The sequence below is a fragment of the Phycodurus eques genome, chromosome 17 (genome assembly GCF_024500275.1).
Source record: "Phycodurus eques isolate BA_2022a chromosome 17, UOR_Pequ_1.1, whole genome shotgun sequence".
NCBI lineage: Eukaryota > Metazoa > Chordata > Actinopteri > Syngnathiformes > Syngnathidae > Phycodurus > Phycodurus eques.
The window spans coordinates 12,370,340-12,514,518 of record NC_084541.1 but is presented as its reverse complement, the minus strand read 5'-3'; the positions used below and the strand labels follow the sequence as shown (position 1 = coordinate 12,514,518).

The 144,179-nt window shown below is 40.9% G+C and overlaps 8 protein-coding genes across 11 annotated transcripts in view; 4 read left to right on the top strand and 4 right to left on the bottom strand.

Moving 5' to 3' along the window:
* Positions 1-17,264, bottom strand: part of slc7a3a (solute carrier family 7 member 3a) — a 22,918-nt gene extending 5,654 nt beyond the window's left edge. The window contains exons 1-9 of the mRNA XM_061701834.1: positions 16,978-17,264; positions 5,747-6,307; positions 5,421-5,582; positions 3,517-3,691; positions 3,320-3,435; positions 1,716-1,938; positions 1,494-1,633; positions 1,296-1,398; positions 13-239 (exon numbers count right to left, since the gene is read on the bottom strand). Of these exons, the coding sequence (XP_061557818.1) occupies positions 13-239; positions 1,296-1,398; positions 1,494-1,633; positions 1,716-1,938; positions 3,320-3,435; positions 3,517-3,691; positions 5,421-5,582; positions 5,747-6,113 (1,513 nt within the window). The 5' untranslated portion in view covers positions 6,114-6,307; positions 16,978-17,264. The remainder of the gene's footprint in view (positions 1-12; positions 240-1,295; positions 1,399-1,493; positions 1,634-1,715; positions 1,939-3,319; positions 3,436-3,516; positions 3,692-5,420; positions 5,583-5,746; positions 6,308-16,977) is intronic.
* An 11,639-nt stretch (positions 17,265-28,903) lies between these two features.
* snx12 (sorting nexin 12) lies at positions 28,904-35,412 on the bottom strand. Of its 2 annotated transcripts, none has more exons than XM_061702974.1 (5): positions 35,026-35,412; positions 34,132-34,227; positions 33,920-34,044; positions 32,742-32,871; positions 28,904-29,533 (listed from the first exon to the last, which is right to left on the bottom strand). In XM_061702974.1, exons 1-4 carry the CDS (start codon positions 35,188-35,190, stop codon positions 32,769-32,771), a joined length of 489 nt encoding a protein of 162 aa, XP_061558958.1. In that variant the 5' UTR covers positions 35,191-35,412; the 3' UTR covers positions 28,904-29,533; positions 32,742-32,768. The 2 variants fall into 2 exon arrangements, with proteins under 2 accessions (XP_061558958.1, XP_061558959.1); XM_061702975.1 differs by having other exon boundaries at positions 28,904-32,411; positions 32,781-32,871.
* Positions 35,413-36,501: 1,089 nt separating this feature from the next.
* LOC133415628 (cytokine receptor common subunit gamma-like) lies at positions 36,502-43,266 on the bottom strand. The gene is given in 9 exon segments (XM_061701817.1): positions 36,502-36,979; positions 36,981-37,076; positions 37,199-37,262; positions 38,926-39,025; positions 39,102-39,264; positions 39,358-39,491; positions 41,198-41,367; positions 41,541-41,631; positions 42,833-43,266. Coding segments are annotated over 9 exon segments (1,059 nt in total). The 5' UTR covers positions 42,897-43,266; the 3' UTR covers positions 36,502-36,802.
* A 1,702-nt stretch (positions 43,267-44,968) lies between these two features.
* On the top strand, positions 44,969-61,516 carry LOC133415627 (sodium/hydrogen exchanger 6-like). The gene is made up of 16 exons (XM_061701816.1): positions 44,969-45,498; positions 46,242-46,441; positions 46,933-47,010; positions 47,467-47,543; positions 47,623-47,735; positions 48,790-48,895; positions 50,555-50,696; positions 51,819-51,924; positions 52,008-52,096; positions 52,244-52,357; positions 52,880-52,991; positions 53,970-54,123; positions 54,224-54,254; positions 54,338-54,426; positions 55,080-55,185; positions 56,460-61,516. The coding sequence occupies exons 1-16, from the start codon at positions 45,219-45,221 to the stop codon at positions 56,754-56,756; spliced, it is 2,094 nt and encodes a 697-aa protein (XP_061557800.1). The 5' UTR covers positions 44,969-45,218; the 3' UTR covers positions 56,757-61,516.
* Positions 61,517-62,662: 1,146 nt separating this feature from the next.
* On the top strand, positions 62,663-72,909 carry LOC133416257 (four and a half LIM domains protein 1-like). Its single transcript, XM_061703048.1, has 7 exons — positions 62,663-62,781; positions 63,051-63,127; positions 68,417-68,581; positions 68,649-68,823; positions 70,002-70,171; positions 70,237-70,423; positions 71,397-72,909. Exons 3-7 carry the CDS (start codon positions 68,426-68,428, stop codon positions 71,546-71,548), a joined length of 840 nt encoding a protein of 279 aa, XP_061559032.1. The 5' UTR covers positions 62,663-62,781; positions 63,051-63,127; positions 68,417-68,425; the 3' UTR covers positions 71,549-72,909.
* Positions 72,910-73,661: 752 nt separating this feature from the next.
* LOC133416365 (adhesion G-protein coupled receptor G4) lies at positions 73,662-88,637 on the top strand. The gene is made up of 31 exons (XM_061703217.1): positions 73,662-73,713; positions 74,731-74,858; positions 75,626-75,863; positions 76,193-76,480; positions 77,204-77,301; positions 77,496-77,557; positions 77,639-77,690; positions 77,849-77,877; positions 77,952-78,106; positions 78,177-78,284; positions 79,045-79,118; positions 79,214-79,281; positions 79,355-79,397; positions 79,929-79,951; positions 80,603-80,748; positions 80,831-80,960; positions 82,661-82,761; positions 82,841-83,045; positions 83,113-83,278; positions 83,568-83,705; positions 83,924-84,049; positions 84,118-84,163; positions 84,228-84,331; positions 84,404-84,525; positions 84,601-84,869; positions 86,170-86,287; positions 86,356-86,434; positions 86,584-86,785; positions 87,250-87,351; positions 87,423-87,590; positions 88,063-88,637. Exons 1-31 carry the CDS (start codon positions 73,662-73,664, stop codon positions 88,209-88,211), a joined length of 3,789 nt encoding a protein of 1,262 aa, XP_061559201.1. The 3' UTR covers positions 88,212-88,637.
* A 163-nt stretch (positions 88,638-88,800) lies between these two features.
* Positions 88,801-97,612, bottom strand: adad2 (adenosine deaminase domain containing 2). Its single transcript, XM_061702593.1, has 12 exons — positions 97,554-97,612; positions 93,830-93,916; positions 93,339-93,444; positions 93,132-93,243; positions 92,914-92,994; positions 92,187-92,315; positions 91,882-92,032; positions 91,630-91,800; positions 90,271-90,485; positions 89,959-90,193; positions 89,191-89,323; positions 88,801-89,129 (listed from the first exon to the last, which is right to left on the bottom strand). The coding sequence occupies exons 2-12, from the start codon at positions 93,910-93,912 to the stop codon at positions 89,019-89,021; spliced, it is 1,527 nt and encodes a 508-aa protein (XP_061558577.1). The 5' UTR covers positions 93,913-93,916; positions 97,554-97,612; the 3' UTR covers positions 88,801-89,018.
* Positions 97,613-133,903: 36,291 nt separating this feature from the next.
* cpeb4b (cytoplasmic polyadenylation element binding protein 4b) overlaps positions 133,904-144,179 on the top strand; it is a 40,276-nt gene continuing 30,000 nt past the window's right edge. For all 3 annotated transcript variants that reach the window (XM_061701937.1, XM_061701936.1, XM_061701935.1), the window contains exons 1-2: positions 133,904-134,307; positions 135,148-136,378. In XM_061701937.1, coding sequence (XP_061557921.1) covers positions 135,197-136,378 — 1,182 coding nt within the window. In that variant the 5' untranslated portion in view covers positions 133,904-134,307; positions 135,148-135,196. The remainder of the gene's footprint in view (positions 134,308-135,147; positions 136,379-144,179) is intronic.

Here is a 144,179-nt window from a genome sequence, read left to right as displayed (position 1 = left end):
TACTGTACTTACAGATGATGGCGGTGGTCACATAGACGATTTTCCCTGAGGTGTGTGTGGGGGTCTTTGCGCTGGGGAAGAAGAGGAGCTTGTAGGTGAAAGCCTCACTGAGGGGCTTCGCCTCGTTCTCTGTGTACTCGTCGCCGCTGTCCCCGCTGCTCACGGCCACCTTCTCTCCTTCCACTAGCTCCACCAGCTTCTCCGTCTGGCTGGATGAGGGCAACGTGCCTGGCTGGTATCTTTTGACATTAAGGAAGAGGATTTATTTAGGGAAGGGGTGGGCAAATGTGGCCCACTCCGTTCTATAATACAGCCCACTGAGTATTTCAATGATCAAAAATCCTCTTTTTTTTTTGGATTCATTTAGCAATTTTGCCCTATATATTTAGTTAATTCAAATATATTTATTTTTTGTATTAATTTATCTTATTAAATTATTTGTTGATTGATTTATTGTAAAAAATAAAAAAAATATTATAAAGTAAAATAAAGAATTGCACATACACATTTACATTCATGGTATAAAAATATTTGGTTTGTAAATTATAATTAGTAATATTAATTCAATCGTGAAGACATTTCAGAATAGCACAATTATTAAACAAAACCAAAATGATGAGATGGTCCCTATAAAGTCATGTCATTTTCGTCAAAATTGCCAATATTTCACAGATTTTGCCAGTATTTGTAAACTTATGAGCACATTTGTTATTGATTTATTGTAAATGACATAAGTCTGCTATTTTAAGGCTAACACATGATGGGGAAATAACAGACTAGCTAATGAAACTAGCATCAAAATTGAACGCGATTAAACCTTTAAACAACATATATTGAACACAAAACAGCTGCAACAGATGTAGACAAAGCCTACAACAATACTCAAAAGATATCTTTATCCTCGGCAAAAAAATTACTAATATTGCTGTTGCTTAGTTGTGACGGTATTCTTCTCTGTTTCATCACCAAATCTACGTGTAGTATGACTATAATTGTACTTAATACTACTGGCCGAGGCGCACACAACAGAAGTAAATGGTAAATGGACTGCACTTATATAGCGCTTTATCTACACCATCACAGTGCCCAAAGCACTTTACAAAGCCTCACGTTCAGCCATTTACGCACAGTCATACACCAATAGGTGGCTGCTGCCATGCAAGGCGCTGCCAGGTACAGAAGGATCAAGACCATGAATTAAAGCATGAAATCATGATGGACAAATAGTTTTAATTCTTTACATTGTACTTAATTTTATTATTACTCTATGTTTTTATCGAGTATGAGGTTTTTACCTGAGGATGAGGACACAGATGGCTACCAGCGAATAAGCCAACAGGGTTCCGATGGACATGAGGTCGACCAGAGCTCCGAGGTCAAACAGGAAGGCCATCAGAGCTGCGGAGGAAGAGAGATTTTTAGAGGAGATCTCAACTTGAACCATGAAAATTAAAAGAGCTTTTGCTGTCAGTGGTCATTGTGAGGCAGTTTACCTGCGACAATGCCAGAAGCAATGGTGGCCAGCAGAGGCGTCTTGGTGCGATTGTTCATCCTGGACAGCGCACGGAACAAGAGCCCGTCCTCCGCCATGGCGTAGATGACGCGGGGCATGGGGAACATGGAGCCGAGGAGGCTGGGAGAAGACGGCCAAACAGGTCGGCGTCATTCACATGCTATACAAACACGGCCGGCACGCGAGTTGTCGTCGTCCTCACCTGGTGGAGAGCGCGCAGAGCGAGCCCACGGCCACGATGTAGCGGGCTGGGGCCCAGCCCACGTGGGTGAACGCCTCGGGCAGAGGGCTCTGGGTGTTCAGCTGGTAGTAGGGCATCATCAGGGTGAGCGCGGCGGACACGCCAAAGTAGGCAAAGAAGCAGATGAGCAGGGAGGCCACAATGCCGACAGGGATGGAACGCATGGGATTCTTGGCCTCCTCGCCTACGGAAGATGAAACAAAAGAATGTTGAGAATGAGGCCTTAAAATTAAAACCAGCATATCTTTAGCCTAATAGCATAATTGCTTCAGTCATTTTTTTTTTTTTTTTTTACTTTTTCATAGAAAAAGCTACACAAATAATTCTTTTTTTTTTTTTAGCCAGGACATTGGTATTTTCTATTAATATTGTGACAGTAAGTTAAAAATGACTCAGGCAGTTGTGCTATTTGGCACTTTTTCTCAGTGATGAATGGCTATAAAACCAACATTCCGCAAACACGAAACTCAACGTTGTTTTGGTTCACGCCCTTCAACCCTTGATTGGGTTGAGTGCAATATAACAGCCATATAAATTTTTTTGTGTCGTTTATTTTTCATTTATTTATTTTATAAATACATTTACTTCAGGTAATTTTCAAATGTATATATATTTTTCAGTTTACAATGTTTTTATTTAAAGTTTACAATGTTATTTTTCATCTCTGTTTTTTTTTTATTACCAACAGATGTTTTATTTTTAATTTTGTAACAGCTGTTTGAATAATTATGTTTTTTGCTTTTATTTGTTTTAATTTATTTTAAAGCTTTATTCATTAATTTGCAGGCTGACATGTTGGCATTGTTTATTTTTGTATTATACAATTTTATTGATCGGCTGAATTTATTATTTTATTTCCCATTTAGCTTTATTTTTTATTTATTTGTTACAGGTATTTGTTCTGGGTTTATTCAGCATTTTATGTTGCATCAATCTATCCATCCATTTTCTGAGCCACTTTTCCTCACTAGGGTCGCGGGCGTGCTGGAGCCTATTCTAGCTAACATCGTGCAGGAGGCGGGGTACACCCTGAACCGGTTGCCAGCCAATCGCAGGGCACATAGAAACAAACAACCATTCACACTCACATTCACACCTACGGGCAATTTAGAGTCGTCAATTAACCTACCATGCATGTTTTTGGGATGGAGTGCCCGGAGAAAACCCACGCAGGCACGAGGAGAACATGCAAACGCCACACAGGCGGGGCCGTGGATTGAACCCCGGTCCTCAGAACTGTGAGGCAGACGCTCTAACCAGTCGTACACCGTGCTGCTTTATGTTGCGTATTTGTCTTTTTTTTAAACTATCTTTACTTTTTTCAACATATAGTACATTTAGTTAACAACTTCTTCTTTCTTTCTTCTTCTTCTTTTGTTCTTTGTTTTTTTTCTTTACTGCGCTTAAAATGCATTAATCTGAAAACCTGGTTTAAGTGCTGTTGTGTTGCTGTTTTGGTTAGTAACAGGGGTTAAATGGGCTCAGCAGTTACAGCGTGCAGTTTAGTACTCGTTCCTTAGGGTTGGTGGAAAACGGTGGCGTTTAAGTGAATGAAACACACGTACTTGTGGTGGCGATGCAGTCAAAGCCCACAAAGGCGTAGAAGCAGGTGGCCGCACCAGACAGGACGCCGGCAAGGCCAAACGGAGCAAAACCGCCTGTCCCAAATGCTTTCTCAACACTAAAGGACATAGAGAAAAGCACAGTTGGGTTCACAATCAAAGGCTAGAAACAAGACAATTTAAGACCGTAAACTACTGACTTGCTGCTGTTGCTGTGGTTCAGGAAACTGGTGTAGTTGTCCAGCGTGAGGTTCCAGTTGGCCGTGTCGCCCTTCACGAAACCCGAGATGATAACGAAGCCCAGGACCACCAAATTGATGCCGGTGAAGATCTTGTTGACCAGCGCCGACTCGCTCACGCCGAAGGCCAAGAGTCCTGAGGGCACAGAGCAGACGAGGCCGTTCACACCTCAGCTCCAATACATCATTTGCGGTGAGTTGGCCGAAATGTGCGAATGTCATCAAACCACCAACATTCTTTCATGTTTTCTCCAATCTGCTCCTGCATGACATCCCACACTAGGTGCAATACAGTAGTACAGTGTCTTGACTGCTAGATGAATTCAACAACCAAACTACAACAGCAAACCTCTGCCAAGGCCAAACTGTTAAATGTGGGTGGGTTGTAATGATTCATTACAATGTATTTCACATAAAAGTTAAATAGAATTGTACATCAAACAGTTCCTAAATATTAAATGCAAATGTGTTGAACATTAAAATGAAATACAACTGAACTGTACTGAGGCAGCGATTTTTTTCACGTACCACTACAGAACCCACGTACCCTTTGAGAATCACTGGTTCAAACCACAATTATACCACAAACTAAAACAAAACAGTTTTGTTCCAAACTCATCTTACATTAAAAAGTGTCAATAGGTGAATTTGTGAATGGTCAATAATAAAACACTTCTGGGACATACATATAAAACAATCCAATAAAAAACAAATAAACAGTAAGTCCGACAGTAACTGAGTGTGCTTTCCCATGCTGCATGACAACATATTTTCATGCTAGTTTGCTAGTTCGCTGCACGTCGTTTGTAGCGTTGTCGTGAACCGAGGACCCCTTATAGCAGTGATTCCCAACCAGGGTGCCCGCAAGAGATCATCAGGGGTTTCATTAGAAATTATTCCATTTCATTTAATCTGTCTGAAAGTTGTAATTTATTTATATCAATATATCTTTGTTCATTTATCTATGCCAGCGATGTATAGTGACAGGCAGAAGAATTAAATGCTCTTCCATTAGATGGCATAAGATACAAAAAAATTTTTTTTGTTATTCATATAACAGAATAGGTCATGGCTTCCTGCAAATGTCAGCTTTGTTTTTAATTAAACAGGCCCAGATTTTACACAGTGTAATTTGTGAGTAAATTGACACAAGATCATCAATTTAGTGTTAATACGCTTAGAAACATTTTTGGTGGTATGCCATGAGATTTTTCTATGTAAAAGGGGTTCCGTGGCTCAACAAATTGGGAAACACTGCCGTTCAGGATAAAAACTAAAGACATTTTTAACTGCTGTTATTTATATTTGCACTGTACACTGTAAACATGCCACTTAAATCCTTTTTTAAGAGTAGATTTTTATACATTTGTACAATCTTCATTTAAGGAGCTGATAATGGTGTAGTTTGGGAGTGTTGCTCAAATACATTTTGCTGATGAATGTTGGTTTTGTTGAACAATGTTAGTGGAGATAAAGGATTTTTATCTTTCTTTCTTTCAGATGCGATATAATCAAGTTTATTCAGTGCAGCTTTTGGGAGTGGAGCAAGTGTGTGTGTGTGCGAGGCAGGCAAGCGATGTGAAAGAAAGTCGATTTTAAACAATGTTGCATTGTAAAACAAGATCTAAAAAAAGGACGGAACGTTGTTGATATTAGTTCACACTGATTATCCAGGACGTAAAATACTGTCGCAATGCAGCAAGTCATTTGTATAGCCGTTAATCACAAAGGAGTCTCAAAGGGCTTCACAGGCCCACAGTTGGCAATGATTGACAGTCTGACCAACTGACGGCCATCAAAAGATATCACTCCAAGTGTGATCCATGGCCTAGATCATTTAGTTTTTCCACCCAGGACTGACTCACCGGTGAGCAGGAGCACCAGAATGAGGGCAAACAGGTCAGGGTACTCTGCCAACACTTTGCCAGGCACCTTCATTGTCATGGAGGCTTTGAAGAAGACCGAGATCTTCTGCTCCACGAGGTTGTCGAAAGTGGAGCTCCATGCACGAGCCACACTTGCAGTGCCTGCAACAAAATGGAGTAGGGGAGAAAAAGTCAGTAGGGTGGACAAAAATTGCATTACAGTAAACCATACAGCCATATAGCTGAGCCATCAACAATGACCCGCAATATAACGGGGTAAACACAGTACATAGATAAGGTTGAAGGACCTTTTGTCGAAGACTCACCAATCACGTACGAAAGAATGAGGTTCCAGCCCGTGATGAAGGCCCAGATCTCTCCCACCGTCACGTAGCTGTAGAGGTACGCAGAGCCCGTCTTGGGCACGCGGGCTCCGAATTCGGCATAGCAAAGGCCCGCCAACATGGAGGACAGCGCGGCTATGAGGAAGCAGAGGACGATGGCGGGTCCAGCTTTCTCGCGGGCCACCTCGCCGGCGAGGACGTAGACACCGGCGCCCAGCGTGGAGCCCACCCCCAAAGCGATGAGGTCCAGGGTGGACAGGCAGCGGGCGAATCGCGTCTCCTCGCCGGAGAAGTCCAGCGTGCGGCGACGCAGCAGCTTGTTGCCGAATTGGGACAGCTTGCTAGCCATGTTTGCTGTGAAAACACGTGGGTGCTATGTGCCTTGATCCCTCTCGAGTGAGGGATGTGATTGACGTGAGGCGTGGAACCGAAGAAACTTTGCGCAGATGGCGAAGGTGAGGCCGTCGATGATTGGTCCGTCGGCGTGGGCGTGTTTGCTTGGGCGCACAGAACAGGATAAGGCAGGTCACAGTATTTTGCAGCCTGTGAAGAGGCAAGAAGAAAACAAAAGTTCACTATTCAGGAACTGCCAAATGTTCCCTGTGCTTAGCAACGGGCAGCACAGATTATTGCATCCTTTCCATTCCAGCTGAAAGCTGTTGCCGCGGCTACTTGCACTCGGCTTCTTGCACTTTATTAACAACATTCCGTCCCAAAAATGTTCTCACCCTCACCAGTAATTTGCCAAGTTTCCCACATAAATTACACACTGGTACCTTGACTTATAGTTGAGTGCTCAAACTTAATTACATTTTTTTTACAAGCTGTCACTTGCTAGATTTTGCGAGACAAAAGTTGACTTGGGAGCGAGGTTCAGCTACAGCAACGCTCGAGTGAAGTGAAATAAAAATAAAAATGAAGCAATTAAGGTTCTGTTATGCCCTCGCATGTGAGCAAAGAGAGCCACAGTTACCAATGCATTTTCAGCCATTTATTGAACGGGACAAACACGTCAAAAACACCAATACAAAATGAGAACAACACTCGCAAGGAGCAGCTGTCGGCCACACACTGAGTCTGAGCCTGAGTCTGGTTGAAATGGCCACTTGAACCTGAGTACAATGCACCTTGTATTTTTTTTTATTTTGAAAATTGGATGTAGAACTGGAGGGAAAAAATGACATAATATCCATCCATCCATCCATTTTCTGAGCCCCTTCTCCTCACTAGGGTCGCGGGCGTGCTGGAGCCTATCCCAGCTATCATTGGGCAGGAGGCCGGGTACACCCTGAACTGGTTGCCAGCCAATCACAGGGCACATAGAAACAAACAACCATTCGCACTCACAGTCATCCCTAAGGGCAATTTAGAGTCTCCAATTAATGCATGTTTTGGGGATGTGGGAGGAAACCGGAGTCCCCGGAGAAAACCCACGCAGGCACGGGGAGAACATGCAAACTCCACACAGTCGGGGCCGGGGATTGAACCCCGGTCCTCAGAACTGTGAGGGTGACGCTCTAACCAGTCGGGCACCGTGCCGCCAAAAAATGACATAATATATATAATATATATAATATATATATATTTATATAATATATATAGGCACGGTGGCCGATGACAGCTGGGATAGGCTCCAGCACGACCCTAGTGAGGAGAAGCGGCTCAGAAAATGGATGGATGGATGGATGGATGGATGGGTGTGTGTGTGTGTGTGTGTGTGTATATATATATATATATATATATATATATATATATATAGAGAGAGAGAGAGAGAGAGAGAGAGAGAGAGAGAGAGAGAGAGAGAGAGAGAGAGAGAGAGAGAGAGAGATCGAATAACTCGGCCAAGTCGACGTCAAAAATAGGTCGACCCAAAATTTCTGCCTCGAAAGTCCGCTGGGACCAAAAGAAAAAAACGTTCCGTCTGGAACCATGTTTGCTCTACCGGAACTGATATTTCATATGGACATTTATTGCAGACGGACGCAGTGTTGGGCCAATGAAAAACGACAAAGGAGCGTCTGTAAGTGATTTTTAAGATACTGTATTATGTACATATAACATGAGTGAGCTGAATGGTTGTGTTTTTTTTACCTAAAATGGTAATTGCTAGTGCGCAAATACTAATTGCAATTGCTAACCTTTTAGCATTTAGCTGTCTCAGATTACGTACTGTACACCAAATTTATACCATACAGTCAGTACCAACATATGCAGTTTAAGGAATTCGATTATTCCATCAATAATCAATAGGATAATCGATTGCTAAAAGATTTGATAGTGAGAGCTGTTATATGAGCTCATATTAGCATGTATAAATGTGATCATATTATTTTGGAATTTATTTGTTATGGAGGTGGAGGATTTTAGAGGCGTTTGAAGTGCTCATTCCATGTTTTTTAGAAAAATCCACAAAAGATGCCGGTCACTTGTCACGTTGATACCTAAAGGCAAATGTCAAACATGAATGTACAGTAATTATGCTTTACACAACAACTTTATTTCTTTACATTCTCTTTTACTGCAGTTTAAATTTCTTTATTGTGTTTTTGGGGTGTGAGAGGGTGAAAGGGACTAATGGCAACTCTTGTCGGCACAGCGAGACCTCCTGGCAGTACAGGTCAACCCGGTACTCGTCTTTAAATTCAATTATGCTTTGACAAATAAACCTAGTGTAGTACTTTTTGGTTAATAAAACAAAAAAAAGAAGGTAGGGGCCCTAAAATGGGAGAGTTTTGTTGTCTCAGTAGCTAGAGATACACATGGAAGAGATCTGGGAATGCCACAGGCTCTGCAGGGAACACATAGTTTAATATCTGCAAACTAATATCAACATCGGACAAAAAAACAGCAGCTGGTGGACGCAAAGTAGCGGCCCGGGAAGGTGGATAAATACACAAAGCGCGTATTAAAACATACCCTCACATAAACTCCCGGAACAGGTGATAGTATTGCAGGTGAGTATTGAATTTGGCCAACCAGGTCAGGTTTTTCTTGCTATTTACAAAAAAAATGTCCTTGGATTGTGTTCCTAGAATCAAGTGTCTCAGAAAAGTGTCAAGGACGACAAAAGGACGCCTGCATAAAAATAACCCCAAAACAGGCATGCCCAACAGAGCGGTTCATAACAACACGCGACCATGCCGGATGCTGCGTCCTTCGGTTTATCATACGGGGGCTCGCCCATCACCTGATGGGTCAACACAGCGTTGACGTGGACTGACGTGGGGGCCCGGCCCACTTATGTGTGCAATGAGCAGATGGCAAGTTAATGACCGCTCTGGTATTTTTCCAGCTGCGTTCCACATCACAAGCTCACAGCAGTATGTAATTTGAGGCCTTTGCGTATGCATCCAACCCCCCCACCCCCCCACGGTCGTGTAATTTAGGAGCGAATCTGTAAAGATGTCCTCTTGAGGCCCATTCATGAAAATTGACAGCACACTATTCACAAATACACCTATTGGCTATTTATTTAATTTTCTGGGGGGGTGGGGGGGGGGGGGGGGTGGAACCAATATCCAGCAATTTTGAAGTTTTTGTGCTCTTTCTGAAACACCAAAGCCCTGTCTAAATAAGAATATACAATAGTACAGTTTAGTGTCAAAGAAGTATGTCAAAATGATACACCTCAACTGAAAAGATCTTTGTATGTCGGCGAGGAGCTAAGTTTAGCCTGGGTTGTTAATGGAGGTTACAAGACAGGATAATGTAAGATGAGTTTGAAATAATATTGAACTGTTTTGGGATCATAGTTTGTGGCACATTTACAGTGTACAACATGCAGTAAGTATCCACATTTTACCTGGGACCGTTGTTTACTGCTCTTTTGGCTAGCAACCGAGTTCCAATGGGCGCCTCTATCTAAACTATCTAATGTTGCAGGTGTGAACAAGAGATTTTATCATCTTGGAAAATGTGTTACTACCCATTTTTGAAGACTTTTACTTGAGGGAGGGGGTATTTGTCTGAACTAGATGACGAACCCGGCAACTAATCAGAGCACTATTTGCAAAAATACGGCATAATATATTATAGCGTAAAGTCTGAAACTTTGTTTTTACAATTCAGGACAGATCAGCTCAAAAGTAGGTTGGCTGCCACTGCCATCGATCCTTTAAGTATTTGCTCAGGATTTAGTACATAGGAGTGCGGTTCTGAAAAAGGTTAGTAAGGTATGGTCGCTACACCTCCCCACTTAAGAGATTGTTACAGGTGTGGCCAATTTTTATTTTTATGGTAAGAGGATTAATGACAATAACTTTAACCACAATTAAAGGAGCGAGAATAATAAAAAGCCATAATAAATGATATCACCTTTATTTAATCATTGGTTACAGTGAAGTAGTGCAGTCCATTTTATCTGTTGTTTCAAAAATGTGCTCAATCATCAATTCGCATCACTTGCGCATATTTTATATGCAGCGTTTTTACAACGCTAACACTCATTTCTAATGCATTTCAGACTAGTCCATCTCACAATTAAAAAAAAAAACGTCACACCTTAGAATACAGATGACACTGAGTCAAGGATCACTTTGAGCCACAAAGGTAATGGTTATCAAAACAGTTTGAAAAGTTGTCGTAAAAGTAGTGTAGTATTCTGCAGATAAGATAGATCACTTGATCAGAACCAAGGGCCACGCTGGCTGGTACATCATCACAGCATGCGACTAAAACGGACCAATCACGAGAGATGATCTCTGCGGCGTTCGACACGCAGCAACAATTTTTGACGTGTGCGCGTCAGGCGGGCCATACGGGGCAATTCGTCGGTCACGTGATGCAATGCGGGCCTTGTCGGCTGCGTGACCGCGGGAGTATAAAAAGGCCGTTAGGTGTGGCTGAACTCCCTTGTTTGTGCTTTGAGCAATTTACTGTCAACTGTACTGTACTCGCTGGTCAATTGACCTGCTCTTCACTCACGCCAATAAATTCACTGGACCGTGTTCATTTATAAGACCCCACCTTATCTTCGCTCTCTGCTCACCATGCATACCACAACCCGCACTCTCCCTTCCAGCAGCTTTATTAACCTCTTCGTTCCCAAAGTCCACACTACTTTTGGTTGATCTTCAATTCAATTTACTGCCCAAAACAACTGGAGAACTCTGCAACTAGAATACAAATCAGCTCATTCATCCCAGTAGCTTTGTTTTAAAAAAGTTACAAATGGCTACTGTATATGATCACGGCACCTGTTTTTAACATTTTATTCACCATGTGCTATGATGCAATGTAATGTATTACTGAACTACAGTATATCACATTGTACAGTTTGTTGTCAATGCGCTTCGCTTTTAATATTGCTTTTTTTTACTCTGCTGTCGGCTGCCAGGTTGGCATTGCAAATAAGAATCTGTTCTCAATTTCCTAACCTGGTTAAACAAATAAAATAAATAAGCAAGTTTGTAAAAAGCCACAAAGGGATCACAAATCCGCCTCTTTTTCAGCATCATACCGGACACAAGTCATCACAAATGTTTCTATACAAAGGCAACAGTCTATTTAAAGTTTTAAAACAATATACCAGACTAATCAAAGAGCGCCCAGGCTCTTGCTTTCAAAGACGATATCCTGCCTAGCACGGTTACTGTCAAACAATGGAATCAAAGCACATAAGAACTACAAGATAATAAACACGAGAGACACACATACCAGGACAATAACCTGCCCATGCTAGATTATGATGCAAATCAACATAGGCAAGGGAAGGAAAATGTATTTATATAATGTATTTCATGCACAAGGTAATTCAATGTGCTTCACGTGATTAAAAGCATTTAAAGCGCTAAAAACAAAGTACAGAAATGTAGAAGCTAACAAATTCTAAAAATGTACAGTGCAAGAAATACTTTTTTTTTTAAACATGACAATGCTTTAAAAATGCCGAATTATAAGCATGAGAAAAAAAATAGTTTTTAATCTGGATTTAGACATTGACACTTGGCGCTGCCTTCACTTCTGTTGGCAATTTATTCCATTTGTGTGAAGCGTAACAGCTAAATACTGCTTCACCATGTTCGCTTTGAACTAGGGCAGCAACTGACCATTATTTTAATAATTGATTAATCTGTTAATTATTTTTTCGATTAATTAGATTTTTTAAATTTCCATCCCTTTATTCAAAAACAGGACATTTTTCATATTGACAGTGCAGAAAATGCACAAACGATGATTCAGTTACATGTTTAGCCCATATGTCAGAAAGTAGGCCAAAATGTCAATTGTTTTCCAAAGTAAAAGATGTTTGCAAATGTCTTATTTTGATGAAACACAAAGATAAAGTCTTCTTTATTATTCTAATAAATATATGTATTAATATTTACTGCTTTATTATTATAATGTAATTATTACTATTTACTAGTCAGGATTTGGACAATTTTAAGTTAAATAAGATCCATAAACAATGAATCAACTTTCAAAAATCGTTTGATTAATTTGATAATTGATTAGTTGTTGATTAATCGTCGCACCTCTAGTTTGGACTCTGCTCCAATATCTGACCTGAGTCTGTAGATCTCAGAGCCCTACAGGTTCACCTCTTTGTGAACAAGTGTGTGAGAAAATAGTCAAACAGTTTAAGGACACTGTTCCTCAACATACAATTGCAAGGATTTTAGGGATTTCATCATCTACAGTCCTTAATATCATCAAAAGGTTCAGAGAATCTGGAGAAATCCCTGCATGTAAGCGGCAAGGCCAAAACCAACGTTGAATGCCCGTGACCTTCGATCCCTCAGGCGGCACTGCATCAAAAACCGACATCAATGTGTAAAGGATATCACCACATGGGCTCAGGAATGCTTCAGAAAACCAATGTCAGTAAATACAGCTACACCCGTAAGTGCACATTCTGCACGTGTTACGACAGCGTGGCTTCGTAGTAAAAGAGTGAGGGTACTATACTGGCCTGCCTGCAGTCCAGACCTGTCTCTTATTGAAAATGTGTGGCGCATTATGAAGCGTAAAATACGACAACGGAGACTCCGGACTGTTGAACAGCTGAAGCTGTACATCAAACAAGAACCGGAATTCCACCTACAAAGCTTCAACAATTAGCGTCCTCAGTTCTCAAACGTTTATTGAATGTTGTTAAAAGAAAAGGTGATGTACCACAGTGGTAAACATGACCCTGTGCCATCTTTTTTGGAACGTGTTTCAGCAATCAAATTTTAAGTTAATGATTATTTGCTAAAAGCAATAACGTTTATCAGTTTGAACATTAAATATCTTGTCTTTGTAGTGTATTCATTAAATATAAATCAAATATGATTTGCAAATAATTGTATTCTGTTTTTATTTATGTTTAACACAACGTCCCAACTTCATTGGAATTGGGGTTGTAATTTGGTGCGGGCCTCGTGTAAAGCAGAGCAGGTTGCGCCGAGGTGTGGCTTTAGTAATGTGCCGCCTTGCCAACATTTACGACGCCGACACCTTCCGCCTTTTAGTGAGGAAAACGACGCGCAATACCCACAGCCGAGCGGTGTTTCCCTCATATTAATAATCTCAAGCATTAAGGAACCAAAACTCTCTTCCCCATAAATGACACCTCTTTACAATGTAGCAACAGCTGTTACTATGGACTCTAAGAGGATTAGCTGAAAAAGCAACAACAAACAACTTAACCTAATTATATAGCAGGAACGCACTTCCACAATCAACCTGCATTGTGTGCATGCGTCTTGTCATCAACCACAACATACGTACATGTTTCATTCACAAATCAGCAACTGGATTTCTACTTCGATGTACGTAATTCCGCTCCTTAATGAATTAACATTTGTATGTTCAACAATTCAAAATCCTAAAATGAGCTATCTAACTGCATGTCTCGGCTGCTCCATGTCAGTTCCTCAGCTCTCTCGCGTTTTTTTTTTTTTCCTCTTGAAGAGTTGTACTGGGGAGAGGTGAGGCAATGTGAACTCTGCAAAATATTTGCGGCTTTGAAGTACATACCTCAGGTGAAAAGTTTCCAACGTGGATAAATCACAAATTCCGCAATTTTCTAACGAATGACTTTGTGATTGCCTTCTGTGAGGGTTAATTTTTTGTTGACATACACAAAATAGGAAAATTATTCCCCTCATGTCGTCTGGTTCTTGACTTAAACACGCTAGTCGCTAAAAGGGTTCGCTAAATATGGCGACCAAATGGCTAAGTTGGATCCACTGACTGCTTTTGTAAACGAGCGCCGCTCTGTGCACAGAAAAGTGAAAGCAAAGCATGTCCGCTAGGATACGCTTTGAACTACGGTAGCCTTATAAAAAAAAAAAAATCTAAATTATTCGATAAAATCAATTCATTGCCTAACTCTAAGTTAGGCCTCGACTATAGCCATGTTCCATCTTGCGTACAAATTTGTTTTACTTGGTCGACACAGAACTTGAACTCAGTCATAAACCGAGGAACAACTTCATACATTTGTGATGCTTCCTCTATGTAGGGTTTCCCCGAACTTTGGGTTGTGACACAAAATGGGGTGCAGGCTAATTTTCAGAAGCGAGTAAAATTTTATTGCAAGTCAGGCCCATTTGTCGTGAATGAAAGTTCTTCAACCAGGGTGTCGTGGCGCACTAATGTGCCGTGAGAGATCCTCAGGAGAGCTGCAGCAAATGATCAAATTTGACTTAATTTCTTCATATAATTGGTTGATTACAAATATACCTTTGTTCATCTATCTATGCCAGCGATGTATGGTGATGGCAGAAGTTACAATGAACCTGTGTATCCACTTGCAACAGACTAAGTCATGGCTTCCTGTGAGTACATCAGCTTGGTGGTCAATTAAACAAACCGACATTTCACACTGAAGTCAATTTGTGAGACAAGCTCATTATTATTTCGGTATTTATACTTTTTGTGACATTTTTGTTTGGTGTTGTGCTGTGACATTTTTCTTTACTATAAAATGGGCTCAATAAAGGTCGGGAATCAGCGTTGTAGCCAATGACTGGGTGACGCCGTTTTTTTTTGGTACTACAGCATTGGTCTAATCCAAATGTAAGCACAAAAAGAACACCGTGTTCAGTAGCCCACAAGACATAAACAAACAATGAAAAGTGCTAAGGTGACCTTGCATAACCCTGGAAGGTGGATTAGTACATGGCCGGGTGTGCGCACACACACACAAACACCCATATGCTACTCCCAGCACACCCTTTGAGCCACAATGTATGTTTGTATGTGTAAGGGACACTATGCCTTATCATAAAGGCTCTCTCACTGTTTGCTTAAGGGCATGCTCGGCCTTGAACTTGCGTACGTGTGGACCGCTTGACCCCCAAGTTCGAACCGGGCGACCCTTTAATTCAACTGGTTGGACGCAAGTGCCGCTGCCAAAAAGGAGAAAAGAAAACAGTGCACTCGCCGGGAGATGGAATGTCACAAAAGCGAGAATTTGTTCATTTTTCCCCACGAGCAATGACCCAGAAAGAAAGAGTGGAAACAAAGTGTGAAAAAATAAAGTTACTTCTTTTGGCAAAAGTGTCAACGGAGGAGCCAATCATTGTTTAAAAATCCATGTATCTCCACTTTTTAACTATTTTCCCTGTTCACATGAGATTTTCAAAGTTTTTCTGCATGTACTGTGTAGCCAATGTACTGTGTAGCCAAACAACCAATGAAATTGGGTTTTCTAATGAAATATGTTTAAGGTGCATCTCCATAACCACAACTTCCCATACAAACTGCATCGACTCCTTTCCTTTTGAAGACGAGACGATGTGCCTTAGTTTGTTTTAATGAGCCAGTGAATGTACTGTTTTTAGTGGACAAAGCAAACCAAAATCAGATACTTAACTCTATAAATACCACCACAATGACCAACATTAAATGTAATTACGGAGCAGGCCTAATTATTGTTCATCAAAAATTCATCAAAAATGATGCACAGGCTTTATTCCTAAAAAGTATATCTGTATTTATTATTCTAAGCCATTGTCACAGTCTGCAGTTTGAACAGTATAAACACTGCACTTAAAATAGGAAAAGAAATAAATAACTGTCCTTTTCTCAAAGAGGAAGTAAAAGTAACAAAACTTCCACTTTAAATTCAGCCGCAATGCAATCTCATGTGCAAAATACTACACTACTCCAAGAGCTTAACTCGCCTCACAAACCATTAACTCTTGAGGCAAGTGTACGTCATCAACGAATAGTGAGTAAATGAGAAACGAAAATCAGAATGTCTGCTGGCTGATCATCAAAAATAATTTCCCCGACACCCAATGAGGTGTGGTGCGCATTCTTCTGTTGCAAAAAAAACAAACAAAAAAAAGTTGTACAACTTCACCTCGAATTACATCAATCATACGCGACAAGCCATACCACTATTTATTATGCAAGTATAGACATGCTTCATAGCCGACGAACATTAAAAAATGCAGTCAATCAACAAACTCAAGTCATTACAGCTTTAAACCACATATGACATTTGTTAGGGTTAGGGTCATAAAGCTTTGGACTGTGTGCTCAAAACACACTTTGTTCAAACCGCCCTCAGTGCATTCCAACACAATGAATCATCATGGCCACACAACTACCAAATGTGCCTTACTTTCCCACACAACTACCAAATGTGCCTTACTTTCCCGAAGTGTACGTTGTAACACAATTCAAAATCATATAACATACACAGTAAAACATTGACTGGCCGCGTCATAACTGTTGATTGGTAGATTTATTGGTTCCTACTTGGCTCCCAGTAATTCATCAGTTGGCTTTCACTTCAACGAAGGCAAGTCCCACACCCTTCATTTGACCACGTCGAGACACCTGACTGAATGGTGGCAATTGTTACTAACGATGAAACAGCCATTCTGATCTTCATCCATCCATCCATTCCCATTCTGATCTTCATCCATCCATCCATTCTCTGAGCCGCTTAACCTCACAAGGGTCGCGGGAGTGCTGGAGCCTATCCCAGCTATCAACGGGCAGGAGGCAGGGTACACCCTGAACTGGTTGCCAGCCAATCGCAGGGCACCATTCTGATCTTTTCTACTCAAATTGCCCAATAATTTGCTCGTTATAAGTCCGAATATCGTGGCTGATGCAACGCACGCGTGGTACCGACCGACTCTCCGACATGGCAATATTCACCGGAAGGATGAGTCACTTTTATGCCATGGAAATGCTTCCGAAAAACGAAGGAATGTCAAATTAAATTGTTCGAGTGTTTAAAGAAATGGGGGAAAAAAAGCTATACTTACGCTATTTAACAAGCCACTGGGCTAGTTTGAAGCGTCTGTCACCGACAGAATAAATAGCAGCTAGCTACGTGGCTCGCTCCGACGACTGTTGCCAATGTTGCTTTCACTGTTTACATAAAGCGTCGTAATTTTCGAAACTCATATACGGGAGTTGTAACAGAAAACGCCCCAAATTTTCTAACAAAAAGATAAGTTCAATATTCATGAACATGCAAAACCCCTGTTTGATTTTAAGTTTAGTACTCACGAACATGAAATGGTCGTGGTAACTGTCTGTTACGCCAATGGTGTTTCACAAAACTGCGCGATTTAGTACGTCAATCCTGTTAGAGAAGTGTGGAATCCTACAGTCGAGGGTGTCTGTTAAGGTGCATTTACTCCTAACTGTGTGTCGTACGAAAACAATGAATGAAAACACAACACTAAAATTACGCACACGAGCTGCGCTGTGCATTTAAACACACAAGAATGCATATATATATATATATATATATATATATATATATACATAAAACGCGTTTCTTGTATGTCCTTTTCAAAAGGCTTATCGCTCTATGACGTCAACCGTTTGCCCGCTCAAATTGGTAAATAAAGCAGCGAGGCGGAAAGAAAAATCTTGGAAAACGCTCGAAAACTTGCAAAAAAGTAAACAATGACATTTATTGCTGTATTTTAATTACCATTACAATGACGTTAGTCTATTTCAAATAATTAGAGCGCCAGTTATGGGAGAGAAACGCGAGGAGGAGGATTGCATCAGTCGACTCGGTTGACCACCATAATAAGTAGTGAGTTTACTAAATGTTTTTAATTTATTTTTTTTCAAAACAGAACATTTATTACATTGAACGCCGTTTACCTTGAAAGCGCAGAGGAGAAAAAGAAAAAAAAAACAGAAGATCACGCTTGCTTGCTGATGAAATATTTCGGTCGGCAGCTCCGTGCATGTGCTTTTGATGTACTTGTGGGGGTGTGTGTAAACAAAGTGACGTCACGAAGGGGGGGGGCGGCCCTTTCCATTCATTGAAGGAACACAGAAGTCAAAACGTATAAAAGAGACGTTACGATTCACGCTTTAAAAAAAGGCCAGAACTGAAACTTGAGTGATATGATTTACGATATTGCGAATTTAAAACAATATATAAAAAAGAGCTTTTTTAAAGTGTGTGTGCTTTATACCGTAGTAGCGATGCCCATATAAGGAAATGAGAAGCAAGCCCAGCTCCCTTCTTTCAAAGCTATCTTGAGTAGAGGCTGCAGTCACTTATTAATGCTACTGTTGTTAATTAGATGAACATAAAACAAAAAGCAAGCAAAGCGTTTTTTTTAATATAATGCATTCATCACTTTTTCAAAATATAGATTCAAAGGGGAACTTAACCCACCGTCAAACCTTTCATGTATTTTAAATGTGCATATCTTTATCAGCTGCTGTTAACTTAAAACTACAATGTAGGACTGCAATTAACGCTTACTTTAACAATAGATTAATCGGTTGATTTTTCCCTCCTAATAATCAATGAATCGGACAAAAAACATTTCCAATTCCTATTCCAATTAAATTTACAACTTATGCTTCTTTTCCTTTCGGCTTGTCCCATTAGGGGTCGCCACAGCGCGTCATCCTTTTCCACGAAGCCTATCTCCTGCATCCTCCTCTCGAACACCAACTGCCCTCATGTCTTCCCTCACGACATCCATCAACCTTCTCTTTGGTCTTCCTCTAGCTCTTGCCTGGCAGCTCCATCCTCATCATCCGTCTACCAATATACTCACTATTTCTCCTCTGGATCTGTCCAAACCATCAAAGTCTGCTCTCTCTAACTTTGTCTCCAAAACATCGAACATTGGCTGTCCCTCTGATGAGCTCAATTCTAATTTTATCCAACCTGGTCACTCCGAGAGAGAACCTCAACATCTTCATTTCCGCCACCTCCAGCTCTGCTTCCTGTTGTCTCTTCAGTGCCACTGTCTCTAATCTTTACATCATGGTTGGCCTCACCACTGTTTTATAAAGTTTGCCCTTCATCCTAGCAGAGACTCTTCGGTCACATAACACACATAACACCTTCCTCCACCCGTTCCAACCTGCTTGGACTCGTTTCTTCACTTCCTGACCACACTCACCATTGCTCTGGACTGTTGACCCCAAGTATTTAAAGTCCTCCACCCTTGCTATCTCTTCTCCCTGTAGCCTCACTCTTCCCCCACCACTGCTCTCATTCATGCACATATATTATGTCTTACTTCGGCGAATCTTCATTCCTCTGCTTTCCAGTGCATGCCTCCATCTTTCTAACTGTTCGCCCTGCTTTCACTGCAGATCACAATGTAATCTGTAAACATCATGGTCCATGGGGATTCCAGTCTAACCTCATCTATCAGCCTATCCATCACCACTGCAAACAGCAAGGGGCTCAGGGCTGATCCCTGATGCAGTCCCACCTCCACCTTAAATTCGTCTGTCACACCTACAGCACACCTCACCACTGTTCAGCTGTATCCCACTACTCTTTCCCATAACTTCCTCTATAGTTCCCACAGCTCTGCACATCACCCTTGTTCTTAAAAATGGGCACCAGCACACTTTTCCTCCATTACTCAGGCATCTTCTGGACAACAACAAGCTGGTCAAAAACTCCACAGCCACCTCTCCTAGATGCTTCCATACCTCCACAGGAATGTCATCTGGACCAACTGACTTTCCATTTTTCATCCTCTTTAATGCCTTTCTAACTTCCTCCTTACTAATCATTGCCACTTCCTGGTCCACCACACTTGCCTCTTCTTCTCTCCCTTCTCTCTCATTTTCCTCATTCATCAACTCCTCGAATGATTCTTTCCATCTATCTAGCACACGACTGGCACCAGTCAACATATTTCCATCTCCTTAATCACCCTAACCTGCTACACATCCTAGCCATCTCTATCCCTCTGCCTGGCCAACCTGTATAGATCCTTTTCTCCTTCTTTAGTGTCCAACCTGGCCTACATGTCATCATATGCCTCTTGTTTGGCCTTTGCCACCTCTACCTTTGCCCTATGTCGCATCTCAATGTATTCCTTTCGCCTCTCCTCAGTCCTCTCAGTGTCCCACTTCTTCTTAGCTAACCTTTTTCCTTGTATGATTTCCTGTACTGTGAGGTTCCACCAACAAGTCTCCTTCTCTCCTTTCCTGCCAGAAGATACACCAAGTACTCTCCTGCCTGCCTCTCTGATCACCTTGGCTGTAGTGGTCCAGTCTTCTGGAAGCTCCTCCTGTCCGCCGAGAGCCTGTCTCACATCTTCCCGAAAAGCTGCACAACACTCGTCCTGTCTCAGTTTCCACCACATGGTTCTCTGCTCTGCCTTTGTTTTCCTAATCTTCCTCCCCACCACCAGAGTCATTTTACACACCACCATCCTATGCTGTCTAGCCACACTCTCCCCTACCACAACCTTACAGTCGGTAACCTCCTTCAGATTACATCGTCTGCACAAGATGTAATCCACCTGCATGCTTCTACCTCCGCTCTTGTAGGTCACCCTATGTTCCTACCTCTTCTGGAAAAAAGTGTTCACTGCAGCCATTTGCATCCGTTTTGCGAAGTCTACCACCATCTGTCCCTCCAAGTTCCTTTCCTGGATGCCGTACTGACCCATCACTTCTTCATCACCCCTGTTTCTTTCACCAACATGTCCCTTACAATCTGCACCAATCACGACTTTCTCTCTGTCTGGGATGCTCAGAACTACTTCGTCTCGCTCCTTCCAGAATTTCTCTTTCACCTCTAGGTCAGATCCTACCTGTGGGGCATAGCCACTAATCACATTATACATAACACCCTCAATTTCAAGTTTCAGCCTCATCACTCGATCTGATACTCTTTTCACCTCCAAGACATTCTTAGCCAACTCTTCTTTTAAAATAACCCTGACTCCATTTCTCTTCCCATCTACACCATGGTAAAATAATTTAAACCCTGCCCCTAAACCTCTAGGCTTACCGCCTTGCCACCTGGTCTCCTGCACACACAATATATCAACCTTTCTCCTAATCATCATGTCAACCAACTCCCCGGATTTTCCTGTCATAGTCCCAACATTCAAAGTCCCCACATTCAGTTCTAGGCTCTGTGCTTTCCTCTTCTCTTTCTGCCGAAGAACCCGCTTTCCACCTCTTCGTCTTCGACCCACAGCAGCTGAATTTCCACCGGCGCCCCGCAGGTTGACGGCGCCGGTGGCGGACGTTGTTAACCCGAGCCACGACCGATCCGGTATGGAATTCTTTGGATGACCAATTAAATTTACAACACTTTATTAAAAAACACGACATTATTTCAAATTGACAGGACAGAAAATGAACAAACTAATTTTTTATGATTCAGTTCCTGGTTTGGTTTGGTCTGGTTTGGTAATATGTCAGAAAATGTTGATCGTTGTTTTCCGAAGTAAAAGCAGATGTTTCCACATGTCTTATATTGATCAAACACCAAGATAATCTGTCTGCTTTCATGGAGGACGACAGAAATCTGAGATTATTTACGGTTGAGAGGATGACATGATGAGGATTTGGACAATTTAAAGTTGAACATTGTCTCTAAACAGTTAAGCGTATCAAAATAATGTTTGTTTAATTTGATAATATATTAGTTGTTGACTAATTGCTTAATTCTTTCACTTCTACTACAAAGTCCAACTGCACACAGCTCTGTGACTGACACAGCTCAGTGCACCCGAACCATTGCAGCGATCCATTGGAAAAAAAAAAAAAAAAAACAGGCTTACTCAAATATATCTAACCTATTTTCATTCATTGTTGTCTAAAAAAAAAACATCCAGATTCTTAATCTTGAGGCGACAATTATGCCATAAATCTCCGCAGAGTGAGGGAGGCGGTGGAGTTTAGCATAATTTCTCAGACAGTGGAGTGTTCAAGAGCATTAATAGTTTTGTTCTCAAGCTATTTTTGACACTTTAATGATTAATAACGCGTTAAGATAACAGATGATGTGGGGGCAGACCCATTCAGCATCTGCAAAATCCATCGCTTCCTGCAATTTGTCAGATGACACAATTCAATGGCAATCATTTAATCCAAGAATTATGTATGGAATCTTTAAACATCTATTCTTCGAAACTGATAAGAGCAAACTCTCCCGGGTCTTGCAGGCGAGGTCACAACGTTGTCTGAAGATGTTCGTCAAAACTTCAAGATAGCAAGGCTCTTTGTGAATGCCTTGCTTGTTAGGGTTTGCAGTAGAATCCATGGTTTCGGTATTTTGAATTTAGGGGGGCGGAAGCTATGATAATGTTACTGCCATGCTTTTGAGTCAAAGAGCAAGGAGAGGAAAGGAAGATACTTTGATGACCGTGCATTCTTTTTCTGTTTCTCTCTCCATATTGAAGTAATAAATGTTCTTACAAGTGTTTGTCTTAATTGAGATACTTATTTCCTCATCGCACACCGACAAAGACAAAGTTCTACAACACTCCGGTTTCCTCCCACATTCCAAAAACATGCATGTTAGGTTCACTGACGACTCTAAATTCTCCATAGGTTTGAATGTGAGTGTAAATGATTTTTTGATTCTATAAGTGCCCTGCGATTGGCTAGCAACCAGTCGAGGGTGAAGCTTGTCTCTCACCCCCAAAGTCAGCTGGGATAGGCACCAGCTCGCTGGTGACCCTAATGAGGACAAGCACTATAATGGATCTTAATGACACCTTAAAAATTGACCCATTTGTCACACAATTGCAGAAATTCACATTTCCATTTGTTTGATCATTGAGGTCTAACCTAGCCTTGCATAAGTAAAACAGTATCAGTAAATGCTCGTGGAACAATTTGGATGTATTACTGTAGGACAAAATCCATAGACAGACATAAACATTCGTACACTGTCCAGCCTGGTATTTAACCATTTTTGCAAATGTAAATGACTGCTTCACAGTCCTGTAATCATCTGCAGTCAATTTATTAAAAGGGACATGTATTGTGGGTTAGCATGGTGGTCAAAATCAATTAAAGCTACAGTTTCACTTGTGAATGTTTGAACTGAAGGCAACAAGATGATTAGGCACAACTTGATGGCGCAATAAAAAGAGAAAGTGAGGCTAGTTGTGATAACGGTATGTGTGTGCATGAGCCAACGGTATGTGTGTGCATGAGTCACAAATGTGCACACCCACATGTTGAGAATATGAACTCATTTAATGGTGAAGCCTTTTTCCCCAACGCTGCTTTTTCCTTTTTTTGTTTTGGAGCGTCTACGAGACTAATTTACTGTCGTTGACTTTCAGGATAAGCTAAGTTGACATCCAAAAGATTCCTATATAGAAATGTTCTCGCTCCCTATACCGTCATTTGAGCAACTCCCCTTTTGTCCTTGCCCGGCCTCGCTGCTCTTTCGATTTATTTCCACTTCATCAAGCTAACCCCCCAATAGGTGTCTCTACAAACACGGACATCTTTGCAGAGCGCTGGAACCGCTAACCAAACACGACCTAATCTCTGGCTTGGACCGCTGTGGCCATCAGGCGTGTCCACTTTCATTTCTCAGGACAAGGCCAGCACATCAAAGCTGCTTTGTGTTGCAGGTCGCCGTCCTAATTGACCGGGAAGGTTGGCCCAGTATCATTACTGGGACTTTCAAGATAGAAGACGTTTTTAGGTAAATGCATCAAAGCACAAGATGAATAAGGAATAGAGAGGAACGTCTGATGTTGAATGCCGCAGAAGGGCAACAGCTTGGAGTTAAATCAACATTTTCAAAAAGTCAAAAGAAAACTGAGAGAGCAGCCATCATCGTCTGTGGGTCTAATATTTTTCTATTTATACGTAATTTACTTTACTCATACATCATACTGCATATTTGATTTCTCCCATTGTAAACAATATTACATGTGCACTCACTCAGTTGCCAGCCAGTGCTGTTTTTCATTGCGTACGGAGCCACGACACTCGAAAAGTGGACCTTTTGGTTCTACTTGGATAGTAAGTGGTTTTCCTTTTGCACTCGGGTAGATTTTTATTCTTCTCAAACTCTCCAACGACAAGTGCAAGCCTGTATGTAGGACCGCTCCAAGCTGGGGTTCCGTGCGGCCCGCAACCTTTCTGTGTCGTTCCATGCTATCGGTCTTATCGATCGCCTGCTGCTAACACTGACTCTCGTGTGCACTGAATGCCGAGTTTTCCTAACAGCACAGGAAATTCCACTGAATAGAACACTGAATTTGCTCACAGAACCTCATGGGCTACGGAATCTGAGGTTACGCTCCACGCACGCAGCACTTCCGCATTCAGTGTTCAGCGGCATGTGAACTTCCTGTCTTGTGCGACGGACATTGGCAGAGTGAAACTCATCAAACTTCACTCGCTGTCTGTTGAAATTACCGAAGGTTACTGTGAATGACGTACGAAGAATTGTCACAGTGCCGAGACTAACGTGAGAGAAAGAAAAATCCTCCTTAATGCACGCCACGTAACGATGATCAGTCGCTTGTTTGTTCGGTTATGAATGTCGATTTAAAAAGAAGCAGTGGGAAAAGTCACATCTGGCCTTCTCTGTTCCTTATTCAGGCCCACAAAGCATTGACAGTTTTCATTTCTTGTTTAAAAAAAAAAACATTTATCTCATTAAACAATTTGTTCATTGATTGAAATAATAAAATACAATAATTAGTAAATTAATAATTTTACATATACTGTTCATAAATGTGTTGAATATGCTTACTTATTATAAATAATAATTAAGAATATAAATAAATTAAGTATTTTATGATTTTTGTTTTAGTGTTTATCCTTAAAAACTGTTTTACATGCACGTTTTTATTTATTTAAATACTTTAATAATTGGTAAATCTATTTTAAATAATCAAATACATATACATAAATAAATATGCAATTGGTTAATTATAATTAATGATTGTAAATAATAAAATTAAATAAAAAATAAATTACATATATTATAAACAAATTTTATCATAAAAAATATTTTACAGAAACATTTTAAACTCATCTCATGTTCTAGCCCCTCTGTTTATTTGAAAAATCTAATGTGGCCTTTGAGCACAAAAGTTTGCCCAACGCTGAGTTAAAGTTGTTATGTCACTGGAACACTGTAATACACTTGCAGTTATTTTCAATGTTTTGAAATTATAGCAATTTGGAAATCAACCAGCACCACAGAACGGATTGCGTTCCACTGTATGTATGCTTATGACTGGTAGTTAAAATGTGTCCTCTCTTGTGAATGGAGAGGATACAACTATCAAAGACAATGCAATGCATGTGCAGTATAAACAAATAGAACCAAGTCCCAGCATTTACACAGAACCATTAATCAAGGAGAAGCCAGACTTAGCTCTAATGTTTAGAATTCCTATATTCCAAACACAATTGTGTCCAATTATAGTCATGTCAAAGTCTACATCACAAGATCACTATTCCTGGGAAGACTTTAATCCACCTGCGGCCAGCCAGAATGCCCCCTTTGCCGCATAATCTCCTACTGCGAGAGAGCAACAACAGGAAAAAGGGCTTTAGGATTCGTGTGTAATGAAACAAAAAGGCCCACTGTTGCACATCAAGTAAACCGAGCTTGTACTTACTGTGACACTTCCTGCTTGCCACATACACTTTATTCTTTTGATTGGCCAAACATGAAAGTGAGATGCATTGTTTTGAGCGTTTATTAGGATTAACCTGTCTAAGATGATGTCACACACATCGTAACTCAAAACACATGGATCTCAAATCATCTTCCTCCACTGAAATGAATGAAAATTTAATAAGGAAAAATAGCACACTATAATATTGTGCTTTATAAAAACATAGCTTAATAACATACTTAAATGGAATGTAAAGAATTAAAAATTTTGTGCATAATGATTTAATGCTGTAATTCATTTCATTGTGCCGCTGCTTCTGGTGTGCCTGTCTTGGCCACTGGGGGCAGTCTAATGCAGTCATGCAGACACAAATGCAGAAAAGTACTTCTTCTACTACTACTGTAAGTGATTGGTAAGATGCTGTAATTAGTAATTTGTCATAGAGGATAAAGAATATATGCCTGTGAGTATTGATATATTATCTGTCTACATGTGTTCCTCCACTGTTTATTTTCAAATAACCGTTCTAAGACCGCGACTATAGTTGCTAACCATTAGCACGTAAATTAAATTTCCAATTGTACAGCACAGCCCGAAAGGGTAACGTGGGTCCCCCTTCCCATGGGCTCACCACCTGTGGGAAGGGCCATAGGGGCCGGGTGCAGTGCGAGCTGGGCGGTGGCCAAAGGCAGGGACCTTGGTGATCCGTTCCCCGGCTACAGAAGCTGGTTCTAGGGTGGAATGTCACCTCCCTGGCAGGGAAGGAGCCTGAGCTGGTGTGTGAGGTCGAGAAGATCCGACTAGATATAGTCAGACTCGCCTCCACACACAGCTTGGGCTCTGGTACCAGTCCTCTCAAGAGGGGTTGGACTCTCTTCCACTCTGCCCACGGTGAGAGGCGCCAAGCAGGTGTGGGTACACTTATTGTCCCCCAGCTCGGCGCCTGTACGTTGGGGTTTACCCCGGTGGACGAGAGGGTAGCCTCCCTCCGCTTTCAGGTGGGGTGACGGGCCCCGACTGTTGTTTGTGCCTATGCACCAAGCAGCAGTTCAGAGTACCCACCCTTGTTGGAGTCCTTGGAGGGGGTGCTGGAGAGTGCTCCCGCTGGGGACTCCATCATTCTGTTGGGGGACTTCAATGCTCACGTGGGCAATGACAGTGAGACCTGGAAGGGCGTGATTGGGAGGAACGCCCCCCCCCCGATCAGAACCCGAGCGGTGTTCTGTTATTGGACTTCTGTGCTCATCACGGATTGTGCATAACGAACACCATGTTCAAGCACAAGGGTGTCCACACGTGCACTTGGCACCAGGACACCCTAGATCGCAGTTTGATGATCGACTTTGTGGTCGTGTCATCGGACTTGTGGCCGCATGTCTTGGACACTCGGGTGAAGAGAGGGGCGCAGCTGTCAACTGATCACCACCTGGCGGTAAATTGGCGCCGATGGTGGGGGAAGATGCTAGTCCGACGTGGCAGGCCCAAACGTATTGTGAGGGTCTGCTGGGAACGTCTGGCAGAATCCCCTGACAGAAGGAGTTTCAACTCCCACCTCCGACAAAACTTTGCTCATGTTCCGGGGAGGCGGGGGACATCGAGTCCGAGTGGACCATGTTCTGCATCTCCATTGCTGGGGCGCCCGACCGGAGCTGTGGCCGTAAGGTGGTCGGTGCCTGTTGTGGCGGCAATCCCCGAACCCGTTGGGATGACCGTGTTCCTCGGGGGTCCTGTAGGGGGTGCTTTGGGAGTATGGGGTACCGAACCCCCTGATACGGGCGATCTCAAAGTAGAGCCGCTGCTCCTCCGCATCGAGAGGAGCCAGATGAGGTGGCTGGGGCATCTGATTCGGATGCCTCCCGGACGCCTCCCTGGTGAGGTGTTCCGGGCACGTCCCACCGTGAGGAGACCCCGGGGATGACCCAGGACACGCTTGAGAGACTATGTCCTTCGGCTGGCCTGGGAACGCCTCAGGGTCCCCCCGGAAGAGCTGGATGAAGTGGCTGGGGAGAGGGAAGTCTGGGCGTCCCTGCAAAAGCTACTGCCCCCGCAACCTGACTTGGGATAAGCGGTGGATAATGGATGGATGGACCGCCTCCTTTACTGTGATTGGTTGCCTTCGTGTGGAAGATCCACTTGTGAGAGCACACGTGTTTGTTATGTTGACAGCACTGGCTCAGGAACAGAGAGGTAGATGGAGATCTTCGCTAGTGACGTTGATAACCTCGAGAAATCCGAATGACCTGATTTCAGGCATCGCAGCATAAAAACGTCTGGAACTCAGGAATAATTGGACGATTTTAATTCAAATTTCACATGTTTACTGAGGCACCATGGAGCCAATATTACATCCCAAATACCTGAAAAAGTTGGTTTGGTAAAATATGGCACCTTTAACGCAACATTGTTTGGTTGTTTTAAATATACAATGTGTAAATCTCTTTGTTTAGTTTGACATTAAACCTCAACTGGAAGTGGCATTTAACAGTCTGAAGCCCCTTTTTTTGATGAAATTTTCACCATTTGATTTCATTATTTTTTTATGCTAACACACAATGCAAAACAAATTGGACGGGCTAACAAAGCTAGCATGAATGTTGGAGTAGTCATAAACTTTTACTTAATAGATAAACACAAATTTAAAAATAACACAATACTCACAGGCATATATTTTTATTCTCTGTGAAAAACTGCAGTTTACTGGTGTTCGATGTGACCCACTTCTTTGCGTAAGCCTATGTTTTATACAGCACAATGTCCATTGAATTAAAGCATGAAATCATGATGCAAAAACTGTTTAATTATTTACATTCTATTTAATTAAGTTACTGTATGTTTTTATATATTCCAATACTGTAGCATTATATTTTACCTATGAAAAACCGTTTTATGTTGGTGTTTTTGGGGGCTGAAACAGATTAATGGCATTTCTACTCATTTCAATGCGGAAGGTTTGAGATACGAGGGATTTGCTTTTCGAGCGTGGTCACGGAGTGAATTAAATTCATGGGTCGAGGTACCGCTGTATTTAATATTGGGAGAGGTTTAGGTGACATTCTTAAATTTATTGCTGTTACCAATATGAACGCTGAGTTTTCTTTTTTACATTGAAATGTCACACAAACTATGACGACACATGTAATTAACCTAAGTAAAATAAGACTTTCTGGGTGGATGTTCCATTTCAGTGGTTCCCATTGAACGAACTAGGTCATCCGCCAGCGTGGGGCCTCTCATCACGCGGCTCCTACGACACATTTCCAACTCAAAGTGGAGCTTTGCGGGATTCACTGACTTATTTTCCCTCTCCAGACCGAAAGGATCCATAGACGTGACACAGCGGGCAGCAGGAAATTTAATAGTTGAACAGAAAAATATCAGCGAAATTCCTCAGTACTGAGAGTGGAACTGGAATGATAACATGTACAGTATTGATACACTTCACAATCATCTTTATGGAACTTTAAAAAAGGAGGAAAATAAGCAGAGAGTCCTTACTTGAGATCCGGATTATTTCCAACTATGAGAATGTGTTCATATTTGCTTGCTTAACATAACATTTGCATTAGCTGCTGATGTGACAACTTAGTTGGAGGTGTAATGATGACATAACTATGAACGATCCTGTCCAAAAGCAAATGCAGACTGAAGAGAACAGAAGTCAGCGTTTTCTTTACGATGCTACATGTTGCTTCACTTTGAGAGGTTATCGTTGTCATCACATTCTAGCAACCAAAAGCCAACAGTAAGCAAACTTGTCCAACGTTTGTCTGACGGACTTTGAGGAGGAAAATAATCAACAGACGGGGGGACAGACATTCTCATTCACCGCCAATAATGCACATACATGTAAGAGGAATAACAAACAGACAACAAATGATTTATACATGGGAGAAATAATTGTGTTGTTTCCTCCACCGGCTTGAAACTGACAAGGTGTAGAAATGAATGGGGCAGGTGCAGGCGTCTGTTTTGGCAGTGGAGAGAGAAGACACAACATAAGTCATACAAAAGAAGTGCTTTAGGCTGGATTGACACTGCAGGTCCAAGTGCCCAGTTCTGATTTAAAGCCTAAACAGTAGTGCCTTGAGCGACTCGCCTTACCATTTTTTTTATAGATACGAGAGACAGAGGTTTGCATGATTGCAAAGAACTCAACTCACTTCACAACAGACAGATGTTTGGCAGAAACAATTAGTGAACAATTCTACAGAAAAGGGACTTCAAACTGTTTATTGACACTCCCGCATGAAGTTTAATGTCAAACTAAACATTAAACAAAGAATTACATTGTGCGTATTTAAAACAACCGCATAGCTTCCCCTTTCAGTCCAGTAGCTTAATGCTAACGCTTACCAGCCTCTATGTTGCGGTGTTTTAACCCTTTAAGCAATGGATTAAAGACAAACGGTGCAGCAACACATGGAGACATAAGATATAACAGTACTCAGTCATATATTCTGTATCTTCAGCATAGAATGACTAATATTAGTGCTACACTGATGAGCTGAGAAAAGAGTTGAGACTAGAGGTGCAACAATTAATCGACAACTATTTTGACAATCGATTAATCGTTTCCGGACCTAGTTTAACTTGAAATTGTCCAAATCCTTGGATTTCAGCCTCTCAAAGTTAAAAATTTCAGATTTCTGTAGTCCTCCATGAAAGCAAACCTTTGTGTTTAATCAAAATAAGACATTTGCAAACATCTGATTTTACTTTGGAAAACGATGATCAACATTTTTGCCTATTTTCTGACATTACGGACCAAACAAGTAACTGAATCATAATCAATTTCTGTTTGCGCATTATCTGCACTGTCAATTTGAAATAATGGTCTGTTTTAACAAAGGGATGAAATTGGATTTTTCATTCCAATTGATTAATCCCAAAAATAATCATTGGATGAATTGATTAGTAAAATAATCGTTAGTTGCAGAGAAAGCTCAATAAACAGTACATCCATCTGTCTGTATTATACTGCCCCTAGGTGGCCAAGACGGGCACACCAAAAGGAGCAGCACAGTGGCCATTCAATTGATGCAGTGTGACAAAATTTTTTAATTCTATTTAATTAAGTCATCTATGCATTTAGGTGGCATTCACATTGGCACCATATGAAACATCATCCACATTTGGAAGAGGCCTGACTCCGATCTGATATCAGATTAAAAAAAATTTCTACTTACTCTAACATGAGTTCAGAATTGTGTCACTTGAACCTTGCAGTGTAAATTAAGCCTTTAGTTTCGACTTTTTAAACACAATGCATTGACTGTTATTAAAACATACTGTTAGAGCTCTATTTAAATGTAAAAACTCTTTTGATTGCCAATGTTAAAGGTTGAACAAAATGTTAATTGATTGTAATCACATTTGGTAACCACATGACAGTGTCAAACAACTAATCACCATCATCTTTAGTTGGCAACCATTTAGCGTAATTTTTAAGTCTCCGAGGTACAAAAAATAAAAACATAAAAGACGGTAGCTGAACATTTGAATTTAAGTTGCACACTGATTGGAAAGGCTTGCACAAGTCTATCATTAACCCACAAAATATGGTGAAATGTAAGCGATGACTCGAGATGAAATGTTGACCTCTCTGAATGCGCTGACAGTAATTTACGTCTAAGTAGCCAGTGAATTCCGTTAATTATTAAAATCGCTGTAATAGAAGTGTGAAAACATGCTAAGTTAGACAGTGGAACCTCCAAAGTCAAAAGCAGTTTGTGGGTTGACTTCCAAGTTGTTTTAACGGCCCCCAAAATGTTGACATAAGAAATAATGTACAGTGAATTACTTCCTTGCTATATTTTTAAAAAACAAACAAAAAAAACTCATACAAGCGTGAAGACAACTTATAGTATAATAACGTTAAAACAGAAAAACTATTCATCCTATGAAAAGAGAGGGAAGTGTTGTTGTCAAGCTTTAGTTTGCTGGTCTTTTCCACTTGCCACTTTGCTTCCAACTAGAAGCTAATTAGAATTGCAGTTGCTTGGAAAGTTTTATCAATTAAATGGAAGAATAATATTCTACTGAAACATTACACATTCCTTCTTTGCCATCGTTGGTAGCCTTGTGTAGTCGCCCCACAAAAAAGTCAAAGAAGCAAAACACTCGTGGAGTTCATCCTTCAGATGCTCACAGTGCTTGGATACTTTAACTCTGCATTGTACCCACTTTTGGAGTAGTGAAAGTTCCACTGTAGACTTTCTATTAGGGAAAATTAAGGAATCAAAGTCACATCATGCAGTAGTGCTAGTGTTGCCAATAAATGTGATACTAATGAACGCTCCAGTGGTGTAATGACACCTCATGAATGACATACGCCATAGAAAATCATTTTATTGCTATAGTGTTTAAACAAGGAGACTGATGACTTTGCTCATTGTTAAATACAAATGCAGCATGTTTCAATATTTCTCCATCATCAAAAGCATGGGTTATCATTAGCATGATGAAACATCTACTGTAAAATATAAGCGTGCAGGTTTGGCATGCAGCTGGCAATTATTAGTGCAGTTAAGTTTGTCAAAATTGGTTAGGAGAGATTTCTGTTAATGACGTACAATATGACGCCAACACTTAACAATAGTTCACATAAGTTCAAACAATAGTATTGCAAGTCCTCTGTAATGCTTGCAGATTGCTCTTCCATTTGCAGTGTTTTCCTTTTTTCTAACTGGTTATCAATTGCAAAAACCAGTGACAATGTGCAGCATATTTACAAGCTATAATTTGTGTTTCCCATTTGTGAACTATCGCTTTTAGCCTTTAAAAAGCTCATGCAGCTGAATAATTTGAGAATTATAAATATATCAAACTTACTTCACTCACACCTAAAAACAAAACAAAAAGAGAACAAAACAGGATCAGAAATAGCATGACACACTTCATCATTAATCTAGTTTATTCACAGTATAGTACAATCATGATTATCTGACAAGGGAAAAGAGTGCATGTAGCATGTGGTATTTTGTAATAAAAGCCATAAGCTTACTGTACAATGACAAACTACTGTCAGCTGGTTGTTATAAAACAAAAGCGCACGCAAGAGTCACACAGATGCACAGTGGAAGAACATGCTCCAAAATCGAGTACGTTTTGACTTGATAATGTGAGAGAAGAAGTCCATTGTACATCCCAGAGGAAAGTAATTAAAGCCCCACCTCCCGCCGCCAAACCCCTTGGTAAGCCTAGTGTCGTACTTTTCCGGGAATGTAGTTCCGGTCAATCTCTGCCTCCTGCAGGAACATATGCAGACAGCGCTCATTCTGGGCCAAAGGGTGACCTGCAATTCTAGAGAAACATACGCACAGCATGCAAAAATTTTGCTTAAATTTAACAACAACTTTGTTATTGGCTTTGCACAAACATTTAATATAGCATGACCATATTACAGTATAATATATATGGACCTATGTGATATGCTTCTGGATACAATGGAATCTTAAAAGGTTGGACATTGATTAATCGAGTAATTGTTTAAATTCGATTTTGCATTATTAAACAACGAAATGTGCAGAAAATGGATGAAGTATGGAAATGTGCGAGTGAGGTGCAAGTATCATTATTGTCCACTCAAGGCCGCTACCCTTACATTCTACACTTTACTATCTGTAACTGAGTGTGTGTGGCTTCACAAAGTGGGTGGGGCCTGGCCTTGTGAGTGATGTGAGAGACAGCAAATAAGAATGGCGATTTGGCTGTTGTGAGTTCAGGTTAGCGCCTGGCTGTTAACCTGCTAACCGTTATCCTGTAATATTAATATTTTACAACACACTTTGAAGACCCTCTTAACATTACTAAGAAATTAGGGTTTAATTAAATACATGGTCACACAATTATAAAAATAAGACAACCGTTCATATAACAGTGAATGAATAATATGATGAAGCAAAAGTAAACAGAATTTGTCTGTTCTTGGCTCAAACTGTTGCCATCGTAAAAAGCTGTAACTGCGCTGGCAATGTTTTTAAGTAACATTTGAACTCTGCAGTGAAGTGCAAAAATAAGTTAACTACTGTAACAATAATACACTCTTTAAACAACAAATACGGGTGTAATAAAAGTTGTGTAGCTGGAGAACAACAGACAGTATAAAAGCAATAGGCACAGACATGTCTATTTATTTCCTCCTCACGTGGCTTCACTCACATTTTAAAAAGCGGTACGTGTGTAGCCCGCTTAAAGTGATGTCACGCATGACAGAGGATGGAACTACTAGTCTTTGTGTGACTTTTTCAGCTAGAGTTCTACAACTTTTGGGCCCTTTTAATTTCAGGGTACCACTGTTAACATTTGTTCGAGAACTACATTGAGTGCAGGAATAGACTAATTTATTGACCTGTTGATGAACTGCTCCAAACCCAACCGCCGCTCCTCAATGAACGACTCCTCGAAAAGCCCTTCGTCGCTGCGGAACGGCAACTGTCTCGTCAGGGCTTTACCCGGGAGAGGAGGTACTACAATCTAACGGAAAATTCGGAAAAATTTATTTTTAAAAAAATATGTAAACTGCAAATGCATATGAGGTGAGATTCATTACACTCAACTCACCTTGCTGTCTCTCTCCAACTCATTTTTTAACCACTCAAAGTCACTATATCGTCTTGTCACGCAGGAGTCCTTTAGTTTGAAAATGGGAAGGTTGGTCTGCATACGATGAAGGACAGAACAGAACAGTCAGTGACTTGCAAGGAGACATGTGACCTAGTAAATATTCTACAACGCAAGGGCAGCAAAAATTGCTTCCTATTCGTTGAACAGCATTAATTCGGTTGATGTTGAAACTCTACTTGGAGAAGGCCATATAACTAATCAGGAACACCTTGAAATACTTGACCAAGTAACAGTGTAAATAAAATAATTGACTAAATAACAGTGTCCATATATAAATCAAGTGTTGCTGCTTTTAGTTAGCTGAAGTCATCGCCGTCAATTGCTATGACAGCCAAACAAGCTAAACTTTATTAGCATGCTTTGCTTAAGTAATGCAGCGTAAATGGGATAGTTTATGTACTTGAATATTTCCACATTACAGTTAGTTATGCAACGTACTAATAAAAGTTGACTGTTATAAATCCATGTTAATTTGTCGGTGTTTCACAGTGTTAGCTGAAACTGTTAGCATAGAGTAGCAGTGTTTGCTATTAGACGCATTTTCCTACCGTTGGAATTAGTTTCTATAATTCAAATGCTGCTTAAGGCTCTTCTTGTCATGGCTTAGGTCAATATAGTCGTTTCAGAAAGTGTACTTTAAATTTCACTTTAATACACTTTTCATACGACAACAGCACATTCCTTCGCCTCAACTACAAACTAGGCCGCGAACAATCTCCGGCCCTTGAGTTTTGCTCTCGACCCATTACAACGTCACAGCACGGATAACCCCAGTCGGTGACGTTAGCACATAGGCTAAAGTGGTTTTCGGCCGTTTTATCGAACACCTACCCGCATCCGAACTGCATAAGTTGTGTATCGGTGCCGCCCGACTCCAACAATCTGTGGATCGTAAACGTCTATCTCCAGAAAATTGCTGGGAGGACCGTATGCGTCCGTCAGGTCCTGAGGCTTGGAATTCAGCCGGCGAGTGTCAGCAACCGAAGGATCTGTCATTTTGTCGGGCTGCAAGTGTTTTTCTCACGCTCGAAAAAGCGTCAGACTGAAAAGAATCAAAAGTGGATGCGCCGAAAATGTGCAAATATCACGCGGAGACATTAATTAACTGCGGTAGCTGACGGGTTCAGCTAAGGAACTAGCGGACTTGAGAGTCTCCTCGAGCCCGGGCCAGCCGCCCTGCGCCCCACCCTTCTTGAATCAGGAAAATGTGTTGGATTAGTTCCGTGCTGCGCGGGACACCCTGGACTCCCTCAATGAAGAGAATTGGACTGGACCTGGACCCGAATGGTCACAGCTATAAAAGGTTAAAAAAATAAAAAATAAAAAAATCCCCCCAGATTAACAATTACTAGAGTAACGGCGTATCGGTATATTTTCCAGGGGGAAAAGTCTTTATATTACGAGAATGAATTTGAATATTTGAGATAAAATGTTGTAGATTTTCAACATTAGAGTCGTAATATTTCTAGAAAAAAAGGAAAGAAAATAGATAACAAAATATACAGTTTAGTAGTAGTTTTTCTTCTTTTCAGCGAGGCTTTAATACTCCTTAGTACAAGTTAAATGCAAGCTCATAAGGTTGTTGTTAATGACCAGTTGTAAAAACAAACAAACAAACAAAAAACGTATCAATGACTTATGCTCCGTAATTAAGGAATCACAGCGTATTATTATTATTTTGCCAGCAATATTACCCCAATAACTCAACGTAATACAACCCAAATTCCAATGAAGTTGGGACGTTGTGTTAAACATAATTAAAAAATTAAAATTCTAAGTTAATGATTATTTGCTAAAAACAATCACGTTTATCAGTTTGAACATTAAATATCTTGTCTTTGTAGTGTCCATCCATCCATTTTCTGAGCCGCTTCTCCTCACTAGGGTCGCGGGCGTGCTGGAGCCTATCCCAGCTGTCATCGGGAAGGAGGCGGGGTACACCCTGATGGTGGTCAACCAAGGAAATTCTGAGGTTACGAGAGGTCTTCAATATACACAGCGGTATAAGAATACGTCCTCAAGCGGCACAAGAAGGCACGCTCAGTGACCGCCAGACTTATTGTTTTTCTTCTGATTGTTTTATATTTATGGCCTCGAAGTGTTTCTCATACAAATATGTACTGTAATTTTGCCTTTATCACTGTGTTAGTGTAGGTTAATGATAGACTACGCCGCATTCTGACTAATCTACAAATTTGGGTTACGGCGCCGCCATATGAACGTCAAAGGAACATTGTAAGAACGGGGACCCCTCTGAATATACTGATATTGATATTTTGCTCATATACCATCAGAAAAACAATAGCACATTTTGTGAGATTTAATGTACATTTTATTAAGACGGTTGAAAATCTAAAGTGATACATATAGGTTGTCCAGTTGCAAGGTATAGTTACTTCCAGTCTGTCAATAGCAAAATAACAGGAGATAAATGCTTTTACTGACAGACACAAGCAAGCGGTGTCTGTATATGGTTAGCGATTTTACTTCTGTTTTATACTGATCTGAACCTAATATTTTGTTTGATACACGTTTTACTGACCAAACTGATGAGGCACTTCCAATCGGGCGTGGTGAAACCCTAACCCCAAAAGATGGTGATGAAAACTCAGCTCCTGAACAGAAAGATGCTGCTCCTCAAGATTAGGCAGGAGTGGAGGTCTAAGAGGAACAGGGAGTTTCCCACTCCTCCAAGTTTGCCTCTTGGGATGGAGATGGAGTGGCCTGTATGGTTTGTGTTGCGGGAGGAGGTCGAACTGCTGGAGCTCTGGCTTTCAGAGTGGTCACTGGGACACCTGGCGATACTCTCGAACAGGACAGGCATGCTCGTGGTAGCTTGCCTTGAAGCCTTCTTTAAGGCCTTTGGGGATTCCAAGCCAAGGCTTTAGCAAGAAACATATATATAAGCCATCTAATGAAACATTCATTCCATGTTATTGATGGTATTCCACGTAAAAATAGGTCTGAATTTTAACTTGGAACCTTCTACCGAGATGCTCCTTACCTCAATCTTCTCTTGAGGAATCAGGGATTGCTCTGGTACCACACGAATGAAGATGATTCTGAACCTATGTGAGGGAGTCAGGGACATTATGATTTTGAAAGTAATCACATCAAAAAACAATCAACGATATTCAGTACTATGTAGTAAGGATGTATGGGACAGAAAGTGTAACTGCCATGCTCTAACCATATTTTACTCCTTGTAAACAAACACAGTGCCAATAGGCGTCTGGCGTCATGGCAGCCGATATGCTTTAGGCAGTACGTCAAATTTGTTCATTCATTTGAAACATCACGCAAACGTGAATATCAGAATATCTTCAGATCAAGATACAGTATAATGTAGCAATAGCATTGCTGTTTTTGTACTGTAGCCTAATTTAAACTGTTCAAACTGTTACTGTTGCACTTGTCTGCATTGTTCATTTTCTAAAAGTTAGACAAACTAATGTTATTAAACATGCATTTTTTTTGTTTATTTTAGAATCTTTTATTAATTGGAAAATGTACTGCTAGCAGTTTGCATTTTTTTGCAGTTTCATTTAAAATTAATTGTGTACCTACTGTATTTACACAGAAGATACGCAGTTCTATATTTTGCATAGTGATGGGTGGTGTTCTCTCCTGAGAAGTACTGGCCTACATTTACAACCTAAATTAAAATATTTGTTCCATTAAATTGTATCAATGTAGTCCCAACAGTCGATTATCTTCATTTGATAGCGTTTCTCTTGGTTACACTGCTTCCAATGTGCATGTTAGATTTTTTTTTTGTACAATTACTGTAGATTTCGGTTAAAACTGGCTGAGACAAATTGAAGGTATTTGTTCCCCCTAAAATATGAATGAATGAATAAATAAATAAAATATATATTTATTTAGGCGGCACGGTTAACAACTGGTTAGAGCGTCTGCCTCACAGTTCTGAGGACCGGGGTTCAATCCCTGGCCCCGCCTGTGTGGAGTTTGCATGTTCTCCCCGTGCCTGCGTGGGTTTTCTCCGGGCACTCCGGTTTCCTCCCACATCCCAAAAACATGCATTAATTGGAGACTCTAAATTGCCCGTAGGTTTGACTGTGAGTGCGAATGGTTGATTGTTTGTATGTGCCCTGCGATTGGCTGGCAACCAGTTCAAAGTGTACCCCGCCCCTGCCCGATGATAGCTGGGATAGGCTCCAGCACGCCCGCGACCCTAGTGAGGAGAAGCGGCTCAGAAAATGGATGGATGGATATTGTAGATTTCAGCCTCTCCATGTACCGTAATCTGCCCAGGGCCTTCATAGTGGTGGCCAATGTAACTTAAACTACTGGATATTAATGATGGTACTGTTGCTTTAACCAATCATATTTCAAAGCAGCCGCAATCTGTACATATTGATACATTTAATAATCAGCATCTCTGGTGATGTATTGATTTTGAACTGCTCCAGTTGCGTGCTGTTATATTCCGTTTTTGTATTGTGTTGATAGTTTTCATTATTGCAATGTGATCATGGTGGTATTAAGAGCTACATGAAGTCCCTATTAAGGCACAAGTACCAAATGCATAGCCCGCTACTGGTTTTACATTTTGTACTGTACCCAATATAAACCAAACTATGACCTTAAAACCAAGGTATGTACCGAACTATGATTTTTGGCATGTCGCTATACCCCAGTGTGTTCCATTCCTTTTGTTATACAGAACCTTGTTGTTGGAGGGAAGTGCACAGACACAATCTGACTCACCTCTCGTAACTCAGCAACAGCACGACCATCAGAATGAGTATGACAGGAGCCAAAACGTACATAATTATCATAAACATGGAACCACTGACTTGGTCACATTCTGTGATAAAGAGAAAAAGAGGTTTGTAAAGTGGATTAATTGACTCTCCCCAAAATGGTTTATGGATCATTTTTACCTGTGCCGTTGTTTGATCGCCAGATCACAGGATCACTCCAGTCACTCCAGTCAGAACCCCCGCACGTATCATCCAATCTGCTTCTCACCTGAAGCTCATATCGGGAACAATTGGATGGCCAGTTGATGCAGTAATTTTTCTTCCCACAATAGACTGTGTATGTCTGCGGAAAGTCCAATGTATTTCAAATGGAACGGTAATGCAAATCTCAAAGAAAATATACCAAGAATGGCACTGTAGACATCTGGTTACTCACGTCCCACTTCTTGTAATTGGTCCTGTAGCGAACTTCATTTTCAACACAATTTGCCGAAATCTGATTCCAGTAGAACCACAGATTCCAGTCTGGTCCTTTCTGAACAGTCAGATTGGTCGGCGGATTTAATTTAACTGCAGGTGACACATACATTTAAACCCAAAATGTTATTTGTTATTTGGGTTGAAGTGATTATTTAACTTGTTGAATGGGTGTCCTATAGCTGGAAATTATACAAGAAAGTGAACATATAGTGATAACGCCTATTAAATAAAAGCATCAATATTTGGATTTTTATACAAGAATTTGTAAAAACAAAAATTATTCATACTCTCCCAATACAGGCAAATTAAATGTTCTAAATTTATAGGTTATTAGTATGATCTAGAGCAGGGGTCCTCAATTAAGAGTTTAAAATGATCCTGCATCCACTCTGAGTTGTTTTATTTGTATTTTCAGTTGGCTCGTCGCTGTTTATTTCCCTGAGGTGGTGCAAAAGGGAGTTCAGCAAGGAGGCATGCACATGTAATCCAGTCATCAGCTCCCAGTCATTAGCTCTACGGCCACATCAGGAAGGCGCCTGATCGTTTCTTTGTCTTTGTTGTGCTGCATTCTGTCTTGCACTCATATTAGATTTCTGCTCCTTGTTGGTTTTCTGTGCTCTTTGTTTCTCCCAGTAAGTTCAGGCATTTTCCTCCTAATACTCCTTGCTCTGCTTCTTCTTAGTTTAGTCACTGCTTGTTCCAACTTTAGTATTTTTTTCCGTGCTATTTCTCCCTACTTGTTAGTAGTGCTTCATTAATTAGTATGTTCTTGTATACTTTTATATACTATTTTTTTCTACTCATCTGTAGCACTTTTTTAGTCTTTTCATTTATACTTTGTATATGACAATTTTATCAACTCAACAGTAGCGCTTTATGTTACCAATTTTGTCTGACTTTGTACTTCATTAGAATAAAGACCATTTATTTTTACTGCTTCAATGCTCTGTGTCTGCTTTGGGTTCAATCAGTAACATATCGTTACAGGTCTAGGTCAAGAAGGTCTGGAACGTCATAATACAGGTATACATAACATCCATCCATTTTCCGTACCGCTCTATCCTCACAGGGGTCGCGGGAGTGCTGGAGCCCATCCCAGCCACCTTCGAGCGAGAGGCGGGGCACACCCCGAACTGGTTGCCAGCCAATCGCAGGGAACATATAAACAAACACGCACACATATGAACATTCACGCACACATTTACACCTAAGGGCAATTTAGAGTCTTCAATCAACCTACCATGCATGTTCTTGGGATGTGGGAGGAAACCGGAGTGCCCGGAGAAAACCCACGCAGGCACAGGGAGAACATGCAAACTCCACACAGGCGGGCCCGGGATTTGAACCCCGTGCCGCCGTATACATAATAACAATCTTTTATCATTACCAACTAGTTGTCAAATAAGATAAGAAAAAGATTCTACTATATTCCAATAATTGTTAGTGTTGATTTTCAAACTGAATTGGAGGTACTGAACATTTATTTGATTAATATTAAATAAGTTTTATTTTACTAAAAAGTGCTGAATACAAAAAAAAAACTCTACAGGGGGTTAGGTAACTAATGCCTTATCAGTTGATAAAGTACATTTGTATAAATATTTTATATACAGTTTTTTGTTTTATGTTTATGTACAGCACTTTGTTTAAGATGAGGTTGTCAGTGCTGTTGAGTTAAGCGTACTAATTTAAAACAAACAATATTATCACAAGGTAAAATACAATATATTAATCTCCCTTCTTAGAATGAATTAAAGATTTGCCACAACAATGTGGAACAATTACAATACACCTACCTTTGTTTTTAAGATCATGCTTTTTCAGAGAAGTTTTGTTGTCATGCACCAGTTGTGTGTAAAACATTGTGAACCTGTTGAGTATGTCACCATAGGGCTGAATGCAGCCATTTCTTATACTGTTGTTTGTCAGGTACATCTCACACGCGCTGGCCTTTTCATTATGAAACCTGTGTGAGAAAAATCCCCATTGAATCAGTCATCCAAAAAGCAATGTCTTATCTGAGTTATAGAGTTTATTTATGAATTCAAACAATGCATTGCAATGTTTTTCAAGCACACCCTTGATTAGATGAAAGAGTAATTAATTTTGTTTATTTCAAATCATTTGATTTCAACTAACCAGCTGTGGAAGGTGTAATTGACTGTTAGATTGCCATGTCTGTTCCAGGTACATTTAACAGTTTCCAGATGCAACACGACACAATCGACATCTGTCAAAGACAAATACAACCTTGTTATTACAGTTGACCCTCCAAAGTGGAATGTCCCAAATCTGGTACGATTGGGTGTTCAATGAACATTTTCAGGAGAAATTGCTACAAAAGTCAAACAAAACTGTGAGTTCAAAGCAAGTTTTTTTTTTTTTTTTTGTGATACACAGAAGGGTACACGTGATAACAGAACAGTCATTCCACAAATACTGGTAAATTACCACTAGTTAACATTGCTTTGGAAACACTTTCCTCTTCCCACCCTCTGGTTTTACTTTAAGTCTAATTTTACAGCAGTTAACTTCTCTCCACTTATGACAGTTGAGAATGTTATCATGCTTCTTGAAATATTGCCTGTGCCGCTGATAAAGGTTTTATGATGACAGTTTGAGTCTGCAACGAATGAATTCACTTAACATGATTTCCTATGGACAATTTTATTTGAAAGTTAGAACTTTAAAGCCAACCGTTATCCAAAACAATTTATTAAATAGGCAGTAGTTGAGTCAGAGTTGACCTACAACCACTGTCACCAAATAGAAGATCTGTCATGAACGGAACAGAGGATAGGACCCAAAAAGATGCACGACTCCAAAACAAATTGACAGTATCAAAAAAGAGAGGTTTAATATACGGGTATAGGTCAGTACACAGGCAGGCAATCGTATCCAAAAACATGAGGCAAGAAGGCGACGTCGATAATCGGAACAGGGTCAAGTCTTACTATGCGTCTGTGACGTGGAAACAAGGAATACTGGAACGCGACGACAAGGTACAATGAACTGGCGACGAGAAAGAATGAGACACGAGGTTAAATGCACGGGGTAATTAGGGTGGACGAGGAACAGGTGGTGAAGATTCTCTCAGGAGCAGGTGTGTGTGAAACAGGGGGAAGACAAAAACCGGAAAATACACCCATGACAGAACATTTTACTGGATTTTGCTGTAAAATATATCAATTTATTACAAGTGACTGATTACATTTAGTTTCATGTCTGCTGTCCTTCCTTCTTAACAATTTGTGGTTCAGGAAAATGTGCAATGTAGATGAAATGTTAAATTACTCTGATATAAAAACTTTACATTATAATCTCCATCAATTGTGAAACAACTTTTATCTTTAAGGAAATTACAATGAAACAAACAGGCGGCAGACTAATTCAATTCACCCTTAACTGAATAAAACATCAAATGTTCTTACCTGTAAGTTCTTTGGAAAAGCCGGGTCCTGCCAGACAGAGAAGTAAGAGCAATTTATTCAGCATCGCGGACCAAAAGAATATGGATGCTTTCAGCGATGGTACAGGTTGACATTTACATCTGAGTGGAATGTGTCACATTTTTTTTCTTTTTTTTTTTTTCTGCTCTCTACTTTTGTGGCTTTTACTTCCTTTTAGCGGAAACTGTCGAGCTATTGCTGTATCTACATTAGTACGATGTAAAAGATAACAAAATTATGATGTACCGGACATGTTTATGCTGCTCGTCTTAACAATACTAGGCTTGTAGGCCAAATTTTAATGACTACTCCTGATGATACATTTGATTTAGCATTCAAATATCTTCCACGATCAATCCCACAGATCAAATGTTTTGCTATTTGAGTTTGGTTACAGAGGTTCAGCCCTTATGAGGAAGTCATAACAGAATAGTCACATCATGTCTGGTAACACTTTCCATCATGTGTGCGACTGCACTCTTGGCTTTTGTTTCCTGTCAGAGGAAACTCCTTTGACGACACTGTATTAACAACATGCACTCAATTTTACCTGTGTATGTAAAACACACATTTTAGGACATGTTACAAATGAAGATCTTGTTTGCAAAATAAAATAAAAGCGAAATTAAGAAAAGCGTGATCTTGCCATACCTTTCATTGTGTACAGATTCTATTACCTTTATTGAACATGTTCAGTTTTAGCCTCTGAACAGTTTTAAATCAAACTGGAGTTATAATGTTTTTGAAAATATATACCCATCCTTTATATACACACATATAAGTGTATACATGTATGTGTATATACAGTATATACTGTAAGTAAATTGTCACATTTCCTCAGTGTCATGACATGCACCTGTTCTGACACAAAAGAAAACAGGAAGCAGTTAAAACTGGCTGATACAAATTGAAGGTATTTGTTCCCCCTAAAATATGAATGAATAAATAAATAAAATATGTATTTATTTAGGCGGCACGGTGAACGACTGGTTAGATCGTCTGCCTCACAGTTCAGAGGACCGAGGTTCAAACCCCGGCCCCGCCTCTGTGGAGTTTGCATTTTCTCCCCGTGCCTGCGTGGGTTTTCTCCGGGCACTCCGGTTTCCTCCCACATCCCAAAAACATGAATGAATTGGAGACTCTAAAATTGCCCGTAGGTGTGGATGTGAGTGCGAATGGTTGTTTGTTTGTATGTGCCCTGCGACTGGCTGGCAACCAGTTAAGGGTGTACCCCGCCTCCTGCCCGATGATAGCTGGGATAGGCTCCAGCACGCCCGCGACCCTAGTGAGGAGAAGCGGCTCAGAAAATGGATGGATGGATGGATAGATGGATGTTAAATCAATTATTTATCCCTGTGATTGGCTGGTGACCAGTCCAGGGCGTAACCTATCGCCGAAAGTCGTATTGGATGGACAAGTGAGTATAGTGAGGACAAGCAGTGTTGAAAATGGATAGATGGGTGCATGGTTTATTTTTTTTGTATTTCTAATTAGATTTTTTTTATTTAATGAAGACCTAATCCCTTCAAGATTTGATTTGTACTACTACTTTTGAATGTCAAACCAGGTGCATCTGCATGGAAATTCAATTATTTCATTGTATTTAACTATTTGTCATTTTTGTCATTGGTTGTATGTGCTTTAGTTTTACAGATCATATTTATTTACATTTAACCCATTGTTTCAATACTGCCATATAACATGTACCTGTTTGGACACAAAAAACAGTTAGTACAAATAGAAGGGATTAGTTCCGCCTGAAATATGAATAATTGAATAAGGTACTAACAAATGAAATACAATTTTATTCAAAATGAAATATAATTTTATCTATTCACTAAAATCTAAAATAATATAAAAAAACCCGCTGTGACAAATTATACAAGTTATTTCCTCCTTAAATAATAAAACAATACAAAACAAATTAATATTATTAACTAATTTTGTTCCTCATTATATTACCATATCATTTATTTATTGTATTTCTTTTATTCATTCAAGGAGGTACAGACCCCTTAAATTTGTCTAATTAAATGTAACTGTTATGGGATTTTGCTGATTGGTTGGCTCGGGACTCTTGATAGGTTTGACAAATCATGTTGGCATAAATTCTTTGCGTTTGTGAAAATAAATTTTGAATACAGACAGCAATAATAACTACATTAATTTGTAACCAACCTGACCAACACCGTCAAACGGGTTTCCAGGCTCCATTATTACTTATTAAGACTCTTCTTTTGAATAGCTGGAAGTTATTTAATTTTGACGCCAACCCGGAAATAGATGCCGTTTGTTGTGATCCATAAACGGGAGCAGGCAGCGCGCTGGGCTCGATTCTACTACTGCTACTACAAACGGTAGCACCACAATGGCGTCTACACAAATAAGTCCCCTTCTTCACGGCAAATCCCTGACGACACCGTGGTGGCTGCCCTTGGCGTTGCTGGCCCTCGTCCTCGTCGGGAGAGGCGAGGGCAACGCGATGGACAACGTCGCAACAGAGAGGCTGGCTGAGGAAAGCCACCGCCAAGACAGTGCCAACCTGCTCATATTCATCATGCTGCTAACGCTCACCATTCTCACCATATGGCTCTTCAAGCACAGGCGCTTTAGGTTCCTGCACGAAACAGGGCTCGCCATGATCTATGGTAAGAGCACCAGCATCGAGCTAACCAGCCACTGACACCGTTTAGCGTCCGTGCTAACTAGCTAACTGGCTGCCTGGCGTTAGCGCCGCCTAAGAAGCAATAAGATCATTTGACAACTGTAAGTAGAGGGGCGTCTTGACTTACGAGTTTTTGTTTTGTTTTTGTTTTTTTAAATTCGTTCCGTGACCTCGTTTGTAATTCGCTCAAGACACTCGTATCACAAATCATCTTCCCTGTTGAGATGTATGTAAACACCATTAATCCGTTCCAGCAGTCACATACATAACAACAACAACGTGTTTTCAATACGAAACATAGAACTCGTCAGTATTGTACTTAATAAAAACATACAATAATAACAAACGATTAATCAGTATGTGCATCATGATTTCATGCATACATTCTGTTCGTTCCTCGCCTTCAAGCACTTGGCCACAAAAAGATGAGAGAGACATACATACGATACATATATACACAAAGAAGACAGTCACAACTGCTCATTATGTTGCAGTAATATTAGTCATTTTTCACAGATGATAAAGTTGATATTCATGTGAAAAGCCAAGCCACCAAATGCCAGCAGTGGTGGGTAAAACCTCCACTCCCACTAGCCACTTTGGTGGGTTGTATTTTTATTGAGGGAAATGATCTGTCAAACGCTAATGAAGACAAGTGCTATAGAAAATTGATGGATGAGTTCTGATATAAACTTTGACCATCACGCTCTCTTTCCTCCCTGTAAGGCCTTCTGGTGGGTGTAATCTTGCGATTCGGTGTCCACGTGCCCCCGAGCATGAGCGAGGTGGTGCAGGGCTGTGCGGTGAACGCCAGTCCCGCCACCCTGCTGGTCAACGTCAGCGGGCGATTCTACGAGTACACCCTGAAGGGCGAAGTTAGCCGCGGCAAAGGCCACCAAGTGCAGGATGACGAGATGCTTAGAAAGGCAAGGCCAGACCATGTCATTATTATTTATTTTTATCTATAATTATTGTTTCTATAAATATATTCTCAATTTTTTATTATCATTATGATGACTATTATTTCATTAGTACATTTGTCAACGTTATAGTTATTTCTATCTGTATTATTATTTTTGTATTAATGATGTTTCTATATATTATTATACAGTATAAGAACTACATGTTGAACCAATTAGTCGACGTTTCAACTTTAACACCCAGCGATGATGGTTAGAGCTCGAAGTCGATTAATTGCCAATCACGTTTTGGCATTAACAATACGGACGCCTCTCCGAAAGCAGCAGGGGGTGGCGTCTTTCATTATTTGAAGTTGGCTCGAATATTACCTTAGCTTAGACTATATTTATAAAAAAAAAAAAAAAAAAAAAAATCAGAAGTTGTTAAACTCCGAGCAGTAACTTCAGAAGGACTGCACGAAATTAAACACCATTTATTATCTGCTGCATTTCCTTAGGTTACTTTTGACCCAGAAGTCTTTTTCAACATTTTGCTGCCCCCAATCATCTTCCATGCTGGCTACAGTCTAAAACGGGTAAGGTGATCAAAAGGAAAGTTTATAATTAAAAGTTAACTGTACTAGAGACCCTGTGTGGACAGAAGTGTTGGGACATATCAATAGTATAGAAAATGGGGGAAAATTCCTCTAGGGCCAGACATACTAAATTTATGGGGGGGAATGGCGGCAACAAATGTTACATAACAAATGCATAATTCTAAACATTTAAAAACAAATGTTTAGAATTATGTATTATGAAAATATGTGAGTTACTTGTTTTGGGGGCTTTTTTTTTTTTTTTTTTGGTAACAGTTCCTTTATTTGTAATTGATGTCAGGCTAGGTCAAGCGCTCTTACGGGCCAAATATGGCCCAGGAGTTGTATGTTGCCCACAAACAGTGTGTTGTTTTTGTACTCTTAATGTGACTTCAGAATGACTTCTAGTGCAATAGTTGACACATTTTAACAAATGTTTGTCCTCGTCTGTTTCAGAGACATTTTTTCCGCAACATTGGCTCCATTCTGGCCTATGCTTTCATGGGAACTGTTGTATCCTGCTTTATCATCGGGTACGTGGTCTGTTCATATTCATATACTGTAACTACACTGAGTCTCCCAGTGTTGATGGCTTGCTCTAATGTCATCCAGGCTCATCATGTATGGATTTGTGTCCTTCATGAAAGTGGTGGGCCAGCTTGGGGGAGATTTTTATTTCACTGACTGCCTCTTCTTCGGGGCCATTGTATCAGCGACAGACCCAGGTACAACACTGATGTTATAAAACAAAAAAATGGTGTTAAATGTGAGACTGTGAATCGGGCATCATTCAGCTTAATAATTTTTCTTATTGAACCTCAGGGTCAATCAAGGTTTTGGTTGACTTCTGAATTGTTCTCATTTAAAAACACATTTGTCCCGTAGGAAATTAGCTGAATTAATTCATTCCAGGCGGCACGGTGGAAGACTGGTTAGAGCGTCAGCCTCACAGTTCTGAGGACCCGGGTTCAATCCCCGGCCCCGCCTGTGTGGAGTTTGCATGTTCTCCCTGTGCCTGTGTGGGTTTTCTCCGGGCACTCCGGTTTCCTCCCACATCCCAAAAACATACATTAATTGGAGACTCTAAATTGCCCGTAGGTTTGACTGTGAGTGCGAATGGTTGTTTGTTTGTATGTACCCTGCGATTGGCTGGCAACCAGTTCAGGGTGTACCCCGCCTCCTGCCCGATGACAGCTGGGATAGGCTCCAGCATGCCCGCGACCCTAGTGAGGAGAAACGTCTCAGAAAATGGATGGATGGATGGATAATTTATTCCAGGCTAAAACCGTCACCATCATAACACCTTTATTAGCAGTACAAATGTCATAATATTATATATTATTTTAATTTTCCTAATTTTCATTGTAATAAGTAGAAGAATTGTGTACAGTTAACCCTCGCACATTCGCGGTTCGGCATTCGGAAATTCACTGTTCAAAAATGTTTTTTTTCCACTTACATATTTGCACCTTTTGTGCTCAGGCCAAAGCAAAAAAAAAAAGTGTTTTATGTTGAATTGAATTGAGGAGCTTCATGTAGACAAAGGTAGTGCTTTGCGTCCATCTTGTGGCATCATGATGCCAAGGAACTGTATAGACATGAGTTTATTTTATCATTAAAATAAAAACTATTTTTCATATTTTACATACATAAGCTTTTTTTAAACCTCATCGACAAGTGACCTTGCACAACTTTGTAAAAATCAAATATGGCCCCTGAGCACAAAAGTTTGCATTCGGGGGATATAAAACATTGTTTCCCTTTCGTTTTGTGTTGCAGTGACAGTGCTGGCTATTTTTAATGAGCTGAAGGTAGACGTGGACCTGTATGCTTTACTTTTTGGAGAGAGCGTGCTCAATGACGCCGTGGCCATCGTCCTCTCGTCGTAAGTTTTCGCGACACCCCTCTGAAAAATCAACTTACTCATTTGCGCTACGCATCTGCAAATCCTCTACTGCAACTCATCGTACTAACACAAGTCCCTGTCATTCCACTGCTGGCCTTCCATTCATCCATCTGTGTCGTTCATCACCTACCCGTACGTATGCATGCAGTGTTCTTCTCCGCTTGGAGAAGCAGGCTAGGCGGGGAGCTCGATCTGTGCGGCCCGAGGGCACAGAGGAATGGCTGGGGAAGAACCAGACAGTCATTCCTCGGTGGGTGGTTGGGCTGTGTGTTTGGTTGTGGTGGCGTATTGGGGATCCATAAACTGAGTCTTAACATATTTCCTCAAAAAGTGCCCATGGGCGTTTGTACACCAGAGAGTACCAGGCGTTTATTTTTTAAGGCAGCGTCTATTTGAGAGGAGACCTTTATTTGGACAGAGAATTGTGTCAACTGTAACAGGAGAAGTCTATACTTGTGTCCTTTTATTCATGGTTCTTATCACTAATGCAGTGCAGTTGTACGCAGAGTTAATTGTTTCGTGATTCAGTTTCTACATGTCACATAATATAGACGCACATGCATAAACAGTGTGGTCGAAGTTATGTCTATACAAATTTTTGTTCATATTTTTTTTTTTATTTTATTTTTTTAAATCAGCTCTTATTGTTTAGCTTATGGGGGGGGGGGGGGAACACACAAAAAAACAAAGCCCCCTTTTTTATTGGCATCCCAGCTACACATGCGGAAACAGTAACCAAATTTTGGTGTACAGTTTAGATTATACTGTAGCTAATCCCAGTAGTGCAGAAAAAAGTGTCTAATTGAGGTGAGGATCTTATTTGTTTAAATCAGGGATGGAGAATAAATTTTTTTCTCATGGGGCATATACATTTTTACATAATCCTCTGAAGGCCATACTAAATTTAGAAACAAATATGATGCTTTTGTGTTGTAAATGTTTTTAGGCTTTTTATAATACTTCCTTTGAGGTTTGATTTGTTATTAGAATAGCATTTCAGGGCCGTACATGGCTGTTGTAACCCTGGACGGCATAGCAGCAATTTAGTGGGATATGTCCATTTGAGCGGAGGCCACTATTTGAGGAAATATAAACAATTTTAAACGATCTGCTTTTCCTTTTAGATCACTATTGGGTCAAAACTCCTGTTAATCCAAGTGATTTTTTTATTTTTATTTTACAATACAGGGGGTCCTCCTCCTCCCGACAAATTACATTTCAAGGATACATCCAGCATGCGGTGTAAGAGTACGTCTAATGCGGCTCAAGAAGAATTGGATTGTTTAAAATTTATTGTCTAAAAGTATTTTTCATACAAATATTTAGTGTAGTTAATTATGACATTTGGCTTGGAAGTGTTTTCAGGCATATTCACTGTAATTACAGTATGACTTCACTACTACGTTAGCAGTAGGCAATGGCCCATTCTGACTTGCGTAGAAATTTGTGTTACGTTGCCACTATAGGACAGGAACTCCATCATAAATCAAAGACTCTCTACTTGCCCTACTGTTAAAATCACAGGTTATCAAAACATTCACGGATTCAAGTTAATTGGATGTCGATCATCATGTGGGTCCTGTCTCGCTGTGTTGTTTCTAATGGTGTGCACGTTTATGCCGTCTATCTGGCCCTCAGCTCCATTGTGGCCTACCAGCCGGCAGGTGACAACAGCCACAGCTTTGAGGCCATGGCCTTGCTCAAGTCCTTTGGCATCTTCCTGGGCGTCTTCAGCGGATCGTTTGCTCTCGGCGTGGCCACTGGCGTGGTGACGGCACTCATATCCTCCACCAATGCATCTTGTTGGTGTCCCCGCAGCTAGATAGCTATGTTGCTCACTCAATTCATTTATGCTTTGTTATTGAGAGCAAAACTTTTACTTCCGTCTGAGCTTCAGAGACTGCAGTTGTGATTTGTCCTCGCATTTTTAGTTTTTTTTTTTTTTAATAAGGCAGGAAACAGCTCAATAACAATATGCAACTCTATATTTCTGTAATTCTCTGCAAGCATTTACATTTTCACTTTGACAAAATTCTTAGGAAATCACAATGTCGAATTTCTGGTGAGCTATTTTAAGAACAGGCTCGCGGGTACCAATGTTTGCCAACCCTGTTCAATAGTATAGCCCTTATCCTCACGAGGGTCTCGGGTGAGCTAGATCTTATCGCAGCTATCTTTGGGCAAGAGGCAGTGTACACCCTGGACTTGGTCGCCAGTCAATCACAGGCCACATGGAGACAAACAAACATTTGCACCTAAGACCAATTTTGAGTCTTCAAATTACCAAGCACGTTTTGAAATGTAGGAGGTAGTGGGGAGAACATCCAAACGCTACACAGGCCGGAATTGAGATTCGAACCTCGAACACTGTGAGGCAGATGTGCCACTCCATCACCTGCCCAAATGCTAAAAATTAGTGGCAATAATTTTAAAATGTCATTCAAATTTTGGTTTTGTTGTTAAATATTGAATTTTCTAGAAGACATATTTGTATTAAATCGTTTCATTGTGTGAAAGTAACATGATTGTACCATGTAATGATTATACTTGCCTGATAATTTTAACAAGTTTTATTTTTAATTGGAGTGAGCTATTCTTCAACGGGTGCTCATTACATTTTGTTAAGAACCATCGCATTGATAAGACCATTTTTATAACAGGCAATTCTAAAAAAAAAAAGTTCACATCTCTGTCAAATCGGAGCCAGTGTAAAGAAATCATGCAGCGTTAAAAGCTATCAAACCAAGGTTCAATTCATATTACACAGTTGGCCATATAAAATCCTGTCAGAGAATTGTGTGTCAGATATGTAAGATTAGAAGGTGACTTGCTGTTGAGAGCCACATAATCACAGAGCTTGCATGTTACCTTTTATTGCTGGTTTCTCTTAACGTTCCATCACGTGACCAAATTCACCAAGCTCAGGGACTTCCCCTTGCTGGAGACGGCACTGTTTTTCCTCATGTCCTGGAGCACCTTCCTGTTGGCTGAGGCCTGTGGCTTTACCGGTGCTGCATTTGCATAATTATATTTTTAACCATTTTCATCTTGAGGTAAACTGTCACATAATGTTCTGAATGTCTCATTCCAGGCGTGGTTGCCGTGCTGTTCTGCGGGATCACTCAGGCTCACTACACCTACAACAATCTCTCTCGTGACTCACAGGATCGAACCAAACAGGTTAGTGCTGTTCACGTTTGTCTCCAGTGTCATTTTATGGAGGCCAACTGGAGCATATCATTCAACAAAAAATTACAACAAACATTCATTCCCATGAAGCCAGAGCCGTTTCTCATCATGTGTTTGTTTGTCTGCCTGTCATGTCAGTTGTTTGAGCTGCTCAACTTTCTGGCAGAGAACTTCATCTTCTCCTACATGGGCCTGACGCTCTTCTCCTTTCAGTCGCATGTCTTCAACCCCTTGTTCATCATCGGGGCCTTTGTATCCTTTACTCAGCTCCATCCTGAAGAGGTCTTCTTGACTTTCTATTTGGGATGTGCATTTCCATCACACAAATGAATCCCCAAAGTCAAATGGCCAAAAAGGGATTTCAATTAATCTGGATTTTAAGAGTGTAATATGAGCACTGAGCAATACAGTTGGTTAAATACCAGTTGCTTTTACACTGTAAATAGCATGTAGCTGAACGCATGATGGCTAATCACTATCGTGGAACCAACCAGAAAAGCTTGCCAACAAACTGTTGGCAAACTTCAAGTGAGGAGTAGTTTTATTTTTAGTTCATTTTTATGTAACAGTGCATGCTTTTTCTGTAGTTTAGATTTAGTATAGATTTTTATCCATGTCTGATCAAAAGATATCCGATTCTATGCATTTTTTTTCTTGTTATGCTGCCATGACGAATACAGCAGTGACTATTTGTTCCCAATCATTAATTCCTTTTGCAAACCTCCCTCACTGTTCAACCATGGCGCTTTGCCCTTGACTCAATAACTGCTTTAGGTGGCGGTGTTCTTGGGCAGGGCGGCAAACATTTACCCGTTGTCCTTCCTGCTCAATCTGGGCCGCAAGAATAAGATCGGATCCAATTTTCAACACGTCATGATGTTTGCAGGTACGTTTTACTAGATGCTGATGTGAAGTCTCTTAGGTTCACCCTCATAGCTGTCATTTAGTTAATTCTTTAAAAAAAAAAAAAAAAAAAAAAGACAAATGTCAGAAAGTAAGTAGAAGTGGGCTCTTTGTCCTCACTAGTCAAGACTTTTCAGTGCATTAGTAGAACAAGCCTGATGATTTGCCTCTTTACTCCAGTAGAGGGAAGTGTTGTTTAAGGTATTGTATGATAGGGTCTTCTGCATCTCAACTGTGTACTGCACACAAATTCTGAATGGTCTCTAGTGCTTAAATATTGTATGGTCATTTACATACAGCACACAAATTCCTATACTTTAATGTACTTCATATGTTAATAAAGCATATGTCAACCCAGTCGCAAAACCACTTTACCCGGATCAAGATTTAACCTCTCCAATCCCCTCGTTGTGAATGTTTGTCATTCATTGTCAGCATTTGTGGCTTATATGTTTTTGACCTTTTTATAACAGCTCTTCTGAGGTTTTATTTGTTTTTCGAGTGGCGTGGTGGTTTGGATCAAATGCTCTCTCGTTCCATGCGTCTACATAAATTTGAATATGGCAGAAACGTGTATTTCAGTAGGTTGGTTCAAAAAGTTTCACTCCTAAAGATGAATTGAACATAAAGCAAAATACTTTTCAGATGGCAAATTCCTACCTCATTTCTGTACTAAAAATCATATTTGTTTGTTTCTTGTGTAATCTAATTCCTCAAGATGCCGAGTTGTGCGTTTTTGTTAGCACTAACCTATAATCATCAGAATGACAAAAAAAATCAAGCAATATTTTACTGTGTGTAGTGAATCTATATTAGTGTCACTTTTTAAAATAAACTACTGAAATGAATTAAGTTTAGCATGATAATTACAATATTGAGGTTATTGTGATGCGCCTGAATATTATCCTTAGGTCGTAGGTTCCCGACCCCTGGTCTATTTCTACACTTCTGTCTTTTATAGGTCTGCGTGGGGCGATGACATTCGCCCTGTCCATCCGAGACACTGCCACTTACGCCCGTCAGATGATGTTCTCGACCACCTTGCTGATCGTCTTCTTCACTGTGTGGATCTGCGGAGGCGGCACCACGCCAATGCTGTCCTTCATGAGCATTCCGTAAGGGCCACACTTGAGTTCATCTCGTTATCTATGATTTAAAAAAAAAAAAAAAAAAATTATTCCAAAGTCACCGTCCTGTGTGTGTGCCCCCCCCCAGCGTGGGTGTAGACTCTGATCAAGATCACTCAGTAAGTAACCCAGGTTGAAATCTGTTGTTTTTTCTTTGTAATATTGAAAAAAAGAAAACATGACGGAATGTTCTGCCTGACAGAGTTCAGGAATGTTAGACGGCTCTCAGAGGAGGAACACCAAGCATGAGAGCGCCTGGCCCTTCAGGATCTGGTACAACTTTGATCACAAGTATCCTTTGATGTGGAGCAATACTGAATTTTAATTTTAATTTTTTAATACTGAGTTAATCCCTCAAGGGGAAATTCTATTTCCAGTGCTACGTACAGTTTTTGTGGGAGACAGTACACAAAGAGCCAGATTACGTACAATTTATACACACAATTAATCAATCAATCAAACTATAAAGTGTTTTTCATACATAAATTGCAACACAAAGTTATTTACATAGGTAAATTCAAGCCTGTCCCGCCACTGGTCCATATACACGCACACACAACACACTCACACATGGCTCACAGGTTAGAAATAATGACACAATGACCTATGGTGTACTGTATGGCTGGGTCCAGAAGATCCAGCTGAAATACAAGTTCAAATGAGCATCCATTGGACCAGTGTCATCAGAAGCTGTGGAGATACAGCTGTGTTGCATCAGCATAACAGGAAGTTCACTCCATGTCTTCTAATGACACTGCCAAGAGGGAACATAAAAGTTACATAGTACAGGGCCTAAATTTAATCCCTGCGGCACACCACGTTTTTTTCATGGACTTTCGAGGAGCATGGATTCAAGCATATAAACTTTTTTAGGCACTTGTATCATTATACGGATTTTTGTACCTTTTTCAAAATGCTCAAGGTCCTTCACAGCTTTCGCACAGCTACCTAAAACCCCTCCTGACCCACAGTGGCCCCCCTCTTACCGCCACTCTGCCAGCCTGTTGCGGACCACTGGCACGGTGCCTCACCAGCCCACAAGCATATGAGGTTTGAACGCCAACTACATTGTTTAACATGTTTGAATAGGCGCGTCATTAAAAGGTTGGAATGTTTAATAGTTGGACACGTGCTTGAATTTTGGATTGCTTTTGCGTGAAATTATAACATGGACAATTTGTGTATACTCTTTCCTTAAATAGGGGCCAACCCTCTAGTAGGCGCTGTGCCACAATTAGTCAGTGAGTGTATCATGCACTCAAGACAAACCAATACCTGCCTTAAATCGAGACCTCCCTTTTCCCATTAGGAAACTAATAAACAGGTAATTAAACTAATTTCATTGACATTGTTCACACGCACAGATGTAATAGTTAACTGCTGACCCCATTTTGACCTGTTGCTAGCCAAAAGAGCAGCACCTACGAAGACAGTGAATTAAAGTGTGGCGTCTTATTGCATGTTTTAAATGATGAAAAAAACACTTACTGATGAGATGGCATCTTCGTCCTAGTAGACACTGACGTGTGAGTGCTCTACAGCGTGTGTGTCCGTGTTGATGCTGTGGGGAGCTACATGACCTTGATTCTTACTTTAAGATCCCCTTTCACTTAGCATCTGTTGTAACACCCAGGTTTTATTTTTTTTATTTTTTTATTCCCCACAAGGCCACCCCCTAATATGCGCCACGCAAACCCAATTTTCAGTAAAAACAAAACCATGATGGCTAACCAATCCTATTCTGCTAAAATGCCACATGATGGCGCCATCTCTTGGTAATAGGACAACCGTAATTGCTGTCAATGAAGTATTGTTGAAGTGATATACCTCCACCGAGAGACAATGGTCTTTTTTATGTCAGGGACAAGCTAAATTTAGGCTGGGTTGTTTGTGGAAATAACGGTGTCTTCGCTGCATGTGCTCTTTCGATGCATAATTAAAAAATTCAATAATCTGTAAGTCATTTGCTTTTAAAGGTAATGTCGTAAAATGAGTTTGGAATGTTATTAAACTGGTTAGGGGTCAATTTAGACAAATGTAATCATTTTGCGGTGGGTGTGGCAGGGCTGGAACTATCTGTTTACTGTACAGTAGTTTTTGCCCCATACCTATATAAAAATAATACACATTACACCCAGTACGAAAAGTGTATACATCTTTGTTGTATTTTGACATTCAGGTAATGTAAATATATAATTTGTGGCATTATGCACGTTGTAAGAAAATGGTATGATGCCTGTAGGAAATGCAAAAATTTTTTACCTGTATTTCATTTAATATACATTATTTTGGGGTCTCGTCCACCCTTTATTTTCACACAATAGAACGAAGGGCCTCTCCACGACGAAGACTTCATCCTGAACGACGCCAGCGTGAGCTCCATGTACGCCGACGTGACCGTCAGTACGGACAGCTCGGGCTCCAGCGGGGTCAAGCACCACCGCCCGGCCTCCGCCGACGAGAGCCTGGACCACGAACTGGCAATGGCTGAACATGAGGTGGCCATCCGGGGCACCCGCCTGGTCCTGCCCATGAACGACCCGACCGATCCCCCGACAACCGTGACTCTGCCTCCGCCGCCCTCCCCGCCCCGCTCAGACCCCCGTAGGCACAGACTATGAGAAAAGGTTTGCACTGGCGGGATGCGGCTTCTCATCCAAGTTCATTTTGTTTCGAAACCCTCCATTGTTGGGTCAGTGGTTATATTTACATGGCAGCACTGTATGTTCCGCAGGCTATCTATACGGCAATTCACGATGACAGTATACCAATCCAGTTCCACGAGATCGTACTGTACATTTAATTGTTAGATTTTCAAGGCTTGTTAGAACAGTGGCTATTTTTATGTGACTGTAATTATTTTGGGGTTCCCCTGCAGGCTATTTTTACAGTGGTTCTCATTAGACAGATTGTTTTTTTTGTTTGTTTGTTTTCACAGCTCTGCTATGTTGCTAGAGTGAGGAAGTCTTTCTAATGCTTGAAAAGAAGTTGAGATTTGCAGACAGCCTTGTGGCTATTTTTACGTGACGATTTTATTTGTTTACTCCTGCAAGCTAGTTTTGCGGTAATTCTCCACGAGACTTATCAGTCTTTTTCCTAGCTCAGCCATGTTGCTGGTGTACACCAGTCATTCTTATTAGTGCGAAGAATTTTGAGACAGAGGCCCTGGCTAATTTTACGTGACTAGTGTATTTTCTACAGGTTAATTTTCGGTAGTTCACAACCATGCCCATTTAAGCAATTTTTCCAACTTAGCCATTTAGCTAGTGTTAGCCAGTCATTCATGTTAGTGCAAATAATTTGAGACTTGGCTATGGCTATTTTTACATGACTGAAAGAAGACTGACTGACTGACTATTTTTCTGCAGGCTTTTTTTCCCCCTCATTAGTTCCTGACCATGCATATTCAGCATTTTTTCCCTAACTCGGCCATGTTGCTGGTGTTAGCCATTCATGCTTATTGGCGCAAAGGAGATGCAGCGGTCGGTTTAGTATAAGTTGATTTTCTCAAGAAATTTGACGCAGACTGTTGGGACTTTTTACGGCCGTGGCTACTCTTATGTATCTTTCGGTAGTTCCCAACACTATTCCCCCCAACTCTGACACTTTGCTAGTATAAACTAATCATTTTTATTGGTGCAAAGGATTTGACACTTTATTCAGCTCAGCCATGTTGCTAGTGTTAGCCAATCGTTCTTGTTGGTGCAAAGGAGGTTTAGACAAGCGAGTGGCTATTTTTCCCTGATTGTACAGTAATAGGCGGCACAGCGGACGACTGGTTAGAGCGTCAGCCTCACAGTTTTGAGGACCCGGGTTCAATCCCCGGCCCCCCCTGTGTGGAGTTTGCATGTTCTCCCCGTGCCTGCGTGGGTTTTCTCCAGGCACTCCGGTTTCCTCCCCCATCCCAAAAACATGCATTAATTCGAGACTCTAAATTGCCCGTAGGTGTGAATGTGAGTGCGGATGGTTGTTTGTGTGTTTGTATGTGCCCTGCGATTGGCTGGCAACCAGTTCAGGGTGTACCCCGCCTCCTGCCCGATGACAGCTGGGATGGGCTCCAGCATGCCCGCGACCCTAGTGAGGAGAAGCGGCTCAGAAAATGGATGGATGGATGTACAGTAATATATCTTTTGGTACTCCCGGATTGTTCTTATTGGCGCAAAGGAGATTCAGCAATGCAATCCAAAGTTATTTTGACAAGTATTGATGCTTGTTTAGGAAGTGGCTATTGTGACATGATTGTACTTGTGAAGCTGTTTTTCCCGTAGTTCCTCACTAGTTCAAAATTTTACAGCTCTGCTGTATTCCTAATACAAACAAACACATTTTGTTTGTTTTGGAGAGCAAAGGAAATGGAGAAATGCAATTGAAGTTCATTTTGTCAAGACATTTCTCAGGTTGTTGAGGAAATGCTTATACAATGGCTATTTTTACATGACTGTGATTTATTTTGATTTATATTTCTATGGTTTTCAATTAGACTAATTAGGCACTTAAAAAAAATAAAAAATAAATACATTTCCAGCTCTGCCGTTTTGGTAGTTGTAATTCGTCATGCTTTTTAGCAGCGTCTATTCTAACAGTAATTCCTGTCCTGCCTGAGAAGTGAATGTGGTCTTCTACTAGGCTGCTAAATCATTTTCCACTGTACAGGACCCAAGTTTTGGGTCGTTCACTCTTTCACTTTTTTGTGCTTCACTGACTCAACATCTGTCTTGCTGCTATTAAGAAAGCATGACTAACATACTTAGTAATGCAGCTGATAAAAAGGGTCAGAAAACAATTGTCTGGACAAACCATTACAGTCACATAATTCTAGCCACTGTATTAACTTTTAACAAATGAAAGAATCCTCTGTTTTCACTGTTTCTCGTCGCTTAAAGTCTTTACATGGACAGGTCCTCCTCAGCTACATGAGGAGCTGTGCGAGGAGAGCTCCGTGACTGTAGGCTTGATCATGAGTGCGCTACATGCAAGGTCAGGTACTGTTAATCGAACTACACTTAAGGATGTGCACATTGAGTCACCGGTTAGAGAGGCTAAGCTACATGAGAACTGACTACTTCCACACTCCTGTAAAGACATTTTAGCACTACCTGTGTTTTTCATTCATGTGTGGATTTATTTATTTCTTTGTTGTTTTATGGTATGAAATTTCTTTATTATGGTGTTTGTAGAGGTAGGACAGCTTGGTGGCGAGACACATCTTTTTGTCCCCTCGAAGGCACCGTGACAGTGTTATCCCACAGGAGGTACGCTGTATGAATGTAGAGAGGTTATCGATTGTCATTCCGGAGGTTACTTAATTATGAGCGTGTGAAAAGAAATTATTTGTGTAATGTAGCAAGATGCTTCTTACGGCGAGATGTGCACTTCCCCTGTGAACGTCATTTACAAGCTTGCGACTGAAGAAAAAAAAAACGAAAGTCTGCTAATCTGACTGACACGCGCGCGTGTGCGCTATGTCTTTGGGAGGAAGGCAGGTTCAATTGTTGTGAATTCAAGTGCCTCAATTGTAAATTGAACTCAATGTAGATTTGTACATTTTATTTGTGCAGTCATTTTGACTGACACTAAATGCGCTGATTGATGTTGAATGTGAACAGTACAGTTGGTCTAATAGTCATTTTTAGATTTAACTAGGATTAACAATATGTCATCAGAACTAATCGCATTGTGGAACAGTGTAAGGTTTACTGACTTGTTGAGTACAACGTTCTTGGACTTCTAAATGGTGGAACCTCCAAAGTTGAACGCCCCTAAAGCAGGAAAACGAAAGCTCTGTTGTGCTTTTTTTTTTTTTTTTTTTTTGTGACTGTAAAAAAAGAATAGGTGTAATGATAACCATAGAACATGACGTCGAACTGACTACAACATAGTAAAACATGTGGCAACACAGTACAATACGAGCAATAAATGAATGAGTAATTATTAATTAATTATTAATTAATTTGTCCACGAAAAATTAATTACATGGACACATTTATTTCAACAAACATGCTTATGTAAATAGCATGTAGTTAGTGACTTCCATGACAGTGATCAAAAAAGAATTGAAAGAAAGAAAAAAGACACTTCTGTCAGTGTGCATGCGAAACGGTCTCAGTTCACGTGCATATGTCTCCAGGCACACACGCCTGGGACTCTTTTGCTGGGTGTAACACATGAATATGCAAATTGCTTGGGTATCCCCTCACTCACACTCTCGTCCTACAGACTTTTATAATTTACATAGTCAATCCCACCACATTTCAGTTGTACAGCCGGGTTCACGACCCTGGTCCTGCATGCTCCTTCTCCTGTCCTTGTCCTGTTCTATCTTGTCCTGTCCTTCCCTCACAGGGTGTAGCACTACAGTCCAATACAACACTCATATCTAATGTTTCATTGTTGTAGATATGTAATGATTTACTTTTCTCATCCTGTTTACAATTAGTGCTTTGTCTTTTGCCTTTGTTTCTCTCTCCCCTCTAGAAACTTTGTTCTGATCGACTCTGATTCTCAATAATCATCAATTATAATACTAAGAAACCACAGCGGCAGCTTAAAAACTCCACTGTGACACAGTAAAACTGTTCCAGTATTAAAGGGATACAGATCCTCCATTCTGCTTGACCTAACAGCTGAACAGGACAAAAAAATAAATAAAGGCTGAGTCGTTTTAGTTTTATTACACATTGTTTCATGTCTCTATTCTTGTTTGGCGTTCGGGAACGGTAAAAGGTTACTTAAAGCATTACTTGTACAGTTGAGGTTTCATGTGCCAGAGGAGCCTGGAACAAATTATTGAGTAAAACTTAGAATTTAGTCAACGGAGCTTATTACGTTGGACTTTGGAGGTTCCACTGTAGCAATACAAAAGGATCTCACCCACTCGTCTGCTTTTTTGCACTTAGGCATTTCTGTAGTTTGGTGGACTGAAACTCGCCCTTTCGTCTTTGTACCGAGCAGGCTGGTCAACACCCTAAGAGTGTCTTTTGTCTTTAATATACCCAGATAAATAATTATTCTCTCAATGTGTTTTTGTCTTGATTTCGTATTCAGAATTAAGCTTTTCAGCAAAATCGTCCACAGAATTTGGATTGCGTGTTAATTTCATGTGTGATTGAAACAGAGATTTAATTTATATGGTACTTTTGTCTTAGCTATCACACTTCAAACTAAATATATTTGTAAAAAATGTCTGGTTCTGCTCTTTGTAGAGATTGAACACTGGAGTATGTGAGCATGAAAGTAATGTATTTGTGTAAGCATTTTTAAGAAAAAGAAATGTGATCTAATGTTCAGGAAATATTTGACTTATTCCCTCCTGTTCTGTCATTCTATATTTTTGGTCTCCTGTTTGGCAACTTGCAAATATATTAGAAATAAATGTCAAGAACAACAGCACATTGTTTCTTCTCATCCTGTGAGTGTATTTTGATGGAGTAAGGTAATCATTTAACAGGATGTTTATTTTTGCAAATGTGTTTTTTACTGATTTGGGGGTCTGCATCATACAGAGAACTGTGTTCGTATACCTCTCTTGAAGCTGAATCACCAAATATGACCAAATAGCTCACTATGATGCAGTGCAGTTCACTACAACCGCACTACAGGTTGGTCCTCGGTTTACGACGGAGTACCGCGTTTGTTGGAATGCGCCTCATTCACAAGCGCTGAATACGCACAAATGTGTGCTTAAATGGTGCGTACGAACATCCATCCATCCTTTTCCCTCACCGCTTATCCTCAGTAGGGTCGCGGGCTGCTGGAGCCTATCCCAGCTATCTTCAAGCGGGAGGCAGGGTACACCCCGAACCGGTCGCCAGCCAATCGCGTACGAACATTTGACACACCAATGTTTGATTCTTCACTTCATGTTCAATACAAACTATGAGCGAGTAAGTTAAAACACTCATCTTCACTCGTTTATTGCAAGTTATTAAGAACTCCAAATAGGAACAAATCAGAATCATCAGAATCATCTTTATTTGCCAAGTATGTCCAAAACACACAAGGAATTTGTCTCCGGTAGTTGGAGCCGCTCTAGTACAACAGACAGTCAATTTACAGAACACTTTGGGGACATAAAGACATTGACAAAAAACAATTGTGCAAAAAGATGCAGAGTCCTCTAGCACTTAGATTTTTTATTATGGTAATGATTTTAAGTTAGCACTAATTGTAAATTTTTCCTTCATAAACTTAATTTGTCTTCCCCCCCCCAATTTATACACACTGGGTCGTTTGGAAAAAATGCATTTTAAACATTCATAAATTATAAGACAGGAAAGACACCCCCACCCCCCATGTAATTAATTATTTTTTTCTTTATTAGCATATTTTGTATTTTAATAATCCAAAAGTAATTTGAAGTAATCACGTTCCATTAATATTATGGTACTTGCACTAACATGACTGACTACATTTTCAAATGATTCCTTTTATTTGTATTCTTTTGAAAGTGCTTTTCAAGGAAGTCCCCATTGTAGTTTTATTTTGAAGTCGGACGCCAAACATCCGGTCTCGGCTTGGTTATTTATGTCTAACAGACGACGCCAGCCACCACCAGACTTGTTTACGCAGAGGTCGGAGGTCCCGTCGCTTCTCGACGCCCACGGCGAGACGCGCATCTGTCGCCACGCGACTCGCGACCTTCACCCGGTAAGATGGAGGACCACAAAAAATATGTTCATGTCTACGTGACTAAACCTAGGACGTGTGTTTAGTTGGAAAAGTTGGTGCGCTACTTTGCGTACGCGTGTGATGGATCATACTCGTTTGTGCTTTATGTTTGATACGTGACGACATTCATATTTTAAACGGATAAGAGCAATTCTCTACATGTACTTCTGTCGGTAATAATCTACTGTTCTCTGATGATGATCAGCATGATGACGTCATTGTCTCACGCATCTTGTGATTTCTTACAGACTTGCCGGGCAAAAAAACCCTCCGAAATCTAAAGAGGAAACGAGCCTTAAAAGTTGTTGCATGGGGCGTTGTCTCTGTAAGTAATTCTGTGTGCTGTGTGTGTGTGACTTTTGGAAGCCTTGCAATCTGTTTCCAGTTAGCAAGTTTCCTCTTTTCCTCACTCACTGATCGAAGTGTCAAGGCCAAGAAAATGCACACAAAGTTCAATTAACATTCCTCTACAGCAATTGGCTACTGTACACAAGGGAAGTTCTTCAGACTTGTTGCAATCCAAAATAACCCTATAAATAAAAAAGTCAAAACCGTAAAAAAGCGTTACAAGTACCCTAGAAAAACGTATAGCGAATAAAGGGTATTCCACAGCCAGTGGTCATATTCTTATAATAGCAGAAACATGAATGACTTGCAGTGTGTCGAAGCAGCAGTGATAGTGATCCTCTTTGAGCCTGTTTGAAAGGTTAAATCACAGCGTTGTAAAACTTTATCCACTTTCTGCGGCTTCACGTCGAGCTCCATGTCAGCGAATGTACAGTTAAGTGAGTGCATCGCTTTTTATGGGACTTTTATTGAAACGTGATCGGACAACGTCTACTAAAATTGAAGTTACATTGGCCAGGCCCGGCACTACTAATTCTGAAGGCCCTGCGCAGATTATATTGACATGGCAACACAAAGCGGCTGGAATCTGATTGGACAAAAAAATAAAAATAAACATTTACATATACTGGAAGCAGTTCAAGCTAAGAGAAACCCGACTAACTGTCGTGGATAAATTAATACAATTTCATGGAACTTGGATTGATTTCAGTTCTGGAATTTACAGCCACGGTTATTAAAAAAACTAAACAAAACAAAACATTTTTTTATTCTTTAGTCAAGATTTTTGGGCTCAAACTGCTGTCAAAAATAGAGTTCAGGATCAATTACAGTCCCGTTATATGAAACCCTCTTTTATTTCATTTTGTATTGCCGGAGCCATTAATTATACAGTGGTGTCTTGACTAACAAGTTTAATCTGTTCTATGACCACGCTTGTAACTCAAAACCTTTGTATCTCAAATCATCAATGCCATTATTCCATTCCAGCCACCAAAAAAACCACCAACATTTTTTTTAATGTTTTAATAATAGCACGCTACAGTATTGTACTTTATAAAAACATCACATAATGACATAATTAAATATAACAAAGAATTAAACAGTGACACAATAGGCATTGTGTCACTCTTTCTGGTGTGCAGACCTTGGCCTCAAAAAGCAGTGCAGAAGCACGCCACTATTCACAGGGGATAAGGACCAGGCCGGACAGTGAATAGCGAAAATCCGTTGATAATTGACGGCCATTGTAATTGCATTTTTAAACAAAGCAAATAAACTCCCCAAAAATTCTTGAATAAGTGGCGTAAGTCAAGGTACCACTGTTCCAGTGTTCAGAAAGCTCTTTCAAACGCTCCAAAAATCAAGCATTCTTCAAGTAAATATAGCCAAGCTTTTCCACAGACTGTGAAAATTGTTGCCTCGGATCACTTGAGTTGTTTTGCAGCCCTCGTGAACATCCCTTCCAAGACTTGTGCAAGCGCACCCAGCTTTCTGCTGTAACACTTAAATCATCTGCTGCTTAAAGAGTACATTTTGTTTTTCTATTTGCGGCTTTTTGTTTGGCAGGAGTGTTTAACGCGTAGATTCTGGACTGGGGCACTGAGATTTACGTCGAATCGTTTGTACAGTTCGAAATCCCTCAAGACAGTAGTTTATGTCACACGCAGTCGCTCATCTTGTAATGTTTTAAAGGCCTTTCTTTTATGTTATAGTAGTGGCTGGTTTGCACACACCGAGAATGTGGTGGATATTAACATGAAAGGAAATTGGTAATAGACAGCTGGTAAAATCTTGGTCGCTATGTTGCTTTCTTTCGTTTCTGCATTATTCCACTTGCTGGAATTGGTCTTGTTGGTGCCAAATACAGAAACAAAAACATTTTGAGAAGCGGAAATGTTGAGTCAACCTTACGATCAAATATTGTCCAGTAGTTGTTGGTTTTGTACGACGACGAAGTACGATTGCACGGGATACCAATACTACAAAAGTATCATCAAAAATTAAACGATACGACGTATTTTTAGTACCAGTGCTTCTGTGCTGTTCAGCAGATAGTGAACACTTCTCCATCATCTATGATTGCACTGTTTTTAGTGATATTTTACTTTTTACTGTGATATCATTCCAGTACGACTATTGGGGTACTCTATGCAGGTATCGTATCAAAGTCAAAATGTTGGTATTGTGACAACCAACTACAGTCGTGCCAGAAAATGTTCAGTGTTCAGAAAATGGGTGGATGGCATTTGAAAAAAGAAAGGCCTCCCCTCTAATAGATGTCCATCTGCAGTTGGGTAAATAAAAAAAATAGGGAATTATTAAGAAAAACAATACATATAAACCCATTTGTGCAGATTTTGTCCTCCCTCTAATACCTGCCTGATTCTGTCAGCAGTTGAAGAAATAAACGCCCCTTTGGCCGCTAGTTAAGGAAATACGCTAATTGTATTTGAATTAGTTTTTAATTATTTAATATCATTGTAAAAAAATGCATTTGTACTAATAAAAGCCTACCCTTGGTAATAGATGCCCTCCTGCCACTATTTCACCACTGTATGGAAATATTATTTTCATATTTTTTTATTAATTTAATAATATAGAAAAGAGTGTGTAAAAATAAAGGCCTCCCCACTAATAGATGCCTGGTACTCTCTTCAGTTGCGTAAATAAACGTCAAAGCCCACTATTTGCTTCATTATGGTAAAATTATTTAATATTATTATAAAATTGCATTGGTAACAGCGTGTGTGTGTGTGTGTGTTAGTGTGTACCATGCCAACGCTCTTGCGATGGAGACTTCCTGTTTCTGTGTTCCAGCACATTCTTGGCCGATAAGCTCACGCCAACACGTGGGCACGACGCAGATGTCGTGCCGACAAATGTAAAAATTTCCGTACGGTGTCAGATGGCTCGGGGTAGGGTGTGGATTTAATGGAGTTGAACTGCATGAGGAAGGGCACCCTGATTGATCAGACATGAGGACACACTTCCTTCCAAATCCAACATGTATCTTGTATCAATATTTAGAACCATTACATGCCCAAGTAGGAAAATACAGAACAGTCAGCTGCATCATTTTCTTCCCACTTAACACGCTTTACCCTCCTTAATACAAGCCAGGACCACACACACTGGCACACTAGTAGTTTTTCATTAACACTTAGCAGTGCATGATAATGATCGGTATCTGCTATAAAAACAAGGTTTATTATGACAAGGGGCGAGGAAAAAAAAGTTGAGACTTGTTGGCTGACATCCCCAAACGTGATTTATTTTTCCCTCCGACCTGCGTGGAATTCCCGGCTGGCTTCCTGTCAGCGAATAGTTCCCACACCAGATCGGCGTCTCTTTATCACGCTGGTGGCGCTATTGTTATGTCGTCAACCTGCGTGGCTCTCTGTGGCTGCAGCCTGTGAATTGCTTTTGCTCTACACAGTTTAGTGGGAGAAGAAAACAACAGGTAGAGGCTTGAAAATCAGGAAGTTTATTTACGAACTGTACAGTCAAGTTTAAAGAAGACTGTCAACTGTGGGCCCGTGAAGCCCTTTGAGATTCTTTTGTGATTAAGTCCTATACAAATAGATGTGACTTGACTTGCAATGCAATCTATTTTGCAATTTAAAAGACTTCCCAGGTGTCTTAATAAAAGGTCTCTGACACTCTTCAGTGGAAATACAAAAATGATTAAGAATCACAGCACACTACGTATGTAAAATAACCACATAGGTTTACCTAAAAATAACCTCTCATTCACTGCCAGGGCTCCATGTTAACATGGATATTTGAATTCAACATCCGTCAATGGCACTGAATGAGTTTTAATAGTGTTTTCTTAGTTTGTTAACAAGTGGTGTTATAACACTTTAAGCCTTCGAGCCATTCTTCGCAAAAGCTTAAAAAAAAAAAATGCCTATGTGTACTTTTATATTGCCAGTCTGACATGTGTTACTCCATTGTTTGGGTTCAAATTTTGTACTGTTGCTTAAAGGTTTATAAGCAACAGGTTCCTTGTGAGTGTGTGCTGGCATGCAGCTGTAATCATGAGGTTTGTGGGTTTTCTTTTCTCGGGAGTGGCCCTGCCTGTCTCGTGCGTGAGAGACTGGTTTGTCTACATAGTCCAGATCTGACCACATGTGCCATACCAAGCATTCTTTCATGCATTCACCTCTCTATGTGGTCACACAGTATATTCACACAAATCCATGTACACTCTCCCACATTACTGTATACATACACAACTCAGATTTTTTTCTCTCCATCATGATTGTGCAAGATGAAAAATAGAGGGTAATTTTATATATATATATATATATATATATATATATATATATATATAAACTTTATTTTTAGTTTTAATAATATTTCATAATGTTTAAGACTTTTTAATCATTTTCAATAAATCAATAAGGTAAGGAGGGACGAAAAAGAGATAAACGTCTGTTTTCAATGGTATGGGGTGTACACTGCTCTCTGTTGGCTGCTGCTGGTATATCATACAACGCTGGATGAGAAACGTGTCATTTACTTTGGCACAGAAATTGCAGCACCCGTCCGTCGTAAAGTTAAAATAAGCACGCGACATTTCATCACTTTTCCTGCACTTGGGATGAGCTGGTTGGAAGCGTGCTACATTCCATTCCACACCCGCCTTTTATCCATTCAGTGTGTAGCGATTATGTATGAAATAAGAATTGTAATTAGTGTTTCCGGCTCACCAGTCGCACCCAACAGCATTCCTGTGCTTCACAATTTCATTGGTGACTCACCTTTAATATCACAGAGTGGCTCATTATGTGTTTTCTTGTAATGTTGTCAAACAAAATAGCGGAAATACTGCAAATTGTTAAACGACAAAATGCATACACAGTCTGGTGTGTGAGGTGCGATCACTACTCGTGTTCGGTATAAATATCTGGGTCATACTCTCGTGGCATTACTCGGGATGATTGATTGATCAAGAATTAAATCGGTTCCCAGATGTCTTCGTAAAATGTCTGACCTGCTTTTTGTAAAAATACCCAAAGGATCAAGAAGTTAGTTAAGGTGGTGGACCTGTCTCCTGCAAATGAGCCACCCTTGTGCAGGTGAAGGTGGTGTACCAATGCAAGAACCGCTTTTGTTACCATGATAACAAGGAGCTGGCTATTTATCCAGACCCCAAATCCCTTTTGTAGGGCACTAATTTCTGTACTTGTATAAGTCAAACTTGTGACTGAAATCCGATTTCTGACTGAAGCTTGTTTCTTGTGTTTTGTTGTTGCTTCAGAGATGAAAAATGGCAGCTAGCGTGCATTGTTTCTACTGTCGCGAGGACCTCGGCGGCAGGAGGTTTGTGCGCAACGAGGGCCGGCCAGTGTGCGTACGCTGCCACACCAAGTTCTGCGCCAACAGCTGCGCCGAGTGCCACCGACCCATCTCTGTGGAATCCAAGGTGTCTACACGCACATGCAATCATGCAGTATTATTTGGCACCTGGATGTGACACTCACACCCATCAGGAGCTGAGCCACAAGGGCCGCTACTGGCACGAGGACTGCTTCCGATGCGCCAAGTGCTACAAAGCGCTGGCCAAGGAGCCATTCACCACCAAGGATGAGCGCATCCTGTGTGGCAAGTGCTGCTCCAGAGAAGAGGCACCACGCTGCCACGCCTGCTACAAACCCATACTCGCTGGTGAGAATCAATACATGTACAGAAGACATTTGGTACAAGAAAACCTAGGCAAACTAGCAAATGCTCCATTTGTTTTCAAATTTCCGTTGTTGAAAAGTTTAGAACTCCGGGACACTAATGCTATTCAATAGACCTGCCAATGGCATTTTGCATTGCTTGTTTGCATTTAGATAAGCTAATTTAAGCACACAGTGTGTAGCTCTCTTAGTTGTATGCTTAGTTTGACAGTAAACTTCAACTGGGAGTGGAAATAAACAACGTATATACTCATGTAATACTTTTTCAAAATAAAGTACAATATTCTACAGTGCTATTTTTCTTATTAATAAACACATTACAAACATTTTGGTTGTATTTTTGGGAGGCTGCAACGAATTGTTATTGTCATTCATTTCATTGGGGAAATATGATTTGAAATACTGTGTGAGTGTTTTTAGTTACAAGTGTGGTCAAGGAACACATTAAACTCATATCTTATGGTGCCTCGGTATTAATGGTCCCGTATTTTACCAAGTCAACTTTTTCTACTATTTGGGATGTTCTATTAGCTATATGGTGCCTCAATAAACATGTGAAATGTGAATTAAAATTGCCCACGGATTCCCTAGTTACAGACGTTGAATTTCCGTAACTAGCAGAGATCTCCACCTCAGTCTCCGCTCGCGAGCCAGCGCTGCCGACTTAACGAACACGTGTGCTCTCACAAGTTGGTCTTCTACACTGAGGCCACCAATCAGAGGAAAGGGGACGGTCTTAGCCAAATATGAACAAAGTGGATACAAAACTGGGTCAAACAGAAGTAGCTCTCAGAGGGGCCTTTTCTGGGCACTCGTGTGACAGGACCAATGTTTTTTTGTTTTGTTTATTTTAAAATGAAATTGACACCTTTCTACTGAGTCCATGTTAGAGAGTCACTCTATGGAGGTCTAAATAGCCAAACTACGGGACCTTTTATATGCTTGTAAATTCAAAATTGGGACTGAAATCGTCTGACCGGTTTGTTTTGCTTTGTTTTGTCATCGTACATATTGTACTTCAAAGTTAAATACAGTATAACTCAACTGTACTTGAAAAATGTATTGTACTGGATTAAACAAAGTTCAAGCCAGGTTGATACCCTTACCACACTTGGAGAATCATTGTTCTAATCCATTTGTATGTGTCATCTCCATTTACAGGCACGGAGAGTGTGGAGTATAAAGGCAATTCGTTCCACGACGAGTGCTTCATCTGCTGCCACTGCAAGCGACCGATGGCGTCGCAGAGCTTCATCGCCAAAGAAAGTGACGTCTTTTGCAGTCCCTGCTACGACAACAAGTTTGCAAAGATCTGCGTCTCCTGCAAAAAGGTAATCAATGAAAACATGAGAAGTCGGAATCAAAACTGAGCGTGAATATGTTGACTCCTTTGTAGCCAATAATGTCCGGAGGAGTCAACTACCAGGAGCAGCCTTGGCACGGTCACTGTTTCGTGTGCAGCTCCTGCTCCAAGCCTCTGGCCGGGTCCAGCTTCACCACCCACCAGGACCAGGTCTTCTGCGTGGACTGCTACAAGACCACCGTGGCTAAGAAATGCAGCGGCTGCCATATGGCCATCACAGGTTCCTTTTTTGCCTCCATTCATATTTGAGTGTGTTTAATAGATCCGTTTTTTTTTTTTTTTTTTTTTTTTTTTTTTAACTTTTATGGAGCAAGGCAAATATTTTAAATTAGAAAAAAATCTCACCACGGCACACCATAAAAATGTCACAATAAGTATGTACAATTGAATCTTGACCTACAAGTGACCCAATTTAACAAGTTTTTCGAGATGCAAGCCGTCGTTCGGGCAGTTTTTTTGTCTTGAATTGAATGCAACAATGTAGCTTGAAGCAGTTTATTGCCACTCCCAGTTGGAGTTTATTGGAAATCTAAACATAGCACAACGACAAGGACATGATGTGTATTTAACCAAACAGCATATACCTCACCAACAGTTCTAGATGTATGAAAAAAATATTAAATTAACCAAATTCGGATGTTTGCATGTATTATACAGTCCCGTTGTGCCTGAGGTGCACAATGAATACATGAAATCATGATGCACAAACTGTTCAATTCTTTGCATTCAGATTAATCATCTTATTAACTGTTTGGGTGTATAAAGTTCAATACTGTAGAGTGCTGATTTTTTTAGTTAAAATACATTACAACATTTTGTTGTTTTTTTATGGGGTGCTGGAATGGATTAATGGCATTGCCATTCATTTCAATGGGGAAAGATGATTATAATAATGAGTGTTTTGAGTTGCGAGTGTGGTCAAGGAATGAATTCAACTCAATGGTCAAGGCACCACTGTACAGTTGAAACCCTACTTACTATACCATGGTTCATCAGTCGCACCCCCATTATGAAATTGCTGATTTTTTTTTTTTTATGGAATGTGTACAGTATCTGTCTTTCGTGGAAATCATTCACACTCACATTCCCACCTATTTTGACTATAGCGTCTTAATCGAAGCTGACATGAATGTTTCTAGAATGTGGGTCGTTGCAAAAGTTTCTCTTTTGTGATGGTTTTCCTCTCCGCCCAGGTTTTGGCAAAGGGGTGAACGTGGTGAGCTATGACGGAGGCTCCTGGCACGAATACTGCTTCAACTGTAAGCAGTGCTCCCTCAGTCTGGCCAACACGCCCTTTGTGGCCAAAGGCCGCGACATCCTGTGCTCCGACTGCGGCGGCAAGTAGATAACGAAAACCTCGCGGTTCTACAGACCCGCTTTTGTCTTTGGGCTGTGCTTAAACGATGGCATTAAAGATGTCCTTATTTCAATGACTGCCCCTTTTACACATTTACACTTTTACACGTTTTAGAGATTCAATTCTCCCTCATAATCGACGTGACAATCCAAGTTTCACCCCCTGATCTTTATCTCCTACTCAAAAGCTGTGCTGGTCTCCAAAAAAATGTATTCGACGAATAGTTTTGTCGTTGGCAATAAACGGTTGGATTCCAGTTAACGAATAAAGACGTCCTCCTTTGGAAAAACAACAAGAGAACTTTTAAGTCTTGACCTCATATTCCTCTGATACCGATGAAAGAATATACCATATTTCCTCAAATAATAGCCACCATATATATACACACACACAACTTTATTCTTGAGGAAAAAGGTAGATTGCTCAAGATTCATCTCTGAGTATTTTCAAGAAAAGTCACACTTTTACTTGAAAATATGCAATTTTATTATGGTTATAATACGAAATGAATCTCTGAAATATCTGACTTATTTCTTATGTTGACTATATAGGACTATTTTAGCAGCCCCCACCGAAGCATGTCAACTGTTTCTCAGATGACTTGAAGTGTCTTAAATTCCAAGCGCAGTATTCAAAATAATCTTCCATTACGAGGACGGAATTCCAGTTGTGACACGAGGGTGCGCCAAAATGTTGTGTGCATCCATAGTTATGCCTTTTTCATTACAGTCTGTATTAGACCGGTCTTCAATATAGAACTGATGACACCTGCTCGGATGAGAGGTCTTCTAAGACAGCCAAAACAGTCCAGTTGCAATTGATTCAGTGCTCTGATCATGAAATTACCTGGATGAATGCGAATATTCACAGGCATTTTCATGATAGTTCGGTTTCACTTGGCAAATATTTTAATATAGCGGTAGCCTTTGTCAAAAATAAGGCTCCGTTGAAGTAAGATGCCTCCCCCATCTGTGGTTGTGTAACATTATTTGAGGAAATATGCAGTACAGTACTAAAAAAAACTCTGTGGAAAAAACAAACATCTGGTCCTATTTTCGTACAACCTGATTATCGATTTGTCGATTTCTGTGAACATGAACGTGGAAAAATGAACAAATGAAAGTGATAAATGATGTAATATAAGTCCACTTGTTTATCATAATAGTGGTGCATGCTAATTCCTTGTTGTCTCTTTCATTCATTGAGTGTTAGCATGAAGCTAAAGGTAAGCTTTTATTTTATGCAATTAAGGTTTTTATACTGCAGCTGGTTCTCATGTATTTGGAATATGAACTGTTATAATTGCGATCCTGAAAAAAAATAAATAAATGTGTCATACATTCTTAAAACCAGTGTTTTTCTTACATTTGTATACCTATTTACCTACCTACCTCCCTCTAGTGGTACATGAATGAATCACTGCATTAAATATTAATACTGCATAACGCCACAGTGCCTAAAACATTTTTTTTTAATCCAGCACAGTCCATTTGATAAGTAGAGTTCATTTGAATTTAATTACTGGTAAATTCAATTCATTTGCATCCAACCTTTTAGAATAGATTGTTTTAACAAAACGTGTTAAGTTAAAAAAAAAAAAAAAAAAAAAAAAAGTGAAATGTCAATTGAATCATAAAATAAGTAGATATAACAAGATGATTGATTCTGATATAAAAAAAAACTATGGTAATGATTGATGTCTGCTATAAAGTGTGCAAACAGTATGTGTATAGGTCCTTTATCTCTCTGCTTCACTGCTGTCTGACGTTGTCATCCAAGCACACACACTCACAGACACAGTATAACCCAGTGGAGTCACAGTGGCAAAGCTTGCAGTTTGTTTCTATTTTTAATTTTTTTTTTTACCTTGAAGCAGAACTCTTTAACCAGGTAAGTGGCTATTTTTGTTTTTGCAATGCTCTCTCTATGTCACACTGTAATCAAGATAAGTGCGCTTCGATATAAACTGGTTAAATATAAAATTTTATAGCAGTTTATAATTGAAATGTTGTTTTCTTACTATGGTGAAAAAGCTTCAAGGGGGAAAATATCACTTCTTTTCTCTAGATTTCTGATGATTTTTCAACCCAAAATAGTCAATATGGTGGTCGCTTTGACTCTGCTGAGCAGTGCTGCGTCTTCCATTATGCGAGGTATGACATTTTTGGGTATGGAGTTATGGTATGAGTTTTTTGGGGGGTTTTTTGTATGGCAAGCTGGATCTACGAAGGAGTAAAGCCACACTAAAATGAAAAATGACAAGATTATCGTCGTATATTTTTGCGATTAATGTCCAAATATTTTCAAGACAAAAGTTGCGTATTTGCGTGATAAAAAGTTGTAATTTTTCTCAAAAATATACATCTTCAAATTTTTGAGAAAAAAGTTGGATATGTTTGAGAGTAAAATTTGTCTTTTTCTTTATAACTTTTTTCTAAATGAAAATGTTGGATATTTTTGTGGAAAAAAAGTATTTTTCTTTTTTTTTAGACAAAAAGTCATCTGTTCCCAAAAATATATGACAATTCTCAAGAAAAATGTAATAATTTTGAGGGGGGAAAAAAGTCTGCTTTTCATCTACAAAAAATAGTCGACTTTATTCTTGAGTTCAAAGTTGGCTAGTCTGTAGATTAATGTTGAAATATGTTTGAAAAAAAGCAGTATATTTATTAGAAGTCTTTTTTTCTCAAATGTATGAAATGTATATTTAATTTTCTCAATTAATGTAATGTTCCCAAGAAAAAGTGGCATATTGTCGATAGTCATTTCCCCACAACTATGCAACTTTATTCTTGTAGTATTACAACAAATGTCTAAAAAGCATACAACTTTTTAATTAATCTAGTCTTATAACTTAAAAAAAGTATGTTGTTTTAAAGTAAATTCTTGATTGTCAAGTTAGCAAGCACTTTGTAAATGAATTAAATCTCTAATGTAGAGCAAACAGTGCATACAGGGAACCACTATTCTCACCGGCCTCACATTGAAGGTCACCCGCCACGTTCAATATAATCAAATGTCTGCATAATAAATCAGATTTGAATAATAAAAGTGGCCTCAAGGAGAGAGAGTGTTTATTTGTTGTACTTCCTTCTCGGTTATAGTGTTACACTGATGATGTTACAGTATATCACAGTGTATTATATCTTGTGTACTTTGTGGTCGGTCAGCGCCTCTGCCCAGCCTGTGGGGCAATGTGGCCCAATTCACTGTCGGCTGCAGGTACTGGAGACTGGAACCTCACGTCTTCATCCCGGCTTTGGACCAACTCACCGCCTGCCTCCACGTCAACTTCAAGGTCATTGTCCATTTTAAATTTTAAAAATCTTTTTAAAAAAAGAATCCAGAAGCGGTATTCCCAACTACTGCGTGTGAGAATTCAGTGGGGGTTCAGAACAAATCTCCTCCAATGACATCCATTCCATCCATCCATCCATCCATTTTCTGAGCCGCTTCTCCTCACTCGGGTCGCGGGCGTGCTGGAGCCTATCCCAGCTGTCATCGGGCAGAAGGCGGGGTACACCCTGAACTGGTTGCCAGCCAATCGCAGGGCACATACAAACAACCAACCATTCGCACTCACAGTCAGACTTACGGGCAATTTAGAGTCTCCAATTAATGCATGTTTTTGGGATGGGGGAGGAAACCGGAGTGGCCGGAGAAAACCCACGCAGGCACGGGGAGAACATGCAAACTCCACACAGGCGGGGCCGGGGATTGAACCCGGGTCCTCAGAACTGCGAGGCTGACGCTCTAACCAGTCGGCCACCGTGCCGCCTACATCCATTCTTCTTCTTTAATTATTAATTCATTCATTGTAACGTATTATAGATCTGTCAATGGAGATGCCCCTGAGAAGTCTTTAGTTGACACTCTAGGACGGCCACTCCTAAGGAGAGTAGCAACAGTGCATTTGAGAGAGACATTTTTTTTTACCCTTTCCAGCTTTATGCAAGTTAAGAAATTCTTAATCGGTGCTTTTACTGGTTTTCAAAACGCTTAATGGTCTCAGTCCCACCGACAGTCGTGGATGTCGTAATGAATACAATGTTCTTTCTGGTCTAGAGCAAGGCAAGCGCGCCATGGACGGCCTTCATGTACCGCCACCCAGAGATCCGGTGTGCCAGTTTAGGTTTGGGGGGCCAGGAGGATGCTCTGGTGGTCTGGTTGTTTGGCACAAAATGGACTACGGCCCCCGTCGGCCTGGCGCCGACTGAGTGGCACTCGCTATGTCTGACCTGGTCGCACAATAAAGACAGACCCATGCTGTACGTCAACGGGACCCTGACAGAGCTCACAGCAAGTAACTACAGCGTGTTTAGAAAGTATTCATAGGAGTCAATTCCCCCCCCCCCCCCCCCCCCCCAATTATGTTACGTTACAGTCTTATTCTAAAATGGCATAGATGCATTTCTGTCCGCTAAATTCTACACACGACATTCCACAGTTATACATAAGAGGGTGTGCACCCTTGTACAACCACAGTGTGTCAGTTGTTTATTTTTATTTCCCCTCTCGAACAGATAAACAAAAACTAGTAAAAGTACAAATAATTTTTGAAACTAGGCTGTTCCACAATTATTAATACTTCTGGATAAGCTGAAAATGTCCTAACGTTGTTGTGTGCTGTAGTTGAGGATAGCATCACCTCTTCGCCCAGCTCCACCCCCTACTGCAAGCTGGCCCCCAACGGGACGCTCACCCTGGGCGCGGCCCACCATCTGGTGGACGGCGCCGTCCGTATCCATCCGACCGGTGACTTTTTGGGGAGCTTGTCTCTCTTCCGCTTGTGGGGGCGACAACGCAGCAGTCAGGAAGTGAGCACGCGCCAATGCACCGAGGGAGATGTGGTGCACTGGCGCAGGCAGCAGTGGGACACCCACGTGTGTGCCCCCATACCAGATGCCACCCTCACCTGTGGTCAGTACCACTCCCACCAGCATGCTATCATTTTACCATTATACACATCGATTTAACATCTGTCATTGGCAATGACATCCATTCGTTTTACATCCCTCATCCATCCATCTCGCTACTGTCCACCCATCCAGTTAACATCCATCCATCCATCCTAATGAGAAGTCTGCAGGGTAACATCCATCCGTCCGACATCTGTCCATATTTAACAGTTATCCATCCACCTACCACTCGTCCCCAATCCATTTATCCGTCCATGACCCACCCATTCATCCATCTGTCCGTCTATTCGTCCATCCAGCCGTCCTGCCGTCTGGTCTGGAATTCAGTCACAATGCCTCCATCCACCTATCGACTGTTCATCCATCCATCCCTCATCTATCTACAATGAAAACACACCATGTGACAAAATATTGTAGTTTCACAGCCAATTACTGTATGGCGCTTTCAGCAGAAGCTTTCGTTCTTGTTTGCAATACAGCTCTTGTGTCGAAGCTCGCGAGATTGTGAAGTTGTACCACATGTAACCTGGCCTGAATCAAATCGACGTAACCTTAAATCGGGCTCATCCGGGATTTGACCACGGGACCTCTCACAGCCGACACGAGAATCATACCCCTAAACCAACGAGCCGAACGAAAGAGTCAAAGCTTGTTGTTCAGACTCCAAATTCTCACCAAAGACGTGGCAATATGATTTTCTTGTTTTTGTTTTGCACAATGGCAGAGTGGTCCATTTACACAGCGAGCCTGAAGTTCAACATCCTTCGCTACGACGGGAACAACACGGAGCTCTACACAGCCAGAGACATCGCACACCGCTGGGTATCGTAGTTTTATTCCGGAATATAATTATATCAGTTTGAACATGAAATATCTTGTCGTTGAAGTGTATTCATTTCAATGTAGGTTGAACATGATTTGCAAATCATTATATTCTGTTTTTATTTATGTTTAACACAACATCCCAACTTCATTGGAATTGGGGTTGTACATAAGCACGATTGTGTCCATTTCAGCTCCGAGCTGTGTTGCCTTCAGTCATCTACTTACACCGAGTATCTGTGTTAGAAGCAAGCAGGTGGGTCAACATTCTGACTTTTGAAGCACCTTTCAATGTCAAATTAACATTATTTTAACATGTGACTGCTGTTTCGATCAGATCCAGTGCAGAAGATGACAACATGATGAAAACATCGCGTGGAGGCAAACTGGTGAGCAGGAATGTTCTGGCCCAAATACTCATCATGTCAATCACTTCGCTTTGTCTAAGGCCCCAGTTCCATCCAGATGAAGAAAAACAGCAAGCATACTATAATATATAATATAGTGTGCATTGAGCAAATGTTTGAATGTGTCCTTCATCCCTCAGGTGCGCTGCGCCTCTTTCAATGTTAACAGGTGAGCTTTTTGACCTCAGCCTAAACAGAATGTAGTACAGTAAATCCTAAATGCCAATTTGCTGTGTGGTGTAGGTTTGACGGCCTGGTGTACATGAACGTCATCCCCGGTGAGGACGTGGCAGTGGTGCAGCACAAGATTCACGTAGAACTGGGGACCCCCTACCGCGACCCCATCGGTCTGGTCCAGGTGCTCGCCGACGAAGCGAGTATACAAACCACGCCCGTCGGTAGGAAAGCATATCGAGGTGTTACTTGGTTAACACGGCAACAGGTGCTAATTGTCTTCTGCGCCCTAAGACAGTTTCCCCTCCCATCCGACGTGGCCCCCTGTGACCACGACGCATCCTCCTGTCACAACATCAATGCTGACTTCCTCTCCCACGCAAACATCCCCCAACATATCAGGTCAGTGCATCATGACGATGGTCTTTTCATGTCTTTTCAATATATTCCTTTGAGTAGAGCTTTCTACCAATATTTAGATGTTCTCTCAATGTTTCGGTGGTATTTTCTAAAAAGACCACAAAAGACTTTAGTAGGATTATTTCTCTTTAATATGCGTAGATTTTTGTAGGATTTTCCTACAAAATATAGAGATGTTCTAAGGAGACTAGTATATTTTTCTATATAAAAGGATGTTCTCACAAGGCAATAGTAGCATTTTTGTTTATACAAAATATATCCATTTTAGTAGATTTCATGCACGATATATAGACCAGTACGATTTTGTACAAAGCTAATCGATGGTAACATTTTAGAAGGATTTCATCCAAAGATAATAGATTACTGTTCTCACAAGCATTTGTAAAAAAAAAATAATAATAATAATTAAAATAAAATAAGTCGATGTCCTCATGAGACTTTAGTAGGATTTTGTACAGAATAAATTGTTATAACAAGAGATTTATAAGAATTTCCACAAAACAGATCAAATAAGACTTTAGTAAGATTGATTTATTGAATATTTAGAAGGATTTTGTATACAATTGATCAATGTTTTCACTTTAGTGAGATTGTGTGCAAAATCATTAGATAGTAGTTGTCACAAGACTTCGGTAGGATTTTGTACATGTTTATGAGATGGATGTCACTTGGGAGAATTTTCTTCAAACTAAATATTACAGCAAGACTGTAGTAGAATCTTTCTTCTGTTGTTATCAATCAGAGCTGTACTATGAGGTGCGGGTTAACGTGTCCATAATGGGAGAGTGTGACGCCCATCGTCTTCTCACCGCATGGGTGAGCCCCTCACCGTTTCCAAATTGACGCTCGATTATTATTGCCTGGATGAAATCCATACAGTACTTCACGGGAGTATGTCTGGCTCTGTACAGCTCGACGACACTCTGTCTGATCACATGATGGTGATGCCGGGCCTTCAGCTGCTCCCCAAAGATCTCGGGTATGCTCAGATGCTTCCATTTAGACCAAAATGAGCCGCCAACAAGTTCACTTCCTTCCATTCCCCCCCGCAGACGTAAAAACACCCTCACGTCCATCTTGTCATCTTCTGATGGGGTAAGACAACATTCCTCAAATAGAAGGTGATATAACATCTAACTTAATCTAATCGTATGAAGTGTACAATACTGTAATATGATCAAATTTAAGCAAAACTAGATGTGTCTACAACTATTCTAATTCATTCAAATCAAATCAAATCAGGCCACACATCTTAATGTTTGATTGCATTGTGCCAAAAAAAAACCATTTTACGAAGAGAAGTTTTTTTAAAATTTTCATTTTTTTTTTAAATATTTGAATATTTTAAAGGCTGTTTTCCTCATAATCCAAGTAAAGAAAAGTAATTCGATTGATAGTTTGGAGGCTGTTAAAGCCGAATGTCCCTATTTCCCTCGCAGCCTGATGTATATATTAACATACAAATGTCTTTTATTGAGACTTTGATTTAATAAATTGTGTCACATGATTATTCCAGTAACTCAACAGCAAGAAGTACCTAAGTGCACATGAAAACTACTACTGAATCAAGTTGAAAATGGCTGGTTCTCAATCTCTGTCGATATTTTGTTCTTCTTTTGTTCCCAGGTGTCTGCAAACATTGCGTCCAGGTACGCGTCTTGGTGCTGAGATAAATTCCAATTCTAACTAAATTATTACACAATTTTTTCTTTTGTCGGAGTTTGTACAAACTTAATAGATGTCACAACACCTTATTTTGTTCAAAATTAATACTGCCGTTATGGCTAATAAACTACTAATTGAATTCAATGTAGAAAAATGATTGTAGTAGGATTTAATTTTTTTTACCAAATATAAAGATGTTCTAACAGGAATTTTGTAGGATTATAACTAAATGTATCGATTTTCACTGAATTTTCTACATTTTATAATGAGACAAGTGAGATTTTGTGAAAAGTCAGTATGTATTTTTTGTACAATTTTTTAAAAATTAATAGGCCGCTGTTGTGAGATTGTAGCAATTTTTGTACAGTACATAGATACATATATGAATATATATATGAATATAGATATAGATACATTCATACAAAGCATACAGCTGTGCCAACAAGAATTTAGTAGGATTTAAAAATATATATATATATTGATTTTAGTAGGATTTTCTCCAAAATAGATGTTATAATGAGATGTTTGTGAAATTTTGAATTTCATACAAACTGAACAAATGTAAAAACTTAAAGGGATTTTCTTTTTTTTTTTAACACAATAGTGATAGATTTTGTCACAACACCTTGTTGCAGAGAGAACCTGGTCTTCCAAGTCCAGGTGATGACATCGCTCGAACATTCGCAGGAAACGGAAACGCGGATACAAGAGCTGCTCCTGATGCCTTACTCCCAAGGCTCGGCCTCCATAGCAACCCAGGATGTGCAAATAAGCCGCATACGTAAGCGAACAGAGCTTGACGAACGGTTGAAGAAGGATGCGATTGCCTGACTTTGTTTTTTCTTTTGTTCGACTCACCTCAGTGTTTGTGACGTGCCAAGCGGACAGTCAGCAGACGAGAAAAGGCCTCTTTGAGTGGCCTGTCACGCCCGGGGGCAAAAACGCCACTCAGCCGTGCCCCAAAAACACTCAGCAATACGCCACCAGACACTGGTCAGAACCACACATCAACGGATTTTCTTTTTTTAATTTTGGTAGGATGTTCTACAAAACATATACTGTAGATGTTCTCACAGGACTTTAGTAGGAATTTGTTGAAAAAACATAAATGACGTTGGCACAACATTTCAGGAGGATTATTTTTTTTTTAAATAGTTACTGCTGTGTATAGTTTTTTTCTTTTATTTATTTATTTTAATTTTTTTACAAAATTAATGGATGTTCCTCCAAGATTTTTTGAAAGTCTGCAAAAAATGTTTTCCCAAGACTTAATTAGGATGTTCTACCAAATAGATAACGGAATACTTTATTTACTTTATTAGGATTTTGTTCAAAATTAATAGTTATCCCCAGATTTTAGAGTGATTTTGTAAAAAATGTATACATTGCCCTTCTCAAAAGATTTTGCACAAAAAAATAAATAAAAATGTTCACACATGACCTCAAGTAGTATATGTCGATAGATGTCCTCGTGAGACTTTAGAAGGATTCTGTACAAAATTAATATTCTCACCAAACTTTATGATGGCAAAATAGTCTACCAGTAAAGCATGTTTGCCACATTCGTTTGTGTTAAGGTGCAGAACCTTTTGTTTGATTTCCTAGGATATTCTCATGAGAACACACTATGAAGAGAATTGACGTGACCTGGAGGAGGCTCATTAAATACTCGTGTCAATATGAAAGCTTCAATAAATGTCCTCCTGAGAGTTCTGATTACTTCCGCTGTTACATATTTACATGGCTGCTTCTCTGTGCATGTTGACACAGTTTGTGCTGTAAAAGCATCAATCAGAAGCTTAGCATGTCTTGCACACAGTGCTCTTAATCAGAGAGTTGAAATAAATAAGTAGGGTGATTACTTTTTCTGATTCTTTTGCTAGAATTTTGTACAAAAATGGATGTCTCAATACTTTGTCTACACAATATACAATATGATGTAGATATTCTTACAAAATTCCTCAGCATTTTGTAGTATTCAGTAGGATTTTAGACAAAATGAATGGATGGATGAAGTCAAAACATTTTTTGAATATATAGAGATCTCAATACTTAAGTAGGATTTTAATAGGTTTTGGGGAAAAACGATCATGTGGCTGTTATCACAAGATTTTAGTGGGGTAAGAACAAAAGAGAACGACTTTTTTCTTGATTTATTATGACAAAATGAATGATTTTTGATTTTTGGACAATCTTGTGCAACATCGATGGATGTTCTCAAAATACTTTTGTTGGATTTTGTACTAGATTAAAAATGTTGAAACACTTAAAATTATATTTTATAGGAAATTGATGAACAAATTATAATAGAATTTTGTGCACAACTACTATGTGGATGATATCGCAATATTTTAGTGGGATGTCGACAAGAGACAACTACATTCTTTGAAAACAAAACCAAATAATAACATGTTACTCGGAAGATTTTTGGTAACATTTAGTGGGATTCTGTACAAAATAGACGTTACAAAACTATTGAGTAGATCACAAGATTTTAGTCAGGAATGTACAAAATGAAAACTGTTATACAGACCTTTCAATTAACAATCAAAAAATATATGTAGGCTACAATCCATTAAAAAAAGTTCATAGCATTTTATTTGGGGGGGGGGGGGGGGGTTTTGCATCACTATATGAAGTGCCTTTGGTGTTCTCATCAGAGGTGAGAGTGACTTGTAAATGTCTTCGTCTAGTAAACTGTGCCACAGCACCCAGTGGATGGCCCCAAACCTACAAGACTGCCTTCTAGTGGTGGAAACTATCTGTGATCTGGATTTTGTGGAAGTCACCCCCGGTTTGTCACAACACTAAGTTGAACATTGGGTCCTATCAATGAACGACTTAACATGTAAAAAGATGTATTTTCTCTTCAGAGAACACCTTGGAGGTGGTGGAGATGATCGAAAGTTTACTGAGCAACCGCTCCGACCTCAACTACCAGGAGTTGGTGACGGTGGTCGACAAGCTGAAGGACGTAGTGGACGTCAGGTTGGTGACTGCCGACCTGGGCCGAGCTCTCATCGATACCATCTCGGACATCCTGGAGTCTCACAGCTACCTATTGCCCTTCACAAACACGTAAAGCCACATTATGTGATTAGATGATGGAATGAAATGATATTCTAATCCGTGTGTTCTCCTCCAGGATTCTGAACATCACGGAGGCGGTGGGAGATTTCATGGTGGGCTTCCAGGGCTCGTTCACTATGGTGGCTCCGGTTGTGGCAGTCTCAATGGTGGACGTGGTTCCGGGGCAGTTTGCGGGCTTGACTTTTGTAGTGTCGTCTCATGGGATCGGCTTCAAACCTGAGGTTGGTTCAGTCACAATCACCAGCAAAGGCCATCTAATAAAGCAGTGTACATGCCTACAGACTAATGGGGCCACTGTTAGACAAATAGATGCCTTTGCACATACAAATTGTGTTCCATGTTAATTATAAGCGTGGGGTGGGATCTGCATGTCTCCTTTAAATTTCTTGCCAATTAATTAGGGCATGACAGGAAATGAGGAAATATGGTACATGTGATCCACTTGTTATACAGTCTTTATTGACGCTTTCTAAAGAACCCTGCAGCTCATAAAGTTTCCTTATGTTCCAGATTTTCCTCAACAAAGTCCCCCTTGAAGGCATCGTGGCTTTGGTCGTTTTGCCCTCCATCCCGCAGCATAGTTTCCCGGACACCCAGAGCCCACCGAGGGTCCAGTTTCAGTTCTATGGCATTCCGGAGCTTTTCAAGGTACTCATTTTAGTGTGTGTTTTTTTTTTTTGCAATTAGTAGATTGGATAGTGGAATTGGGGGTGGGGCATCTTCAGTGGATATAAAACCACACACACCCCATGTTTGGTGGGGTTAATGTCCTAGCGTGAACAATAGTTTCTATGAACTGAGATAATTACACTTTATCCACTTTGAACGAGTTTATTATTGAAACAAGTTTGTTTTCCCATTTTCAGAACAAGCAGAAGAATCTGGTCCTCAACAGCTTTGTGGTGTCCGCCAGCGTGAGCAACAGCACCTCCCCGATCCAGGACCTCCGAGAAGACGTCCGCGTTACGCTCCATCACCTCCGACCCAAATACGTACGACCTACAATCGTCATCACAGCAAATCGGTGAATGATGATTTAACGCCCTTTCGTTTCTTTCAGCCCCATATGGACACGCACTGTGTGTATTGGAACTTCAATGAGAACAGTAAGCAGTCAACACTTAACTTCCTCACTTTTTGCTGTGACTTTGAAGTATATGTGTGTGTCAGACGGACATGGAGGTTGGGACCCTCGTGGCTGCAACAAACACAACAGTAGCATCGACTTCACCACGTGCCTGTGTGATCATCTCACACACTTTGGAGTTCTTCTGGTGAGCCTCATTTTGCTTAAATTAAGTAATATATGAGTATTTAATTTTTGCAATGTGCGTTTTTGTGTCCAGGATGTCTCTCGAGCGCCAGTGGATGAAGCCAATGAGCATTTGCTGACAGTCATCACCTACGTCGGGTGTGGCGTCTCCTCACTGTTTTTGGGGCTCACCGTCCTCACTTACACAGCTTTTGAGTAAGACTCCAAAATCTAGAAACGACGCGGGTCGTTCGTCCCCTTCACAATGTCGCCATCTTACCTTTCCTTCAGGAAGCTGCGTCGAGACTACCCGTCGCAGATCCTCATCCACCTCTCTGTGGCCCTGCTGGGCCTCAACTTGGCGTTCCTGCTTGACTCGTGGCTCTCGTCGTGGCGCGTGGAGGGCCTCTGCGTGGCCGCCGCCGCCACGCTCCACTACTTCCTCCTGGCGTCCTTCACCTGGATGGGACTCGAGGGCGTCAACATGTACTTCGCCCTCGTCAAGGTCTTCAACGTCTACGTGCCAGCGTACATACTCAAGTTTTGTGCATTGGGGTGGGGTGAGTACCAGGCTAAGAAAAGAGAATGCAGAAATACGATAAAAACTTTCAATGGATGTTTAGGAGAATGTTGGGGAATTACGATGGGAATATACAGTGCACACCATCTGTTCAAACTTTGGACTGGTACAGTATATGGGAATTTACAGGAATTAATATGGAAATATGTAAGATTGTAGATTACTTTATTAGAGTGTACGCGTTGATGTGATATAGTTTGGATTATACACCGCTCATGATATTGTATTTTATACTGTCATTATTGTAATAAATATTTAGAACATTTCTATTAATCATTTCACTAATAAGTAGAAGTAAAACAAGTTCCTAGTTAATTCTCGTGAATTCTTATTTCTGAACTTTCAAGTAAAAATATTGTTTTTGTTTTAATAATTAGAATTATATGTTTTGTACAATATTAAATAATTTATAAATATATATATTAAAATATATTTTGTATAAATTAGCATGCATTTCCTTGTTCCTTCCAGTGGATACTGTCCAACTCAATAGTTCCAAAATTATTCAAGCTCGCTATAAATATATGTATATATATATATATATATATATATATATACACATGTATATGTATACAGATTTATATGTGTATGTATTGATATATGTATATATATATATATATATATATATATATATACACACACACACTCACATACTAATATATATATAGTTTAGAAGTAAAATACATATTTTGTTTAAATTAATTCCGAATGCATTCTCATAATTTTCCACTATTTTATATTCTCTTGCGTCTTTTTAGTCATTCAATTGTAAATATTTTATCCCTAATAGTTCATTTAAGCATAAACAAACAAACAAAAATACAGTAAATGTAGTTTTTATAAATCATGCCCAAATTTCCAGTCAGTTCCTTTGGAAACTATCTAAATTGATTACTTTTCACAAATTACATAACAGTTAATGTTTATACTGCATTATTTTGCATGCATCTTTTCTAATGACACAAAAATATGTACTTTATATATATATTTCTTATTGAAGAAAATGTATTGATTTTATTGAAAAATGTATTCAATTTATTGAAATTTCTTATTTAAAAAAATGGTGTACATATTTTGTGTATGAGATTTAATTGAAAATAGAATAAACAATATATAACGTATGGTTTGTAAAAAATATTTTGCCCCTTTGGACCCCTAGTCATGGAGCATTGAAAAACATACCCACTGACCAATGTATGCAGTACACCTGCACAATCTAAATGAGATGCAGTGATAATGATGTGGATATTTGATCAACACTGTATTCATGGCGCTTGCAGGCATTCCGTTGGGGATTTGCGTGCTGGTGCTCATTGTGAAAAGAGACGCTTACGGCGGCCACCTTTACACTGACACACCACAGAGCAGCCTGGAGCCACTCGACAACACTGACAACTTGTACGTTCAAGTCTGAGAGCTGACCAAATCCATATTTATACTGACTTTATTCCCGTTTATGTCTGTAGCTGCTGGTTGCAGGATGACGTGACGTTCTACGTATCTGTGGTTGCCTACGCCTTGCTGGTGTTCCTCTTTAATATCGCTGTAAGTTCAGACATTGTGCGAAATTAACAATTTTAAATGTACACTACTGAATAAACTTTTAATTCGTCTGAAATGATATTACACCCACACAGTTAACCATATCCTAAAATTCTGCCTTTACCAAGTAATTAAATCTTACCTTCTGTCAGGTTTTTGTGGTGGTTCTGATTCAAATTCGCCACATGCGGGCCAACAGTCCCGCTGGGACCCGCGGGGGACTGATGCAATACTTGAAGAGGGTCACCACTCTGACTTTGTTACTCGGACTCACCTGGACCACCGGATTTTTTACCTGGGGGCCGGCCCGGGTGGTCCTACTCTACATCTTCTCTCTGCTCAACAGCCTGCAAGGTAAGCAACGTTACTGAAGGAAAGGTCATGTTCAATCTGATGATCTGTTATTACTGCCACCGAGCCTAAGGTTAAAAGGCAACAACACCAACACCTGCTAGTATGAGGTTTGAGGGGATAAGCAGAGAAAAAGAGGTATCCAAAAGCACCAACGACACCTGATATTGTGTGACTTGGTAGAGGGTGGTGGAAAAGGAAAAAAGTACTAAAAGACAGCAACAATCATTTAGGTTGACGGGGGTGGGGTGAGGAGAGTGGCAACTTTGGGGGATGACAGGGGGGAAAGGCCTGTGCTGCGTGGCAATGCCCCCCCCCAGAACCACCACTGGACATGACGCATTTATATTTGGTTTGAGAAGGGACAGGCAGACAGAGGAGACAACAATGAGCAACAAGATGTAGTCTATTTCCATATTTCAGCCTTGTGGTCTACTAAATGCTACCTTCCTTTGATGTTTTTCCAGGTATTTTCATCTTTCTCTTCCACTGTCTGATGAAGGAAAATGTCCGACGACAATGGAGGGTCCACCTGTGCTTTGGCAGATTTCGACTGGAGGACCACTCTGGTACGCTCGCCACTATGTAATACGACCGTAGACTCGCTAAAGACGCTGACGTCCGTCTCGCTGTCGCGTAGAGTGGAGCCACTCCGCGTCCATCGCCGCCCTCGCCAAACCGAAACCGCCGTACCCTCTAAACGCAGGCGTGCCGTCGGTGCGCTCCGTGGAGTCCGGCTCCACAGAAAGCACTTCGGCCTCCTCTGAGTCCGGCCAACAGGGCTCGTGCTGTAAGAGGCCTGACCTGGGTCAGTACAAAAGCACCAGCACACAATTGGTCCCTTCTTTTCAAATGCGCCTTCCATGAAAATAGACGAGCATTGACCAGTTTCACAGAGCTGTTGCTGCTTTTTGTTCTCCATTCTCTGTCTGCTCTCAAACCACTCACAAGCAGGTGTTGTTGCTTTTTTGTTATTTTCCATCTACCCTCAAAAGACAGATTACAAAATGCTGTTGCCTTATGTTCTTTATTCTAATCTTAAACATATCCGCACGTTGTTGCTTTTTGCTACCCTTTCTTTGTCCCCTCTAAATCGACATGCGAGTGTTGTTGTTCCTTTTTCTTCTCTTTTCTGTCTGTCCCCTCCAAAAAGCTTTATCTTGTTTTTAAGCACAAGATAAGCTCTCTTCTAGTTGCTAACTCATTGATTTTACAAGCTATATCATCGTTGGTGGACACCTGTGCCCTTGCTCTTTATGAGATGTTTGATGAACCCACAGGTATTTTTGTGAAGTCGCTGGTTTTCCCCCGTGCCCAGACAAGCTATCGAGGCACTCAGCCGGTTCCCCCGCACCAGGCCGGAGGACCACACACCAGACGTCAAGCGCTCAGCCCGGCCGGCGTCATTGAAACCGGTTACGGAAATTAATCGCTCCTCGTCCTCGGTAATTGTATCATGCACCACTACTGCTCTTTGTTTCTGCCAAGTACCACAAAAGAGCATGCAATTATGAACACATGAGCATCGGGACCAGGGAGGAGTCTGTTGCCAAGCAACCGATGAGCAGGTATTGTGCCTATGAAGCATGGAAACACAGTTGTAATAGAAACCCTTCATTTTACATTGAGAATTGACTTCTATTGCTAATTTTCTTCCATTTAATCACTGTATCAACTGCATGTGTGTTAAGTGTGCAATTAGATTTTTCCAACACAGTGGTACCTTGACTCGTTTAATACTGTGACCACACTTGTAACTCAAATCGCTCTCATCTACAATCATCATTTGTCATTAAAAGGAATGAAAATGCCATTAATCCATCCCTGTTCCCTCCCAAATTGTAATGTGTTTTTGATGGAAAAAATGGCACGCTACAGTATTGGACTTTATATTTGTAGTTCAATGGACATTGTGCCGCGCCTTCTGGTGTATGCACTCTGGCCACTAAAGGACTGTATAATACATAAAAACATACTTAAGTAGATTTGGAGATTTGAATAAAGTGCAACACGATGAATTGCATGTTGTCACAACACTTTTATATTGAGGTTTAACCATTTTCTCCCAAACTATAACCACATACAATGCACTGCATGAGTGCCGTTTTAACCATAAGACTGTTAATTTAAGAATAAATAAAAATAAAAAAAATTCTGATTTTTTTTCTTCCCCCCAACAAAACCGAACTTGAATGACTAACTACAGAGAACAAACTAAATGTGTAGGAGAAACCGTTCAGACACTAAAGCAGTCCACCAGCTTTTTGGCGTTCCACGGACCGGCGTGGATGCTGAGGAAGTGCTGCTTGACCAGCTCCTTGACGGTCTGGTAGACGCCCGCTTCCACCTGCCACATACACATCCACATGAAGGCTTGTTGAGCTCAGCAGACGAAGTTTGAGACGCACCTTAACGCTGTGATAGGTGGGCAGTTCCAGCAAGTAGCGGTCTCCGCCCAGTTGAGCCGCTCGATGGAAGCAACTGTAGAGCGCTCTCTTGCACAGCCTGCTGGAGAAGCCGGGCCCGGTCATCCAGGGAGAACTGCAAAGGTGACAACGCTTGTATCGTTTCGCCACTCTCGTCTCTCGAAACATTCTTGCAAATGTTGGGGTATTTTGTTATCATTCTTCCTCCCTGTTTTGTGTCTGCTCCCTCTTCAAACGCATTAGTAGGTTATTTTGCTCTTGTCTTTTGTTATAATTTTTCTCCCCCACTCAAATCTTACACACGCTAGCATGTGTTGATGCTTTTTGATCTCTTCTCTCGCTGTTCTCGACTGAGTTTGGTTGTCATGCTAATTTTGTAAATTTTCTTTTGTGCTTTTTGAAAAAATCATATTAGCAGCTGATTCTTTTTATTAGGTTTTTTTTTTTTTTTCTCTCTCCTCATTTATCCCCCTCAAGTAACATACTAGCAGATGATGTTGCTTTTTGTTCTAATTTCTCTTCCCGTCTCAAAGTACTTAATAGCAGGTTTGTTGCTGCTTTTTGTCATACTGTTGTCAGTTTGTCCCCTCTCATACCACACCTTAGCAGTTGTTGTTTTTGTCCTATTTTCCTTCTCTGTCCCCTCTCAAAGCACATACCAGCAGGTGTTGTTGCATTTTGTTCTCCATTTGTCCCCTCCAAAATGTTTGAGAGCTGCCCCTGACACAAAACAATACATCGGCGCACTACCTGTGGTCGATGAAGCCTTTGCTGCTGTCCACTACTTCGATGTCTTTGTCTCCGAGGCACCAGTTGATGCTGAGGACGTCGTGCTCTGGTGACACCTGGATGGGCTCAATGTCTTCGCAGCACAGAAAGACTGTGTCATATTTCTTGTAGAACGGCGGCAAGATTTCCTCCCGGCCGTCGCCCAGACACTCGTTGGCGATATCCGACAAGTGGCGAGCATACAGCTTCTCGCCTCCTGCGTCGACATGACAACCTGAGAACTTAGCCCCTACTAGACTTTATCGCTACGTATCAGCGTGACGACAGCGTTACCGAGCACCGTGCTTGTGATGTAGAGCGGCTGGATGAAGTGAGTCAGCAGAGCGCCCTGCACGCCCACCAAGGTCCACAGACACAGTTTGTCGCTGCCCGACATGCAGCACACTTTGGCCGCCCAGAGGCTCGGGTCGAGGTGGGCGGCAGGCACCAGCAAACTCTTGGCGTGATACTGCAGCTTCACAAAGGTCAAAGTGTTGTGGGTGTAGCCCCTAAAGATGGTGACAAATGGGGCTGTCATTTACTTTGCAGTATTCAATAGGGATGGATATGCGTTAACGGTATCTAAATTAATCGATTAATCAACAATTTATCGATCATTAAATTAATTGACAAGTATCTGATAATCCATTAATTGTTTTAGAGCCATTGTTTAACTTAAAATGTCCAAAACCTCTGATTTCAGCCTCTCAACCATAATTATTCTCTCATCTTTTGTATTTCATCAAATAAGACAATTGCAAATGTCTGCTTTTACTGCGGAAAACAACAATCAACATTTTCCCCATTTCCACACCAGTAACTAAATCAATCAATTTATGGAATAGTCAGTTTCATCCATTATAAAAATAATCGTTATTTGTAGCCATAGTTTGAAACACCTGAAGAAGTAGCTCTCAATTTCAAACAGTTTGGTGAGTATATCACGCCCTCTCGTGTAATATTGCTTGTGAATGTGAGCGTTAACGGTTGTTTGTTTCTATGTGCCCTGCAATTGGCTGGCGACCGGTTCAGGGTGTACCCCGCCCGAAGATAGCTGGGATAGGCTCCAGAAGCACGCGACCCTCGTGAGGATAAGCGGGAAAGAAAATGGATGGATGTTAATGCAAAATACATTATCTTCTTAATCAATGAAATAATCGATAGAATAATCGATTCTAAAAATATTTGAGTGATAGCTAGGGCTGCCACTAACAATTATTGCAATTGTTTAATCTTTTGATTATTTTTTCAATCAATCAATGAATCTAAATAAATAAATAAATAAATACAAATAAAAAATTCCATCCCTTAAAAGACATGTATGATGAATTAGTAACTGGTTTAGTCTGTAATGTGACAAAATGGGCAAAAATGTTGATTTCCAAAGTAAAAGCAGAAGTTTTCAAATGTGTTATTTTGATTAAACAGAGATATAATAGTCAATTTTCAGTGAGGATTACAGGAATCTGAGAATATTTCCTTGTGTGGCTGAAATTCAAGGATTTGGACAAATTTAAGTTAAACAAGATCTCTAAATGATTAATTGATTATCAAAATAGTTGTCGATTTATATAATCTATTAGCTGTTGATTCATTGTTTCACCTCTAATGATAGCACTAGTATGCTTCCATTGTCTGAACACACAGTAGTACCTCAAGTTGAAGTTCTTGGCGCATCCTTCAGGACACTGATTGGTATAGAGGTGCAGGCTGGTCTTGGCTTTGAGCTGAAGCTGCGGCCCGGCTGCGCTCCTCTCGTATATGCACGCCTCCTTGGCCTGAAGGTCGGTGTCAAAGAAGAGCAGAAGCTGTTTGTAGAGGAACCTGAAGACAAAGACAACAATGGAGTCGCCTGCATGGAAGTACGACTGACGACCGGGGTGGCTTGCGATGATGTCAGTGTACCTCTGGAGTGCCCGCTTGGCAATAACCATGGCGTGACAGTCGTGCAGCATGGTCCCGTTGAAGCAAAGCCAACTTGTGCAGCTGAAGCGGCCGGCTCCTAATGCCACCACCTGGTAGCGATCGCATGCACGTCCCGATGTGTCCGTCACTTCTATGGAAAGAAGCACATAAACGTATTGCAGTGGAAATGCCAAAGTTTGGTTTTGGAGCTTCCACTTCCAATCTCTGTTGCAGTTCATTCCAAAGTTGTTTTTTTCCTTTTTTTTTGGACAAGCTTCACAGACTGAGTGTGAAATCCAATGTACCTCTCACGAGGACAAACGCTGCCATGTGGCTCTTGCAGCCGTGGAAATCCGGACTCATTTTCAGAAGGCTGTCGAATTTGTCACTGCTTATTGCCGTCACGTGCTTTTTGTGGAAGTCTGTGTCCCAAACTAAACCACAGGATCTATGAACACTCACTAGTCACAATATTAGGTACATCAACACAAGCTACAGTTATTAAAAAATTCTGCCTATAGAGACATGATAGTGCTCAGTTTTGAGAGATTCATCTAACACTTCCTTTGGTGAGTGGTGCAGTGTTACTGCACTGCATCATTCTGAGAGTAGTTATTCGTTGTAACTGCTTTTATTTTGGTAGGTTTTTACTTCCTGTTTTTTCTCACAATCTGCTTTATAAGCTTCTCAGATGGAATGGAGCAACTTTTCGTGACTAAAGGACTTTGAGTTGGATAATCCCCGAGTGATGCTCTGCATGTAAGTGTCAATACTTAAAAAATGAGATATGTGAGGATGTTATTAAGTGCAGAGAGTGTTTGAAAAGTGTTGATTAATAATTGTGGGACAGTCAATCTTAAAATGTTACTTAAGCATTGCCTGTACAACTGTCCATTTTTTATTATGGCAGCGACAGTTTGAACTCTGGACTAAATGATTAAAAAAATACTCTTTTTCGGCAGGAAAACATCTCAGTATGATGCAGAACATAACTTCAGAAGGTAATAAGTCAATTTTGAACAGGCACTGAACCTGACTCTGGTGAGGATGACGAAGACGATGGAGTTTCTGTTGCTGTTTTAGTGAAATCATTGTCCAGGTCAGCAGTATTGGCTTCAAAAAAAGTACACAGAGTGTGATGATTAATCAGGAAATTACTAAATAGGATCTGAGGCCTGTCCTCATAAATGTTTGCGATAAAAGGTTACGTAACCCAGCTTGACAACAACTGTAAGTATGTATGTATGCACCTTCGACAATGCCTAAATCCTTGGTTTGCTCGACAGTGAGCTCTTCATCCAAGCTGTCAGCATGGGACATATCGGAGTGACTGAAGAATGCTGGCTGGTCTGGGACGTGATTCTCAGAGAAGCGCATGAGAATTAGTTTTGACATTGAAAGGTTGCAGAGAACTTAAAGCAGTATACAAAACTTTATGTGAATATCCCTATATTTACCTCAACTTCAAAGTTATTAGACTCAAGCACAGTGGCATGTATGGGGCAGGACATCATCTCCAGTGGTAGTGTGCCAGCCTCTCCAGTCACACGGTCATCATCATCTCTGTCATTAGGTATACAGGTACATCTCAATATATTAGAATATGGTAGAAGTACTTTTATTTCAGTATGCATACATTATATTTATATATTGATTCATTAAACACTTGGGGGAAATACTTGGAGGGCAAATTCCTGCCAAATTTCTACATGAAAATTCATTTTCATTGATTCTTGATTGTTTGTTTCTAGAGATGGTGAATTTTGGGTTTTCGTTTGCTATAAGCTATACTACACACACACACACACACACACACACACACACACACACACACACACACACACCAGTCCAGGTTTTACCCCGCCTCTCGTACAAAGTCAGCTGGAACTGTGGTTCAAATGATATCTAACTATATCAGCCAGGGCTCTCTTGTAAACTTGAAACATACCCTTCAACATCATCACAGTGCACCCTCGGGGGTTGGCGGATCCACTTAGCGCCTCTCCTGGGACTGCATGCTGCTTCACTCATTTTGCTGTTGACAAGGTAAATGAAAATTTGTTTAATTTCCTATCTAATTTTCTGCTCCATACCCTTTGCTTATATTAACTGGTATTTTTCAACTATTATATTCACGACAAACATTGCTGGCACATGCAAAACAACAATACTGTACCACTGTGTTCAGACAATAACACGACGCTGACTATTTTATTTAACCAGCTTCTGGCGTCCATTTTTTTTACATCACAAAACAACCATTGTAATTATTTCATTTTATTTCATTACTTCAACGCCGCAATAGCTTTCAGTCAAATTTAGTTAAATAAGATTAACAATATCGCAAAGAATAATCATATAGCTCACCACAGAAAGTTTGTCGCGCTTTACTCGCAATATGTGGCGCCAATTTGCTAACAGCAAGAGAAACGAAAGACAGGAACATAATTAGACATCTGCGAGTAAACTGCTCTTTGATTGGCTAAGAGTTAACCTGTGGTCTCCAGGAACCAATCAGGCAGCGCTTTATTTCAGGAAAGGAAATTAGTTTACAAAGTTCAACTTTCGTTATTGTTGTTTGCAGTATTTTCTTGGAGTATACAACCTCCAATAATGCAGTAATTCACATACAGTTAAATTAACTGAAATAGATGTTGTTTCTGTCTTTTAAAATGCAGAATGTGATACAGTGCTTCATGAGAAATAACTTATTGCTGGTGTATTCATGTTTTGTCTGTGGAACTCACGAACTCTGGCGTCATCTTGTGTACGCTGACCTGTATTGTACTCTGTACAAGCACAAAAGTTAACCTTGATAGCGTTTCTGGACATTTTTCTTTTTTTAATTTTCTCTTATTTCCTTTGCAGATTTCTGTTGGTCTACTCAAATTTTAACAGTAAATTTACTCAATGTGCATTTAAATGGGCTGTCTGTTTTGACTGTTTATTGATACTATTCCTGTAATTGAATGAATAATACACAACAACAGGTTGATTTACCTGCTCAATCCATGATTCCATGCATGTTTTATATGAAAACTATATTGTATTGGTATGCAACATCAGGGGCACTCATTAAATATTTTGCAGCATATTCTGCCAATTGAAGATTATGCACAAGCTACCATCCACCTCCACTTAGTTATAAATAGCCCTTAAAGTTAATAAAGGATTTATAATCGCTGGAACAAATTATTCCAAATACTATTTATCTCAGTGGCAAATTCTGGTTCGAAAGTAGACTAAGTTGTCGTACAAAAAGATACTTCTGAAAAATCTGGATGTTGATTGGGCATCCGTTGACGTTTCTTAATCGCGGGTCACGTACATTATAAACAACCATTCACACTCACTTTCCAGTTTTCAGTGAACCCGACATGAATGTCGGGTGCCTCAGAACTGTGAGGCAGACGTACTCACCATGCTGGCTTGTTTGATGGTGAATCGCTATCAAAACGGTATTGGTGCGCCAATGAATTGAGAGTAAAAAGACAGCACTTCTGGCGGCACGGTGGACGACTGGTTAGAGCGTCTGCCTCACGGTTCTGCGGACCGGGGTTTAATCCCCGGCCCCGCCTGTGTGGAGTTTGCATGTTCTCCCTGTGCCTGCGTGGGTTTTCTCCAGGCACGCCGGTTTCCTCCCACATCCCCAAAACATGCATGGTAGGTTAATTGAATACTCTAAATTGCCCGTAGGTGTGAATGTGAGTGCGAATGGTTGTTTGTTTATATGTGCCCTGCGATTGGCTGGCAACCAGTTCAGAGGGTACCCTGCCTCCTGCCCGTTGATAGCTGGGAGAGGCTCCAGCACTTCCGCGAACCCTTGTGAAGATAAACGGCTCGGAAAATGGATGGATGGATTGAAGACGGCGCTTGTCATGTTTTATGTATAGATGCCGTAAGCAAGCAAATAGATACAGAATGGTTTGTGGAGTTTTATGAATATCAAATTGTGAAGATGAATCGTTCACACACGAGGACACATGAACAAACACACACTTAGTTTCTCTGCCGCATAAACGAGAGCGAGAGGCCCTTTTTGCACTGTTGATATATTCCCTTGATCAATGTGAAATTCAACACTATTTCCCTTCCGAGAACCAAATGGGGCCTTCTAGTGTGTGTAAGTGTCTGTGTGTGTGAAATCACTCCTGCTGAGGCACAATAGAAACCTCCCCAGTGTCGTCCTCACCTTCTCCTGTCTCTCTGTCTTCTCTGTTTCTACCCACTCTGCCCCCTTTTTTCCTTCTCTGTCTGTTTTATGATTTCACACCCACGCAGCCGCTTTAGAGCTCGCAGATTTACCACTTTTATTTCTTAAAAAAAAAAAAAAAATTAAGTGATGAGGGCACAGAGGACAGCTCCGTTTATCGTCACAGCTTTTTGTGTCGGAAGATAGCAGATGGAAAACTGTGATAGTGTTTTATTTCAGCATATGCTGTGTGTGATAGGCTGCGGTTTCACGTGTGAAAGTAAACACCGCTAGCATGGATAGAATTTTCCCCGGCACTTGTCTGACAAATCACAGTATTAATTGATGTTACAGGGGAAAAAAATATATTTTTGTCAATCTCTCTGTGCTGTTACTAAAATATCTGTGTGAAGGTGTGTGGAAGGTAATATTTTCTGTTATATTTTCTTATCACAGCAAAAACAACAGCTGTTTTCCTCGAGCACTTTTCCTTAAGTCTTATTTTAGGGTCTGAAAAAAGTCAGGGCCGACAATCTTAAATAATGAATGTTCAATATTTAAACCAGCCTATCAATCAATCAATCAATCAATCAATCAATCAATCAATCAATCAATCAATCAATCAATCAGTCCGTCAACACAAACAATGTAGTAAAACACAAACAATAAAACAGTATTCAGTCATATAATCTCTAGCCTCTGCAAAGAAGAACTAATATTAGTGCTGTACTGATAAGCTGATACCCTGAACTGGTCGCCAGCCAATTGCAGGACACATATAAACAAACAACCATTGACATCTACGGCAATTTAAAGTCTTTAATCACCCTACCATGGATGTTTTTGGGTTGTGGGAGGTAACCCACGCAAGCACGGGGAGAACATGCAAACTGCACAGGCGAGCCCGAATTTGAACGCGGGTCCTCAGAACTGCGAGGCAGATGTGATAACCAATCATCACCGTGCTGCAAAAACTGTTTAATTCTTTTTAATTGTATTTAATCATGTCATACTCTATGTTTTATAGAGTATAATATTATAAGTGCTATTTTTCTTGTTAAAAATGCTCTCCACACTTTTGTGGTTTATTTTTTCCTGAGAGCCTGGAACAGATTAATGGCATTTCTATTCATGTTAATTAGGAAAGTATTTGGGAGGCAAGCGTTTTGAGTTACAAATGTGGTCAAGGAACGAATTAAACTTGTATCTCAAGGCACCACTGTATAATGCCCATTATCATCTACTTTTCACTTTTGCCTCCGCTACGCTTTTCAGACAGTAGGCTGAAGAACACCATGGCCGCTTCCTTCTTTACCTCCTCCATTGAATGGATGCAGCTTCATGCATGTTTAAAGACGAGAGGGAGGCTCCGCTTTCTCACGCCTCGTAGGACGGCGAAGGAGAGAGAACGAGAGAGCACACGAGGACGTGCCCAACCCACGTATCGAGTCGTGAAGAAAAGAATCACCCTTTGTCTCACTTTTTTCCTCCCCTCCTCTCCCGCGTCGTGAGGTACTCCCCGAATATCGTGACGCTCTGGTCGACTCTCATCAGGATAATAATTATTCACACGCGAGCATCTGCCTCTCCTTCTGTTGACCTCCGCTCGTTCCTCTCCTCCTCGTGACGTGATGTGTGAAAAGATGGCGGTCAGAACAAAAAGAATTCATCCGTTTTTTTAGCATCTTTTGAGCCATATTACAGACACGAAACAATGGTCTGCTTTAAATGCTTAGTTGCTCATTTGACTCAATTTCCTAAGATTTGTAAGGGACGAAGGGGAAAAAAAATAAAATATATATATATATATAAAATCGTGTGTATGCATTGGGCCTTCGGTAAAAAAATTGCTCATAGGCTTGAATATAAATTGTTCGTCTATAGGTACATTAAGATTAATGCTAATGCTAACACGGTATCCAAATGAAATGCTTACCATCAAGCTCTTTTTTCTTCATTAACATCGTCAGCACCAACTGTGCCATTCACGCCTGTCCTGTAACATCAGCGTCATATACCGTCCTCTGACACGTGCTAAGCTATAATTAGCCTTTGGCCTTTGCAGTAAACATGTTCTCTTACACGAAAAGTACAACAAAGTTTACATGAACCACCACGTCGGTCCTTGCAACGACTGGCTCTCACTAACGTCAGAATAAGAAATACTGATCGATTTCGGCAACATGGCGAACTAGTCGTTAGCACGTTAGCCTCACAGTTCTGAGGTTGGGTGTTTGAATGTCATCTCCAGCGTTCCTGTGTGGAGTTTACACATTTTCCCCGTGCTTTTGTGGTTTTGCGCCTGGTACTCCAGCTATATCCCACATTCCAAGAACATGCAGGTTGGGGTCATTGAAGACTCTAAATTGTCCGTAGGTGAAGCTTATTCTTCTGAGCCCAGAGTGTTGAAATTAAGCGCATGCCCATAAAGACAACAAAGTGGTGCCTTGAGATACGTACGAGTCTAACTGGTTCAGTGACCATGATTGTAACTCAAAACACATATCTCAAATCATCTTTTACGCCCCCCCCCAAATTTCTTTTTTAAAATTAAAAATACAGTAATTACATAATTTAACAAAGGTAAAAGAAATTACAGTTTTTTCCACTGACTCCTCCTTCTGATGTTCCCGCCATGGCCACCAGGGAACAGTATAAGGCCGAGAGACGGATATGCAGTAGTCTTCTGTCTCAGCTGCTATTAGTAGTCGTTCTTTGCAGAAGATAAAGAATATATGACGGATGAAATTTTATATAGTCTGTTTACATGTGTTGCTGCACTGTTTGTGTTCAAACATCTGTTGCAAAAGGTTGTGACACCGCAACATGCTAATTAGCGCTAGCATTAGCACGTCAATGAAGTTTCTCATTATTTGTTAGCATTAGCGTTAAACTAGTGGCTAAACTATGGTATTGTTATAAATACACAAAGTATAATTCACTGTAAAAGCATTGCCACGCATGGAGTTCAGAGACTCCACTGTGTGTATGTGGCACATGGACACATCGTGTTCTGGAATATGCCCCCTTTACGGTGTTTGACTTTGGAGACACCGCTGGATTTAATCTCGTCAAGGGGGAAATAAAAGTATCATGTTGCATTACAGAATGGTAGAAATCTCTCATGCGTATGCAGAACAGATTCGCATTGCATGGGAAAACGTGAGTAAAAAATAGACGTTTCGAGGGGAATGTCTCAATTGGCACAGTGGGTGAATCATGGGAAGCAGGGGCTTATGTTAATTAAACATTCAAAAGTTGCATGCTTCATGATAGATGGAAATGGGAAGAAAAAAGACTCCCATGCCCCAAAATAGAGATGCATCAATGAAACATACATGAATGTGTCTTAGTTTTATAGATACACAGTCTATATGTGTGAGATGTGTGTGTGTGTGTGTGTGTGTGTGTGTGTGTGCGCGCGTTGATGCACACGGGGTCTTTCCCCACAGCGGTGCTATTCCTCTCTGAGGTGCCACTGGTTACCATGGCAGCAACATCCGCTCTCCTTCCTTTTTCCTCCCTCTTGCCTTCTGTTTCTCTCCTCTCCCTTTCTCTTTCTGTTCCTCGCCATCTTCCGTCGACCTCATTCTCTCACGCCGTACCAAGAAGCAGGCCAACAACCTTTTTTCCTTTCATTTCTTTTCTTTTCTTTTTTCGTTACGTGACACATCAACCAGGGTTTCCCTCCTCCGGTGGGAGGACTCATGACAGGCGGCTATAAAAATGTCAAACGCAGTGACCGAGTGTAATTGTTATAATAATGAGGCATATTTGTCATGCAATTGAAAACGTTAAAGAGCAAGCTACACTACACACTGTGTCCCATATTTAAATGCATGTAGCATTTATGTCAAACATTTGAGTTTTTATGTTGTTTTGCCTGTCTACCTGTATTTAGAACTCTCATATCAATCTTTCACTCCTTTGATAAATTGTTTCCCAGGATGCCCAATTACAGGAAATTAGGTTGTCCCACGTTATTATGCCAGTCATACCTTTTATGAAGAATTGTGCCATGATAAATCATTACAAAGTAAGAAAAATATATGGATTATAACATGTTCAATTCAATAAAAAAAGAAACAACTCTATTTGGGAGAAATACAATAAGGCTCTACCTTTTACTTCAATAACAGCATGTACAATCTTGACTTATTGCAGTATTAAATATTACTACTACTACTACTAGTACTATTAATAATTAAATTCCCTTGTAAGAGCTCCACAAATATGTAAGATAGCACACGGCACCCTCTGTTTTGGATTTAGGTCTGGGCTCTGGACTCCTGGAAAAGCTATTGTTTGTTTATCTCGATGTAATTTAATTTAAAATGAGAGCTTGGCCTCAAGTGATCTCTAGAGAGTTAAATCAGAGTTGAAATTAAATTTGAATAGTTCAAGAACAGGACACATTGGAGGACATTCTGGGTGACCTTTACTCCTCACAAAGAGCAATTTGAAGGTTTAAGTTTATTTTTCTTAGGAGAATGGACGGTTAGTGTATGTCCTTACAAAGCCAGAAGTACAAACATGACTACTATACTGTATGTGTGTGTGGCCCAAGATGGTGAGGCCCAGCCAGTGCGTGATCAATACGGACTGTAAATGACGACCATAATGGGACTGTGTCTGTCATGGGACGTCGAAAAAGTGATGCGGCCTGTGTGAGGGAGATATAGTGCTATATGATCTCACGTGTGTGTGTGTGTGTGTGTGTCCGTGTGTGATTGTCGGTTTCATTGCAGGGCCGCACGTATAGGGTGTGGATGGTGGGCAGACTCCCCAGTCTCCGCCCTGGGTGTTCGATAACGATAATTCGATTGAACTGGCGGGCCCTGGCCCGTGGGATTCACTGCTTGTGGGGAAGCGTGTTTGGATATGTGTGTAACCTGATCGCCTCAGGTCTGAATGAAAAACAGATCGAGGTTTGGACCATTGTGTGTGTATTGGTAAGTGTTTACTTTTGCACTTCCTTTTCTTACTGTTGCTCTTTTAGTTTGTACGTAAATTATTTAAATACTGTCGTCTTTTGGGGGTAGGGGGGGTGTAAATCTGTCAGCGCTGCCTCATGAATGATAAACTGTTCTTTGTGACTAAATGCCACCAAATGACTATTTGAATTGGATAACTTCAGATCGGAATCAGGCCTCTTCCAAATGTGGATGCAAATCGGATATATTTTAGATATCTGCCAATGCGAAACGTGAATGCGCAGATTGGATATACAATAAACCATCGCTATTCACAGGACGAGGAAATAAACAGTCAACATTTTTTTTAAATTTGGAATTGGGCACTTGGACCTGCAGTGTTAATCCCGTTTTATGATGAACAAATGGAAGATTATGGAAAAAAAAAAATCATCCTTCTCTTCCTCTGCTATGTTTCTATTCGCTCGCGCTCTCCCTCACCCGGCGTGGTGGGTCCTTGGCAGGCGGCACTTCTCTCTGGGCCAAGCACAAACAAATGGCAGCCTCCCTCAGTGTGGTGCTGTGACACACACACACGCACACGCACACGCACTACCCATTTGCTTAGCCTGGTCGCACACTGTACCGACGTGCACCAATGCTCATTTGAACAGTTACCCATGCATACTGTATGTATGACGGATTCATGACCAAACAAACACACAGATGGAAGTACTGCAAACTGCACTCCTCAAACTGCATGACGTTATTAGCATAACCCTTTTGCAATATGAATTCAGACCCGCGCTCTAGCCTGTTCTCCCAGCGGAGATCACGCCATGGCCTGCTTTCACTCAAACACGGTGGAATCAGGCTGCATTCAAGCCAACTCGTCCCAGATTGGGCGCACGTGGTGACAATGTAATGAGCTGAGAGCAATATGTCGCCTGCCTCCCTGCCTCCTCGTTTTGCATCCCGGAGCGAAGCACGACTGCGCTCATTCATGTTGCTCCCTTAAGTCTACAAAGCCTGCTCGTCACAAACCTCACTCACATCTCCACGGAGTTTGATTAATGATCCCCCGCGGTACGCTGCCAACTAACTATGACACACAACTATTTGTACTAGTTGGAGATTTTGCATGAAAAGGAGGAGAGAGAGGTCAAATCAGGAGGGGGTTTCGCTCCACAGCAGGTTGGATGAAGGAGCATGTGATTATGAACTGGGGAGTGTGATAATTTGAATATGCAAATATAGCAAGCAAACAATATTTGCATGCCAGTTTATGTTGTAATGTGGCATCACATTCCTTCTGCACACATTCACTTAGTTGGCCTGGACTGACTCTTCCCCCGCATTGCTATAAGTCCCGGTAACCTTATTACCAGTGGTTTTCTACATTTAATGGTTCATACAACTCTAATGTACAATACAGTGGCACCATGTTGTAGGAACGGACCGAGGTTTTTTAAGACCAGTCAGTCATTAGACCAGTTTTTTTGGTTTAATTTGCAAGCGCAAACTTGAGATACGAGCCTGGAAAGGTGCCTGTGAACTCAACTCAAGTCACTTCACAATAAGCAGCGGTTTGGCAGAACAAAAGTCTAAAAAAAAAAGAGGCTTTAAGCTGTTTAATGCCACTCCCAGTTGAAGTTTACTGTCATATAAACATAAAACAAAGAGAATTACACGATGTATTTTTTTGATTGTTGCGGCCAGGCCTTGACATTAACTTTTTATTTTATTTTATTTTTATTTTTTTTTGTCACCAGCCACTGTGACTCCTACTTTCCCCAGAGTTATTAGCCACGCAGCATTTTAACAAGCTACAATTGTCAACGGGGGTGTGTGCTGGGATTAATCAATGTTGTGACATTGATTAATCCTGATTGACAAAAACCTGCCGAAGTGACAAGTGGGAGTGGCAGTGCTACTGAAATTCATCTCCATTTGGCGGGTTGGCAGGTGTTATTGTCGAGCCCTGGTTGCTGTGTTATAGCACTTTAAGCAACAGTTATTTGAACACAAAACAGTAAATGGACACAAACATGTAAATGGACAATATCACAACACACAATACAATACACAATACTCAGTGGCATATATTCTTTATCATCTGCAAAAAAGGACACATTTTACTCCCCCCCCTTCCCCCCCTGAGGTTCTGGGTTTTAATCTGGCCCCTGGCTCTCCTGTGTGGAGTTTGCATGTTCTCCCTGTGCTTGGCTTAGTTTTCTCCCAGTACTCTGGCTCCCTCCTACATTTCAAAAACATGCATGTGTTAAATTCATTGAAGACTTTAAATTGTCACTAAAGATTAATGGGTGTTTGTCTACGTAATCCTTTTAGACCCAATGCAAAAACTTTATCAAAACTCAACTCTTTAGATTAAATTAGAAACACACTTTGCAGTATGATGCAATCCAGTGGTACACCAAGTTATCACGTAGGCCCGCACAATGACTTTTGATAGAGAAGAAATATTGACTGGTATCACTTCTCCGCTCCTTTTCACTTTATTCCTGCATTTATCCCGTGTGCTTTTCCTCAGTTGATTGCTTTTCAGCGAATTCCAGAGACATGTCAGGCGTAAGTCAGAAAAAGGATTTGAGGACAGAAATCTACTATAGTGTAGTGATGATGAAATATCAGTGTAATATTAAGAGAGATACTTGTTGGGAAAATCTCACCAGAATTTGAATAGATATGTAATGGAGCATTTCTAATCCGATTTTGACCGGGTCATCTGTCCTAGCACCTTGTTTTCCTTTCCTTGCTTGCAGCACATGTTGCGACCCGAGCATATTAAATTTGTCCAGTATGCTGCAGCAAGGCAGTTGCAATATTGGGCTTCCACGCTCCTCCTCCGTAGAGCTTTCGCCGCATCCTCACAAAGCTATTTATGGTGCACACGCTCACACTCGTGACAGTGTGGGGCTGAGACTGAGGCTGGGATTGAAGGATGGTGGGGGGTATCTAGAAGAGGAGGGGGTGCAGGGATTGCCTTCAAAGGAAGACGCTTCCATTGCTGTTGATCAATCCGGACAATGGTGAGATTTGATCAGATTGAATGATCTCAGGTGGTGCCAGGCAAGTTTGACCAAAGAATATCAGAGACCTTTTATTCAGACTCCAGGGAACTGATTTAAATTGTGAAAAAAAGCACAATACCGCCAATATAATTGCAGGGATGGCTGTAGAACTCCGACTGTTTGGCAGAGGTATGGACTCGAGTCACATGACTTGGACTTGAGTCAGACTCGAGTCATGCGTTTGATGACTTTGGACTCGACTCGACCAAATGTCAGACTTGGAACTCGACTTGACTTGAACAGACTTGACTTGACTTGACTCATGACTTCTCTTGGACTCGAGCCCATTGACTTGAAAAGTCAATGGGCTCAATATCCATCCATCCATCTGTACCGCTTATACTCACTAGCCTATCCTAGCTATCTTCGGGCGAGAGGCGGGGTACACCCTGAGCTGGTCGCCAGCCAATCGCAGTGCACATAGAAACAAACAACCATTTGCAGTCACATTCACACCTATGAGCAATTTTAGAGTTTTCAATTAACCTAGCATGCATGTTTTTGGGATGTGGGAGGAAACCGGAGTGCCCAGGGAGAGAAACCGGAGTGCACAGGGAGAACATGCGTTTAAACTCCACACAGGCGGGACTGGCATTTGAACCCCGGTCCTCAGGACTGTGAGGCAGATGTGCTACCGTGCCGCCACAGCTCTCCATCCATCCATCCATCCATCCATCAATTTTCTGAGCTGCTTCTCCTCAGTAGGGTCGTGGGTGCGCTGGAGCCTATCCCAGCTATCATCGGGCAGGAGGCGGGGTACACCCTGAAGTGGTTGCCAGCCAATCGCAGAACACATACAAACAAACAACCATTCGCACACACATTCACACCTACGGGCAATTTAGAGTCTCCAATTCGTGCATGTTTTTTGGGATGTGGGAGGAAACCGGAGTGCCCGGAGAAAACCCACGCAGTCACAGGAAGAACATGCAAACTCCACACATGCCGGGCCGGGGATTGAACCCCGGTCCTCAGAACTGTGAGGCTGACGCTCTAACCAGTTGGTCACCGTGCCATCACAGCTCAACATGTCAATGTTAATTTTATTACAGGAATTTCATAATGGTGTAACCATTAAGTTGATGTTCTCAATGGATACCACTGAGGTGGAAGTATGTCGACATATTAAAGCTTAGAATTTATTGCTTTCGACAGTTTACGCCATGTTGGGGCCAGAACGTCACTCTTTCAGACACTACCTAAAGTAATGGTTTAATTTAAAAAAAAAAAAAAAACAGTGCAATATAACTTTAAGACCTTTATAGTTGTGAGGGTCAGCTGTAAAACTATGAATCGCACGCTTTCGCCTTTGATGTCGCCCGTGTCCTCTTTGTGGCAATCCGCCTTCTTGACAAACACACCATGTTTTTGTGGTACAATTTAAAAAAATAATAAAATACAAAATACAGTACAGTACTAAACTGTACCTGGAGCCTCAAAAGCCAATGTAGGTTCACAGTTTTTCCGTTGCAGCACGTCGGTAGTTGTGCAGTGCTGAATTCACGATGGTTTGCTTCAGTCATGTTCGGCAGTATCGCTCGGTGTGTGTCAGGCCTTAAAGATTGGAAGGTTAGTTGTTGAACAGATTCTTTATGAATCCAACTTTTTTTTCTTTTCCTGAATCTGGATTATTTTGGGAATTTTCCACCATATTAGCCATAAAAGTTTAGGCCGGATTCCAAGTTATATGACCTTTGAAGGTCAGTGTTCATTTTGCATACAAACAACTATACATCCCTGGTGGGATACAAATCTACATATAGTCAGGGTCAGACAACATTCCTCTTCATCACCAGTCGGCGTTGTCTACTGACTAGCATGTCATGTTAGCGTCACCGCTCCAGCCAGCCATGCATTTGCCTTGGCCTGCCCTCCAATGGGAACAGCACTATCAGCACTTTGTCTCCTGTCACTTGTTTGGTGGGTGATGGTGGCAATGTGTGTGTGTACGTGTATTTGGGGTGGGTGACTGTGGGCTCAAACGTTAACAAAACACACCCTCCTCCTCTATCTTGGGTTCTCTGCTCTGCTGGCCTGATGGTGAGTTTGTGTGCAGCCAGCAGTTCTGAAAAGCTTCATCAGCTAAATTACTGGGAGTTAGCTGTCTCTGTCAATTAAGTCTTCACATAGCTAACCCTGTGGAGTGTACTTCCTTTGTATCGCCGCCATTTTGTCATCTTTCATTTAGCCTATTTGTCTCGTCTCCCCGGGCACGACATCCCTCCCCTTAATCTACGTACATATGTGGCTAATTACATTATCTTTACATCTTTCTACACTCCCGCCACTGCTATTCGCAGGGAAGGCCTCTGGTGCAATTCCCTTTAGTCACCCGGCAGAGGTTGGGGGGGAAATAAGGGTCACAGGACAAGGAGACCCCCGGGTTCTGTAATGAGCAATCGTGCCTCTCTTTGCTTCTTTAAAAATTCAAGCACAGTAATATCATCCGCACCATCAGGCATAGTCATCCTAGCCTCCACTTCCTCACTCTGTCAGACTGTTTTCTGTGATTGCACTGCATCATACTGAGAACGGTTTCTAAAATGTTGTCCCTCTATCTATCACCAACAGCCAACAGTTCGTTGTGCTCGTGACACGGAATATACAATGTGTCAGTAAAAATCCCAGACCGATGTTACAAAAGCTATAAAGCAGTACCATGAGATACGAGTGACTCGACTTACTATTAGTTAGTATTTTGGAGATATGAGTCGTCATTTTGACAATTATTATTCACTTGCAAATACAAACTTGAGACACAAGCGCTTTATGGTGGCAGCGAACTCAAGCCAACTCAACTTCACAATAAGCAGCACTTTGGCAAATGGTGAATAATCCTTCACCATTTGAAAGAGGCTTCAAGCTATTGCCACTCCCAGTCAAACTAAATGTAAAACTAATCTAAAACTAAAAACTAAAACAAATCTACTAATTTAGCCCTAAGAATGTCCCTGCTAGCTCAATGCTAACATATAATGGAAAACACCATTGGCATGCTAGCGATTACCGTTGATAGTCGCGGTGTTATAATCTTTCAACTAACTAACTCACGAACTGGCTGACTGACTGACTGTTTTGAAGGGGAAAATCCAAAGACCAAAGAAGAGCCACTTAGAACTGACCTTGCTTTGAGGTGATAATATAATGTGATAGCTGCGTCATTATTTTTCTGAGTGGGTTCGGTTGAGTTCACTGATTGTATCTCGAAAGTCGGGTCACTCGTATCGCAAGGCACTACGCTACTGAATGAGCCAGAAGTGGGTAACTGTCTGATAAATACAATATAATGTTAATAATATGACATATTATACATACATTTCCTTTTAGAAACAAGTCTAGTTTAGGGTTGAAATAAAACTAAAACTGGGTTTGTCTGTGGACAGTGCTATTGCTAGTGTCGCTATTAAACATGATTAAAAACAAGCAGCAGAAGATGATACTTTTTATTTTTAGTTTTTCACAGCATCAGTGTGAAAGCTCGTCACCTGAAAGCAGCTCCATCATGTATTTTTACAGACGGTGAATCACACATGAGCTGCTTTCGGAGGGCACTTACTTGATCAAATCAGGGTTGCAGATGGCTTTGTTTCCAAGACAACGGCATGCTCATTATCAGTCGTCATTATTGAGTTAACCCACTCTGCTGGACGTTTTTTTTTTTTTTTTTACAAATTGTTTGTTAATAATGCGCTGCAAGACGACACCGGCTTCACGCCATCAGTCACCCGCGTGTTTACAAGACAACGTTCATTTCGTGTGAGTCGTGTCTTTTAGGCTTACTTCTCATTTGCCAACCACGTTTGCCTCCTTGCATGTGCTGCATGTGTTGTGTGTTACACGCTTATCTCTGTGTCCATGCAGATGTGACCCAGAGAGAGAGTGAGTCACATTGATAAGGTCACGTGGGCTCACAATCTGCTGCTGTTTGAGACCTTACACACTGGTTTCACATAGCAATCCTCTCACATTGTGTGCATGTATGCAGGCTTAAGAAATGATGTATTGCCTTGTGTGAATGCTGATTATTTTTATCTTAATTTTTCTTCTTTTTATTATTCCACCGCGTTTTTGACGGGCTTCTCCTTCGCCATTTTCGAAAAATTCACGCGACGCGTGCTATTACTCATCTGAGCCGCAACATTTTCACATTACCCACAATTCCACATTCTACACCCAAATAATTCACATTCATTCCCAATGACACTTTCAACAAAATAGTTTAACATCATTCTCTTTCACTTTTAAAACATTCGGTTCATTCAGAACTTCTTCAACACACATTCCCGTATTCCCCACATTCCCGTATTACCCGCATTCCACATTTTCACCCACATTTTACTGTTAAAACACCCACATTCTCCCCATTCCACTCTACTCTGCCTTCTTCCCCCCCACTTTCACACTTCTTCACCAATTCAAACCATTCCACTTACTACGTTTTCCACATTCCCCACGTTCCCACATTACCCACATTCTGCACTGTGCAACACTAAAATACCCACATTTGAGCCACAATAAGACAAATTCTACATTTTTAGCTACAGTTTCCTTATTTCTCCACCGATTCCCACCGTTCCAACTTCTACGTGTTCAGCTCATTCAAGCATTGGAGCATTCAGACGCAATTTCTCCGGGAATTGCACGTTCTAGTTCAAACGTATTGTACGGCCCTCAGACCATTACTTAATATGTTCCAAATGGAAACTCCATATGGACAGCATGAAAATGACACAACGTGAAAGGACAGGACGTGCAAACATGACAGGCGGTGATTGTTGTGGATGCCTGGCCAAATTTGAAAACTGTCAAAAAGTTTTCCACTGCATTCACGGTGCAGATGAGATGCTGTACCTAGTTCGCTGTTGTAAAATGGGGTGAACACAACTAAACCTCACAGTACATAACTTTGTACACATTGTGTCACACTCTGTCACGTTTGGTGTGCTTTCCCCTCCCCCCCACGTTTATTTACTGTTCTCATAGCAAAAGCCTGTCGCGTAAAGAAAAAGGCAGACACTCGCTTCCTACAACTCCTCTAAAGCTCAGCCATGTGTTTACTGTATTTACCTTACAATGCCTGATGTTATCTTCCTGTTTCTAACGCTTAAAGTTTAATATGTGTGTATGTGAGCGTGTGAAAGCAAGCGTGCAGGGTGCAGTGCAGGCTGTTTCGCATGTTTTGGTGTAAGAGATGAATTAGTGATTAGACAGAAAAATAATAGTATCAAACATTTATTGAGCTACAGTATGCACCCCCCTATGTTGACGTAATGACCCCTGGTTAGATGTACCGACTTTGGAGGGGGTAATGCCGGACCCTGAAGGGGATTTTCATTCAAGTCACCCGTGTCCACCAATCCTGCCATTCCACGTTTCATTTGTTGAAAGCCTTGATCGCAACGTGATGAACCTCATCAGAACATCACAGCCCGGGAGGGACTTTCTAGTATCCGTGGAAGACCGCGGGCCAAACCGTAATGCACCTTTGATCCGGACCGGGACTGGGACCGTTACTTAAAATGCTGCCAGTACGGTTAATAAAGGTTTTATTATCGCAACGGTTTGAGTCTGGACAAATTCACTTGTACTTTAACCATAAATATTATTGCCTGCATTATGGTGAGGGTTCAGTTACTATTTATTGTTCCTTTCCCTGTAAATGGTTTTAAAATTCTTTCCACCACTACAAACAGAAATAATGCAGATGTTGTTGAATACCGTTCTGACAGTGTCAATTATCCATCCATCCATCCATTTTCTGAGCCGCTTCTCCTCACTAGGGTCGCGGGCGTGCTGGAGCCTATCCCAGCTATCATCGGGCAGGAGGCGGGGTACACCCTGAACTGGTTGCCAGCCAATCGCAAGGCACATACAAACAAACAACCATTTTTACTCACATTCACACCTACGGGCAATTTAGAGTTATCAATTAACCTACCATGCATGTTTTTGGGATGTCGGAGGAAACCGGAGTGCCCGGAGAAAACCCACGCAGGTACGGGGAGAACATGCAAACTCCACACAGGCGGGCCCGGGAATTGAACCCCGCTCCTCAGAACTGTGAGGCAGACACTCTAACCAGTCGCCCACCATGCCGAGTGTCAATTATACTGAACATTGTTTCTTTGTTCTGGCTGATGAGTGTATATTGCCATTCATCCATCTTTAATGGGCATTGTTTATATTATTGCATGTGTGTGTGTACATGCCTTTGTTGCTGCCCTCAGCTGCTCTCATGCATTCCCAATGGGGCAACAGTAACAACAGGGGGACCATAAACAGCAGCTGTGCCTGTTTAGGCCACGCTACCAGGCCGCTGAACTCATACAACATGCTCCAAGCTAACTTGAGAGAAATTCTTTACTCATATTTACAACCCCAATTCCAATGAAGTTGGGACGTTGTGTTAAACATAAATAAAAACAGAATACAATGATTTGCAAACCATGTTCAACCTATATTTAATTGAATACACTACAAAGACAAGGTATTTAAAGTTCAAACTGATAAACTTTAATAATCAAATAAATAAATAATCATTAACTTAGAATTTTATGGCTGCAAAACGTTCCAAAAAAGCTGGGACAAGTGGCAAAAAAGACTGAGAAAGTTGAGAAATCCTCATCAAACACCTGTTTGGAAAATCCCACAGGTGAACAGACTAATTGGGAACAGGTAGGTGCCATGATTGGGTATAAAAGCAGCTTCCCTGAATTGCTCAGTCATTCACAAGCAAAGATGGGGCGAGGTTCACCTCTTTGTGAACAAGTGCGTGAGAAAATAGTCGAACAGTTTAAGGACAATGTTCCTCAACGGACAATTGCAAGGAATTTAGGGATTTCTCATCATCTACGGTCCATAATATCATCAAAAGGTTCAGAGAATCTGGAGAAATCACTGCAAGGCCGAAAACCAGCATTGTGCATTCTTTGCGTCTGCCCACATTAGAAATACAGGACAGCATACCATCATCATGTCCGTTAGGGATGGGAATATGACTCCATTTCTTGGAATAGGAAAAACACACTCTGAATTTTCTGAACTCCTGTTTCAATGTTGTATTGCGCATCGTAATTGCCTGGAGGAGTTGTGCCACGGCGTAGGTCTACTGTATGTTAATGTAGACTTTGGCAGCCATCCCTTTGGTCCTCCTTAGGCAGCAGGCTGAGTGTTTAACAATCAATTACTCTGTCTTTCTGTGAAGAGAAAAAATAAGTATCTACAATTATGGCAATCCACCTAATGACACAGTAAACACACTAGAAATGAAAGCTAAGTAAATGGAAAACAGAAAGGTAAGTTGCATTGATAGGATGGTATTAACTGTCCTATGCTCTCAAACCGTTCTGTACATGCAGGTTTAATGTTTGTTCCTATGGTAGCCGTAACCAGAGACACCATGTTGGTGTTCAATCACATAGGGAGGTCAGTCAATGTTATTCAGCAATCAGATCATCTATCACACCCACTCGGTGACCCGAAATTTCGTACAAGTCCCACTGGGCGGCCAAACACCAGATCACAGTTTAGCTTAACGTTCTTAAAGTGGGTTACAACGTCCTCATTTGTAAAAGCTAAAGACAAACAGATGTTCGTATTTGATGTACCGGTAATAGTACACGCAACAATTACATCACTGATTGTTGTGACACACAAGCCTGGATATTCAATTACCTCCAATACATTCAGTAGAGTGACATATCAGCCTCTTGAGAGTTCAGTGGAAATGGGGTTAAACTTAACCCTCCATCCATTTTGTATACCGCTTACTCTGTTCAGAGTTGCGGTTGAGCTCAAGTGTATCCCAGCTGACTCTGGGCGAAAGGCACACTAAACCCTGCACTGGTCGCACAGAAAGAAAAAGTGTCAGACATTATACTTTGTTGAAATTGGTAACTGTGTCTCAAACTAAATGGCTAAGACTTGTGGGTTTCCACACGGGTCAATCCTCGGACCCCTATTGTTCAATATGTACATGCTTCCATTAAGCCAGCCAATAAGCAGCTATAGAGCGTCCTACAACTATGCAGATGATACTCAGATTTGTGTCATTGGTGGCAGGTGAACATGGGCCTGTAGATTCACTCTGTCACTGCATCAAACAGATCAGTGTGTGGATGCAAAAAAAAAGCTCTCGCTAAACTCAGACAAAAGTGAAACCATTCTCTGTGGCCTAAAGAAACAAAAATAAAGTGTTTCTGGCTCTTTCAGACTCTCTCTCAAGTTAGAAAAATCGGGGTAATATTGGACTTGAATGTGAATTTTAAATCCAAAACATTTTCAGTTTTTTATCATCTAAAACATAGCCAAAATCAAAGGAAAAGTGTCTAAACCTGACTTAGCGAGACTAATCCATGTATTTTTCTGCAGCAGGCTAGTCTACGTTAATGCCCTGCTCACTGGGCTTTCTAAACGAGTTATAAGACAGCTGCAGTACATTAATAATGCTGCTGCTCGAGTCCTGACTAAAACCAGGAAATAGGACCAAATTAGCCCAATGCTCAGGTCTCTGCTCTGGCTTGCTGTTGCTCAGAGAATAGAATTCAAAACAGTTCTGCTTGTGAACAAGTCTCTTCATGGTCAAGTGCCAAACTACAAACCTCTGACATTTTAGAGCCATATGAATCTTCTCAAGGAGTGGTCTCCTGCTGGTGGCCAAAGTCAGAACTAAACATGGCTAGGTTGTGTTTCTGTTTTGTGGTGTAACAATCTGCGAATAATATTCCAGAAGATGTGTGCAATTAAGAAAACATCTTATAAAACAGTGGTCAGAACAAGCACCTGGTGCTAGATGGGCTTGAAATGTTGTCATCATATCTGATCATTTGTAACAGTAATTGGAAAGTGATGGATTTAAAGCTGTGTTTCCACTATCAAAAATTTCAAAGAGACCCGAAATATCAAACACTAATCTTCCCACTTGTCATAACCCTTTCGTTTGGGTATTTTAATGACACAAACTAGCTCGCCATAATATTTCACTTTATAAAAACATACAGTAATGACTTCATGAAATAAAATGAAAAAAAAAAACAGTTTTTGTCACACTGCATCAATTGAATGGCCAACCCATTGTTTAAAAGTTTATAGCTCTGCAACTTCGATGCGATTTAGCGTTACCATTATTAATGACTTGTATCTCGAAAAACTCGTAAGGCAAGTCACTCGTATTTCAAGGCACCACTGCATTGCTCAATGCTAAAGACCTCAGTTCATTTTGGGGGGTTTTCTGCTTTGTGATATTGCATTAGCTGGTCATATTCATATTGATATTCAATCACAAAGAGATTCGGGATGGAAAGGGAATGAGCAGACAGAAGGAGAAGTAATTCAAATAAAGTAACATTGCTGTGTTTCTAAGGATTGATTCAGGCTCTGATTCCCAATGCATCCTCTTCTAATTGTTACCAACAAACTGGTACTCTGATTACATTTATCTGTATTCCTGCACCATAGTTAGCTTTCCACCTTGAGGCTATTTTTACTTTGAAGCAGGCTGCATTATTTATTCATAAAAACCCAACCCCAGATTACAACTGACCTATTTGTATTTTTTTTTGCGTACCAAAATCTCTCAAAGTCATTATTTTTGCCCGAATAAGACAACTTCTTCCATCCCGTGTCTCTTTCTCCTCATCTCGCCTGTCCTCGTTTCCCCTCCTTGACATCAATGCACCGTTGGTTGCTATGGTGAGGGTGTGGGTGCAAAAATGGAGGACAGCGATTGTAAAAGTACTGCAGAAAACAGAAGGATCTGGGCTAGCCAAAAATAAATGAATAGACTTAAAAAATATACAGAAGAAAGGTAACTGCAACCCAAGTGAAGATATTGAAGGTCAGGGTTCTGTTGGCTAATTAGCGGATCGCCAATAATCTAATACATGACCTGGGCAGGAAAACAGCAGGAGTGTCACATGTTCTGGTTCCGTCTCTTCTGATGATTCACCGGTGCCATCAAGTTTGTCTCCGTGGAGCGTGACACCTCCGATGTAACCTCCACGTCACTGCTTCACGTTGTCATGGTAATCCCATCATTTAGTTTTGCCTTCAGAGAGAGAGAGCGAGAGAGAAAGAGAGACCAGTCCCTTTTGCTTTCACTGGACATTTTGGTTTTTATTAAGTCCTCAGAGGGCTTATTAAGTCCTCAGAGGGCAATACTAAACTGTACAAGGAAACATCCATCCATCCATTTTCTGAGCCTCACTAGGGTCGCGTGCTGGAGCCTGTCCCAGCTGTCATCGGGCAGGAGGCGGGGTACACCCTGAACTGGTTGCCAGCCAATCGCAGGGCACATAGGAACAAACAACCATTCGCACTCACAGTCATGCCTACGGGCAATTTAGAGTCTCAAATGAATGCATGTTTTTGGGATGTGGGAGGAAACCGGAGTGCCCGGAGAAAACCCACACAGGCACGGGGAGAACATGCAAACTCCACACAGGCGGGGCCGGGGATTGAACCCAGGTCCTCAGAACTGTGAGGCTGACGCTCTAACCAGTCGTCCACCGTGCCGCACAAGGAAACATAACATAACAATTTATTTATGTAAACAGTATAAATCGGACCTTCCAAAGTAGAACATAACCGTGATGTTGGTTGACTTCCAAGTAACAATTTTCCCCTATAGTGGTTCTCAAACGTTTTGCACCAAGTGCTACCTAAAATACTCAGCTCTCCAAGTACCACCATAATGACCACCATGGTAGTAGGCCCAAGTGTTCATCAAAAATCAGGCATAGGTTTAGTTCCTTTTTTATTTTCATTATTGTAAGCCATTGTAATACAACCCCAATTCCAATGAAGTTGGGACATTGTGTTAAACATAAATAAAAACAGAATACAATGATTTGCAAATCATGTTCAACCTATATTTAATTGAATACAATACAGAGACAATATATTTAATGTTCGAACTGATAAACCTTATTGTTTTTAGCAAATAATCATTAACTTCGAATTTTATAGCCACAACACGTTCCTAAAAAGCTGGGACAGGGTCGTATTTACCACTCTGTTACATCACCTTTTCTTTGAACAACATTCAATAAACGTTTGGGAACTGAGGACACTAATTGTCGAAGGTGGAATTCTTTCCAATTCTTGCTTGATGTACAGCTTCATCTGTTCCACAGTCCGGGGTCTCCCTTGCCGTATTTTACGCTTCATAATGCGCCACACATTTTCAATGGGAGACAGGTCTGGACTGCAGGCAGGCCAGTCGAGTACCCACACTCTTTTACTACAAAGCCACGCTGTTGTAACACGTGCAGAATGTGGTTTGGCATTGTCTTGCTGAAATAATCAGGGGCGTCCATGAAAAAGACGTTGCTCGGAGGGCACCATATGTTTCTCCAAAACCTGTATGTACCTTTCAGCATTAATGGTGCCTTCACAGATGTGTAAGTTACACATGCCATTGGCACTAACACAGCCCCATACCATCACAGATGCTGGCTTTTGAACTTTGCGTCCATAACAGTCCGGATAGTTATTTTCCTGTTTGGCCCGGGAGGACACGACGTCCACAATTTCCAAAAACAATTTGAAATATGGACTTGTCGGACCACAGAACACTTTTCCACTTTGCATCACTCCATCTTAGATGAGCTCGGGCCCAGAGAAGCCGGCGGCGTTTCTGGGTGTTGTTGATAAATGGCTTTTGCTTTACATAGTAGAGTTTCAAGTTGCACTTACGGATGTCGCGCTGAATTGTATTTACTGAAATTGGTTTTCTGAAGTGTTCCTGAGCCCATGTGGTGATATCCTTTACACATTGATGTCGGTTTTTGATGCAGTGCCGCCTGAGGGATCGAAGGTCACGGGCATTCAATGTTGGTTTTCGGCCTTGCCGCTTACATGCAGTGATTTCTCCAGATTCTCTGAACCTTTTGATGATATTATGGACCGTAGATGATGAAATCCCTAAATTCCTTGCAATTGTACGTTGACCAACATTGTCCTTACACTGTTCGACTATTTTCTCACGCACTTGTTCACAAAGAGATGAACCTCACCCTCATCTTTGCTTGTGACTGACTGAGCAATTCGGGGAAGCTCCTTTTATACCCAATCACGGCACCCATCTGTTCCCAATTAGCCTGTTCATCTGTGGGATGTTCCAAACAGGTGTTTGATGAGGATTCCTCAACTTTCTCAGTCTGTTTTGCCACCTCTCCCAGCTTTTTTGGAACGTGTTGCAGCCATAAAATTCTAAGTTAATGACTATTTGCTAAAAACAATCAGCTTTATCAGTTTGAACATTAAATATCTCATCTGTGTATCAGAATCAGAATCAGAATTATCTTTATTTGCCAAGTATGTCCAAAAAAACACACAAGGAATTTGTCTCCGGTAGTTGGAGCCGCTCTCGTACGACAACTTTTGAGACATAAAGACGTTGACAAAAAAAACCCCCCAAAAAACAGTCACTGAGCAATAAAGGGTTGCTAGTTGTCTGGTAATGCTGGTATTTTATTATTATTATTTTTTGACAATTGTGCAAAAGATGCAGAGTCCTCTAGCACTTGGAGCAGTTCGAATGACAAATATTGCAATAGTCCGGTGCAATGACCATTGTGCAAAGGGCGCTGAGACTTCAAGGACTTCAAGGTGTATTCAATTCAATATAGGTTGAACATGATTTGCAAATCATTGTATTCTGTTTTTATTTATGTTTAACACAATGTCCCAACTTCATTGGAATTGAGGTTGTAGTTTGAACATTAACACTGTGCTTACATACAGGAAAATAAGGAAAATTTACTTAATAATGATTCAATTAAAATCAATTGCACATAAAAGGTTAGAAATGTACTTGTATAGATGTTGAAAATCAAACAGTTCTTAAAGATTCGATGCAAACGTGTTGAACTTTAAAGTTGAGTACAACTTTACTGTACTTATACAGTGATTCTTTCGCATACCACGAGAGGTAACCTCCGTTCTAATACGTACCTTAAATGACTCCATAGGCAATCGTTTAAGTTTTAAGTAACATTTTAATTTGAACAAGTACATGTACTAAGACAAGTTAACCACTGTAAAACAAAACCAAAATAAAGTAAAACTACAGTACTTACCCTGTGAAGGTGCCCGACAGACATACTGTAATGGCAGAGTAATACTTTCTGTCCCCTAAATATTGATGCAAATAATATTTGTTTTGGGGCAGCACAGTGTATTGTGGTTAGCACATCTGCCTTCCATTTCTCGGGTTCTGGGTTAGAATCTTGGCTCCAGCCTTTCTGCGTTCTTTGCATGTTCTCCCTGTGCTTCCTCTCACATTCCACAAACATCTGTGCTTGTTAATTGAAAACTCTAAATTTTCATTTTAGGGAATTTGAGTGTCAATGTTTGATTGTCTGTTTGCGCCCTATGATTGGCTGTGGTCCAATACGAGGTGTGCCGCGCCTCCCGCACAAATTCAGCTGAGATTCTAACTCACCCGTGACCCTTCGGAGAAGCACTACAGAAAATAGATGGATGGATGTTTTACAACTTTTGATTAGGTTTTTGCAATTGTATGGCTGGGCAGATCAATTGCTGTTTTGCCGTAGGTTGTCCACCCTTGTTGTAGCCAATGATGAGTTTGGAGAATATGGAGACATGTGATACTTTCCTGCTATATCCAATGCATTTGATTGGCAGGAAGGTGACTCTTGTGAGTTACCACTGACTCTTCGCCCTTCCAAGATCTCGAAATGAGAATGCGGCTTCCATTCTATGTGTATGTGTCCTTGTGTTGTTTGCTGTTGTTGGGCCCCTCTGAGACTGCGCTGTCAAGTGCCGACGTGCACCAATAAACTCCTATAGGGCCTTTTTTTTTTCTTTTTTAGACATCCACCCACACAAAAATAGCAACAAATCGTTGTGGAACAGCAAGGTTACAGCTCTTGCTTGTTCTTTCTTTCTTCTGGAGGTGCCATATAACACCCTCGCTGGGGGTTGATAAAATCGTGGGGGAAAATGAAAAGAAAAGGATATTTAGTCATAAATTTTGTTTGAAAGAAAAATTACAAAGCCACTTTTAGATTTGCTGTTTCAGCAAGTCTTTAATGAACATATACTGTATTACGAGAATGGCATTTTGGTGTGTTTGCTAACAAGCGACTTCCTGGTTCACGAACAAACAGACGGGCAGTACCATTATAATTCTTGGGGGATGGACAATCCCAGTCATTCCATAATTCCGTAATACTGTAATTCCAAATTCCTGTATACACACCTGAGAGGCAGAGTGGTGACTTGAGATACAAGTGATGAGTTTTTCGAGATACGAACCGACTATCAGACGATTTTTTTTTGCTTCTGAGCACTTTATGGCCACGTTGTGTATTAGCAACAACTACATAGTTTCGCTTTTTAATCCGGTATCTGAATGCTAATGCTAACAAATAATGGAAAACTTCATTGACGTGCTAATGCTAAATAGCATGTATGTTGTGGTGTTACAACCGTTTAAGTGGCGGATATTTGAAAACAAATGGGGCAGCAAAACATGGTGACAGACAATATTAGCGTACTCACAGTCATATATTCTTTATCAACTCCAAAGACTGACTAATAAAGTGCTGTATTGAGGAGCTGAGATTGAGCTGCAGAGACCTCCATGAACAATATATCTGTCAGTCCTATACTGCCTCCAGGCGGCTTTGGCGGGCAGACCAGAAAAGCAGCACTATGGCCATTCAATTTATGCAGTGTGACAAAAACTGTTGAACTCTTTTTGATTATGTCATTACTGTAGGACTTTGTAAAGTACAATATTATAGAGTGCTATTTTACTCATTGGAAATACATTTCCATTTTTTGGGGTGAGGGGTCTTTTTTGGGAGAACAATGATATGGGATTCGAATGTTTTGAGTTATGAGTGCGGTCATGAAACAAATTACACTCATATATCAAGGCACCGTTTTTGTTTTCTGCTTATTTCCTAAAATGTGTCTGTGAGCGAGCCATTCTGCAGCCGAAGATCCAGAGCCACTTTCAAGCAACTGCTCAACACGGTCTGAAATCCGACCAGGCGGAAGCACTCACACGTCACACCCATGCTGTCATGTCAAAGCCTAAGCTTTGGTTGGATGTACAGATGCATCTATTTGATTGAGGTAATATGGAAAATATATATTGCAGGATATACCTTTACTAATTAATGACCATGCACTTTTCAACACCCCATTGATGTCCTTCTTCAAATGATCCTGGTTTGATTGTTTCTGGTACGACTTGGTGTATGTGTGAATGCATCAATGCACGCCTGTTCGTGCTGGCTAAATGGCTGCCTCCGACTTGGCAGAATTCACTTTAGACCTAGCGGTGCATCTCAATGAGGCCTGCTGCAGTGTGAGTCAAGCATGTCAACGCCGAGGGTAGCATTCACAACACGGGGCTAAGGTGTATTTAAGAATGATTATTTATCAGCTCAGAGGTCATTCAAGGTGGTCCGTATTAAAAAAAAAAAAAGAGCATTTTGGCATAACCAATGTCATTATGTGTAATTACCAGGCTAAAAAAATGGCCATGGTGGCTCAGTGTTTGTATGTGAGATGTGGCAGTGAAAGTGTGTGCGCGCGTGTAGCTATGTGTGATGGAAACTAGAATATTCCACAGCACTGCGGTTTGTGTGTCGATGTCAAATATGCTCAAAGCACTCCATAATATTGTCCATCCATCCATCCATTTTCTGAGCCGCTTCTCCTCACTAAGGTCGCGGGCGTGCTGGAGCCTAACCCAGCTATCATCGGGCAGGAGGCGCCGTACACCCTGAACTGGTTGCCAGCCAATTGCAGGGCACATAGAAACAAACAACCATTCGCACTAACATTCACACCTACGGGCAATTTGGAGTCTTCAATTACCTAGCATGCATGTATTTGGGATGTGGGAGGAAAATGCAGTGCCCGGAACGGGATTGAACCCCATTCCTCAGAATTTTGAGGCGGACGCTCTAACCAGTCGCCCACCGTGCCGCCTCCATAATATTGTATTTTATAAAAATATACAGTAAAAAAAAAAAAATCATTAAATTGGTCACTGCATCAATTGAATAGCCATTGTGCTGCTCTTTCTGATGTGCCCACCTTGGCTACCTGGGGCCAGGTGAAGACAGAGAGATATACTGTTCATTGAGACATCTCAACTCCTCTCAACTCATCAGTAGGGCACTAATATCAGTCGTTGCAGAGGATAAAGAATATATGACTGTGAGTCGTTTTATATTGCCTGTCTACATGGGTTGCTACACCGTTTGTGTAAAATCTGATGCTATTTAGGGTCAGCATTATGCTCGCGGATAGAAAGGCCAAGTATGTGATTGTTTTAAATACACAAAGTGTATGTTTTGAAGAATTGTTAACTAATTGTATCTGCTTGTTATGAAGTGAGTTGAGTCACTGCCACCATATAGCCCTCGTATCTCAAGTCAAAGCAAAAACAAAATCGGTCAAACGACGGCTTGTGTCTCGAAAAACTCATTAGTCGAGTCACTCGTATCTCAAGGCACAACTGTCGTTAATTAATAATGACGTATGACTGAAATAAATCAAATTTTCGCTCTTGTCCCATATAAGCATGCACGCATGCCTTATCTAGTATTTATTACCACAGCAAACGATGGCTATGTCAAACAAAATGGAATCGAGTGGTGTGCCAAAGCGCAACACTGAGCGGCGTCTCCTCAAAAGCACAAAAGGCACATTAACAGCAAACGCCACATGCTCCATACACACTACACTGATCCCCTTGCAAACAATTTCCAAATGGACGAGCGCAGGATTCAATTGAATATAGAATAGAGGTGAAGATGAGGCGGCTGCTGCGTCGAGGTGGCCGCGGTTGACTTGGCAACCGAATCTCTGGGGTTGCTGAGCTCGGAACACACAGATCACGTATTCAATTTTTGGGGGGAACGTGTTTTTTTTTTTTGCTGTGTTCACGCAATTATGTGTGACTGTTTGTTTGTCAGTGTAAAGAGGTCACTTCAAGACTACTGGCACTAGTTAAACAGCATTACTCAGTATATGTGAGATGAATGGGGTCTATGAAGGTGCACCTGTGTTTCAACTACACCATTATTATTATTCATAACTCGGGAACGAAGGACTTTCTTGTAAGATGCAGCTTTTCGCTCCGTTGCCTCTTCCTCTTCCTCTTCCTCCTCCACCTCTCCCCCTTGTCTTCCTCCTCTTCTTTCTCCCCAGTTTGCTAATCTTTCCTTTCTTTCACACCGGCATCCTCCTTCTCCTCCTTTCCATTCGTGATCTTTCCCCTCTTTCTTTCGTCTGCATTTTGTTGCAGATACACGACCCGGGGGACCCGGCGATGCAGTAGAACAAATCTGATAGATTCGATATGTCCTTGGCAGAAATTTCAAGGAAAACTGCAGGCGTTTGGCCTTCGTGCTAGCCATCAGAATGGAGATAGTGAGCAAGTGTGCAGCAGGAGGAAAAGCCATCAAACCTATCACACTTCCAGCGCGACTCCATCAAACTCCTCATTTGAACACTGTTGGAGCCTAGCTTGCAGCTGCAGGTGTGTGTGTGTGTCTTTGTGTGTGCACGCAGGCCTCTCTGATATCAGCAGCCGTGTGCGTGTGTGTGTGTGTGTGTGTGTGTGTGTGTGTGCGTGTGCCTGTGAGAGCTTGTAAATGTTTGATGGGTTTTGATCCAACCATCTGTCCACGACCGCTGCATGGCTGAGACAAAAGGGAGAGATGCACAGAGGTCCGGTTACATGAAGGCCTGCCAATGATTGAGAAAGAATATCACATGGTAACATGTTCCCAGATGAGCATCATCTTTAACGGATGATTACGTACGATTTCTGCTATGGGTCCTAAGTAGATGGAGGCTGAAGCAAATACAGGACTGTATGTCCTTAAATATTGTAATGGACGTCACTTGAAACAAATGGGATTTTTCCTCATATAGTGACAGGTGGCGTTTATTTAGTCAACTGTATATTAGGGTGTCGGCCTTTATTTCTGTGCATTTTTTGGACTTATTTTAAGAGATGCAAATTTAATCTGTTCCAGCCAACCCCAAAAAAAACATTTTTGTGTTTGTGTTTTTAATAAGGATAAATAGTACTATGTTAGTTTGTACTGTAAGATTTAAATTTAGCCTAGCTTTACCCCCCACTCCTTACAAAGATGAAGGTGCACGAGACATGCATCGTACGAATGAGCACAGTAAACAAGCCGATCAGAGCTATTGCTAGCAGTTTGAAGTATTATTTTTTGTAATGTAAGATCAGTTGAAAATATAAGAGAGATGATAAACTTACCTGTCAACCCAGTGAGCACAGTGGCGGTGCATGCAGCTAGGCTACAGCATGTGCCCACGTCTCTTCGGTCACGCCTTCTGTCCCTGCAATCTCTTAAGGCAACGTGTACAGCAAACCCTCATTTATCGCGGGGGTTAGGTTCCTGATGACCCACGCAATATGTGAAATCAACAACGTAGCGTCCACATTTTCTTTTATTATATAGATGTAGTTTAAAGTTGTATGAACCTCCCCAAATTCTTATTAATCTTCCCCACACTCCTATTAACCTCTACTTTACTCTTATATGCACTTTATATACTCTTAAATAAATTTAAAACTTTTTAATGTATAGTAACGCACAGTATTAGCGCGTGTGCATTTTATTATTAATGTTTGAGGCTCGGAAGCGTTTATTACTGAATTACAACCTACACTCAAAATCCCGCGATATGGCAAATTATGCATGGTATGAATATGAAAATAAATCCGCAATGCACTGAATCCACAATAGGTGAAGCATGATATAACGAGGGAACACTGTAATTCTCTGTGTTTTTTGTTTAGTTTGACAGTAAACCTCAACTGACAGTGGCAATAAACAGAATGAAGCCTCTTTTTAGATTAATTGTTCACTATTTGCCAAACAGCTGCCTATTGTGAAGTGAGTTTGCGTTCACTGCCGCCATGAATCTCGACTTTGCGCTCGCAAGTCAAAGCAAAAAATTTGCACCACTGTATTACGAGAGATGTGTTGATACCACTTTTTTTCAGGCCAAGTTTTCAATCAAATATGACAACATTTATACACACAATCAAATATTGTTTCAAACACAAACTTTCATAAAACAGGGAATACTCAAATATCACACTTCTTTATTGGTAACTGGTATCTATCGGTGCATCCCTATTGTGCAGATGTAGCTCATGAAGTGTCCACTGAGGTGCATCGTATATTGTACAGCTTGTTACCAAAATTCTCTAAAATGTCTTGGCCTAACAGTAGGGGAATAAAAAACACCAATTATAGCTTCCCTTTTCCTCCATCATGGAAAATGACTGTGTTCCCATCACCTCATCTCTTTGCAGCATTGCGATCATCACTGTCATTAGCAACGTGCTCTCCATTTACGGTTCACCTGAGCAAAGCTAGCGGATGATGCTAAACAGCTTTATATGGATTTTTCGGAAGGTATTGATTGTAGGGCGTTGGGACATTTCAATGCATATAACGCCTGGGCCTTGCGCATAATTAATGTTGTGCCTGTGTGTCACGCTCCTGTTTGTTTACAGTACGCTGAGTGCGCGCAAGAAATACATGAGTGGGCTTTGAGGGTTGCCCCCTGGAAGTGTGGCCCCTTGGCGATACCCCCCCTCCCCCCCATCCAAATGCGGTTTGAACTGATTGATCATCTCAGTGCTGTACTCCGATCAATAGCTCTAAATAGCAAAAAGCCCAGAATGTGAACTCTTCGAACTGAGGTCAGTAAACTCAACCGACCACGGTGTGGCCAGAAAAGTACATGTGGGGGTTGAGGGATCAATCCTTTTCCAAAGACCCCTGCCTCTCTCCCTTTTCCTTCCTTGTCTGACATTGGAAAGGTCATTCTGCTCGACAATAACGCTAAGGCAGCTCATGAGCTATCATCACCAGCAGCATCAAATAGGATTAAAGAAATCCTGTAGCGCAGTGATGGCGAACCTGAAGCCCGTGGGCCACATATGGTGTGATACAGCTTGCCCTGCAATCTTAAAAACAAATGAAACTTCACAGGTCATGTTTATTACAAAAGAAATGCATGGTGGTAGATGACCACAGTGATCACAATCCTGTCTGGATTTTGATGAGGAAATTGGATTGTAGTCAGTGATGGTGTAGTGGTACACTCACCTGACTTCAGTGCAGGCAGTGTGGTTTCAGTTCCCACTTACTGACTGTGAGTTTGATTACAAATTGTTTGTTTTTCTCTGTGTCCAGTGATTGACTAGCGACCAAGCCAGGGTGTACCCCGCTCTCTCACCTAAAGTCAGCTGGGATAGACTCCAGCTCCCCTTGACCCTGAACAGGATAAGCGCCATAGAAAATGGATTGTAGTTGCTCGAACTCGTGGCAAAGTCATGATATCATCAACTCAACTGAATTTTATTCATAGAGCCCTTTAAAAACAACCACAGCTGAAACAAACTGCTCTAGATAAATACAAATTGAGCGCAAAACATTATATACAACCTAGTTTGAAAACACAAAAAAAAGTTAAAAACAATAACAAACAAATAAGCCACTAAAATAAGGGCTGAAGACTCATGGTGTGTTGGAAGCCAAGGAATAAAAATCGGTAAAAATGTGTTTAAAAATGGTCAGCGAAGGGGAGGTCAGCCCCTCTGAGCTTCTGCTTAGACTGCGGTACCTCCAGGAGCAGCGGGTCAGCTGACCTGAGGCACCAGGCAGGAGTGTAGGGATGGAGCAGCTGAGACAGGTAAGCCAGAGTGAGACCATTTCAAGATTTGAAAACAAATAGCAGAATATTAAACAAAACGTGCACAGGAATGGGAGTTATGTGCTTCCTCTTACATATTCCAGTTAAGATGTGAGTGGCAGGATTTTGTACCAAATGGAGATGTTTGAGGGAAGGCTGGCTGACTCCAAAGTCAAGTGCATGACAGTAATCCATCATTCATCAGCACAAGGTTCTGGTTTTCTTCTCCAGGGTTTATCCGTTTTCCTCCCACATTCCAAAAACATGTTTTTGAGGTTAATTAAAGATTGGAAATTGTCAATTGGTGTGAATGGTTGTTCGACTATAGGTGCCCTGCAGCCAGTCCAGGATGTACCCTGTCTCTTGCCCAACGTCTGCTGGGTTAGGCTCCAGCTCACCTTTGAACCCTAGTGAGCATAATCGGCTGTGCTAGAATACTTTAAGCAACTGAGATTTGAGCACAAACGGTGGAGCAACACATGTAGACAGATAATATACCAATACTCACAGGCATATATTATTTATCCTCTATGAAAAAATACTAATATTAGAGCATCTTACTGAGTCAAAGTCATAGTAGAAGTAAAATTCTTTATTTGTGTCTGCATGAATGTATTATACAGCTCAAGGTGGCCAAGGCGAGCACACCAGAAGGAGCAATGAATTCAATTGCAATTCTTTATATTATATTTAATTATATTATTAATCTATCTTTACATAAATTTAAATATTATGGAATGCTATTTTCCTTAATTAAAAAACACAAAACACAAATTTGTTCTTTTTTTTGGTGTGGGGAGGTTGGAACGGATTTATGGCATTTCCATTCATTTCAAAGGGGAAAGATGATTTAGGATGCAAGTATTTTTAGTTTGTTAATGGGATGAATTAAACTTGTATCTCAAGGCATCACTTTATTTGCAAAAGTGGGTTGGTTCACCATTGAAGCAACTAAAAGTGGAGCATGACTAAAGAGCAGCCGGGGGCAGGGATGTGTATTCATGTCATGAGAGACGTCATTTCGATTGACACACGTGCGCGCGCGCACACACTCAGTTCATACATTGTGGGAGGTGCAGCTGCACGGTCTGATAAGCGACACTAGCAGCTCCACCTGAAGGTTTACGTGGTCTTTCAACACCATTAGCCGAACCATCATCACACGTTGACATACATACATTATGCAGACATATGCATGATGTCTTGATAAACACACCGACATGACACACATTTCATCACTCTTTCACACACAGACACTTTAAGGAGGACTTTCCATTATTGATGAGACCACATGCTCCGTACATTTATTGGGGTGGGGGGCGTTCCCGGTCTGCTTGACTCAGCATTCCTCTGCCTATTGCTTTTTTTTTTTTTTCTTGTCTATGTCAGCATGTTGCATGTGTGTGGGTGTGCGTGTGTGTGTGTTTATCTGGACACACACAGGAAAAAGACAACAATGGCAAGACAAACACAGACACACATTGATAGATGGGTAGATAAACAGATAGATCGACTGGTGGATAGATCTTTAAAATACTATAATCACAGATTTCTTTGATGTGGAGTTGGAACAGTATGTGTAGTTTTATATTATGATATATTATAGATTATTAAAGTATTATTCTCTGATTCATTTGATTTGGTTCTAGAAAAGTGCATACGGTCCTTTATCGTATTTGATTTTGTTTTACGTATTTTAAAAACCGCAACGTGATTGGCTGGTGATCTGTCGGGTGTCCCCCCTGGCTCTCATCCAAAATCAGGCGGGATTGGCTCCAGCTCACCCCTGACCCTAACAAGGATAACATGGGAGGAAATGGATGGATAGATATTTTTAAAAACATTTTTCTATACAGATTAGTTTGATCTGGGGAAAGATAAGTGACTGTCGTTCTTTATTATTTTAGTTTATTTCATTTTATTTAGTTTATATACCATATTTGTAATATGTTATCTGATTTAATATACTGCATACTCTCTGATGCTCACATTGTTCCAAAGTATGCCCACTCCATTAAATTCCCCTGGGAAACAACAGAAATCCCCAACTCATACATAACCTTTTGTAATCTTGATGGATTATTTTCCAATCTATATGTAAAATTCCCCAGATGGCCACCAGGAGATGGTCCAATATCAACCTCATGGGAGAAAATTTACAGCATATTGACATTCAGTGGATATAAAAAGTCCAACAGCTCCAAATAGGATTCATAGTTAGCACAAAAACTTCAGGCTTCCGCTAGAAAGAAGGAAAAAATGGCAGAAAAAAAACATACTTGAACAACCGAACTTTATTTGAGGTTAATCAAATTTTGGTATTTGCTAACCCTTTAACATGAGTTTTAATGTGATTGTTCAATTGAACACAGCCACAACCACAGTTTATAAGAGTGTGCTCACACTTGTGCAACCACATTATCTCAGTTGAGAGTTCCTCTCTCAAAAAGATTCCTTTTTTTTTTTTAATCTTGGTGTTATTTTTTTATTACTATTTTTTTTTTATTTTTACATCATGTCAACCTGCCATTTGAACAGGGGTGTGTAGACTTTTTATATCCACTATGCATAGTAATGGATTTATGTCACTTTCCAAATGCAGTGAGCCACTCATCAAAAACCCAAATAGGACACGACCAAATTTGGAAATGTTGACCTGGAGCTGCCCATCCAGCTGCTGTGGCTCCTTCTAGTCTGCCAGCCAGACTCATCAACCGTGGACAAGTGCCCACGAGGTAAATGAAACCACTCCTGTTTCTCAGGCACAATACCTTGATTGATTTCACACACACACACACACGGGCACACACACACACACAAATCTGAGCACAGTGTTGAATTATAAACACATGCATACTTTCCCACGTATGCCAATCAAGTGTCTTTCTCACGCAAAATAGTCTGGATGCTACGACTTGAAAACATGAAGTCGCCTCCATTTTTTTTTTAACATAAGCCATCATAAACAATGAATGAATGAACTAGTAGGCCAAATTAGAATCACCATGGCAACAAGAAATCCTCACATTGCAGAGTGACACATCTATAGCACAAGATTCCGCAGCAATGTGGCAAAAAGACACAGCACGAGACAAGCCTACATTTTTGGGGGGATCCCTAGCATACCCTTGACCCAATTTCCACACATCAGACAAAAAAAAAAACCATTTTGTGCAGTTCTTTGAGAGAAAATGATCAGTAAATCCAATCAATGCTAATTTTCCTGTGCAGTTATTTCAGAGGTTACACGTTTGAAGATAATTGCTGAAAACGTGCAAAGACTGAGAACTACGTAGTACGGAATTGTGACAATAAACTGCTTTTCACCTGAATTTTTGGGAAGTCGTAAACAATTCTTAAAAAAAGATGGTTCAAGCTGTTTGACACTCCAAATTGAAGTTTACTGTCAAACTAAAAATAAAAAAGAGAATTACACCTTGTGTATTTAAAACATCCCCATCACTTAGCCTTTCAGTCCACTAGCTTAATGCTAAGGCTAATTAGAGTCTATGTTGTGGTGCTGTAACCCTTTAAGAAATTGATTGAACACAAATGGTGCAGCAACATGTGGACAGACAATAATCATAGTCATATATTCTTTATCCTCTGCAAATAATAATTAATATAAGTGCTGTACTGATAAGCAAAGAGGAGTTGGGATGTCTAAATGAACCGTGTATCCGTCTGTCTCTCTTATACTGCCCCCAGATGGCCTAAGTGGGCACACCAGGAAGAGCAGCACAATGGCCATTGTATTGATGCCTTGTGACAAAAACTGTGAAGTTTTTAAATTCTATTTAACTATGTAATGACTGTGTGTTTTTATACAATAGTAGTGGAGTGTTTTTTTCCTCTTTAAAATACACATTCCAACAACAGTTGTTTTGGGGAAGGCTGGAATGGTTTAAGGACATTTCCATTCCTTTCAATGGGGAAAGATGATTTGAGATATACAGTAAGTGTTTTGAGTTACGAGTGTGGTCAAAGACCAACTTAAACTTGTATCTCAAGGCGCCACTGTTCTTAGTTATTATTACTAGGCCCAAGCCTTTTAGCTTACGAGCTAGCTGGTGGTTGGTCCCTCTCGTTGTGGCGTGGAAAGCCCTATGATTGACATTTTTGATTGTCAGTTGACTTTTGAGCAGGGCGTGGTTTCAGTGCATTCACCAGACAAGCAAACAGTATTTGACAGCGGCCACTACCACCTCGTTTTATACACTTAGCAATTTTTTTTCTCAAATCATTGAAATTTGGCAGGGTTGTGAACGCCACTGTTCTTGGTGGTGTGTCAAATTTAAAAGACGTGTATTTTCACTTCACAGGGACTTTAAGCACCTACAGTATTTCTTTCACATGACCTTTTACACGCTGTCAGAGCTGCTAACTGACAAATGCATCTGTCATTTTTTTTTCCCAGCCCAAATCCAAACATGGTATTTGGAAATATTTGTTTAGCGCGTGCACATGCACACACACACACACACACAGACACACACACACACAGACTCCCAGCTGCTGCGTTCATGTAATTTATTACCCCGCCTGAACCCAGTGGAGTCATGAAATCACCCTGGCCTTTGTAACACACACACACACGCACACACACACACACAAAGACACACACGCACACACACACAAGTCCACTTTCTCAAACAGTGGTCCCGGCCCGCGACACTAGACTGGAAACCTCTTGGGTTAATTCGCTCCCGAGGGAGCGCACACCAGGTCGGAATAATGCTCTGGAAGGATGAAGGCGTGTAAAAGGTGTTCGTGTCTGGTAGGGAAATGGAACACACAAGAATGTGTTTGATAGAAATCCTGACCAAACTCAATGGTTCAACTGATGATGACAAATGTAATTTTCTGGACAATAGTCATAATTATAAGTGGAAAAATACATTATATTACATCTTTATTATTGTAAAAGAAAAAGAAAAGCAGTAAAAGAAAAAACTAAAACTGGAATATTATAAGAAAAAGAATGGTAATGTAAAGAGAATAAGTCATAATGTCACATAAAAAAATCATTTTTTATTAGGATGAAATCAAAATATGTAAGCAAAGTTTTAATTTTACAGGAATAAGTCACAGTATTACATTAATAAAATCACGGTATAAGCAAAAAAAATAATGTTTGTTGAATAAACTGTAACAACTCGAGTCATAATTTTAATAGTCGTTATCAGGAAAACAGAATAAAGATGGAAATGTGATGAGAATGCAACATAACAAATGAAGAAGAATTTATGATACATAAGCTATGAAGCCAATTATGAGTTCATTAAAAGAATAAAGTCTTAATTTTAAGACAAGGTCATAATAAAGGAAGAAAAAAGTCAAAATTTTAAGGGAATAAATTGATAATTTTAAGACAAGTCATTTTACAAGAAGAAAAATTTTGCAATTTTACATAAAGACATAACATTAAGAGAATAAAGTCCCCAACACAGTAGTTCCACAAACAATGGCATTAGCTATGGTGTTAGCCGTTAGCGCAATATGCTAACTTGCCAAAGCGTCAGCATCAATATTGACAAAAAAAAAAGAAAGACATTAAGTTTTTTTTAACGATGAATTTTCACGGCGTGACTCGGACTTGGACTTCATATAAAGTCACGTCATACTATTATGTCATTTATTGGGGGATCCGCGATGAGCAAAATCTACAGTAGTCGGTAAAATGCAAAATGAAACCAATTGAAGCGACGACTGTCCGTTTGTTAGCCATAGCCGTTAGCATGGTGGGCGAGTGTCCGCTCCTGTTTTGTACACGTAATGTGTCAATATTGTGCCATAAATGTGTCGTTTCATCACATGAGCACACCTGGAGGTTTGCGGTAACTATAATCACCCGGCGTCTCTCCTCATCTTATGACCATTAATACGTTAAATCAAATTTTATATCTGGAAATACTGTATGTCCATCTTTGTTCTAACAACCCACAGTGAATGTAGTTTTTTTTTTCATTGCAGCGCGTCGGTAGATGTGCGGTGCTCAATTGCTTGGTGTGTGGATGAGAGTCGCTAACTGTAATTTTTTTTCCGGTGGTCCACTTTGCTCGGGGGCGGTGTGCCTTAGTCTATTAACGAGACGTCATTCAGCTCACCAACCATGAAAACAACACAACACTTACAGTCAAACAATTGCTGTCAGGTGAAGAGATCCCACATGTCAATTTAGCTCTTCTGGATGGATTTCTCCAATCATGTGACAATGCCTAGGGAAACATCCTAAACTACGAAAATAATTAAAATTCAAATGTCGTTGTGCTTACTTATACAATACATGTGCAAATAGTGATGAACGCTTGTCGTCGCACGCACTGGGAGCAATCGTGCCATAATGATGCCTAAGGTAGAGGCGATTAATTTTTTAATGGATTCAATGTTTTATTCATAACACCTATCCAATCCTGGATATGGCAGAATGCACGTGGGGCTGCGGTCAAGAAGAGAACGCCTTCCAAAATCTGTCACGCACACGAATGTAAATGTTTTTATAGCTCGCTTTCACCCTAGCTGCATAGACATTGTGTGTCAGCGTGTTTGTTTTGAGTGAAAGTGAAAGCAGGGATTGGTGTCGTTCCCTGACAGAGGCTAGTAAAACCAGTTCTGCTGTCCTAGAAATCCACCTCCTGTAGACACAGTGAGAGCAATAGCCTGCCAAATGTTTACAATTAAATCCATTAAAAAATTCATCGCCTCTACCTCATGGCAGAGGTGGGTAGTAACGAGCTACATGCACTCTGTTGCATTTACTCAAGTAACTTTTTGGATGAATTGTGCTTGTCACAGTAGTTTTAATGCAACATACTTTTTACTAACATACTTTTTACTATTACGTGAGTATTTTTGTTAAGAAGAAATATTACTTTTACTCCATTACATTGAGCTACATTCGTCTCGCTACTTATATTTTAAGATACAGTTATTTATAATTGCTTGTGTGTGCTATTTTGGTCTGTCAGCGAGAGTTGTTTCACATGACTCCATTTGACCAATCAAACAGAGCCAGGCAGTCACATGACTACTGTGTCACCGCGGGGCACAGCCTCACATAAAAGCAACATTTTCAAAGTGACTCGTTTACCTGAAACATGGAAAAAATCTATATTCACCTTACAGGTAGGCTCTGGCTCACCTATGACCAGAGTGAAGATAAGTAAATGAACATGGAAAAAGAACATGAGGATAAGCAAATGAACATGGAAAAAGAACAGCTTTGTCATGCACATAAAATGTTAATATTTCAGCTTCATTCAGGTCAAATTCCATCTTTTTTTCTCATAAATGTATGACATTTTTCCTCGTGATTTGACTATTTTGTTCCCTTCATTGTGGCCCTAATACTCCCTATTCCTTAATCCTTCTGCTCATTCATTTTTTTCTGTGTTAAAAATGAGCCACTTAAATGTCTAGTAATATTCCATGTGCAGGCATTTGAAGAGTTGAATGGTCTCACAATCAGACATCTGTAATGTTTTTTAATCTGATTACTTTAATCTGGTCACTGACTGACCCTGCCAATACACGCTCATCCTTTCTGTACACATTTATCAATGCAGTACACGACGCATCGCCCTAATTTATCACCCTCTCCCAGCTGGACCAGAGGTGATGTGATTTATTAGATAGCCATTTTCGGCGTAGGGTCGGCGAGACTGACACGAGTCAAAGCTTCGCGATGACCTCCAGGTGATAATGACCACACAGTGGGGAAGGACACACGGGGTTGGGGACAAGGGGGTAGATAAAAGGATGTTGGAGATGGTGTGGGTGGACGTGTGGGGAAGGGTTGGGGGTTTACAGAAAGACTACATCTTAGTTAACCCACCTCTTGTGTTAGAGAATAAATATCCGGCAAGATTTTAGATATGAAAGGAAACGTTATGCATTTTCTTTCCACCACAGTTTAAAACAGTGTGTTAATAACATGTTTATGACATGCTTTCATTGAAATACCCCAAGGATTATGAATTATAGTACACTTTACAGGTTTTTAGGGTCCAGCCGTGTCTCTTGCAAGTGAGCGACTGTATAACTTGCCCCAAAAACTGCCGAGCCAATGGGGAGTATGGCTTTTTGTTACCATGACGACCTGGGGCGGAGCCTGAGCCTTGCAACTAGACGGCTGGCTTCTTACTTGCCGTATTGGAGCCCAGAATGTAGGGGGGGAGATCAAGCACCCATCAAGACAACGAAAAGAAATATTCATGGCGATAGCGCTTCACATACTAGAAAAGTGGTTCCCTGAGATATGATTGACTCGACTGAAACGTTTTTCAAAATATGAGCTGTCATCCGCAGCACTTTGGCAAAAAGTGAACGATTCTTCAACAACGAGGCTTCAAACTGTTTAACGCCACTCCCAGTTGAAGTTTACTGTCAAACTAAACATCAAACAAATTACATGTGTATTCAAAACAACAAAAAATTTCGCCTTAAGAACGGCCAGCTAGCTTAATGCCAACATCTAATATAAAATGACTTTGACATGCTAACAGTTAGCCTTGATAGTCACAGTTTTAAAAGCCTTTAGTGAACACAAGCAAGCGAGCAACATATTTGGATAGGTAATATAGGGTATATGGGGCAGAAAATATTATTATTTTATTTATTTTTGTTTTTATTGTTGTAGTGATTGTTATTGTTATAGTTTTATTGCATGTTACATGAGCACCATAATCTTCAAACTTAGAACTACATTTGAAAAACAAACTAATGAAAATAGAAACACATTTAAATTAAATACTCATTATTTTCCAAAGTCACAGAGAGCCACAGCAGAAGAATGAAAGAGCAGACCCCTGGTCAGTTGTCAAAATATAATATCCTTTAGTAGAAGACAAGTCACGTTGGGAAAAGAAGACTTCCATCTGATGATTTGCGGCCTCCTGTCGAGCATCTTGGCTGTATTGTTCCTGTGTGAAGCTAATGGCTTGGTGGGCGTGGACACAGCACGGCTGCCGGTTTTCCGGCCAGTCAAACGCCGAGGTGTGGCTCCGGAGGGCGTGATCTTGAAGCAAGGGGAGGAGCTAGAAGCGGAAGTGTGCGCTCGGCTGATCCCTCACTGTCATTCGGCCACGGTCGGCTTCAGGAGAAGGGGGGCAAGCCAAAGCTCACTCACTCACACAAGGACTCAGGCTGGATAAAAATACTGAAGCCAAGCTTAAAATGAAACCGACCGAATAAGGCTTGCGACGCATCCCGCACCCTAGCGCTTTTGACGCGTTGCCAAGCCTTTAGCGAAGCCACTTCGTTCGGATGACACGGTCCACATTCGAGGCAAAGCGGTGTCATTGAGCAGGCAGGACACGTCAAGAGAAGGGAGGAGGAGGAGAAAAAAAAAAAAAAGCTGACCGACCACTGTAAGACTCAGCTATTAAATCGCCTCCGCCGGCCTTAAGACATCCTTTCAAGGACACCAGCCTGCTGTCAAGCCGACGCAAGACGGAAGACGTTGCCGAGGTCGGAGGTGGTGATCAAAAAGGTGAAAAAAAAAAAAAAAGGGAGACGTTTTATACTCGCCAGCTAGCGGCTCGTGCTAACAGTTACAGGCTAGCTCGCTATGGCTAGTAACCCATCTTAGCTACTTGGCTAACTAGTTTTTACCGGTTACTTTTAGCCTCGGTCTTTTCTTTTTGGCGGTTGTCAAAAAGCTCAATACACATCTTTATGGTGCGTATTTCGTGAGACGATCGCGTATTGCACTTCGCCGATGAAACAGCACAGACTCTTGACAGCTGTCAAACAAGGTCGTGCGTTTGTGTGTGTGTTTTTTTTTTTTTTTTCTGGAACATTTCCCCACACGTCGATTAGTGTTTAAAACGTCTCTTCTTCTTTTTGGGCTCCACGCCGTGCACAAATCCATGGCGTGTCAGTCGTTTTTTTTTGCGTCAATTCAAAACGATTGTGTCCCCCGGGCCTCGTCACCTGAAAGCTCGTATGGCTTACACACATTTAAGTGTGTGTGTATGTATATATGTGTGTGTGTGTGGGGGTGGGTGGCGGGGGGGGGGGGGGGGGGGGGATGCCGGCGACTCAGCTGTCCGTGGACAAGTTGGGTAACGTCACGCGGTTATAATTAGCCCGGTGGATATGTCGAACGTTAACCGTGTGTTTTGCCCACTGCTCTAACTAAAGCAAGATTGTTCGTCATTGGGGAGGGTGTTGATTAACATGTTTATAAATTCTGTGAATGGATAAAGCAGATCCAATAGGAAAAAAAAAAAAGATCATTTATGCTCTTTAAATGTCCGTTTATAAATCTGCTGGTGTGTAGTGGTTGCTAACCGTGACACACCATCCTGTCTGTGTGTTCTTTCAACAGGAAAAATCGATCACGGGATACTATTTGTGTGTGTGGGGGGAGCAAACAAATGGGGGATTACGGGTTCGGAGTCCTAGTTCAAAACAACACTGGCAACAAGTCTGCGTTCCCGGTCCGAATCCACCCGCATCTGCAACCCCCGCACCACCACCAAAATGTGTCGCAGAGCCCCGCTGCGTTCATAAACAGTACGACCGCCGCAGGGAATGGCACCACGGCGGGCTCTCCCTGGCTCTTCCCTGCCTCGGCCACCCACAGTAGTGTGCAAGATGAAATCCTGGGTGCGTCCGAGAAGCCCAAAGCGCAGCAGCAACAAGAAATGCAAGAAACGCAAGAAAAGCAGCTGTCCCCTGGGAGTCACCAGGAGGGTGTTGGCGGCGGGGGCGGGATCATTTCAGAACTGGAAAAAGCCCGGTCGGAGGATGGCAAGACGGACAACGGCTCGCCTGAAGGCAGTACCGGGAAAGAGAAGCAGATCCGCCTCGAGTCCCCGGTTCTGACAGGCTTCGATTACCAAGAGACATCCGCTCTGGGAGGCCCGGTCCAGTCCAGCGCCACCTCTTCATCTCTCACCGGCTTCAACAACTGGTCGGCGGCCATCCCGCCGGCGCCGTCGACCATCATCAATGAGGACGTCAGCTTCTTTAACCCGGCCTCCGCCAACAACGGCACGCTGCTGTTCCAGAACTTCTCCCATCACGTCAGCCCGGGCTTCGGCGGCAACTTCTCCCCTCAGATAGGACCGGCCGCAGCCCTTTCGCAGCACCACCCGGCTCCCCCGCCGCACCCCCACTTCCAGCACCCCCACAACCAGCACCAGCAGCACCGGCGCTCACCTGCCTCCCCGCACCCTCCTCCGCCCTTTCCGCACAGGAATCCGCCCTTCAATCAGTTGCCGCATTTGTCCAACAGCCTGAGCAAGCCCCCGTCCCCCTGGGGCCCAGCCAACTACCAGAGCCCCTCTCCCTCCCCGGGCTCCTCAACCTCCTGGAGTCCAGGAGGCGGCTACGGAAGCGGCGGCGGTGGCTGGGGAGGATCTCAGGGCCGAGACTATCGCCGAGGTCTCAATGGTGGCATGACGCCCATCAACTCCATCTCGCCACTGAAGAAGACCTTCCTGAATAACCACGTGGCATCCCAGAAGTACCCTCGCAACAGTCCTGCCGGCTTCAACCCCAAGTCCTGGATGGATGACTGCGTCGGCCGCAGTGATAACATCTTCCCTTTCCAGGTATGTGATACTCTTATTACAGAGGCGTCCTGGGTTTACGACGGTCCTGACATACGACATTTAGAGGTTTTGAACATCACACAATGAACTAGTTTGAAATTACGTCATTTGACTGGACAAGAAGGCACGCTCAGTCACGCCGTAGTTACTATTTTTCATTGGATTCACGGATCTCAGGTTTTCCACCCAAATATTTGCTGTAATTGTGACACTTTAAAGTCAGGAATGGCACGCAGTGAACTAGTTTGTGCAGTGACGTAAGAATACATTGTCACATGGCACAAGGAGGCACACTCGGTTACTGCCGTACTTGATTGTTTTATGCTCATGGTTAATGGGGTATCATACAAATATTTACTGTATTTATGACTAATGTAGGTTAGTAGTTGGTTCCGATTTGTATACAAATTTGGGTTTTGTAAAAATGTAACTCCATAAACCGAGAACCTCCTGTACATACTGTATGTTCTATACAACCGCTTTCCTTGGCTGGAGGCTAATCCTAGCTGTTTTAGGGTCAGCTATGTGAACCGCTACACTACCAATACATGAATATGCTGATGTCTTTTAATTCACATTTATCGCCAATGTTTGTGCGAAATATGATAACAGTATCCCGCCCTTTCCCGTTAATTCATTAGTGTAAAGGTGATATAGCCACTATTTTTAGACATGGGGGTGGGTGGTGGGCACGGATTAACAAGGCAGTCCTCTCGACGCGTGAGCTTATAAATCAACGTTGCCGCGTGCCACATATGCGAGCCGAGGGGGTTTGGGTGGGGTAGGGGGCTGGTATCAAGGATGGAGAGAGATTTGAATAGAAAACATAGCAGTTGATGATTTGCATCAAAGACAAGGCATCACTGTGGGTGGGGGAACTCTGCTTTGTGACACATCAAAAGGTATCAATATCTTATTCCCTGAAATGGAGCCTAATGATTTTCTTCGATTGCATCTTTATTAATAAACCAGGATGTGTGTGCTATTAAGCTACTGACAAAATGGGCTCATGACGCATTCAATGTGATTTGTAATCGTTGACATCAGAGGGAAAAAATAATTGTGTTACCACATGAAGAAAAAGGCCTGACAGGATTGATAGGAAAGGGGTAAAGGGTGCATCAAGATAAATTCATTGTATTGATCCGGCTCGAGATTGATTGCATAGGTCATCACAAGGAAGTGGGGGGCTGCGTGATGACGTTTGCCATAGGCTTAGCTTGACCTCATGACCTCTCTAAGTACTGTACGCAGCCCTTTTTTTTTTTTTTTTTTTCTTTCTTTCGTCCATGCATGCAAATAAACTTGTCAGTCACGTATTTGGATGTATTCAAATCAATATGCTCATTAGATGTTCTTAAAATGTGTGCAGTGTCTTCCTTTGTTGTCTTTGCTTCCAGCAGCCTACACTAATTGGTCTTAAAGACCACCATCTGGTGAAAGTCAAATTGTATTCAAATGTAATTATACATGTATACAGTAAATCTCCAGCGATTCGTGAATGAACTTGTAGCAAATTTTTCTGTAGTAAGACTAAGAACTGTTTGCTAAAAAACACATCTATTCGTACATAATACAATATTTTTATGCTCTATCTGTAACGCCCTAATATGCTGCCCAAGCGGCCTCCCCCTTCTCAGGCGCCATGTTAGCTGTGTAGTACCTAGTGTCGGCCACCAGCTGATAGCCGACCGACTTTACAGTGAACAGCAACGTGATGAATGATTCCAGTAGAGGTCCAACAGGCAAGGTGGTAAATCTCAAGATGGTGCAGAGAAAGGTCAGGATCACTATTGGTAGTGGTGAAATCTACTAATGGCTAGCTGCTGAACGTAAGGTACAGTAAGTTCCCAACTAAATATTTGTTTTCAACATGTATTAAAAAAAATGAGAATATCTATGTATCACTCAGTAAACAATAATAAAATGGCTAATGGGGAAGTATTAATTGGTATTTTTACATTTTGCAAAATGGTGTCGGTGCATGGTTTTTTTTCTTTCCAAAACCATGTATTTTGAAGGGTAATGTTGTAAGGTGAGTTTGAAATAATATTAGTGTTTTTGGATCATCATTTTGGATATATTTAGGGTTTATTCGCAAATTCTTGCTATTCGCTTCAGGGATTGGTCCCTAACCCCGGCAAATAGCGAGTGTTCACTGTATATACAGTGGAAATTTACAATGTAAATGCTTTTAATAAGAGACTTTAGAGCGGTTAGCATGAAAAGGATTAATCCCAGGTATGTTTTTATTTGCGATGCCACCATGGAAGGGCACCAGTGATGGCAAAGAGCAGAAGTGCAATGGTATGGGTCACATGTTGTTCTGGCTGCTCAAACCAATATAGCTAAAACGACAAAAGTCTACATCCGTATTTTGTAATAAAGGAAAATACATGTACAGGGGGTCTTTATTACTTTAGTTAAAATTACAGGAAATATTTGTGTGAAAAGCAGTTGTAGGCCATGAATATAAAACAATTAAATGACAAACTATGTACAGTGTAATAACTGAGTGTCACTTGTTACAGCGTGTGACAAAAAAGTAGTTCTTTGCACGCCGTTTGTAACCTCGAAACCTCATATATTGTTACTGTCGTAAACTGGAGACTCCCTTTATATATGCGTATCGCAACTTCAGCGGTACTGCTAATGTGAAGAAACTTGCCTCACAATGGTTTCTAAGTGCAATGCATAGAATGAGCTGCACTCCTGAAACGTTACGTGACATTACGTGTCAGTCATCAACGGATGAGTAGTTTTATGTGTATTGTACAATGGGTGAATGTTTTTGGCAATTCAGAATCTTAAAATGTTAAGTGTGCTGGTATGATAAATTAGACTGATTGAATGATTGAATTATTTTATTCGATTGTGTCCCATGGATATTTTTTTTAAATTAGTAGAAATCGTAGCTTGGAAACAGATTGTATTCGACCTTTGAGATTCCACTGTATTTGTTACATACTTCTCCTTCAGTGATGAGTAATGACTCACTGTGTACCTTGGGCCAAACAGTCAGGACATTGTTCTGACATGTCTCGACATGCCCTTGGCCCATCTTATTTATTGTATTTTTACACTCAAAACTGTGTAACTTAGAAGTACGACAAGGGGCACGTTTTGGGGACGCCACCGCATCCATCTTGATGCCACGAACAATCTCTAGTCAATCTTCCTGGTTAGGTTTAAGCTACAACTCGTATAGGGGCTCAGAGCCGTATGTCTGTCTTTCTGTGGTTGAATCGGATCAAGCAAAGTAGCATTGTCCTTCTGGCCTCGTCATACAGCAAGTACACATGGAGGGACGCTGGCCTTACAATGACCTTCCTCCGACTGTGTGCGTTTACAAAAGTACCAGAAATTATACAAGTATAACCCACTTACGAAGAACACACAATGCAGAGGTTGTGTCTGAAGGAGAAACCATTTTTTCAAGGCGGACTAAAGCATGAATGTGCATTATTCTTGACTTAAATATGGCTGGTAATACGCGCACCCCCCACCCAACCCCCAATATTTGAATTAGAAATTATGTTGTTTTGGTGTGCTACATTATGATTGTTTGCAGTGTGGCAGCTGTCGATGTTGAAGCCATTGCAGTGGATTACCACACAAGTGTCAGGTTGCCTCTATTAGTTCAATTTACATGGTATTAAGTGCCACTGTTGTTGAAAATTGCATACATTTTCCTTGTTATCCAGTGGAACCTCCAAGTTGAAGGCAATCCGTTCCGTGATACTGGTTGACTCTTAAATTATTCAGATCACTGACCATCGATGGAAGATTTTTTTCCCCCATAGGAAATAATCTGATGTGAATTAATTGCAGTGGTGCCCTGACTTCCGAGTTGAAGTTTTTTCAGTTACCACGATTGTAACTCAAAATTTTCTTATTTCAAATCATCTTCCTCCATAGAAATGAATGGAAATGCCATTCATTGTAAAGATTTTCATTTCCATGCTTAGCCATTATACTTTTCAGCTACATGCTATTTAAGTTGGTATTTGGTTGTTTAATTAAGTGTTTCATTAATTGTACTGAGCAGCCAGACACTTCCCTATGTTCCTGTAGTAAGTACCATTTCCAGTTGTATGGTTGTTTTCATACCTTCCTCTTTGTCATTACTGGTACCCATTTTATGTGGCATCGCAAAAAATTCCTTCCCCCCCCCCCCCCCCAAAAAAAGGTTTTGTAACTCCTTTAGATGCTCACTGAGTTTTAAATCTCATACTGTGAACTTCTTCCACACAAGTGTTTGAAATCAAATTGTACCACTTTTGAGGCAAGTGACTTTTGATGTTCCACTCTGTTGAATTGCCGAGGTTTCAGCACTTAGCAAGCCAGTTTTGTTTCTTTAAATGTTGCATTGCAGAGATGATGCAGCATTCACATGACTGATGACATATGTTGCACAAGGCAGCCGCAGGTTTGCTAACCGCTCTAACTTCTGTCCGTGTACAGTGGACATTGTCTACACTCCCCTGTTCAAATGCCAGGTTTTTGTGATGTAAAGAAATGAGACCAAAAATTTTTTATTTCAAAACTTTTTCTGCCGTAAATGTGATGTATAACTGAATCTTTTAAAGGGGGTAAAAAGAGTAACCTGTTTGCAAATATTCACACCTTCAAATAAATATTTTATTACTAGGCTTTACACGATCAGTGAGTTAAAAAAAAAAAAAAATCACCCATCCGATCACAAGATGGAGGAATGTGTCTATTTAAATGACCTGTTCATTTAATGTATATACTTGCGTACTTAATTGCTCCAAAAAATATATTTACACTAAATAATGTAAGTTTGTTCCTCTATTTATGTCAGTGAGGCATAGTGACAAACAGAACAAATGAATTGTCTTCTATTATATGGCAGGAAGAATATACATTAATTATGTATCCACTTTTTGTGACATTTTTGTTTGTTGGTGTGCTGTGAGATTTTTCAATTGTAAAATATGTTCCTGGCTCCATAAAGGTTGGAAATCATGCTCTAGTCAGATCGTTTATTCTAATCAGTTTAGTCAAACCAGCATTACAACATGACAAAAATAATGGGTGCTAACTTACTGTAATTAAATTACTTTATTTTTAATTAAATTACTTCACCCACACCGAAACTTTAGAGCATGATTCGACAGAACGGCGGCATGTTTACGTACAACCGTTCGTGCTACCACTAGCTTGCTATGCTACATAACGTTTTGTTGCCTGCTTCCAAGTCGTATCGTATTAAAAGTACGTGAACATACCTCAAGCAAGCCTTAAACGAACGTTCTCTCCTGTCCTGAGCACCGGTGACCACCAACACACGTTTTCCCCCATTTTGTCCTTAGAATACAGTCGGCGGGATCCACTCTTGTTGTCGTCGACACGGTAACGAGAGTATCCAGTCGCATTTGAGTTGACAAGATAAAGCCCAATGATTGTAAAAAACGGGATGGGGTGGTATTGGAATACAATATTTTATTGCAGTAGTCTGACATAGTGCAATCGTGAAAGAGCAAATGTTTCTTGTAGTCTGATCCGGGCATTACGTGTTGTCTGTCTCAGACGTGTTGTCTGTTCCACAACGCCGACATGTTTTTTTAAATATATTTAATTTTTTTAAAATAACTTTATTGGCCGTCAGATAGTTCCAATAGTATGACAAAAGACACGCGACAAGGCTAAAAATAAACTAGCTTTTAGCTTCAAATATACTGTGCATGATGGCGACGTGGAGTAAATGTCTTTTGCGCAGCTGATCAATGATGTCATTGATCGGATCGTCGAAGTATGACATTAAAGTCGATCAGCCGATCAGCATAAAATGCTAGATATCGGCCGATACCGATCAGCCTAATAAAATCAGTGTAAAGTCTATTTATTACAGCACAATTGTCCTTTATTCCAGCACTGAATCTTTTTTGGTAGGAGTCTACCAGTGCAGCAAGATTTGGCCCACTCTTCTTTGCAAAAAGTCCTCAAATCTTTCAGAGTGCAAGGGCATCGCTTGTACACAGTCCTATTCAGGTCACTCCTCAGATGTCTGGTGGAATTCAGGTCTGGCCTCTGGCTGGGCCATTCCAAAACCTTAACAGTTTTCCATGTTTAGTTAATTTGGATGTGTGCTTCGAGTCGTTGTCATGCTGAAAGATCCTTTTCATCTTCAGCTATCTTGCAGAAGCCTGAATGTTGTGTGATACCACTGACATATTTGGAACTGTTCATAATTCACTCCACCTTGACTAAGGTCCCTGTTTCAGCTGACGAAGAACAGCCCCAAAGCATCAGGCCACCACCACCATGCTTAACTGTAGGCATGTTGTTCTTTTAATGGTGAGCAGTGTTGTGTTTGCGTCAAACATACCTTTATGGAGTTGTGCCATAAAGTTCAACCTTGGTTTTATTGAACCATAACACATTTTCCCACATGCATTCAGAAGATTTCAATTGTATTTTTGCTAAAAGTAACCAGGCTTGTGTGTTACTTTTACATAAACCTACCTCTTAACCCAGACACATGAAGAAGACTGGCAGATTGTTGTACTAAACAGCCAGTACTTACCAGAAATTCCTGCAGCTCCTTCAATGTTGCTGCCAGCATCCTAGCAGCATCCCTGTTTTATTTTCAGTCTTTTCATAAATTTTGGAGCGGCTTCCAGTTCTTGGTAATTTCACTTCTAGCTCATATTTTTTTCACCTAATGATGACTGTCTTCACTTTGTTCCATTGTATATTTAATGCCTTGGAAATTATTTTCTACCCTTCTTTTGACTGGTACCTTTGAACAATGAGCTCACTCTGCTGTGGAAGCGCTATGCAGGACATGGCTTCTAAGATGAAACTACAAAAATGTCAGGAAAAACCTACTAGAACATCTGAAATTTATTCAGGGTTCATCAGAGGCCCTTTAAATAGTGACAGGTGTGTGCTGGCTCCCATTTAACATGAGTTTGAATGTGATTGGATAATTCTGAACACAGTCATGTCCCCATTTATAAGAGGGTGTGCACACATGTGCAACCACATTAAGTTGTTTTTTTATTTTTTATTTTATTACTTCCCCTCTCAAAAGGATTACTTTTTTTTTCAATTGCGTTCTACAGGCTATATGACACATTGATGGTGGAAACTCCTTTGAAATTATTTATCTTTTTTTTATATGTAACAAATCTGGGGTTTGAACTGGGGTGTGTAGACTTTTTATACCCACGGTAAGTCTTTAATAATTGGACAACATATGAGAGTCTTGTCACACTGCTTTCCTATTCCCTTGTGAAGTTTCCTATTTAGCACCGACGCAGCAGAGCCACCATTTTGTACAGATAATTCAGATGGGTTTGTTTTTGGATTATTTTTGTTTGGGGAGTCCATATGCTGCTTCATGGCTGTTCATCCCAAAGTAACAGGAAGAGCCACGCAGAGCACACCATGTTCCAGAATGTAGCGCAGGCTCCAGTAAGCGGGGATGCTGATGTATTAGAGCAGCTTTAGGATTCGGGCTGGGCTGATGGCCAGCCAGCAGCACTCCTGCTAACAGCTAATGCACCTTGCAGCCGGTGCCGAGCTTCTCTTTCCCAAAATATGATTTATTTTTGTAAAATTGAAATTGAAGTAAATTTATTTCTTGTCTTTTAATTCTCAAGGTCAGAGATGTGCTCTTGTGTCAGGTGTTGTGTACCCGCTGTAAGCCAAGACAGGATGTTGTCTTAGGAGAACCACCTGGACAACTGTTGGTTACAAAGCGCTCTGTTTGTAAAGAGTTGACATCGGCTATTGTGCATCACCAACCCTCATTCATCCTCTGCTGAACTCC

What these genes read in the sequence shown, in the direction of transcription:
- LOC133416257 (XM_061703048.1), top strand. Translation starts at nt 68,426, where the DNA reads ATGGCAGCTAGCGTGCATTGTTTCTACTGTCGCGAGGACCTCGGCGGC. An exon ending in CTACAAACCCATACTCGCTG is followed by an intron (nt 68,824 to 70,001) that starts GTGAGAATCAAT and finishes CTCCATTTACAG; the next exon opens with GCACGGAGAGTGTGGAGTAT. An exon ending in TCTGCGTCTCCTGCAAAAAG is followed by an intron (nt 70,172 to 70,236) that starts GTAATCAATGAA and finishes ACTCCTTTGTAG; the next exon opens with CCAATAATGTCCGGAGGAGT.
- LOC133416365 (XM_061703217.1), top strand. Translation starts at nt 73,662, where the DNA reads ATGGTGGTCGCTTTGACTCTGCTGAGCAGTGCTGCGTCTTCCATTATG. An exon ending in CACACTTTGGAGTTCTTCTG is followed by an intron (nt 84,332 to 84,403) that starts GTGAGCCTCATT and finishes TTTTGTGTCCAG; the next exon opens with GATGTCTCTCGAGCGCCAGT. An exon ending in GTTTTGTGCATTGGGGTGGG is followed by an intron (nt 84,870 to 86,169) that starts GTGAGTACCAGG and finishes TGGCGCTTGCAG; the next exon opens with GCATTCCGTTGGGGATTTGC.
- LOC133415627 (XM_061701816.1), top strand. Translation starts at nt 45,219, where the DNA reads ATGGCGTCTACACAAATAAGTCCCCTTCTTCACGGCAAATCCCTGACG. An exon ending in TGTTCATCATCGGGGCCTTT is followed by an intron (nt 52,358 to 52,879) that starts GTATCCTTTACT and finishes TAACTGCTTTAG; the next exon opens with GTGGCGGTGTTCTTGGGCAG. An exon ending in TGGTACAACTTTGATCACAA is followed by an intron (nt 54,427 to 55,079) that starts GTATCCTTTGAT and finishes GCTTTCGCACAG; the next exon opens with CTACCTAAAACCCCTCCTGA.
- adad2 (XM_061702593.1), bottom strand. Translation starts at nt 93,912, where the DNA reads ATGAGTGAAGCAGCATGCAGTCCCAGGAGAGGCGCTAAGTGGATCCGC. An exon ending in GCCAAGAACTTCAACTTGAG is followed by an intron (nt 90,486 to 91,629) that starts GTACTACTGTGT and finishes CACCATCTTTAG; the next exon opens with GGGCTACACCCACAACACTT. An exon ending in CATCACAAGCACGGTGCTCG is followed by an intron (nt 90,194 to 90,270) that starts GTAACGCTGTCG and finishes ATGTCGACGCAG; the next exon opens with GAGGCGAGAAGCTGTATGCT.
- snx12 (XM_061702974.1), bottom strand. Translation starts at nt 35,190, where the DNA reads ATGACAGATCCTTCGGTTGCTGACACTCGCCGGCTGAATTCCAAGCCT. An exon ending in AGTTGGAGAGAGACAGCAAG is followed by an intron (nt 34,045 to 34,131) that starts GTGAGTTGAGTG and finishes ATTTTCCGTTAG; the next exon opens with ATTGTAGTACCTCCTCTCCC. An exon ending in TTGGAGCAGTTCATCAACAG is followed by an intron (nt 32,872 to 33,919) that starts GTCAATAAATTA and finishes ATGTTTCTCTAG; the next exon opens with AATTGCAGGTCACCCTTTGG.